The 144179-nt window shown below is 37.7% G+C and overlaps 1 protein-coding gene across 5 annotated transcripts; it reads left to right on the top strand.

The window, feature by feature from the left end:
* The first annotated feature begins 35960 nt into the window (after nucleotides 1-35960).
* On the top strand, nucleotides 35961-125656 carry LOC127442439 (pre-B-cell leukemia transcription factor 1). Of its 5 annotated transcripts, none has more exons than XM_051700484.1 (9): nucleotides 35963-36843; nucleotides 38053-38126; nucleotides 103962-104218; nucleotides 105661-105851; nucleotides 106261-106396; nucleotides 106664-106823; nucleotides 111161-111270; nucleotides 115446-115535; nucleotides 122564-125656. In XM_051700484.1, exons 1-9 carry the CDS (start codon nucleotides 36656-36658, stop codon nucleotides 122654-122656), a joined length of 1299 nt encoding a protein of 432 aa, XP_051556444.1. In that variant the 5' UTR covers nucleotides 35963-36655; the 3' UTR covers nucleotides 122657-125656. The 5 variants fall into 5 exon arrangements, with proteins under 5 accessions (XP_051556447.1, XP_051556444.1, XP_051556446.1 ...); XM_051700486.1 differs by having other exon boundaries at nucleotides 35967-36843; nucleotides 103962-104206; XM_051700488.1 differs by lacking the exon at nucleotides 111161-111270 and having other exon boundaries at nucleotides 35967-36843.
* The last annotated feature ends 18523 nt before the right edge of the window (nucleotides 125657-144179 follow it).

Genomic DNA, 144179 nt, shown 5'->3' with positions numbered 1-144179 from the left:
GAACATTGTGATGCTCTAATCTCCAGGTTAAAGCTTTTTAAAGCCTGGAAAGTACAATGTTATATATATATATATATATATATATATATATATATATATATATATATATATATATATATATATATATAATTGAAATACACTGTGACCTGGACTCCCAGTATATAGAGGGACCAGTATTTGTAGCCATGGCAACAAAATTATTGATAACCTAAATCAATTTAACTTGTATGACCAGCAAATTTTTCTTTCCAGTGTTGAAGTATTTCTAGGGTTGTCATAAAATATTTTGATTATTGACAACAAATTATTTTATCAATACATTTTTGAGGCGTTGAAATATTAATATCAGCCAACATTTAAATAAGAAACATAATTTGTGTGCTTTTAATTCACTGCGAGTTGGTTTCCATTCAATGTAATCTGACGTAATAGCTTTGGGAGACCACAAGGGTGTGACATAAAATTTACTGAAGCTAGCTGTGGAATGGAAGAGGCACAGGTATCACACGCACATAATGAGCTGATTGCAGTTCAAAGTTGCGAAGGATTTTGTACTTCTTCAAGATTTAACAAAGTAACATTGATGAGTTTGCAGGTAAGTGTACAAAACTGGTGTAACTGTGCAAACTGAACAATTAGAAATGGCGAGGATTAGAAATGGTGAATGTATCATTTCAATCCACAAAAAGACATACTTGTAACTGAAAATACATTGTGTAGGCCAGGGCTATTCAACTTCATTGACAAGTGGCCCTCATGAAAAAAAGAAAAAAAAAATCTTTGGGGCATGTGGGCCAAGTTAGAATATTTTGTTAACATAAAGCTTCTATCAGATATCATTTTATAGTAGGTCTATAATATTTGTTTACTATAAAAATAAAATATCTGTGTTAATTGCTTTCATTTTTCATCATGAGAAAAAATTTCCAGCAGGAAATTCTGAAGAAAAGAAAAAGAAAAAAGAGTGCATTCAAAATTGGTCCATAACAGAGAGAGTAAATCAGTCTGATACTAATTTATTTTTAACAATAACAGTGAAGTTTGTTATAGATGCATTGATTTAAACTTTTCACTTTTCAAATCGCATGTTTTCATGACCAAATTAATGAATAGTACTCTTCTGTTTCTCCAAACTCGCGCTTATCAGTCATCCATGATTTTAGTTCTTTATTCTTTCCATTCCGTCAACTCGCGGCACTCCTGCATAGGACACTATAAAAACATTGAGATGTGGTGCAACGTCCATCTAGTGCAAGTTTACACTGGAAAAAATCTAAAAACAGTGCAAACAGACACAAAATGCGTTCAGTGTGAACAGCCCTTAAGACAACTGACAACCTCACATGGGCCACTGAAAATTTAAAACGGGCCGGATTTGGCCCACGGGCCGCCAGTTGAATAGCTCTGGTGTAGACTATATGAAAGATACATATACACAATATATCATCCAGTGCTGACTAGAGTAAATAAACTTTTTCCTCTGATAGTGATTTGGGTCAAATGTTATGGAAAACTATGTGAGTTAATTCCGTGGCGCTACAGAATTTTTAACAGCCTCCGGAGACGGCTTACCCGCAGTGTGTGCGCATGTACGTTCAAAAAAAGCAATTGTTTTGAATTTTAGAAAGCGCCATGTCATTTGCCAGACACGTCTGGTGTGCGACCCCCTTTAACTTACCCTAGCACTTACACTCTACCAAAGTTGTATTGAGAAATATTTTTGAAAAGACAAAGACTATTGTGCAACGAGCAGCCATATTTATATCAGAAAAAAAAAAAAAAATCCCGATATACATCTGTCATGTGTATTTTGTTGATTCGTGTTTTTCATGTCTTTTATTTTGAAAAGTTTAGTTCCTGTTTCATGTCATGTGGTTCCCTTGTCATGTGATTTCATGTTTCCCTCCAGGTTCATGTGTCTTGTTTTCATTGGTTCATTGTCTTGTTATCTTGTTATCAGTTCTGTCTGTTCATTGGTCATTTTTGTCATGTGTTCTCCCATGTCTAGTATTTAAGCCCTCATGTTTTCCATTGTCAAGTATTGTGATTGTAACTTTGTTGGGTGACAAGACTGTTTCCTATTTGGACTTAATGAGCCCATCTCTTCTCTGATGCCAGGCGGTCAGATTACCCACAGCCTGGCTCAATATATCACCATTTTCACTGTGGAGGAGGTGGATGCCGAGCCGCAATCCCACGTCATGGCCGCCGAGCCAGAGTTCCACGTCATGGCCACCGAGCCAGAGTTCCACGTCATGGTTGCTGAGCTAGCGCCATCTTTTGCCCCGGATCCTCAGCCTGCTTCATGCCATGTCACAGCAACGCCTCAGCCTGCTCCATGCCATGTCACAGCAACGCCTCAGCCTGCTCCATGCCATATCACAGCAATGCCTCAGCCTGCTCCATACCATGTCACAGCAACACAGAAACATGCATCGAATGCTAGTGGAGGTCAGTGAGAAAGAGAAGCCAATAGATACTGTTTTGGATGCGGGTAGAACAGCGAGCAACACACTTACACTTTGGTTCCAGCTGTAGAGCCCCTGCAGCAGGGTGATGTCTCAGCAGCATATTCGCTTAGCAAAGCGACACCACTCTCCTGTTCCTGTAAGGGTTTCCAATCGATTCTCCCCACTCAGTGATGCACCCACTGAGAATCATGTTGAAAGAGCCTTGGTTATAGGATATTCTATTGCAAGGAATGTTGAAATAGAGACTCCAGCCACTATTGTTAAATGCATTTCGGGGGCTCGGGTGTCTGACATCAGATCAAATTTACAAGTGCTGGCTAATGCTAAACGTAGATTTTCTAAAATTGTTTTTCATGTTGACACTAACAATCTCCAGCTTTGTCAGTCACTAGGATCATTAGGGATAATGTTAAAGAGGTGTGTGAACTTGCAAAAAAAAAATGTCACACACTGTAATATGCTCTGGCCCCCTCCGGCTTGTCATGGTGATGAGGTTTATAGTAGATTAGTGTCACTGAATGGCTGGATGTCTGAGTGGTGTCCAGAGAATAGCATAGGATTTATAGACATTTGGAAGAGTTGACCTGACCTGCTGAAGGGAGATGGACTCCATCCCTCCAGGGAAGGTGCCTCTTCTCCTCTCTAGTAATTTGGCTCATAGACTTAATAGTGATAGTGTTTGACTAACTGGGGCCCAGGTCAGGAAGCAGACAAACTGGCTAATCCAAACGTCTGCTAGCTGCCTTGAGACGTCACACATGTCACATAAACTGCAACACATAGAGACTGTATCACCTAGATATCACATAGAGGCTGTGTCTGTTTCCCGAACTACCAAACACAAAAATCTCACTAAATCATTTAGAAAAAAATTTATTAATGTAAAACGTAAAAAAACAAACAAAAAAAAAAAAACAATGAAGACAAACATCATATAAAGATAGGGCTACTAAACATTAGATCTCTTTCAACCAAAGCACTAACTGTAAATGAAATGATTACAGATCATAGTTTGGATGTACTCTGTTTGACTGAAACCTGGCTTAAACCAGATGAATATATTACTTTAAATGAATCTACTCCCCCAGGTTATTGTTATAAACACAAGCCTAATCTGAAGGGTCGAGGAGGAGGTGTTGCTACAAGTTACAGTGTAGTTTTTGGTGTTACTCAGAGGACAGGATATAAGTTTAAGACTCTTTAACTAATAATGTGACACCATTAGATAAAAATAAAAAAAAATATTTGTCGTCTTTTGCCCTTGCTACAGTATATAGATCACCCGGGCCATATTCTGATTTCCTTGGTGAATTTGCACATTTTCTATCAGATCTAGTTGTTACTGTGGATAGAGATTTAATTGTTGGTGACTTCAACATTCACATAGATAATGAAATTGACACATTGGGATTAGCATTTATCGATATTCTCAACTTTCTTGGAGTCAGAAAAAATGTGACAGGACCAACTCATCGCCATAATGATACGCTAGATTTAATTTTGTCATATGGAATTGATGTTGATACTATAGAAATTCTGCCGCAGAGCGATGACATCTCAGATCATTATCTCATCTCTTGTATGCTGCGATCAGCTAATGTTGCTCAATCTACACCACACTATCGTTCAGGTACAACTATTCTTTCGACCACTAAAGATAGCTTCACTAATAATCTTCCAGATCAATCTCAAATACTCAGTAAGCCGGAAAGTCTAGAAGAACTTGATGTAATAACAGAAAATGTTAATACAGTCTTCTCTAGCACTCTTGATAGTGTTGCCCCCCTTCAATTAAAGAAAATTAAAGAAAAAAGCCCCGTACCATGGTACAATGATCACACTCATGCTCTAAAGAGAGCAGCTTGGAAAATGGAGCGCAAATGGAAGAATATAAAATTAGAGGTATTTCGCGGTGCGTGGAAGGATAGTGTCTGTAGCTACAGACAGGCACTAAAAGCTGCCAGTTCAGCATATGTTAGCAAACTCATAGAAAATAACCATAACAATCCTAGGTGTTTATTCAGTACTGTGGCTAAATTGGTTAGGAATATAGCTTCAACTGAGCCAGATATTCCTTCGCAGCACAACAGTAATAACTTCATGAATTTCTTTACTGATAAAATTTAAATAATCAGAAATAAAATTATGCAATTTTCTGTCACAGTACCTCAGAAAACAGTGTCTCATAATTTTCCTCACGAGCAGCTTCAATCCTTCGCTGTCATAGGTCATGAAGAGCTAACAAAACTTATCGAAACATCAAAAGCCACAACATGTATGTTAGATCTAATACCAACTAAGCTCTAAAAAGAGGTATTCCCTGTAATCTCAGAACCTTTTCTTTATATTATTACATCCTCGCTATCCTTAGGACATGTCCCAAGAAACTTTAAAATGGCAGTTATCAAACCGCTTATTAAAAAGCCACAACTTGATCTTGGAGAATTGGCTAATTATAGACCGATTTCAAATCTCCCATTTATGTCAAAAATACTAGAAAAGGTAGTGTCCTCCCAACTATTTCTACAGAGAAATAGTATATATGAACAATTTCAGTCAGGATTTAGGCCTCATCACTGTACAGAGACTGCACTTATCAGAGTTACAAATGACTTGCTCCTATCGTCTGATCGCGGCTGCATTTCTCTTCTAGTGCTTTTAGATCTTAGTGCTGCCTTCGACACCATAGATCACAACATTCTCTTGAATTGGCTTGAGAATTATGTTTTCATTTGTGGACTTGCATTAGAATGGTTTAGGTCCTATTTAGCAGACCGTTACCACTTTGTCTATGTAAATGAGGAAGTATCAAATCAAACAAAAGTATGGAGTGTCACAAGAATCAGATTTAGGGCCTCTGCTTTTTTCCTTATATATGCTTGCCCTGGGAGATATTATCAGGAATCGTGGAATAAGTTTCCACTGTTATGCCAATGATACCCAACTTTATATTTCTTCGAAACCTGACAAAATTTCACAATTCTCCAAATTAGCAGAGTGTATCAATGAAATCAAAGATTGGATGGTCTGAAATTTCCTTCTACTCAATTCTGACAAAACAGAGGTACTAAGTATTGGACCAAAAACCTCTCAAAATAAGCCTCTAAAATATAATTTGACTCTTGATGGATGTACTGTTACATCATCTTCTACAGCAAAGAAATTAGGTGTTCTATTTTATACCAATCTGTCCTTTGAAATTCAAATTTCCAATGTTTGTAGAACAGCATTCTTCTACCTCAGAAATATTACTAAGTTATGACACATGCTCTCTGTTGCTGATGCTGAAAACATCAAGACTAGATTATTGTAATGCATTACTGGGAGGATGTCCAGCAAGTTCAATAAATAAACTTCAATTGGTTCAAAATGCAGCAGCCAGAGTGCTGACTAGAACCAAGAAATATGATCATATTAGCCCATTTTATCGTCATTACATTGGCTACCTGTTAAATTTCATATTAATTTTAAAATTTTGTTAACCATGTACAAAGCTTTGAATGGTCTAGCCCTGCAATACTTAAGTGACCTTTTACCATGCTATATTCAACCACGTTCATTACGATCACAAAATAGTCCTGCTAATAGTTCCTAGAATATCAAAATCCACAAAAGGCGGTAGATCCTTTTCCTATTTGGCTCCTAATCTATGGCATAGTCTCCCTAACACTGTTCGAGATGCAGACACACTCACTCAGTTTAAGTCTGGACAAAAGACTCATCTATTTAGCCAGGCATACACCAAATTTATCCATCAACTCACAATTTAGCTGATTTAGTGAGGTCTGCCTGAACCAGAAACATTTATCAAGATCTATAACAATAATATTATTCTATTTGTATCCCTGTCTCAACCTCAGGATTCCTATCCCAAGATCACCAGAACCGGCCAGATCCAGCTCCATTCCTGCTTGGTGTCGGACTCCACTACTACGTGTCTACGAGTGATGACAATTGAATGCAGCCGGTGTCAGCCAGACATCACTTCAGTCTATTACGATGGACTTCACAGGATGAACTGATGCCAACTCCAACTGTAAGACATGGAATAATTCATATGCCACTGCCTGAACCTTGGATTTAGGATAGACCTCACTGAAATGACCGGCCATTTGAACTGCAATGCACCTCACTCATCTCTGCCTGCATCACCTTGGTCTAATGATGGACTACACTCCTGAAATGGAATACATAGACTATCAATTAACTGCCAACAAAAGCCTTCATTAGCCAACTGACAAAAGGACAATGCATCTATGTTAACGTCTGCAGTTAATCCAGAATGGCTTCAAAGACATTAGTCATTAATCTTACAGTTCATGTAAAATCTTTGTTTAAACACTGACCCTTTACACTTACTTAGTTTACTCATTTTAAACCATGACTTGCACTGCACATAAATAACTAATATTGGCAATATATTCATGCTGTTTGCCAGAGGGGAACTGGCCCCCACAGTGAGCCTGGTTTCTCTCAAGGTTATTTTTCTCCATTAACCAACATCTGATGGAGTTTTGTGTTCCTTGCCACAGTTGCCTTCGACTTGCTCACTGGGGTTCTAAAACAATTATTATTTAATTATTTATTTTTATACACAATTTACTATTACACAATGATGACTCTAAGACTTAATAGATATTACAGTTTCATTTTCTGTTAATGCATGATTTTCCGTAAAGCTGCTTTGAAACGATGTGTATTGTGAAAAGCGCTATACAAATAATATATGACTTGACTTGACTTGACTTAACTTGAATAAATTTCGGTCATACTTCATCCGGGGACGTTTGCATCGTCTCGTGACCCGAATATATGATGTAATAACAACAACCATGAAAACTGTCTGCTCTGGTTTTATTAAACAATCACCATTTAAACACAAGGAACAGTTATCTTGATATATATAGTTCTTACAGTTGAGAAGAGCCGTCCGACTAGCCGTTCCTTTAAATCTAGTGTTTTGAACATGACATCGGCTCAGCTCCCAAGGGATTAGTGGATCATTAAGTGTTCAGTCGATCTGCACTTCAGAATCTCGCTGGAAATAGTAGGTCATCTGGGTATTTCTCGCTTACTGCTTCATGAATACTGTAGATTTGGACATACTACTCCATTGGCATACTGCTTTTGGTATACTATATAGCAGAGAAGTATGGATATAGTTTATGTCACAGCCATGAACATTATTTCCTACTTGCTTTCGCAAGTCAGAAACAGTATTAAGAAGAGGGACGTTGTTGTTTATGGGAGCATTTGACTGGTCAAAATGAGTGAATGCAGTGTGAGTCATCAATGTTGTTGGTCCATGTATCTAGAATAGAAATACTGTAAATTTGACATATAGATGTGTTCAAATCTAACATACATGAACTAAAAGCCACAAAAATTTGATCTTGATTTAATGGAGTCTTTAAAGTTTTGAATGAAAACACTCATATCAAACAATAGGTTATGCATCACTTTTGAATTCTGTGCTTTAGGTAGCAACACATTCTTGTCACACACACACACACACACACACACTCACAATGACCTTCCAACATGTGAATCTCATCATGAATCTTTTTATGGACTGTGTGCTGCCTGGCATTAGCACATTGAATTACTGTACATTTCTCTACCCATTGTTGTTTACAACTTTGAATAACCCGCAGGATAAGAGCATTAAGCACTGTGCTTGAATAGTAATAATGTTTTCAGATTGCACATCACTGATGATACAGCTCCCAAGGTCTAGATGAGAGACACGCAAAGAGGATCTCAAACCTCATTGGAGGATTTAGTCATCAACATTTAGTGTGAGTGAAAAAAAAGTTATTATGAGCCCATAAAATTTGATAAGTGCTTTGTGATTTTAAATCGATCTTTGCCTGTGTATCATTTCATTCCTTCTTTGTGACACACTCATTCTAGCTGTGTAAAAAAATATCCCCAATTCCTTTAACCACATGTGAGACAATGGTGGGCCCTCTAGCCTTGTTGCCATAGTTACCAAGCAGTTTAGGCAGACAAGAATTGTGGGTGCTGACAACAGTGAATCAACTGATACTCTAGTGACCTCCCCATTCCATCAGCGATCACTGTTAATGGATACCTTAATGCGGCAGCACTGTGAACAGTGTACAGTGGTAAAACCCAGTAACACATTAGTATGTGCTGAAGAACAGCATATTTGCCCATGCATAATGACCATCCATACTAATCTATCATCATAATTTTGAGTATGTATAGGGAAAGTTCACCCAAAACTGAAAATTCTGTTAATGATTTACTCACCCTCATATTGTTCCAAACCAGTATGTCTCTCTATCTTCCATGGAACACAAAAAGAAATCTGTGTGGAAAATATGGTATTGTATGGAAAAAATGAATGAAAGTTAATGGTGACTGAGTCTGTCTTTCCCTAACATTCCATCTTTTGTGTTCCACAGAAGAAAGAAAGTTATACAGGTTTTGAACAACATGAGTTTGAGTAAACGATAACAGATTTTTCATTTTTGGGTGAACTGTCCCTTTAAGTTAATCTCCCTATAATCATTTGTTTTTAAAACATCTGTTATTACAAGCATCTTCTGCAAATTTTTACTAGTACTTGAGAGCTTCATTTCTAAGTCGATGGATGAGAAATTGAAAATTTTCAATTGATACTATTGTTAGCCTTATAGTGTGTAATGAAGCTGGTTTTTAGGCAGATAATTAGGCTACTGTCAAAAGCCCCTGCCAATCAAACTTGCTACAACACAGATGTAAGACTACAGTAATAATGAAATGCACATTGCACATTAGGCTGCTACATTAGCACATCTGTCTTATGAGAACTTATATTTGAAATGCTACAAAAATGATGACCATCATAAATATACAATATTTATGTACACATACTCTAGATAGTTGATATAGGCATATAACGTGTCAAAGCTAAGCTTTTAGGTTAACATTTACATGAATATATAAGGGAAAGTGTCCTGTAACCATTTATTTTGCCTTCACTAGCTCATTTTAAATGCTCCTGCAGTTTGACAAATATTCCATGTAGTCTCTTAATTAATAGGAGGTACTAAAAACTGCATGCATAATAATTATATAAGAATTAACCCATTACTGTTTAAAACGGTTATAGATGGAGTATAGCATCTCACACCGCAGGAAATGTCAACTTTCCAAAAGCATTTCACGTCAACTACCCACATACAAATCTATGCATCTATTTTTGCCCATACAAAATCCATTTTCTCCTTTTTTCAGCACTCTGGGTCAGACGGGATAGACTGTGCGCTATCCCATGAACAGTATTGAATGCGCACTAATGGTTTTATGAGAGCTAATCACTGCTGTGCTTTTAGCCACATGCTCGTCTCTGGCTCTGCGCTATGTTTCAAGGGTTAGCAAAACACTGACGGAACACATGATGGCTCTTTACGAGGTGGAGGCCAGGAAGAGGGGGTCCACAGACACCGCTAAAGAGATGGTAATGACAGCTATTCACCGCAATCCAATTATGCAAAAGGGAGTCTAAACAATTCCATCATCCCCTAAATTAGATTGTCCTAACGCTATAAAGGCACCAATTAATCCAGAATTAATTTCTATAGCTCATTTTCCCAGAAAACTCTCTAATATGCTAATGCAAATGAGAGGCAGAAAAGAGAAAGCCCTTCAGCGGGGGTTGCCCAGAGTTCAGGTCGTTTAGTTACGCAGAGTATTCAGATAAGTGCTGAGGTGCAACATCAAATTTTTAACAAACACAAACCACAGAAGTGCAAAGCCTCTCTCTGAAAAGTTGCTGTAACCCCAATGGGGGACATCTCTGTGAACAACAGGAGTTCACTCCACAACTATCGATTTGTTTAAACCATTGCTTTTTATATTGACAAAGGGCAATTATTTACACTCAGTCACTTCATATGTCTTGATGAATTGAATTGCTTCTCCGACTTGGTATGCACATTCCATTTACACTTTATTACCATTTACAATTTAGCCTCCCAAGACCCCGAGTCCACATGCGTGGACATTACGTTTTGGCTTTGCTATAGGCTATGCATATTTAATTTCATTTAAATCGACTTATCTCAGTTCAGGAGACTTGGCTATTATTAAAGGGTTAAACTTTCGACGAACCGAGTCATGTGACAAAACAACATGGCATTGATTTCAGCTGAGTTTGTCTGTGGGAAAAACAGCAACAAAACTGCATCTGGTAAAAAAAATCATTAATTATTTACATTAAAACCTATTTGAGTCATTTTCATTGATTTATTGCGAAATGGCACGCTGTTAAACACAATAATCACGTACGTGGACTACAGGCTAATTTTTCTTAAAATATCCTATATTCACTGTGCATTATCACATTGAGAATCTATGGATGCATCCAAAAGCTGGAAAATGTTGATTTCAGAGGCTGTATATAGAGTTAGGATGAAAATAAGGTGCATTTCAAACTGTTCTGAGACCAGTGCAGACAGCCATTACTTTGAATCAGAATTATTTATTCTAATTTCTGAATTTCTGTAATTTCTCAAAAACATGAATAACCAACACTCCTGGAAACATAACAGACTATTTGATTTTTTTTAAAATCTAATGTTTTTTTTTTTTTTTTTCTCACAACTTACTCCCACTGTCCACATATGTGAACATCTATTTTTAAGAAAAAGATTTGTTCTAGAACATCGGGTGTTTTTTTTTATTTTTTATTTTTTATTTTTTTTATGTTTATTAGGGGCTACTAGTTACAAATAAAAAGGGGAAAGGAAAAGGCACACAGCAGTCACACCCTCAGGAGGCTAGTATTCCTGTGCTATGTGCAAATAATGTCCACTTCTGTGACGATGCTAATGTCAGACACTCAAATAATGCTGCACTTGATTTGGTTCATAAATAGTTAAAACCAAAGGTCCAAGTCACGTCTTATATGCATCTCAAACCACCCCCTGATATTGCTATCTATCTTGAATGCATCTTTGAGAGCATTTACACTTGGTCTTTTCATGATGGGATAGCTATCCGATCAGTAAAAATGTATGCAGTGACCAAGTGCACCCAAATGCAAAGTCAAACGAATGTTCAGTGAGCCAGCCCATTCGACTGTTATATGAGTGCAACAGATGACCCAATCACTCCAATGTCCTGCAAGAAATACATTATTTGCCACTGACAGTTTGTTCTAGACAAAGCCTTGTTGTAGGCTTACAAGCCTGGGGTCACTGCAGAGATTGTTTTAAAAATCAAAGGCATTATAGATTCAGTTGAACATCATCATCATTATCATCCTCACAGTCCTAATTGTTTGCCTGCCAGCTGTTGGGTGGAGGGATAATTGAGTAATCTGACATATTTGCAATAGCTTCCTGAAACAATCTCCCCATCAACACAGAATGGGTGTTTACTTAAATGAGGTGCTTATTTTATATAGAGAAAATAACAAAGGCTTCATTTGGCAAACTGGTAATATGTAGCTTGCCCTTGTTGGTCAAGAATGAGCACATTGGGAATGGCAGAGAATATATTGGTAAGTATGTTCTTGCTATTTTGCTTGTTAAAGAATATTTGAAATGGTTTATAAATGTACAGAAAATGTAAAGATATCATTGTCAATCGTTTATGTACCCACCGTTCATACAACACAACTTTTGTAAACGTGCTAACTAAAAGTAAAGAATACAGTTGCATTGCTCAGATTTATTTAAACTGGTGTATTTTTAATCTCTAATATAGTATGTAATGAAATTATATAAGCACAACAGCAAGAAAAAGAACGCAGATTTGGCTTTAAAAACTATTTGCCTTATTATGATTTGCTAACAGTAGTTGCCAGGGTCGAGTGGATAATTAACAGAGAAAGAAACAAATCGACAGGTGTCAGGCAGCCTATTGATTGTGAAAAACATCTAAATTTAGCTTTACAATTGTAAGCGCTTTATATTTTGTTAAATAGTATTTGTGTGAATTAAAAATGTGGCAGACTCATGCGATATACAGAGGAACATATTCTGTATATTTTCATTTGAAAGGAATAATTCACCCAAAAATAAAAATTCTCTCATTATTTATTCACCCTCATGCCATCCCAGATGTGTATGACTTTCTTCTGCAGAACACAAACAAAGATTTTTAGAAGAATATTTCAGCTCTGTAGGTCCTTTCAATGCAAGTAAATGTGACCAGAACTTTGAAGCTCCAAAAATCACATAAAGGCAGTATAAAAGTAATCCATACGACTCCTGTGGTTTAGTGTATGTCTTCTGAAGTAATGCAGTCACTTGACAGATCAATATTTCAATCCTTTTTTACTACAAATCTCCACTTTCACTTCCACTTTCAGAATGTGAAAGAATATGAAAGTAAAAACGGAGATTTATAGTAAAAAAGTACTTAAATATTGATGTGTTTCTCACCCACACCTATCATATCGCTTCTGAAGACATTTATTAAACCACTGGTGTCATATGGATTAATTTTATGCTGCCATTATGTGATTTTTGGAGCTTAATTTGATGTAAAGCTGCTTTGAAACTATGTGTGTTATGAAATGCACTATACAAATAAAAATGACGACTTAAACTTGAAAGTTTTGGTCGCCATTCACTTGCATTGTATGGACCTACAGAGCTGAGATATTCTTCTAAAAATATTAGTTTGTGTTTTGCAGAAGAAAGAAATTCATACACATCTAGGATAGCGTCAGGGTGAATAAATGATGAGAGAATTTTCATTTTTGGCTGAACTCTCCCTTTAAAGCTATTTTTTTTTATTTATTTATTTATTTATTTTTTAACTGAGCCTTTGTAATAGGTTATTCATTAATGGTTAATTGTCTAGTTTGTTAATATCAGCACCATTTAATGAGGTTTTCGTTCTATTTCAGCAAAACATCTAGCATGCCATTTAGATCATTTAAAAGCTCAATTCAAAGACTCATTACTCCTCAGAACAATAGCACTTTAGTATGAGCAGGGGTGGGATTTAGTAAGATGAACAGATATCCACCAAACTATACGTACTGTATTGTCAGATTGTGTGTTTATGTGTAATTGCCCACCCTGCGCCCTTACCAATTCTCTCTTCCCTGGCTTTTGTTTGAGCACTTGCTGACAGACATAAAATAACCCCCTCCCATCACCACCATCTCCTCTTCCTTACTCAGATGTGCTTTCTCACTCTCTTTCTTCCTCTCCTGCTCTCCTGGAGTTATTTTTCATTATGGCGAGCTGTTGCAGTAAATATGGCGCTCCTCAGACTGCGGACCTGGGCTGAACCGCTGACCCCTGCACCTCAAACGCCACTCCCAAGGTCCCTCGTCTCCAAGGCCTCCCTCCATGCGGCTGTGGCTGGAGTGCAGCACCTGTAATTCACCCACTTGCTAGATCGCCTGCCAACGAATATTGATTTTTGTTTCCCCAATCTCCAAGAGAGAGGGGAAGAAAAGATTAAAAACACTTTGTCAGTTTGGTGGGGAATAAGAATTCCACGCAGGGGATACCTTGCAGTGTGAAGGGTCAGGGCTGAGGTACATCTTTATGGACTTAACTCCTTCCTGACTGGAGACATTTTGCTCGGGTTCCTTTAGCTTCTTACTCTTTCTCTTTTCTTCATTCCAGAAGTATTATGCCAATTCAAGACATGTACCCCCTCAGATTTTTGAGCAAAGTGAATTTTAAATGCAATATATAAAAATACAATTATTTATATCCATATAGATAAAAAAGTGTTTGTATAAAACATTGTGGCAGAAATCACCAATTTATATGGGCGAATGGGTCTAAATTTCTACATTTCTAAATTTGGTTATTCCAATCGAGTCGTACATTCCCCAGATCATTTACTTTAAACCGAAAATTCGATCATCATCTATCCACCCTAATATGTCACTCAAAACACAACTTTTTCCCAAGTGGAACACAAAAGGAGTTATTCTCAAAATGTATAATTATAATATGTATTATTATCATGTTATTATTATCATGTAATCTGTTACATAATCCACATTACATGTTGTCCACTACTACCTAACACTGTTGTCAAAATGTTAAAGATGCTTTTTTTCCACACAATGAAAATATACTGTATAGGCATATACTGTATACTGTATATGTAGACAGGATCTGAACCCAGGTTGAGCATGCTAAATGAAAATCATACACTTGGACTAACATTTATGTAACATATGTGCATTAAGTGCTATTAAGTTGTTTAAAAGTATTTTTTTTTTAGCCTTTTATCTTTTGCTAGGCATGACGCCACTGTCCCATTCTTCATATTTTTGTTTTTCTCTCTCTTTTATATTATCTTATTATGTGGAAGAAAAATTTAGCAAACAGGGACCTGGCACCATCATTACTAGGTTATTAAATGTAGCTGTGTGTAAGAGATGAAAACTTCCAGCAGAGAAGGCAGCGTGCTAGGTGTTTGCTGTTTTGCAGCACCGTAAATCAAGTAAATAATTTCACTGGACAAACGCTGACCTCAGGTGTTAATCAAGGGCTGATTGAGACATCACTCTGTGGAGGGGGAGGGGGACAGAGTGAGAGAAAGAGAGAGAAATGAGACATGACTCTAACATCAGGTTAGTTCTTGAGTTTATTCTGTGGCTGTGAAACATTCCCATGAATGTAAACTGTATCTGAATACTCCAGAATTTGTTCTTTTAAAGAAGTATTTTGTGGGCGTCTCATCTCGCTTCCTAGCTCCGTATGTTGTGAACCAGTATATTGTGGACACGAATTTGTCCACTAGAAAGGGTGTTTTCCTCTATCAACTCTAATAATGTTTTGCAGGATTGTGTCCTTTTTTACACATCATGGTTGCAAATTAATTACATACAAAATCTCTTTAATAGAAAAAAAGGTTCTAATTTCATCAATTTACACATGAACTAATCGTCTGGCAACTTGAGAGACTTAGGCCAGAAATATTATTTATGCAACAAGTACGCAGACATGAGTGCTTAGCAAACACATTGTCAACAACATTCTCAAATATACCGTACTGATGCACATTCTTGTTTTACTGTGGTGGTAACAAACCCCAGTAATCAAGGAGGCTATAGGGTTACCTTCAAAAGTTTGTGCCATAAAAAGTTATTATTCAGGTAATTTGCTGTAAATACATTTCCTTTAACTTACTTGCTCAGCAATTTTTCCTTCAAACTGTTTTTATGCCATTACAGTAGTTGACTTAAAAGAGAAAACTCTCCGTACTCCCCTAGCCAAACTCTTATATTTGGCCAAACTTTTATATCTTTCACATGTGTTGTATTCTGCTTAAGAGACACAATATGCAAATCTATAACAGTACACTGTACAATGAATAAATCAGTTAATTTACTAAAATGAAACTTTAAAAACGTAACTATTAACTAAATGAAACTTTGTTTCGAGCAGTGGCGTATCCTGGCATCAGCGATACAGGCAGTCGCACAGGGCGGCAGTGTTTTCAGGGGCTTCAGGGGGCAGGGCGCTCCCTTTGCTGACTTGACACACATGCAGCATATTCTGGACAGTTTAGTTCTCCATTCTGCTCGCCCCTCTCTTTTAAAATAAATTGTGATCTTGTGAATAACTTTTTTTCCTCTTTACATCACAGAAATGAGCAGTCTGCCCACGTAAAAAGAGTCTTTACCTGCTGAAAGCTAAACATGGTGAAAATGCTTTCGATTGAGTGTAAAGCCCAAAGTATACTTCGATTTTGACATGAACACTCAGCATATGCGTACAGTCAAATGTGAGCCGGTCAAAGTTTACTCCATTTGACGGTGCGTGCATATACAGGCGTTTGGCACATGCTATGAGACACCGGATAATTTGTCTTCAAGAGTTTAGACCCATAAAGATGTCTATATATTCCTTCAGACTCGAGTTTTACAAATGCAGGTATCTCCTGACCTCCTCACACACGCGCTATTGAAGTGCATATCTACTGTTGTTATTTTTACCTTTGTCTCCTGTTATTTACCTGTGATTATGTCTTCTTCTAGTGTTTCTTTGTGACAGCAATGGCTCAAATGTGAGTATTGCCACCTTGTGGATCCACTAATTTGTGCAGATAATTCCAGGCACATGCCCAGTCTGCGCTTTCAAAGATGTGCGGTTAGAAAAATCGGGCCGTCAGTACTCGAGCACTCTGCTGATAACGAGATTTGCGTCAACTCTGTTGATTGCATGCGCACGTGCATTGCATTTTTCTTAAGGACAACAGAAATGAGCTCTGAACTAAAATAAGCCTAACGCACCTCTTAACATAGAGATAAGGTGCAGCTTCACTTTTTATTGTACACTAATGATCTAAATTCTTTTGTCAGTGTATACAGTATACTTTAAGCCACAGAATATACTGAACTATACAAATGCATGCAGGACTTTAAAAAGTTGTGAAATAGCAACATTAGGTGTTAATAATGCACATCTAGTTTGATTCAAAACTAAAAATATACATATATAATACATAATAATATAGTTGAGCCTGTGAGACATTGTTTAATTTATTTCTGTAAAAGTTGCTTTGAACATTTCCAAACGTTTCTTCTAATTTTCAGGCCCGATCTGTCAAGCAACCTTAAAGTGAGAGTTCACCCATAAATTACATTTATTCATTTTACATTTATTTATTTGGTAGACGCTTTTATTCAAAGCGACTTAAAAAAGAGGAATAATACATAATAAGCGATTCATCTTAAGGCAGCAGAAGTATGAAAATTGCTGCATTACAAAGTTTCACTGTCATCAGAATAGTAGTATCCCAGACAGATTAGAGTGCAAAAAAAATATATACAGCTCTGTAAAAAATTAAGAGACCACTGCAAAATTATCAGTTTCTCTGGATTTACTATTTATAGGTATGTGTTTGAGTAAAATGAACTTTTTTGTTTTATTCTATAAATTACTGACAACATTTCTCCCAAATTCTAAATAAAAATATTGTCATTTAGAGCATTTATTTGCAGAAAATGACAACTGGTCAAAATAACAAAAAAGATGCAGTGTTTTCAGACCTCATATAATGCAAAGAAAACAAGTTCATTTTTAAACAACACAATACTAATGTTTTAACTTAAGAAGAGTTGAGAAATCAATATTTGGTGGAATAACCCTGATTTTCAATCACAGCTTTCATGCGTCTTGGCATGCTCTCCACCAGTCTTTCACATTGCTGTTGGGTGACTTTATGTCACTCCTGGCACAAAAACTCAAGCAGCTCGGCTTTGTTTGATGGCTTGTGGCCATCCATCTTCCTCTTGATCACATTCCAGAGGTTTTCAATGGGGTTCAGGTCTGGAGATTGGGCTGCCCATGACAGGGTCTTGATCTGGTGGTCCTTCATCTACACCTTGATTGACCTGGCTGTGTGGCATGGAGCATTGTCCTGTTGGAAAAACCAATTCTCAGAGTTGGGGAACATTTTCAGAGCAGAAGGAAGCAAGATTTCTTCCAGGATAACCTTGTACGTGGCTTGATTCATGCGTCCTTCACAAAGACGAATCTGCCCAATTCCAGCCTTGCTGAAGCACTCCCAGATCATCACCGATCCTCCACCAAATTTCACAGTGGGTGCGAGACACCCTCTCCGGGTCTCCATCTAACCATTAGATGACAGGGTGGAGGATCGGTGATGATCTGGGGGTGCTTCAGCAAGGCTGGAATCAGGCAGATGCTATTCTGAGATGCGGGTTGGTGCTGTTTAGGCAGCACGAAGGGGACCTACACAGTATTAGGCAGGTGGTTTCAATGTTGTGGCTGATCAGTATATATATATATATATATATGTGTGTGTGTTTATGAGTGCATGGTTAAGTGCTCATGGAAAAGATGTGTTTTTAGCCGTTTTTTGAATGAGTCACGGATGTAGTTGGGAAGGTCATTCCACCATCAAGGTACAGTGAAACCGAAAGTTCGGGAAAGTATTTTGGTGTCTCTTTGGTACCACAAGGCGCCTCTCATTAGCCGACCACAGGCTTCTGGTGGGAACGTTGCTCTGCAGAAATGATTTTAGGTATGATAAATGATAATATTCTGTCATCATTTAGACTCACTCTCGTTGTTACAAACCTTTGTGTCTTCATCTTCTCTGGAACCAAAAACAAGGTGTTAGGCAGAATGTTAGGGACTGACATCTTCCTTCACCATTCACTTTCAAAAATGAAAGGTGACTGTGGCTAAAATTCTGTCTAACATCTCCTTAATTGTGTTCATTGTGTCCAAGAACTTGAGGGTGAATACATTATATCATAATTTTCATTTTTAAACTATCACTGTAACAGAGGGTATAAAGGATCACATAGGCACATGATTTATACACGCAAGGTGTTAATAATAATAATCCAATCTGATTGGAAGTAACTAGTTACTCGCTACTTGAGTATTCTTTTAATTCAAACCTTTTTACTCTTACTCAAGTAAGAGTAAATAATGTTAATTATTAACATTAGTACTTTTACTTCTACTTGAGTAATTATTTTTTTAAAGAATTAGCACTTTTGCTTGAGTACAGTTTTTAGCTACTCTACCCACCTCTGCCCCTGGTCAGTGCCCTGACTTCTGAGCTGACTGAGAGACACAACCCTTTGTCAACCAGTTTTTCACAAGACACATGATTATGTGCTCTTCCCCAAACATCTCCATGCTGATTACACTACACATTTCCTGCCTTTTTGAAATGATGCTCCTTGTATTCATCTGACATTTCTTCAATATTTGATGGCTCATTCATCTAATTTCTCCTCCCCCACTGCATGTCTGTGTTTAGCTGCCGAGCACCTAGATGTTCTCTAGCCCTCAACTGAGGCTAAGACATTTTATAGTGTACCTTGCATCACTCCATGCATTCCATTAGAGCAAGAATCCGGTCCTCAAAAGCCTCTCCCCTCAATCTACACCAAACATGGTTGTGCACGATGGCCACAGCTGCCAGACCACATTTGGATCAACCATCCATCATTCCATGTACCTAGGAACTATGATAGTTCAACAGTGAATGTCTTGTGTCCTATATAAGGATGCACTGATATAGAAATTTGGCTGATACCAATAGCTGATAATTATTGTTATGTTGTGGCCGATAACCAATATGATGGCGACAGGGCTGGATCTAGGGGGGTGCTAGGGTGGGCTTTGCCCCACCAAATTATTCTTATACCTGTTTTTCTTTTTTCATTCTTATTTTTAACAGTGTTCACACCAAAGCTCTTATTGGAAAATGTTTATGCTTTAAGTTAAATCAAGCAGCAAAACATTTTTATATGCAGTAGAAATATGGATGTCTGTTTAGTACTTTTGCATAGAGAAAGAGTATACCATTTTGAATCCCTGATAAATCTGTTTCCAATATATGCCTAATTAAAAAGAAAATACTTTAATATAGGCCAATATGTTGCTGATATACAGTATTGTGTATCCATAGTCATATATGTGACGATTCCTATAGAATTTACCTTAATAGCATATACCTTTACATTTTGAACAGCTTGATGCCACATGGCACAACACACAATAAAAATAAATCACATTTATGGCATTTAGCATATACTTTTATCCAAAGCGACATATGTATGTATTATATGTATTGTATTCAATGCATACATTTTATCAACATGTATGCATACATTTTATCAACATGTATGTTCCCTGGGATTTAAACCCCATAGCCTTGGTGTTGTTTGTACTATTATTCACCAGTTAGGCCAGGAAATACATAAATATGCAATATAAAATTCTATGTATATGCAGTATTGAATCTGTGGTATATTTTTTGTAGGGGGGCAGATGTTGATAAAACTACATGAATTTAATGGATTGCGATTACAAATATCTAATCTCTTTTTTTCATTGCCTCAACCCTTTTAGGCTCCAGACAGCATGGAATTGAATGGTGTCATGACATTTATACTTGGCTATGGGCTCTTTTTATATGACCATATTTGCTAGTTGATTCGGCAGTATATTGTCTTCATATTCAGCGGTACCTTTGAAAATTCTCTGAGGGTGAACACACAGAATAAGTGCCCTGCTTAAAGGCATATAATTTTATTCTCTCATGCATATTCATTTGCTAAGCCTTTGAGCATAAAGATTTGTCACATTTAGATGTGGAATCCCTTTCCATCAGCCGCTATATACTCTTTTCCCTGTAGGCATGGATGTGTTATTCTTTCTTTCTTTCTTTCTCGCTTCTACTTTCTTTTTTCAATTCATCCATTCTTCTTCCTTCATTTTCTATTTCTCACTGTATTTTCTCTTTTATCCTTTGCTTTTTTCAGTACCAGCCAGTTCTTTTATGGGAGTCATTGTTCCTCAGAGTCTTTATTCCTCTTTCCTGAGGCTGGCCAGGTGAGGTGTCCATGTGTGTGTCGCAGGGGACCGTGTGTGTGCATCCATGCCTGGACACGTGGCTTTGTCTTGTCCTGGCAGCCCTCTACACACACCAGATGTTCACACACATTATCCTGCTCCTTTTGGGCCACAGATTCCAGGGGATCCTTTCACTTTGTGTGGAGCTTCCCTATTGTTCCAGCACCATTTACACCTATTTAACAATACGCCTGTTTGGTTTCACTGTTACTTTGTTTTCCAGTCTAAAAGGTCATTAGTTATGGCAATTAAAGAAGCTCTCTGCAATAAACAAATTCAGTTTATGGAAAATCATTGAGACAGAAATTTATTCTTCTGTATAATTTTATTTGATATTGTCATGCTACATTAAGAATATGTTTTTGGACATCAAGTTGTCTAAGCTATTTTGTACCTTTTTTTCACACAAATGTCACTTATTTAAAGTCTGTGTTAATTAATGTGTAATTGAGTGAATCTCATGAAAACTAAGGAATTATATATTGCATAAAGAAAATGAAGCCTGTTTTTAGGACAATTAAGATTTTTGTTACATTATTGTAATGAAAATTAAGCATGTTTCTCCCCAAATTCTCATTAATGTAATGAATCGAACATTTTAATAATTCCCATTATACACCATGGTGCTTCTCATTACATTCTCATTACTGTAATGCATTATTTTTTCTAAATTAGGGTAGAATAGTGTAGTAAAAGTATATTTTAATTACTGTAATGTAATTATTTTATGTAGTATAATTTAAAAGCAGTGCAACTAATATTAGCACAGTGTATAATTGCTTTGCAATTTAAATTATGTCCTATTTTGCACTACAGTAGCATTACAACATTAAGAATAGGTGCAGTCATGTGATTTAATTGTCATGAAATTAATGTCACAATGCAAAAGAATGCAGGGAAAAAAAATCCTTAAAAATAGGTTTTATTTTCTTTAAGCAAAATATAGTTTCTTGTTTCTTTCGTTTGATTTTGGGGTGATCATATGACCCTGGTTTAAGGAGCTTAACCCAGTACTGGATATGTGTTCACACTTCTAGATTTAGGGTTCTCAGTAGGCTATAATGTCTTACCTTGCCGTAAAATTTTGCTACCTATTACTCAGCAGCCAGTAAACCCAGAATATGACATTCCACCACTTCGTTAGACTTCCACACTGGTGACTCTCACTAGCGGATGCTCTCTCACTCTTATGAAAACATACACAAAGACAGTCTGGCATTTGACGACCAGGTGGAATTATGGTTAGCTGTCTTCACTGTCCACTTCAGCTACTCATCGCAAGCACACACTCACAAGAAACGGAAAGATAGGGCACCACTCCTTACGATGAGAGCAGGGAAATATTTTATTCAGATTTATTACTTCAAAACTGAAGTATGCCTGTTGACGGAGGGACAGTTCTTTTCAATCTGTCATTGTTGAAGTCACACGGGCCTGACACCGCGATTCATTTGTCTTGTCGTCAGTGACAGTCAGATTTTCCCAAAGCACTCTCGTGAGAGTCGCACAGGGATTTTAGAGACGGTACAAAGAAAGGGAGGGGGAATAAAAGACAACATACTGTGACAAGAAACAGCCATTTCATTAATGCAAATAAGTCTCAAAAAATGCTATGAACAGCTAGAATGCACTGAAAATCCTACATTAGTTAAGAGTTTTAATCTTCCTTACACTTAAAAAGGGAAAGAAGAAAAAGAAGCCTTGAATGTCATGGTCTGAGAAGTTATGTTCATATAAGTTTATTTTAACCAAATATAAGGCGCAGATCACTGAAAAAAAAATGTGGTAGCACTTTATTTTAAAGTACGTTTATTTTCCTGGAACATATCTGGTAAATTTGTTGTACCTACAGACAAATGTGTAGTAACAAAAGGTACTTACCTGAAGTGTTCACAAATGGAAACTATATGAAACATTACTGTACTTAACACTGCTGCCACACGACTGGCTGATTAGATAATTGTATGAATAACTAGGTGTACAGGTATACCTAATAAAGTGGTCGTGAGTGTATGTACCAGGAAAGTACACATACTGTAAAATATAGTGCTACCAAAAATGTTAACTCAAAAACATGCTTCGTGTGGTAACATCTAAATTCACTGGTTTGATTCAAAAAATATTATTTAACATGCCTGAATCAACCTATATACATTAAAGGTTAGATCAGGTAGAAATAGCTCCTTAAATTAATATTCTGGGTTCAATACAAGTTAAAGGATTAATTCACCCAAAAATGAAAATGAATTCATTGTTTACTCACCCCTGTGTTGTTATAACCCTATATGACTTTCTTTCTTTTTCTTAAAACAAAGGGAGAAATTGTGAAAACATTTTGTTCTCAGTAATGTCATACAATGGCAGTTTATGGTGACCACCTCTTCAAACTTCAAAAGAACACAAAAGTATAATTCAGAAGTCTAATAATTATTCCATGAGACTCATGATTGTTATGAAAGGATACGATAAGGGTTGGTGAGAAACAAACCGAAATCAAATATATTATTTAGTGAAAATTTTCACTGACTGTTGATCTCCTGTGGGCACGAGAGCAACAGTTCACGAAGCCCCATCGTGACATTGGGGCATTCAAGCAAAAATTCATTTTGTTTATCTAAAAACAGAAACAGAACACAACACAGCTGTACACAAACCAGAGAACAGAACTTACTAAACATGTCTGAAGAGTTTGTAGTCGAAGAATTTATGCATTTCTGTGCCCAGCCTTATTTTTTTTAAACAGAGTCCTCAATCAAACAGAAACATAGAAGAGGCTACACGCAGCCACAGTCACACCATGTCCTAACTTGACAGCAAACGACATGCAATAAAAGGTATATTTTCTATGGTAATCAGAGTTTTTGTCCTAACCAGCAGTGACGAGAGACATTACATTCTACCGATCGCTTGTTTTCTATTTTCGGCATTGCGTGTGTAATTCCGTCCACTGTGAACTGGCACCGGTCCAAAACTTTCACACACAAAAAATAAGGCTGGGCATAGAAATACATCAATTCTTCAACTACAAACTCTTCAGACATGTTTAGTAAGTTCTGTTCTCTGGTTTTTGTGCAGCTGTGTTATGGCAGACCTGTTTTTAGATAAACAAACGAGTTTTCGCTTGAAATACCCAATGTCACGAGGGAGCTGCGTGAACTGTTGCTGAGGTCAACGGTCAGTGAACATTTTCACTAAATAATACAGTAGATTTCAGTTTGTTTCTCACCAAACCTTATTGTATGCTTTCATAACAACCATGAGTCTCATGGAATAATTTATTAGACTTCTGAATTATACTTTTGTGTTCTTTTGAAATTTGAAGAAGTGGTCACCATAAACTTCCATTGTATGACATCACTGAGAATTTGTTTTTGTTTTTTTCACAATTACTCCCTTTGTGTTAAGAAAAAGAAAGAAAGTCATATAGGGTTATAACAACACAGGGGTGAGTAAACAATTACTGAGTTTTCACTTTTGGGTAAACTGTCCCTTTAAGCTCAATAGACAGCATTTGTGGCATAATGTGATTACCACCAAAAATAATTTTCAACTCATCAACTCATTTTCTTCAAAAAAAGCAACAAATCAAGGTTAGAGTGAGCACTTACAATGGAAGTGAACAGGGTCATTTTTTTAAGGGTTTAAAAGAAGAAATGTGAAGCTTATCCTACTTGAAATAATAATTTTTGTGGCGGACAACTGGTGGATAGGTTTTACAGTGTTACGTCGTCATGACAACAAAGTTGTACAATTGGCTATAACTTTACACAGATAAGGTTAGTATGCAATTTTATCACACTAAAATCATGTTAATATGCTTATTGTTTACATCTTGTGGCTATATTTTTGAAACAGTGAGTATTTAAATGTTTACAGATTGGCCCCATTCACTTCCATTGTAAGTGCCTCACTGTAACCTCGATTTTTGCTTATTTTTAAAAAGGAGGGACGAGTCAAAATAATTTTTTGTGGTAGTCAGCTCTATACCAGCTTTATACCAGTCTATCAGATGATAATGATAGACTGGAATGCTTATGTAAGAACAGAATTAGTACTTTATTGCAATGGTGTCAAGAAAGTGCTCTGTTGATAAATGACAACAAGACAAAAGAACTCATTATTCACAGACAAGGGGAACTGAAGTCTTTATGTCTGCCTGTAATAATTAATGACCAGGTTGTTCAAATGGTTGGAGAATTTAAATATCTCGGTATGATCATAGATAATAATTGAACAATTTTCCAAAAATACAGATTACATTTATAAGAGAGCAATGCAAAGATTGTACCTTCTCAGGAAATTAAACAGCTTTAGTGTGAGTAAAGACGTTCTTCAAATGGTGTATACAAGTCTTGTGGGGAGTATTCTGTGTTAAAACATTACATGCTGGTGTGGAAATTTAGGGACCAGCAATAGGAGTAAATTAAACAGAATAGTAAATATGGCAAGTAAAATCACTGGAAGACCTCAGATACAGATATATGAAATCTATACAACACGCACTAGAAGGAAAGCAATACTGACAGTAAATGACCCATCACACCCTCTTTTTAATGAATTTGAAAAAATGCCATCAGGAAGACGTTATAGAGTGCCTAGAACAACAAAGAATATATTTAAGAGATCTTTTATTCCATCATCAGTTATTTTATTAAATAAATGAATTGGATATTGCAATACTTATTTTTGTATTTTTTTGTATTTATTTATTTATATTTTTTCTCCCTTTTTTTCTCCTCCCTTTTTGATGATGTGCAATGGTTACCCACTTATCAGTAATAAGTAATTGTATAGTAATAGTTCACAAAAGGTACATGGTATGTATGTTTGTATTTTTAACTTTTCTTGTGTACTTGTCTTTGTGTGTTTTTCGTTTGGGGCCAAAGACAAATTTCCATGAAAATGGACAATAAAGTTCAATTCAGTTCAATGCTGTCAACTGAGCTTAACTTGAACCTGGAATATTCCTTTGAAAAAAAAACAAAACAAAAAAAAAATAATAATAATCACAGGTTACCACTTTTCACAGCACAAAACCAGTTGTTTAAATGTTATGTGCGGGTCAGCACATAAACTTAGCCTGCTTTCTGCCCACTGCTCTAAGTGGCCTTTTCACATGGGAGAGTGGGAGGTGCTGAGTGGCCTTCCAGTAGCATCTCTTGACATTTACAGTTGTGTCCTATCTCTCTCACTCTCTCTCTCTCTCGATGTATCTTTTTTTTTCTTCTCTCTATTCCACCAGGCATCCACCCTGCAGCCGTAAATGAGAATGCTTTATGACAGGTCCCGCTCCCTCTTTCCCGTGGTCAGGAGAAGCTGCATGGCGTGTGTCCTCACAATGGCCCAGGAAACTGACAGACTTGTTGGGGGAGCTTGGGAGAAACGTTCGGAAAAGGCGCATTTAGATGAGTTAAAGTTACCAAGTAACCAACATTTCAGCAGTTTACAGTGGAAAACAGCATTTTGCATATGAAATAACCAGACATAACAGGGTTCCTGCTTCAATCAAGTTTAAAATCAGTCAGCGGGGTTTGTGTGTTTGAATATTTATAACATAACTACTAGGTAATAACTGATAATAAAAAAAGCACTTTTTGCTCACTGATGTAATACAGAGTGAGCAAATATATTTCTTCTCATCCATAAAGCTTTAGCAAAGAGCAAACTGCTGAATCAACTGCAGGCCTGTAACCCATTTAAAGCTCAATGAAAGTTTAATTCCCATATCCTCATCTTAAGTCTGCGAGATGGAGAGTTTTTTTTAGGTATGCACTTGATGCGGACTCAAGCTGTGTCCAGGTCTCTCTATTTCACACTGCCTTTTATACATGCTTGGGGGATACTGCGCCCCAAACAACTGAATATTTCATCTCAACCTACCCCTGAGAGATGTACTTGAAGCTTGCAGCAATGTCTTCTCAATCTAGTCCACACTCACCATGCAACAGTGATCAATACATATGTGATGAGCTGCTTTACTCAGCCTCTGTTACACTGTGGTATGAGGAAGGTGATGAAAATCTAATATCTTACTTAATGATCATAAATGATTGATGCAGATCAACTCCCAAAGAGTTCTTTTGAACATAAAACCCAGAGCTTCTGGAATGTTGTACACAATAAAATACACTGTGACATTTTATAACATGCCAATATGGCCAGCTCCCTTTTCGTTGTATAGCCTCTTCTTTTCATGACATCATAACCTTCAGTCTTTCCCTTTCATCATTTTTCTTTCCTCTGGCATGGAAGATTGCCAGTGGCGAGAGTGAGAGGGCAAAGCAAAGTTTGCTAATATTTAATTCCCTAAGAATTTATTTGACTATTCAGGCCCACTTCGCACAACTATTTAAACCATTTAAATGTTCCCAAAGCTTTGAAAGAGATGAATGTGCTTGATATAAGTGGGAGTATGCAGATCACATGTTATTAGAGAGGACAATTTAGATGAACTTGCATAAATATGAATGAAACGAGTGAGCTAGAAAAGTGTTCAGTGGCAGCACAATGTGCTCCTCTCACCATTGGGAATACAGAAGTGCTGATCGGTCTGGAAAACTGAACTACTCTAAATTCAAACCACAAGAGTTCAAGCATCTACAAGAGAATGTCAAATGTCTGTAAGTGTGTTATTTGCTGCGTGAAGCTCATTGTGAATTCAGACTGGACATCAGTTTTTTTTTATGTGTGCGCAATTTCTGTCTACTGAAATTTCGAGAAAATATATATTTTTCGGCAGAGGCAATTTTCACTAAGTGTAAAAAGCAACAGAAAGCATCTTCTTTGCACTAAGTGCAATAGTGTTATGGCAGATACTCTTACACCCCTGTTTAAATACTAACATACAGTATGGTGGCATCACTGCAGCATTTTTATTGTGTTTATTTGGAGTTCCACAGACACCCTATATATATATATATATATATGAGATCAAGCTTTTGACACTTAGGACAGTTGAGGGATTGTACACAACTATTACACAAGGTGCAAATATTCATTGATGCTCAAGAAGACAACACACTACTATATGCATACTATATGTAAATATCTGTAATGTAGATTCTGAAGAGCAGTACTAAATAAAAAAATATTTTATCTCCTATATTTGTATAAATTATAAAAGGGGTGTGAACATTTGAGACAAAAGGGAATATAAACGTATCTTCTCAACAATATATTCTGTTTATTAAACCTCTGATTAATGGGTTATCAGCTGCCTTCCTTTTCTTTGGCTTTCTGTCTTGTTTCTGAACAGCAATCTAAATCGAGCAATTCTGTGATTTGGTGACTAAAAACAGCCATTTTGCTACTTAATGTTTCAGTTTAGGAGCCAGGGGCTCCTAAGTCATTTTTTTTTAGTCTGGAACCCTGATCCTATAGCTCTCTATGCATCTAAGTGCATTCATTCCTAAAATCCGACCAAAAGTTCAGTTTCAGATGAAGTTTGGACAACTCAACATGTTTGGCAGACATGAGACAATGGTAATCAGTAAATAGATTCAGAATTTATAATATATTATTTTATTTTAACATGGTTGGCAGTGATTGGATTATGCTGGCCATTACTTTGAATCAGAATTATTTACGCTAATTTCTGATGTAATGTCTGTAACGTCTCAAAAACATGAATCACCAACACTCCTGAAAACATAATAAATAATTTGATGAAAAACAAATCAGACTTTCTATAGCTTAGTATTATTTAAAATTTCACAACTTAGTTCTGCTGTCCACATATGTTGCAATTTTTTATTTTTTGCATGTTATTTAGGTGCTACTAGTTACAAATCAAAAAAGTAAATGGAAAATGCACACAGCTGTCATGTTCGGGTCTCAGGAGGTGAAAGCTTATGTATGTAACTTTTTCAATGTTAAAATACTTTCTTCTGTCTCAGCTTAATATGCAGAGACAACTATAAGTAAACAATTCATAGGTTAATTTTCTCCAAACTGTAAACACTGTGTCATTGTGGTGCTATAAAAAATTCCTTTGTTTGTTTTGAGTGACCACTTAGACCCCTCCCAACAATGTTATTCGACTAATTGCGTGAGTTTGGGGTGGGACTATCTGACTGTTTAAACAACAGCATTCGAGAGGCATATTCAGAAAGCCGTTTTGAAAGCATTGTTTATTTTTGCAATATTCCGTTTGGTGGCGCTAGTGTCACAGAAATCATATACTTCAGCTTTAAAGATGGCACCAGTGTAAATAAGGTCTATAGTACTTGATGTTGTAGAGGATGTTCTGACTGTGGGCTTTAACTGTGAAGAGGTAGGTCACTTAGCCTATACATCTGTTCCAACCCAGCAACCTTCAGATACTATCACTGGAGCATGGCCAATTCCTTGTATCATTAACTAGTTCCTTCTTTTTTCATCTAATGAGAAGTCTGATGGATCGATTTAACTTCTACTTAGGTGTAAAAAAAATTCTTTTTGCCAAGAATACAGATTACATTTTTGTCATGATTCACAGCAACATCAAGGTGTTCCTATTGTTAGAGATTTGGATGGTCTGTCAGTTCATTTAAAAAGATTTTACTTTGCTTTATTGAACTATTATTATTGAACTCTACAGAATGAAATAAAATGTAATTAACAATCACATTTATGTTTCATAAATTTTAATTTTGCACTTGTTATCTCGACTTTGTAAGTAAAGACTTTTTGCTTAATGAAGCATTCATCATTTTCCAATCAAAACAGCATTTTTAAAACAGCCCTGAATTGAACTGAAATGAGCTCTCAATATAGTATCTCTAGTCATAATACTTTGAATGATTTCTACATTATCCTGCACATATCCCTTGCTCTCAGAAATTGATTATTTTGTATCCAATAAAAAAAGTTGTGATATTACCTGTACAATCAGTATAAGTCAGCAGTTGCCTCCTAAGTAGGCCGGCATAAAAAGTGGCGTCATTTCTCATAGGGAACATAATGGAGGGTGACACACCTCATATGTTGAGCACAGTGATGAGACATCACTCCTGGAATGTTTGCTCCATTAATGGGTACTCAGGCATCAGAAACGGCCTCTAACACTTTCTTTATTGGTCTTTTTCTCAGCACCTGCAGCCAGAGCGTGACATTTCTGCCACATTCTGAGCTCCATGTCAATAGTCAGTAAATTTAATACTGTTAAATAGACCTCAAGAATGAGCAAACTGCCTGTATGATACATTTTATAAGATACATCAAATGGCTGTGGTGTCTTTCAGCAATATATACTCTGTAAATACTAATAGTTATCTGAAATAAAATAAAAATAAAAATAGTTGACTCAACTTAAGCTTTTCTTTTTTTTTTTTTTTTTTACTATTCTTAGTAGTTTTAATTAAGTTACAGTTACTCTCTAAACCCTAAAGTTGTCATTAATAAAAAAAAATCCAGTGATCCTAATTAAACATTACTTGAAATCATAACTCAAATATTGTAACATCCGAGGTTGTTACCCCTCCTACCAACCACCAGAGGGAGCCTTCTCCCGAATACTAACTCTGTACCGTTTCTTCTTTGGTGTCTTCCATGCTGTTCCATTTTGACTTTGTGAAGTATTACCAGTTTACCCTGCCTTATCAAGTGTTTTTCCCATTGTCTTTGCTGATTGTTTTCATGTTATGACCATTGCCTGTTTTCCTGGATTTACTGCCTTTTGGATACCCCTTTGTTTTGTTTGCCTTGTTGGACTGTCTTGTTGGTTTATTCGATTATACTGCTTGTTTAACGACTACCTCTATTTGCCTGCTGATTTGGATTGTTTGCTTGTGTTCATAATAAACTTCCAGCACATGGATCCTAACACCGTCTCCATGACCAGTTCATTACAGAATACTTCGCCTAACATGGATCCAGCGGACGTTTCACAGCTCCAGGCCGCATTCGCGCACCAGTGTGAGGTATTAAGGGGTTACCAAAACCAGCTGAACAACCTACGAGCTGCCAACGAATGTTTGACACATTACATTCACTCACTGCCAGCTCCCCATGCTAAACCAGTAAGCTTTGCTCTACCTGATAAGTTTGATGGTTCTGCTGAAAAATGCCAGGTTTTTTTTTTTACAACAATGCAAGGTATTTTTCTCAAATCAGCCTGAATCATTTCATCAAGACGCCAGGAAATGTTCTTTTTTGATGTCACTGCTTACCGGCAAAGCTCTCGATTGGGCCGCCGCTGTTTGGGACAAAGATACTCAAATCCAGGTTTCATTTGATTACTTCCTTCAACAAATCCTCAAAGTTTTCGAGTATCCAGCGGGCGGCCAAGATATCTCTGTTCAGCTACTTCATCTACGCCAGGGTCATCGATCAGCAGCGGATTATGCAGTTCTGTTCAGGACACTAGCGGCTCAGAGTGGGTGGAATGATGTCGCTCTGAAGACTGTTTTCCATGAAGGGCTTAACCTGAAACTCAGGACGGAACTGACCTGCAAGGGTGAAGGTACGAATCTTTCTGAATACATAACTATGGCCATCAAGATTGATAACCTGCTTCAGAATGCTGCATGGCCTCAGTTTCGCTTCACCTCGAATTCTACAGTCTCAGTACAGGCCCAGGCATCCACTGTATCACCCGAACCCATGCAAGTTGCTTACACTTACATTTCCATGGAGGAACGCCAACGCAACGAAAACCTTTGCTTTTATTGTTGCTCACCAGGTCATCTCAGTGCTGCATGCCCATAGAAGAAATCAAGTTCTCCTGAGTCAAGGCAAAATGTCAGTACAATGAACACTGTATCGCACGTTTCACATAATTTTCTGTTACCTGTAGAAGTCTCCATTGGTGATCATGTGAAGAGTTTTACAGCTTTAGTGGATTCTGGTGCTGCTGTTAATCTCATTATTCAGGAGATTGTACAAGAACTCAACATACCCACCGTTCAATGCTCCCTTATGATTAACATCACCACTGTTGACAACACTCCCATTGGTACTGGCATAACCCAACAGACAGTTCCAATAACCATCAAGGTTGGACTTTTTCATGTAGAAAAAAATCTCACTATATGTCAACTCACCCAAGCATGCTCTTATCATGGGTCATCCCTGCCTGGTCATCCATGACCCATCGATATCTTGGAACCAAGGTGAGCTCAGGCAATGGTGAAGTTTCTGTCACAAACATTGTCTCCATGTTGCTGTTTCCATGCCTTGTCTTATCATCAGTATTGAGAGCTCCGAATCACAGAAGGAGCCCATGATCCCCAAGGAGTATGCAGAGTTCAGTGAGGTGTTTAGCAAAATCAAAGCTACACAACTTCCTCCTCATCGTCCATGGGACTGCACCATTGAACTTCTGTCCAAAACAGCCCCACCGAGAAGCAAGGCATATGCATTGTCACGCCCCGAGACCCTCGCCATGGAGAATTACATTGAGGAAGCCCTTGCCTCCGGTTACATCCGTCCCTCTACATCCCCAGCTGCTGCAGGGTTCTTTTTCATAGAGAAGGATGGAGGTCTACATCCCTGTATCGACTATCGAGGCCTGAACTCTGTCACCATAAAGTACCGTTACCCATTACCGCTTATCCCCTCAGTCCTTGAACAATTCTGTGAGGCAAAGATCTATACCAAACTTGATCTGAGATGTGCTTATAACCCTGTCAGAATCAGAGAAGGGGATGAGTGGAAAACTGCTTTCATCACCACCAGGGGGCACTATGAATATTTGGTCATGCCGTATGGACTTGCTAACACCCCCTCAGTTTTCCAGTCTTTTATCAACGAGATATTCAGAGACTTACTGAATCATTGTGTGGTGGCTTACATTGACGACAACCTCATCTACTCACAAGACATGGAACAACATATCCAGCAGGTCAAGACAGTTCTATCACATCTCCAGGAACACCAACTATTTGTCAAGGCAGAAAAATGTGAGTTCCATACCTCCCATACCACTTTCCTAGGCTACAATATCAGACATCAAGGTGTAGAAATGGATGTCTCTAAGATAACAGCAGTCACCGAATGGTATTGACCTTCAAAAAGCAAGGAACTACAAAGGTTTCTGGGCTTCGCCAACTTCTATCGCCATTTCATCAGGAATTACAGCATCATTGCAGCCCCACTCACGTCGTTGCTCAAGGGAAAGCCCAACAAATTGCCTTGGAATGATGCCGCATACCAGGCCCTCATCTCCCTCAAGTCAAGCTTCACGACCGCTCTGATACTGAAACATCCTGACCCCAATCTTCCCTTCGTCGTTGAGGTAGATGCTTCAGATTGCGGGATTGGAGTGGTCCTGTCACAATGTCACGGAACACCAGGCAAGCTTTACCCTTGTGCCTTTTTCTCCAGAAAATTGCCAACTTCATGATGTAATGAACTATGTAAAGTCTTGTCAGGTGTGTGCCCAATCCAAGACCCCCAGAGAACTGCCCACGGTGTTGCTTCAACCACTGCCAATACCACAAAGACCATGGTCCCACTTATTCATCGACTTTGTCACAGACCTGCCAAACTCCCATGGTAACACTACCATTCTGGTAATAATAGATCGATTTTCTAAATCATGTAGACTTGTCCCTCTCAAGGGTTTACCCACTGCCATGGAAACCACTAACACTTTGTTCCACCAAGTCTTTAGGGTCTATGGAATACCAGAGGACATCATGTCTGACAGAGGTCCACAGTTCACATCCTGAGTTTGGCTAACAACTGGATATCAATGTGAGTCTCACCTCTGGTTACCACCCTCAGGCCAACAGACAGGTGGAACATCTAAACCAAGAGATAGGCAGATATCTTCTGAGTTATTGTAGCCGTGAACAGGAGAAGTGGAGCGATTTCCTTCCCTGGGCCGAATATGCACCGAATTCCCTCACTCATACCTCTATGGGTCTAACCCCCTTCCAGTGCGTGCTGGGCTACCAACCTCCAATGTTTCCTTGGTCAGGAGAACCTTCTACGGTGCCAGTGGTGGATGACTGGATTAAGTGAAGTGAGAGGGTGTGGGACAGCGCACATGTCCGGATACAGCGAGCGGTCAGAGCACAAGGCTGACCGACGGAGGTACCCCCATCACAACTATCAGCCAGGACAGAGGGTCTGGTTGTCCACAAGGGATCTCAAGTTCCAGCTACCCTGCAGGAAGCTCAGTCCAAGGTGTGTGGGTCCTTTCAGAAGTATCCGTCAAATATACACCCAGTTACTTACCTTTTAGAGCTTCCTGCTAATTACCGCATCTTTCCTTCCTTCTATGTGTCCTTGCTGAAACCTGGCATCTGACTCTGGAACCATGGATTCTGAGCCTCCACCTCCATTGGAGGTAGATGGAGCCCCAGCGTATATGGTCAGAGAGATCATGGACTCAAGACGACGAGTGAGCCAGATGCAATACTTGGTGGACTGGGAGGGATACGGACCAGAGGAGAGATCATGGGTAGCCGCCAAGGACATATTGGACCCGTCCCTGATCCAAGAATTTCATCATGCCCGTCCTAACCGTCCAGCACCACGACCAAGGGGATGTCCCAGTAGAAGAACACCAGGAGTTGTTGGTTGGGGGGAGTTCTGTAACATCCGACGTTGTTACCCCTCCTACCAACCACCAGAGGGAGCCCTCTCCTGAATACTAACTCTGTACCGTTTCTTCTTTCGTGACTTCCTGTTTAAACTATATAAATACCATGCTGTTCCATTTTGACTTTGCGAAGTATTGCCAGTTTACCCTGCCTTACCAAGCATTTTTCCATTGCCTTTGCTGATTGTTTATAATAAACTTCCAGCACATGGATCCTAACACAGTCTCCATGGCCAGTTCATTACAAATATAAATGTTCTTTAAATTTTGACTAACTCAAAATGATCAAGTACAAAACTGCAGCTGTGTGGAATATTCATAAGCCCTTGTGCTTAAATAAATTGTTTATTTGGTCAAAACAAGGGAACTTATGAAGAAAAATAATTTATTTAAAATTGTATATAGTTTTAATTCTTATGACTATTTTTTTGTTGTTGTAGCTGGTTGATTAGTTGTGTAAAGTCACCATTAGGGTGATTAGTGTTACCTCTGAACTTGGAGCCTGTTAAATTTAAGCCGTTCTTCTTTACTCAATTGTACTTTTACAGAAGTTCATATTTATGTGCACTAAGAAGTACTGAGTAGAATCCTATGCGTCATATGGCTAACATACAGTCCAATTATAATTTCCCTTATACTGTATAAGACATGCTATAACCCAATTTAAATAATTCAATAAAAACCATGATACTTAAATCACATATTTTTACTTGTATCTAGGTAATTGAAATTAAAGTTCAGTTTACTTTAGACATAAGTACTTACTTAAAAGCATACAAACCAAAAAGTAAGGTCAACTACTTAGAATAGAAACTTATATATATATATATATATATACACACACACACACTGTATATACAGTACACTGTTTATATATGATATACACACACACTATGTATATGTGTGTATATACACACACACACACACTGTATAAATGTATGTGTCTATATATATATATATATATATACACACACACACACACACACACATACACTGTATATACAGTACACTGTTTATATATGATATACACACACACTATGTATATGTGTGTATATACACACACACACACACTGTATAAATGTATGTGTCTATATATATATATATATATATACACACACACACACACACACACACACACACACACACACACACACACACACACTGTATATACAGTACACTGTTTATATATGATATACACACACACTATGTATATGTGTGTACACACACACACACACACACACACTGTATATATGTATGTGTGTCTATATATTGTGTGTGTGATTTCATAAAGAAGAGTCACATACAGTATATAATATCACATCAGGCTCGTGATTTGGGTGATCCCGTGGAGCCAGGCCTGTATAATATATACCTAATGTAATTTATGTACCACTGGGACTTTAAATGCTTCAGAAATCGCTTTACAAGCCCAGTCAAACACATAAATGAACACAGTCTAATGAAAACCAAGTGACGCACATCTTAAATGACTTAATTTATTGACAGAGGTAAAATGGTGGTCCCGTCCTGGTTCAAAGTGGGGAAGAGCGGAGGCAGAGCCTTCGCGCCAAGCACCATTATTTATTTTCATGTTCAACCACTATCCGTCACCGTGTTACCACCCTGTCCTGTCCCAGCGCTAACGCCACATCTTAAAGCTTATTACAGCGACCCACCTTCCGAATCATCTGGAATATGATTGACGTATCGCGGAAGAACTGAGGCGGGAGCAACAACGCTTTCTCCTCCAATCACAGACAGCGGGCGGAGCCTCATCGAATGTATCAGTGTTGGTGGGCGGGGCCTCCCGTTGTGTGTCAGTGTTGCCAGCAGACCTGTGCGAAACAAAAGCACTTCTCTCCCCACATTTAACGCCTTCAAAGCACGTCTTAAACCTGTTTCAATCGTAAAGCTGTCAAAGGGAACAAGGAGTTACGCGTCAGTGTCGCAGATTACTCCGGATTAGAGCAGCCCTTACACAAAGTTGGGTCCTGTTGTCTTGGCTTTGGTGGCAAGAGCAGGAGTGGCTTGATCTTAAAGCAACTCTCCTGATCAGATTTCACCCAAACCAGCTGTGCGTGTGGGTGTGTGTGTGTGTGTGTGTGTGAGAGAGAGAGAGAGAGATAGAAAAGGAGCTTTGCCTTTTCTCCATTCTCTCCCTCTCCATGTTGTAAGCGAGCTCCAGAGATCAAGAAAGAAAAGGGGGAGTGACGGAGAGAGTTCAAGGGGGTTTCTGAAGGAATTTTCTGAGATATTCCTTCTATTAGGCAAGAAGACAAAAAGTGTGCAGAGTCTAGTGAACAACGGCAAGGATGGATGATCAGCCCCGGTTGATGCACTCCTCTCATGGGGTGGGCATGACCGGACACCCCGGCCTGGCGCAACATATGCAGGATGGCACGGGAGGAGCGGACGGCGAGGGAAGAAAACAGGACATTGGAGACATACTACAACAAATCATGACCATAACCGACCAAAGTCTGGACGAAGCACAGGCGAGGTATATATCTCACAATGCATGCATGCCATCTTAATTACTGTTATTATTATTTACTTCACACAGCACTGTAATGAAACACATCAACAGTGTTTAATAAGTCAGCTGGTTGATATTTCCAAACGTCTTATTTACGCGCCGCGCAAGCTCGCTGACAAAATAATACAAACTTTCCCTTTTGCGTCTTCTTTGAAACTTTTATTCACGCTTAAAAATACAACACTGTATTATTATTATTATTTTTTTCGGAACAATAATAATAATACTCATTAAAAATGTTGCATCGAAGCGTCGCTGTGCACGATCTGAGCTGTCTTCTTCCCAGATGCACCGTTTCGATTTCCAATCGCTCTGGATCTCGCAGGTTACAAATGAGAAAACGCATTGATTCAGTGCCACATAGACTTACTACATGCAGAAAGTGGATCCAGCCGTAGTTTATTTATTGGACCTCAAGCACTTAAGCACTAAGCCACGGCAGTACATGTTTCTGAGTTTGTATACTTAGAAATAAATATGTATTTATATATAGGTCCATGAATTGCTTATACAATTAAATGTAGCAGGTACTGTAGCCTACACATCAATGTTTTATTTTTATTTTTTATGTAATATAACCCATGAACTAAGCAATAAGACAGTAAGATAGGCTATTATAAACTGTATGTGACTATCTGTAGTGTTGAAAACATGCCCTTGACCCTTTAAATCCAGTAATTCTGTACCCCCCCCCCCCCCCCTTTTTTTTTGGAATAAATGCAAAAAAAACCAAAAAACGGATAATCCCCCCCCCCCCCCCCTCTAATAATTGCAGTGTGGCTTGAAATACTGTTATGCTAATCTGTATTACATTTTTGCTGTTTTTGATATTTAGTCAATTTAGTATAGTTACTGTTTTTAAAGTAAGGTTCCCATTCAAATTAAATAGAAGACTGTTTGATGATAATTACACGTTTCTATTACATTTCATGCTGCATAATGTAGATTAAATATTGTAAAATAGTTTCCTTGTTTATTTCACACGTGCATTGCTTCCAAGGAGTGTTGCACAATTTAGAGCCGTTGTCTATTAAATGCCATTTGTAAAACGCTCAAAAACACTTCTGCATCAAACAGCAGTCATTCCTTCTAAGCCTAATGTCTGTATTTTGACAGCTTTGACAGGTCACACATAGTGACGGCTTGGTATTTATTTTCTGTTTGTATTTTTAGGAAACATGCACTGAATTGTCACAGAATGAAGCCGGCTCTTTTCAACGTCCTGTGTGAAATAAAAGAAAAAACAGGTGGGTTTACGTTTTACATAGAGAGGAAAAGGGGAAACTTGCAAGTATGTACTCATACTCTCCTTTGTTCAAGTTATTACATTAAGCTGAATGTTGAAATATGGATTTTTTGGTACAGAGCTTTTTAATAGAGTGATGTACTGTGTGTCTTATGAGAATGTGCATTATTAGATATTTAGATATAGGAGAATTCGCAATTAGAGTCAAAACTTCAAAGTTCTGAAAATTTCTGATATTATAATAATAACACAAAAATTCATGCAATTCAAATACCCAGCGATTTAGATGGAGCATTCCAGTTCCTCAAATAGATAGCTATCATTATTATGTGTGCTACGGTTATCATTTGCACAGCTGAGCAGAAGTGCATTTCTTAATACAGCATTGTGCATCGCAGAGTATCAAGGATTGGGTTATGCTGCACTGAATGTTATTGATGTGGCTTTTTCAAGTTATTTTACTCTTGTGTTTATTACTTTTATAGCCTATGAGAATATCAGTGGCTTCAGTTTGGAATGTATGATTTTATTATGTCATTGTACTCATTGTATTGCAATTTTAACTGTTTGGTTTTTCTTCATACCAACATCTGAACGTTTAAAATGTTCTGCCTCATGGTATTGATAATGCCCATCTGAGTTTTATAAACTCAACTCATTGCGACATACCATTTTTTGCTGTACACTCTGGCTAGATGCAGATGATTAAAAGTTAATGGATGCGTTTGAAAGTTTTGGTTGCACAAAATATAGCTATGAGCATCAGACAATCGTTGAAAACATCAGGCTTTAAGGGCATTTTAAAAGTACACCAGAACCCCTATCCATTAAGGTGAAACAAACATGCTGTTTTGATTATGCGATCGTCCCAGAGCGAAGCTTTTCAATGACAAACAACAACAAATGACAAAGTAAAATGGCACCATATCTTCCTACTAATTACCTCTGTAAAGTGTAATTTACAGAGATTTCATTACTTGGAAACTAAGGTTGGCTCTCTGCCACAGTGTTTGAAAGGCGCTACAGTGGAGAGGTTACCCCCCTCCTCAGTGAAATTCGGACCGGATGAAGAGGGCTTAGATGGGCCACCATGTCAGGGATCAGAGGGGCCTCATGGCACTAGGATCTCTCTGGCTCTCTTTTTTCCTGCTCTTGTTTAGCAAGGTTCTCCAAGGAGGGAAAAGAGTTATGCCTGGATCTTTTGAACTGCCTGGGTTCATTCAGAGTTCGTTTCCAAGATGAAGAACAAAGTGACTTGGACCTCTTCCTGGCTTTTTGCTCCTGCTTCTCTTCCCACAGTTCCTGGCAACCAGGAACCTGCAGGGCTTTTGAGTGGCGAGAGGAACCCCGTTAGTTTCAGGGCATTCCAAAGACGCTATTAGAAATGTTAGGTTTTGAAGATAGTATAGTGAGCACCTGAACCTGACAGGCTTTTTTGTCGAATTACAGTTGTGAAGGCTTATTGTGATGTCACTCTCTTGTGTGTGTGAATTAGTTGTTTGTTTGTTGTGGGGCTGTCTTTGTTTTGTCTATATTATTCTCTTCATACTCCAGTGCACAATGTGAGATGCGCGCCCCCCCCCCACCTCATGTAGAGCTTTTGTTTGTACTTGAACGCAGCCCTGGTGTTGTTTTTGTTGGAGGGGGAGCTCATCTTCACTTCCTCAGTTGTGCCGCGGTTGCCTGTCTCTCTCAGGACTTCATTAGGAGCATCGAATCATCCAAATCAAACTTGCGTGCATTTGATCAGTGTTTGTATACAAATATTAACATAAGCTTATTTCTAGTCTTTTGTTCGGAAGATTACATTCGAACAGAATTATCTAGTTGTTGAAAGTGAGAGGAAGGCACTTTTCAAGTGAAACTCAAACAGTATGTTTTCGCTATAAATATATTGGTAACACTTTACAATAAGATTGTATTCATTAACAGTAGTTAACATGAACTAACAATAAACAATACTTTTACAGCACTTATTAATCTGTTAATATTCATTTCAACATATAGTAATACATTGTTAAAATCAAAAGTTGTATATGTTAACATTAGTTAATGCACAATGAACTAACAATGAGCAATTGTATTTTTATTAACTAACATTTGCAAAGATTTATAAATGCTGTAAAACTATATTGTTAATTGTTAGTTCATGATACCTAATGTATTAACTAAAGTAAACGAATGGAACCTTATTGTAAAGTGTTACCGAATATTCGGGGTTCAATACAAGTTAAGCTCAATCGGCAGCAATAGTAGCATAATCTTGATTACCACAAACATTTATTTTGTCTTTCTCCAAAAATATGTGTTCCACTGAGACACTTACAATTGAAGTGAATGGGGTCGATTTGTAAACATTAAAATACTCACTATTTCAAAAGTATAGCCACAAGACATAAACAATATTCATGTTAACATGATTTTAGTGTGATAAAATCACTTACTAACCTTTTCTGTGTAAAGTTATAGCCAATTTGACAACTTTGTTGCCATAACGATGTAATGTCAACAAACCCTAAAACAACTGTAAAAATGACAATTTAAACAACTTTACAGCTCAAATAATACATACATTTAAAAAAAAAAGAATTAATGCAAGTACTTTTATAAAATTATAAGCTTCACATTTCTGCCTTTAAACCCTCCAAAAACTGGCCCCATTCACTTCCATTGTTAGTGACGCACTGTAACCTCGATTTCTGGTTTTTTTAAAGAAAAGGAGGGACGAGTCAAGATCAGTTTTTCTTATTATCAATATTATGCCACAAATGCTGTCGATTGAGCTTAACTTGTATTGAAGTTGGTATATTACTTTAACCAAGATGAATTAATGCTATATTTTTTTAATTGTTATTTCATGATGCCTAATGCATGTACAAATGTTAACAAACAGAAACTTATTGTAAAGTGTTACCAATATATTTGTTTTATTTAAAGTATCAAATATTCAGAAACAGCCCATTGCAAACTACTGTAGGCTATTTTAGTAGATATTTGTGCCCTAGGCCTGGGAATTGAGTTCTGAAGCACCCAACTTTCACAAAAAAGAAATGTTAGCTGCTTTTGATGCTTTTAAAGAGGATGCTATTGATAGCAGACTGATTGTAACTTAAGAAAAACAACTCCAAAAATAGAAAGAAAATAAATAGATTTTAGTCTTTGGGTGTCAATTTTCACTTTTGAAATGCAGTTCTTATATGTGGTAGGGTTTGGATAGGTAATGTTTTACTGCTTTAGGCAAGAGGGTTTAGCAAACACTGAAAATAAATGAACCCGGGCACTGATGGTTTGATTTTAAAGGTCCATGTACATTTAAAACCCACATGCTCTCCTGCAGAATTAGCCGTGAGCTGTACCTCAGGTCACTTTCGTCTCTTTTTAATGTGAGAGTGTAATTTCACACTGCACAGACAGACAGCACTAAAAATCCGCCACTGCAACGGAGAAAATGGCTCAAACCTCCGATGTGACATTTACTGCAAATGTGCTGAGTGCAGAGCGCCCAGATGAGAGCAGCCTCCTTTTTTATCAGGCCCTTTTTAATTTTTTTTTATTTAAGTCAGCTTCTTTCATGGTTTTACATTGTTGCAGCCGTGGAGTCCCAGGTGGATTACAGAAAAGTGAGGTTATTAAATCCGTAGCCGGTGTGTTTTGTTGAAATGGCGTAGCGTGCTGTGGAACAGTGGTGTCTCAGCTTTCATAACAGACTGTGGAGGTCACGGAGCAGACAGAGAGCTTGTCTCAATGAAACAGTGGCTCTACGTTTTAAAAAATGAACTTTTCCAGCTCACAATAATCTTGATTTACAAGAACTCTGGAGGTTTGGATCAACTGTGTTGTCACCTCGGGCACCTCACCCAACTGCTTTAAGCACAACTCATAATTCCTATTCAGAAATAACACAGTTTCTTCGACAGGAATAATAAATTCTCCATGTGCTAATATATTTCAACACGCAGACGTGTTGGGGGAAATGGCTCTTGTACTTCTTCATAACCTTTGGCCGTCTTGCCGAGATTGATATGGCTGCGAGTTGCCCAGCATGCACCACGTGTTGCGCGGTGCGACGTCAGAGGTGTGTTAGTGCCGTTGGTGTGTTGACAGCAGTGCGAGAGGACGTTGTGGTGATTAGCCCTCCTCTGGCAAGCAGCTGACAAGTGGAGCAGTCCGATGTGCCAGCAGCAGACAGAGCAGGCCTGAACTCCTGACCTCGTCGTGTATTTTTACACAGGGCCTGACCACGCTTACACGGCACAGACCGGTGTGTGAGTATAAACAAGCATGGCACTGTAATGCGGCTCAAGGAACAGGACGTGATGCCGGGGTGGGGGCTTTTAAACAAGACTGCTTTAGACCCACGAGGGAGGATTATTTAAAAGCAGTGGTTGTCAACTGCAGGTCGTGACCCAACAGTGGTTCGCAGGTTTGTTCTGATAGGGTTGCAGACATGGAAAAAATAATGCTAAATGTAAATAATGCAAATTACTATGTAATAGTGCATAGTTTAAATATAATAAAGCAAAATAAATAGGCTTATCAACTTTTAAAAGGGAAGAAAAATAGTAAACCATATATTTTGTCGTTGCTGTCAAAGGATGTATGTCCAATCAAACTTGATGGCATTTTGGCACAAATTCATCAGTCACTTGGGTAATATACTAATGGCTTATATAATGCTAAAACAGTATTTGTTCCATGTGTTAGAGTGGAAAATCACACTTCTGCAGTATGTATTCACAAAATTACATGGTAATATTAATACATTTGAACGTTTTGATTTTAAGGAAATTTTTGTTTACTTTTGTATGATATACAGTTTTGGTACTGTGTTGGGTCCAATGTAAATTCTGGGATTTGAAGCAATTGTGTATTTCTGTGTATTTTGTACATTCTTGGAAATGTGCTGCCACTATGTGTGTGTGTGTGTGTGTGTGTGTGTGTGTGTGAATTCAGTAAACTGGCACATATAGATAGTTGTGTATGGAAAGGCTGACATTAACTTGGATGTTTGTGGGTATCAGGTTTAGGACCTGTGGTCCGCTTTACCCTTGGGGCCTTCATCAGGCCTGTTTCACATGGAAATACATCACTATACATTTTCCCTATCACGAACAGAGCTTTAAAAAATAAACTTCACTTTAGAACTAATTTTAAACTTGGCATGAACCCACAGGGCCTTAAATCTTTGGCCAGTGTTAAATGTGATACGGAGTGGAATGTTTCCTGTGCTTGGGGGCTCAGTGAATAAGAAGTTAATTTAAGGTGCCTTTCAGAATTATTCATTTTGGAAAGGCCTCAAATAATTGTTTTTATTTAAAAAAAATAAATTTTTATTTCTTTTTTTTAAAATCAACGTCAAGATTTTAGGTTAAAATTTATATGAATGAATAAGCAAAAGTGTATATGTTAGGTCATGTAGGCTAACTAGTCACCATTTCTTTTAAGTTTTTCACTATTTTTAACCTCCTGAGATCCGAGCGTGACTGCTGTGTGCATTTTTAGCCTGATCTCATTAATATACATAGCTATTTGTATGTTAATATTTGTAACATTTAAACGTACATGTTTGTACATTTGAATAGACACTAAAACGTACAATATGGACATTTGAAAGCATCTCAAATGTAAAATTTTTTACGTATTTACAGCTTTAGAAACTGAAAATATTGAAAAATCAATTACAACTATATTTGAATATGCAAACTGATTATAAATATATTTGTACATTTTTACTGTTTTATAGATATTTTAGATCCCTTAACCCTACCGCTAATCCTACATCTACTCCTAAACCTAACCATAACCATTTATTAAGCATATAAAACATATAACAGGCAGATAAATTTAATCACAATAATTTATTCAGAAAAATGACAAAATTCAGTACAAAGGGTGATGCGCTGCATCTGATGTGCTCCCTGATGGCATACAATAGCTTTGTGTGAGGTGGAGAGTAGAATTTAAATTATTAATATCGCTGTAAACCTTCTCCTGATGTACTCCAGAACGGCGCTGTCATATCTCATTCGAAAATGACTGAACATGGCATGTTGCAAACAGTCACGAGACACTTTAGAGCCAATGAGCATTTGACACCACTGCCGTAAAACCGCTGGTCGTAATGCTTGAGGCAGCAGTTTTTTAATTTTGAAAAAGAAACCAACGCGGGTTGATGGTTATGGGGGGTGTGACGGCGCTGTGGCTGATGGAGACGGAGATCATTGAATAAAAGGCTTAATTTTGGGTCTGTTCTTCACAGAAAGCAGTCTGAAATTTTGGATTATAGCTAACAAATGTAAGGATTAATTTTATTATTGTTTTATGGTGCTTTTTGTGGTTTATTTTGTTTTTTGGCATATTCTGAAAACTCCTTTTGTGTCCCATGGCAAACAAAAATTAAATTAAATGTTTATTAAATGATTAAACGATTACAGAGTTTTTATTCATTTTAACTTTTTAAAGTGTAGTCTTTGTTAAAGTGATATAATCCTTTGTATTGTATAGGGCAGCAGAAACACACAGAACTGAATTAAACCATTACAATGTCATATTATAATGTCAGCTGCATTAAATAAATGTGATGCCATTTAACTAATCTCATTGATTATAAATTAAATGTATTTAACATATTCTATGAATTATTCAATATTAATTCAAACGGTACACGTAAAAATATTTACGTTTCTATAGGTGTTAATATGTAAAATGATGACGTTTACATGCTGTCAATATTGTACGTTTCGGTGTCTATGCAAACGTAAGAGAATGTACGTTTGCTAGAACCAAACATTACGTAAGAGTACATATGAGTTCTCATGAGATCACATTGGCATTTTCCATTTCCCTTTTTGATTTGTAACTAGTAGCACCTAATAAACATGCAAAAAAAAAAAAAAACAAAAACATATATATATATATATATATATATATATATATATATATATATATATATATATATATATACACACACACATACATATACACTACCGGTCAAAAGTTTTGAAACACTTACTCATTCTTTATTATAATTTTTTTCTTCACATTTTAGAATAATAGTAAAGTCATCAAAACTATGGAATAACATAAATGGAACTATGGGAATTATGTTGTGACTAAACAAAATCCAAAATAAATCAAAACTGTGTTATATTTTAGCATCTTCAAAGTAGTCACCCTTTGTCTAGAATTTGCAGACATGTACTCTTGACATTTTCTCAAACAACTTCTTGAGGTATCACCCTGGGATGCTTTTTAAACAGTACTGAAGGAGTTCCCATCTATATGTTGGGCACTTATTGGCTGCTTTTCTTTATTATTTGGTCCAAGTCATCAATTTCAAAAACTTTTAAATTTTAGTTTTATAATGAAATAAATTAACATGGTGGCACAATTATATTTTTGTCTACAAAACTAATTTCAAACATTTAAGCATACGCCTTCAGATCAAAAGATTTTTAAGATCATGAGAAACATTTCAGGCAAGTGTTTCAAAACTTTTGACCGGTTGTGTAGTGTGTGTGTGTGTGTGTGTGTGTGTGTGTGTGTGTGTATATATATATATATATATATATATATATACAGGTGCATCTCAATAAATTAGAATGTCTTGGAAAAGTTCATTTATTTCAGTAATTCAACTCAAATTGTGAAACTCGTGTATTAAATAAATTCAATGCACACAGACTGAAGTAGTTTAAGTCTTTGGTTCTTTTAATTGTGATGATTTTGGCTCACATTTAACAAAAACTCATCAATTCACTATCTCAAAAAATTAGAATATGGTGACATGCCAATCAGCTAATCAACTCAAAACACCTGCAAAGGTTTCCTGAGCCTTCAAAATGGTCTCTCAGTTTGGTTCACTAGGCTACACAATCATGGGGAAGACTGCTGATCTGACAGTTGTCCAGAAGACAATCATTGACACCCTTCACAAGGAGCGTAAGCCACAAACATTCATTGCCAAAGAAGCTGGCTGTTCACAGAGTGCTGTATCCAAGCATGTTAACAGAAAGTTGAGTGGAAGGAAAAAGTGTGGAAGAAAAAGATGCACAACCAACCGAGAGAACCGCAGCCTTATGATTGTCAAGCAAAATCGATTCAAGAATTTGGGTGAACTTCACAAGGAATGGACTGAGGCTGGGGTCAAGGCATCAAGAGCCGCCACACACAGACGTGTCAAGGAATTTCAAGAAATTCCTCTTGTTAAGCCATTCCTGAACCACAGACAACGTCAGAGGCGTCTTACCTGGGCTAAGGAGAAGAAGAACTGGACTGTTGCCCAGTGTTCCAAAGTCCTTTTTTCAGATGAGAGCAAGTTTTGTATTTCATTTGGAAACCAAGGTCATAGAGTCTGGAGGAAGGGTGGAGAAGCTCATAGCCCAAGTTGCTTGAAGTCCAGTGTTAAGTTTCCACAGTCTGTGATGATTTGGGTTGCAATGTCATCTGCTGGTGTTGGTCCATTGTATTTTTTGAAAACCAAAGTCACTGCACCCGTTTACCAAGAAATTTTGGAGCACTTCATGCTTCCTTCTAGCTGACCAGCTTTTTAAAGATGCTGATTTCATTTTCCAGCAGGATTTGGCACCTGCCCACACTGCCAAAAGCACCAAAAGTTGGTTAAATGACCATGGTGTTGGTGTGCTTGACTGGCCAGCAAACTCACCAGACCTGAACCCCATAGAGAATCTATGGGGTATTGTCAAGAGGAAAATGAGAAACAAGAGACCAAAAAATGCAGATGAGCTGAAGGCCACTGTCAAAGAAACCTGGGCTTCCATACCACCTCAGCAGTGCCACAAACTGATCACCTCCATGCCACGCCGAATTGAGGCAGTAATTAAAGCAGAAGGAGCCCCTACCAAGTATTGAGTACATATACAGTAAATGAACATACTTTCCAGAAGGCCAACAATTCACTAAAAATGTTTTTTTTTATTGGTCTTATGATGTATTCTAATTTTTTGAGATAGTGAATTGGTGGGTTTTTGTTAAATGTGAGCCAAAATCATCACAATTAAAAGAACCAAAGACTTAAACTACTTCAGTCTGTGTGCATTGAATTTATTTAATACACGAGTTTCACAATTTGAGTTGAATTACTGAAATAAATGAACTTTTCCACGACATTCTAATTTATTGAGATGCACCTGTATATATATATATAAGTGTAGGTTCCTAAAAACTGATGTCCACATATGTTTACAGTGGGACTACATTTTGAAATTTTATATTATACCAAGCTATAGAAAGTCATATTTCTTTTTTTTGTTTTGTTTTTTTACCAAATTGTTTATTATGTTTCCAGGAGTGTATTTCATATTCATGACCATATTCATGTTTTTGAGATGTTACAGACATTACAGCTGATTTTCTGAAAAGCTGTTATGGAACAATGTGTATTGGGAAAAGCACAAATACAAATCTAATAACAATTATTTGACTAAATTATTTGATTATTTGACTTGATATGTTACAGTGTTTTTCTACTTTGGCAACAAAATCTCAATGTTCTCTCTTTGCACTGTCAAACAAACAAGTGACAGCCAGTGCTGACGCATTTTACCAATCAGTAATTTTGATACAAGTAACGTCCAGCATCGTCCAATAAATGCCAACCATGTTAAAATAAAATTAGAACCATATAAAGCCTCTGAAAGCAACATTTCTCAATGTAAAAATGCAGTGTAAATATAGGATTTCTAATGAAAAACTAGTGCTATTGTACACATTAGTGTACATTGTGTTTAGCAGTATGGCATTTCGCAATAAATCGCTCAAGTTTTTAAAATGTCATATCGGGTGAAACTAAATACTCCAATCTTTTGACTCAAACAGGTTTCAATGTAAAAACGTAATTAGATTTTTTACTAGATGTAGTTTAATTGCCGTTTCCCCTAAAGACAAACTCTGCTGTGATCGGCACCATGTTGTTTTGTCACAAGACTCTGTCTGTCAAAAGTTGAACCCTTTACTGACAGCACAGAGTCTCCTGTACTGAGTTCAGTCAGTTTAAATGAAATTAAATTATGCGTTGCGTATAGCAAAGCCAAAATACAACGTCCACACTTGTGTACACGGGGGTCGCACAAGGTTAACACACTTTTGCCTTCACTAGCTCATTTTAAATGGTCCTGCGGAGTGCCAAATGAGTTTTTAAAAGGTGACATATTCCATGTACTCTTACAATTAATATAATATGTTAATTAATATAATTAATATAATATGTTATAGAATGCTAAAATAAAAAACATGCACACATAATAATTATAAAAGATTAGATTTAGATGGAATATAGCATGTCACAACAGAGGACATAAAGTATATAATGTGAACAACCTAAGCGCAGGATGCTACTGGACATGTAGGGAGTTCTATCTGCTATCATCTAACCTGACACGTGCACACACTAACAACCATGTCCTTGCTTGTATCTCATGTCAAGTAAGTGTTAAAACCTCATGCATCTCTACTCTTGTCTCAACCTTAATGATTAATTATCTTTAACAAGCCTCAACTGTGGAATATCTGTCTTTCTTTCATATATTAATATTGCATTTACAGGATAGAGGTGCAAGTAAACAGAGAAAGTTTTGTAAGGGTGTATTTTGATACATTACTCTCATACTGCATTTTTATTATTCACGTTTGCAGTGCTGTAATTTTCAAATATGTATTTGCAATGTTCCTTTACCTTTATTTTATTGTTTTCGTAGTGTTTGCAATGGCATGCTTAATAAAGTTCTGGCTTCATTCCTTAACTCATTTGTTCATTGTGCGGCTCATAATTTGTGAGCTGGCAAGATATCTAACGACTGTCGTGGTGAATTGCTGAGAAATATTTCAGTGTTTGCTGCAGCTACATGAAGGGAGTCTCTCCTCCCTGTTTTTTTTGGAACGTGATTGCTAATCATACTTAGGGCCGTTGGAACGGACATGCCTCAGTAGCAGCATAATGTTTCCTGTGTGTTTCTGTTATTACGCAGCTTCAAGTCTAAACTCACTCGCAATTAGAGCTCCTTATAAATTATGCAAATGATGACTGGCGTAATTGAGACATGTTAATCACGTTTTAAGAGCCTAATTACAGAAATGTATAACGGAGGTGGGAATCTCTAATTAGCTATGATAACAGGTTGCCCGAGTGAATAGTGGAGGAGTGCTTTTTGTGTGGGAGGCGATTTTCTCCCGTGGACGGTCAATAAAGCAACCAAAACCTGCATTCTGTGGAATAATTATTGACATGGCGAAGGTTTCAGTGGTCAGTCCTGTTTAAAACTCTTGCCTTGCCTTAGATGTAACCGCAAGTATAGTATCGGTCAGAGACTCTGCTGAGCAACATGTCATTAAAATAGATGCAAATTGTGTTAAGGAGTTACTTACGAAGTAGTGACACTACTGTAAACACTAATAGTTATCTCAAATAAAAATTTAAAAAAAGCTTGAGTTAAGCTTATTTTTTACTATTCTTACTAGTTGTAATTAAGTTATCATTACTCTCTAAACCCTAAAGTTGTAATTAATAAAAACATTTAAGTGGTACTAATTAAACAGGACTTGAAATGCCACATTTTGGAATCATAACTCAAATATTTATGTTCTTTAAATTTTGGCTTTGAGTACTACTAACTCAAAATGATCAAGTACAAAATTGTGGCTGTGTGGAATATCCATAACCCCTTGTGCTTGAATAAATGATGTATGTTTGGTCAAAACAAGGGAACTTAAATAGAAAAATAATAATTGATATTTAAATGTATATAGTTTTAATTCTTATGACTATTGTTGTTGTTTTGTTGTAGCTGGTTGGTAGTTGTGTAAAGTCACCATTAGGGTGATTAGTGTTACCTCTGGTGGAATTGGAGCCTGTTAAATTTAAGCCATTCGTCTCTACATAAAATGGTACTTTACAAAAATGGTACTTTGCACTAAGAAGTACTGAGGAGAATCTAACCGAGATTCCAGTCATAAATCCCTCAATTCAACTCAATTTAAATAATTAAATAAAAACAATGATTCTTTAATCACAGACAAATTAAGTTTACTTGTAGTTAGTTAACGTTCCTTAAAAATATTAAGTTGAGCAAATAAGTATGCTTACTTAAAAAAAGCATGCAAACCAATTGCCTTAAAAAAAAACAAAAACGTTTCCAGTAAGGAACTACTTCCAACTAGTTGCGGTGTAGATTGAATCTAACATTGTATTGCATGTGTATCTTTACATCCAAGTGTAAATAATCCAAAAATAAAACATTGGGAAGTCTGATTCATTTTACTGTCAGTTAATCTGTTCACATGCTGTCACTCTAATTGTGATAACTTGTAATCACATTTTAACTTTCAATAGTTTTGTAAAATAGTTAAAATAATATTTTAATGATATTAACTACTATTTCAGTAGTGTTTTAGTATGTGAGATGATGCTTATGTCTTCCTTAATTTAATCTAGTTCTCCGAACTTTTATTGTTCCCCTTCCCTCTGAGTGTGTTGTTGTGAGTTTTGAAGGGTATCACAACACATTAAATGAATCATGCTGAGGACTCTAGTTTGTGGCATCCCAAATGTTATTCCTGGAACATATGAGCAGTGAACATATTACATTTTTGTCAACCTCTTCAGATATTAAGGGATGTCATTCCTCATATTTGTATGAATTGTCTTACAATATGGATTGTTTGTTTTAGTGCGAAGGGCAGTGATAGAAATGGTCATTTAATATTTCCTTGCAGAAGATATGAATGCATCTAAAGTGCATAAAAGCATCACAGCGCTGTCCAGTTTGGATATCTGCTGCATCAGTACCAGCCATTCTGCAAACTGAGCTTTGTTCGTAGTTGTCTGACAGATATCATATTCAGAGCCATTACAGCGAAAACATCTACTCACTTATTGGATTAAAAATTGCTTTAGAGAGGAAATTTGCTTACAGATGCGATGGAGCTCTTTTTTCTCTGATATTAGTCCATGGTGCAGTTTGTAGCCCAATGTAAAAAAACGAAATTACAGTAAAAGGCTCTGCAGTTGCTGTTATTGTGTCTGTGGAGTCAGACTCCAGCCCCTTAGTGGTGCAGTCAATGGCTGTGATCCATATAACAGCATTAGGGCTCAGACGGCTCGCTGCCATTTCCACCCAGTCAAAATCCTCATAGGTACAAACACATTTCAATTCATTCATTTCCTTACGTGCCTTAAGTGTAAAAGGAGGGGCCGTTTCCAACTATGGTTGCCATACCAACACCCCAGGAGCTCAGTTAGTTTAATTCAAAGGCCGCGAATTGCCATTCTCCCGCATCCGCTGTTTGATTTTGAAGACAGCCGTGACAGTGGTAGCAGCACAATACATAAAAGACCCCCCATCCACCTCCATATCCCCCCCAGCCATAACCCCATCTCTCTCCACTGCTGTGAGCAGTCAAACACAGACTGGTGAGCACCCCTTCACGACTCGACTTAGTAAAAATGACACAAATTAATATATGCTACTGAAACCAGACCAAGATTAATGGCCGCCTTTCACCGCAGCTTAGGAACACTGTCAGTCGACACACGCTCATTGGATGGAATCAACACTGATCAACATTTATTCTCTGTCGGATTCCGTGTTCAGTGAAATGTAGAGGAACCCACACACACAGACTATTTTTGTGAACTAGCACACTCACTACATTTGATTTAGAGCCCCAAATAAAGCAATAAGCCACGAGAGGCCATGTTATAGCGATAGTACCACAGTAATGGGTGCATTTTAAATAACCCACAGACGTTTTTTTTTTTTTAGCATTGTAACTGAAGACATTTCCGTTAAGTGCATGAAAAGCAAAATGCATGAAATCAATCGTGTTTAGTAATGACAAGATACACAGATAGGATTTTTATGTCTCGCATAATCCTAAATTCTTAGCTTGTTTTGGATGCGTAGCCTAAATAAAGAATATGACAGTTATATGCAGTTGTCCCTCTAATCTATTAATCGAAAAAGTTGCAATTACTATCAATGGCAATGATTATTCAATATGATTTTTGTCATTATCTTGCAGCCCTTGAGTTAAAGGAATATTCCGGGTCCAATACTAGTTAAGCTCAATCGACAGCATTTGTGGCATAATATTGATTACCACAAAAATGGTCTTTTCTTAAATAAAAACTTACAATGGAAGTGAATGGGGCCAATCTTAAAATACTCACTGTTTTAAAAGTATAGCCACAAGACATAAATAATATGCATGTTAATATGATTTTAGTGTGATAAAATTGCTTATGAACCTTTTCTGTGTAAAGTTATCGCCAATTTTACAACATCGTTGCCATAACGATGTTGTCAACAAACCCTAAAACCCTAAAATGACTGTAAAAATTATGATTTAAACAACTTTACAGCTCAAATAATAGATGATTTTTACAGAATAATTAATGTAAGTGATTTTATAAAATTATAAGCTTCACATTTCTGCCTTTAAACCCTCCAAAAATTGGCCACATTCACTTCCATTGTAAGTGCCTCACTGTTACCTCGATTTCTGCTTTTTTTTTTTTTTTTTTTAAAGGAGGGATAAGTGGAAATAATATATTGTGGTAATCAACATTATGCTGTAAATGCTGTCGATTGAGCTTAACTTGTATTGAACCCGGAATATTCCTTTAATAGTCATTTAACAACTGCTTTAAATGCGGCACATTCAATCAGAATTTAGAATCGGAACCATCCGTTTTATAAAATGACATCATGTTTTAATTTCATAGATAGTAGGTATAAGAGTAATAAAATGACACAGATAACTTCTACCTTTGCTAGATTTCACCATACAGTTTTAGTGTTGCCTCAGCCATGTTTTAGTATTTTACTCAAGGCAATGTCTCAACAGGGAAGTGCATTTTCATATTTATTCCATATACTTATACCAAATGATGTGATATACAGAGTGTGCTAGGGAAGAGTCATGTTGGCTAAGTGGTTTAGTATGTAATGAATGTTTCTGATATAGATTAATGTAATGCTATTGGCATGGTGTGATTGTGCCCTCCACTCTCTTTAATCAGTGGGGAGTTAGATGTTACAGCGGGCAAGGAGATGGAGTCGGAGGGTGCGGGAGGACGTGTGTCATTATGTGAAGGTAACACATAGCTATGAGTTGCTCTTTTGCCGTGAAATATTCTAATTTATGCTAATGAAGCTGGCGCTACCATGAGAAACAAAAGGGCTGGCTATGAGCCTGTGTCCCTTGGTGAACACATACACGAGTACACATATTTTCTCTTCGTGAGAGTAAGGGAGAAAAATGATGAATTGAGCCACCATCCCTGTGTCTACATCTGATTGGCAACACTTTACAGTATAAAAACACAGTTTTAGGTCTGTGTGTAGATTAAAATTTAATTTTGCAGATGAAGGATAAACAATAACTTAGAGACATTTAGATTTACTGTTTCTTTATATGTAAAAAATGAAATTGCATTACAATTTCCATGATATTTCAACATTTTTTCTGAGATTTAATAAGGATTTGCTATGCCTTACTTTACATTAATCACTTTCAAAGATACTTTCGATAAAATTAAAGGAATAGTTCACCCAAATACTAAAATTCTTTCATCATTTACTCACCCTCATGCCACCCCAGATGTGTATGACTTTCTTTCTTCTGCTGAACACAAACAAAGATTTTTAGAAGAATATCTCAGCTCTGTAGGCCCTTACAATGCAAGTGAATGGTGACCAAACCTTTCAAGCCCTAAAAATAGCATAAAAATTATCCAGTTGACTCTAGTGGATTAATATATGTCTTTAGAAGCGATATTTAAGTCCTGTTTCTCACTCACACCTATCTTCTCACTTATGAAGATATGGATTTAACCACTGGAGTCTTATGGATTACTTTTATGCTGTTTGTATGTGAATTTTGGAGCTTAAAAGGTCTGGCCACCATTCACTTACATTGTAAGGAACTACGGAGCTAAGATATTCTTCTAAAAATCTTTGTGTTTTGCAGAAGAAAGTCATACACATCTGGGATGGTATGAGGGTGAGTAAATGATGAGAGAATTAATTTTTTTTTTTGGTGAACAATCCCTTTAAAGCTCCAGTTTGTAATTTTAAAAATTTTGTCAAATGTAATGTTTTCAATCTGATTTCCAGAACAATCCCTCAATTTTCAATTGGTAGTAAAAACTTTTTTCCTGCCCCAAACTTATGTTGTTGGTTTAGCCAATGTTGTTATGTTGGGCTGATTGGGATGCTCTAACAAACACTTTTTTGTGGGAATCAACATACAAATGACTATAAAGTATTTCAGCATAAAGAAATAACACACTTTGGCTTAAAAGCCCCTTACATTAGTGCAGCAGACCTACATTTGTGCTCAGATGTGACCAAATGTTGGCCCGGCTGCAGAGGAGCAGAGTGTGCTGGGGGAGCTTGTGGAGGTGGATTTGGATCACTTCCCGACATGGTTGCCAGTGAGAGCGTAGGTAGCTTTTAGCACAGCGGGGTGAAGAGCAGAAGCTTAAGCAAGGGTCAGTGCTCGCCCAACCGCCTGGCAACACCACACACACACTGAAGAACCGTGACACGCTCTGCCCTGAACACTGAAGGAAGCTTACTCGATGGGAAACACAGAACCCCTAATGTGGCAAGGAATTCAAGGTCTTGCAATAGCTCAGTGGGCTTCCCCTTTAAAAATACGCTAGATGAAGAATTAATTTATTCTAAGGCAATATGGTGTGATTCTAAAAATTAACTGTAACACAGTCGCCTTGTGTAATTTTGTAGGTGGTAATTATTTCCTGTACGCTAAACACCAAATACTCAATAGCGGCTGACCTTGAGGACACAGGTCTCACATCTTTCGGCTAATTGCGCGTTTGCTATTATAGTTTGTTTCTAAACTGAGAACTGTTTGTACGATGTTTGTTCGCTCTTCTCTGAATACCCACATACACACTCACAATACTTTCTGTTTGCCAGCTCGCCTTTGGCAGTGTTAGTTATGGACAGTTAACTCCTGGAATCCTATTAATGACTGTCATTTTCCTTTCCTGCCTTTCGCATAATCAGCATTGTGCTCCGTTGTCCTACATAACTACTTTTAGCAGGTCTTGTCTGGGTCTTCCGTTGCTAAGAGCACAGGCGGAAACGCCAGTGGCAGGTGTGTGTATGTGTGTGCATTTGGGGAGCTGGGGAGGAAGAAGGCTGTTCTAGTGATATATTGCATTTCAAGCCTTCTGCCAGAAAAAGGAACAGTGAGATGTCAAGGCATATGCAGTAGAGTTTACCTCGACCTGACGCCAAACCTCCACCATTGAGTCCTTATCGACCAGATAGCCCTCATTGGAGGCTTGTGTTGTCAGGCCAGCTGGTGACATTGTGTACTTTACTCTACTGACTGTCTTTGTGGAGGCTGAGGTTCTGTGCTCTACTATGAAAGGCTTAGATTTCCTTTCTTCACGTTTGTGTGCTTTAATGGCAAGGCTACAGAAAGAGCATGATTGTCTTTTCCCAGCATATCCACAACATCCGATTCCATTGACAGTGTGAAAATGATTACATAGAATAACATAAAAAAAATAAATAAAAAAAACTGTAATAATCAGGGCTGACAACTGATTAAAAAATTTAATTGAATTAGTTACATTTTATGCCAGTTAAAGAGAAAATTCTCATTATTTACTCACCCTCAAGCATTCCCAGTTGTGTATGACTCTCTTTCTTCGCAGAACACAAACAAAGATTTTTAGAAGAATATCGCAGCTCTGTAGGTTCATACAATGCTAGTGAATGATGACCAGACCGACCCCTGGAATAGACCAAAAGTGGCTTTAGGAGTCAATATATTGTAGAGCCTGACCGATGTGGGATTTTTGAGACCGATACTGATTTTAGAGAGGGAAAATTCACCGATTACCGATATGGTGGCTGATATATTTAATTTTTGAACTGGAATGAAAACAGACCTTTTCTATGTGGATTTTTCACCGATTTTGCACCGATATGACTATGCAAAGGTACTCAGAAGGCTGCTTTCTTAAATATTTTTTATCAAAGAATATTTGACATTATTATTATACATTGTCAACAAATTCTTGAAATGAACACTGAGAAAATAAAGAATAAAAATACAATAAATAGCTAAATAAACATCAGTACTGTTTAGTATCAGTTAAATGCTGACCATTAAAATAAAGAATAAATAAAAATAAAATAAATAGCTAAATAAACATCAGTATTACTGTTTAGTATCAGTCAAATGCTGACTATATTAATACTGCCGATTCAAGGTCAACAGATAAGCAGCGGTGTTGCACTGTTTTCTGCTATACAAGTTCAGAGGAAACTTTCAACAGTGGAAAACCAGACTTTTAAATATGAAATTTTATAAATGCTACGACTGGAATTGTTCGGTTGAAGGGGGTACCAAACTGTGAATCCTGAACAAAACAATTTGGTGAATACATGTAGCTTCCACTCAGCTGACAACAATAGCCTAGTTTCCATCCACTTTTCGCGATATTTTGTTACCGACAAAGTGAAAATGCGTAAAAATGTTTTTTTGCAAAATTTGCCGTCTTCTGCCTGTTTCCATTCAAATAAACTTTTATCGATAAAAATGGTGTGCGTGATGACGACATGCCTATAAAAACACTTTGTCGCATACGTTTTGGTTTATCGCAAAAGAAATCTGCCCTTAAGCCGTTTCCATTCAAAAATGTGTGTTTATCGCTAATTTGCCTCCCAGATGTCCCTAACTTTTTTCCTCCAAAGTAAAAAGGGGAGAGTATTGAGACAATTCATTGAAATTAACCAGCTAACTGACATTTTAATTTCACAAATAAAAGCAATCAGAAGACGAGGAATTGCAATCAAAAGGGAGCAGTTGCCCTTCTGATAGGACTGTAATATCGGTCCTGATGTTGCGCCTATATCGCAGGTTGTCACCGGTTCCGACCCGAAAGCGAACCTGTTCAAGCTGGCAATCTGCACCAAGTAGTGGAGGACATTTTCGGTCTTAGTATAAGGACCATCCATCCATGTGTATGCTCTGTGCACAGCTATTAAAGAAACACTGATGCACTGTAATATCAGGGTTTACATATGATACATTCCTGATATTCAATAGGCTATTTTGAACAATCATCTAATCTAAGGCATTGCCATCTCAAATGCATTATGTCTCGTATATTTGTCCTACAACTTTTAACGACCATCTGAACTTGATTATCATCTAAAATTAATTTTAGCGTCATAATGCAATTTACATTTTCTGAAGAAGCTCAGCAAATGCGATCCGAGGTAAAGAGGGTTATATTTAAAATATTTAAATGTTTTAAAATGTTCAAAATCTAATTTTCTGAAAGTGAATTCGGCATTGGACAAATAGTTTTGATAGTTTATAGTCTTGAAGTGTAGAAAATGTCATTCAGCCAACTTTATTCGTCTACAGAACAGGGTACGGCTAATTTAAGTTTGTGTAAAGAAAAGGCATATATAGGTCTAAAAATATTAAAAAAAAATTGTTTGGTAATTAATTTTTTTAATTTACTGCATTTGTCGTTTGGTAATTAATTTAAATTAATACAGGGAATTATGCCGGCATTTTTTCAAAAGTAAGCTAAACAATAATTTTATAGTATTGGGCTGATAGTGTTCTGAAAAAGCACACTGATGTTTTTCTCCTAGTATTGTGTATTTTTTTTGTTGTGTATTACTTTGTGCACAGAAATTAAATGTTTTTTGTATTGTGGGCTAATTCCGTGACTGCCGTCTATTATTTTGAATGGTGTGTAAAAACAACTTTAATAAATAAACGGATGTCTACCGCGATTAAATTAATCACAAACAGTGGCCATTCATTTGTTCTCCGTGCACTTGTGGATGTGCATGATACGAGATATTTGTGTTGGCACTACTGGAAGTGTCATGTTTGCAGTGATCGGATCTTTATGCCATTCAGATCAATCCATAATCCTGTACAATAAACTGGCTTTCAAGGATGTATACCTTGTCATCATGATTAACACAGGCTAACGATTGTGGTAAATTCTGTCATGTGACACTACATTTTTGCGTTAATGCCAATTTTCTCGACAAAATGTGTTTCCAAACCAGTTTTTTGCGACATTTGATGTATCGACATATAGTTTATGCACTAGAGTTAAAAATATTATGTCGACACTTGTGAAATTTTAGCGATAATTTGCATTTCCATCAGCTTTATTTTGATGCGCTAAAATTTTTTCGCAAAAAATCCTTGGATGGAAACGCAGTTACTGAAAGTAGCTACGTGATTAGCTAGTTAGCTATAAGCTCGTTGTCACGGACAGTAAAAGATGGCCGTTGTTTATTTTACTTTCCAGCATTGTGTCACACCAACTACGTAACAACATAGCATGAAATCAACATTCATCAGACACAATCCGCCACTGCACTGTTGTCTGCCGAGTTGCAAATTGATGCTCTCTTACCTTTCAATCTGCTACATTACTGACTGCACTGACAAACTATAGCTTGCTAACAGCAAACAGACATGAGTGACATGGTTGTCAGGGACAGGGTTAACGTTATATTAGTTATATTGAAAAGGGAAAATGATGGTGTCATTGTTTAAGTTTCCAGTATATATTTCACAAACTAGTTAACTTACCGAGACACAGCTCAACTCCGCCCTGTCTGCAGAGCCACCATCAGCTCAGAGTCAGCTCTGTAAACAATGTGCTGTTGGAGCAAACTCTGCTGGACAAACTACGCTATGACACCAATTCTAAAGCATTGTTTTCTGCATTATATGTTCTGAAAAAAAGTTTTCATATCGGCACATAAAATATACGCAGATACCGATATATCAGTGAAAGGCTAATATCGGCCGATAATATCGGCCGGACGATATATGGGTCGGGCACTAATATATTGTATTACATATCATTCAGCATGAGCTTATCACTGACATACGGTCCACCGCAATCCATTTTGCAATTTTGTCCATCTCTGTGAGGTAGACTTATGGGCTGTTCACACAGGATGTGTTCAAACATTCTGCGTACACATTTGTCAGACAGTCTTTGGTCATTTCACTGCGTCTTGGTTTTTATTCAGCATCTCGCCCCATGAGTACTGTGTTTTTATGACATTGACGTGTAAAGTAGTTCAACTTTTTAAAAATTCCTGATAAGAGAATTTACGCAGGGGGATTAATTTAATTAAAAGTTAATTTGTGTTAATGATGCGTTTAATTTCTGTTTCACAATATTTTTGCTTTATAATGAATCTCACCAAATAAACATGTTCAACTGACAGCCCTAGTAATAATACTGCACTCATTTTTCCTTTCAAAAACCCTCACACAAAAAAGGAACTTTTCATCAGACACATGGCCTTTGAGTGTGCTTTGAAACATTGAGCTGTGATGCTCATGTGGGCATCACAAGTTCGAATCTGGTTCGTAACATTTCCAGATCCTGTTCCCCATCTCTCTACATAATTTCCTGTCCTCTCTTTAGAAGGCATCTGGCATCTCTTGTTGCCGTCGTCCACTGTTTTTCTCTTTCGTATCCCCTGACAGCACCGTAAGCAGACACCTCCATATATCTGCATACACCTTGATTTCATTTGATTTCCTATTACCAGACCTCATAGTGCATGTCTTTCGGAAATCCTCCCCGATAAGGCGCTATTGATGAATTGATATGGGTGGAGGCGGCGGGGAGATAAAGCTGCACAGGTTAAGAGCTTTGTGGATAGTTTAACCTTGATATAACAGTTGTTTCAGCGAGGTTGATTTTCTCTCATCCATCTTCATCCATCAGGCCTCACTGAAGTATGCAAATGAGCACAGCGGATAGGCACGTGCTGTCTGTTAAATGGGCCGTTTCAAATGTGCAGTGTACCGCGCTGACAGGGCGATGCTCCTTACTGTCCAAATTTAGTGTCTTCACAGATCTTAGCTCACCCAACCCAACAGTACCCTAACCATACACACTCAAACACACTAGCCCCCCTCCATTACACTCAGCAGAATGGTGGTAACATGCTGACTTATAAAATATTAATAACGTCTTTTTTTATTTTTTATTGTGCTGTCACATTCTTTTTCATATTCAAATGTGTCAGCGTAAAGTGTGAGAAGGAGTTGCCACAAATGCTGTGTGTGTGTGGTGTTGGGTGGTATCAAAGAGCTACCTGATATTTTTGTGTGTCCCGGTATGGGTACACTATAAGGGGGTGTTTGGGGAAATTAGGATAATCGGGGAAATTTTTAACACTTTCAACTACTGTAATTTACTATGAATGAGTGCATTTACATGCACAATCGTACACTGATTATACTTAATAACCAAAAATCATAAAAATGTCTTAAATGGGGAAAGGTCGTAAACCTGATCGGCACACATAGATTTTTGCCTTCTGATTTCACTTTGCATATAAACACCTTCAGTGTTGGGTAAGTTACTTAAAATTAGTAATCCACTACAAATTACTAATTATTTATCTAATATTGTAATCAGATTACTTAACTAATTGTTTAATTTAAAAATTAATCACATTACTAATTACTTTACTCTTAAATTACTTTCTAAAACACTTTTCCGCTCAACAAATTCAAGATAATATCTATTCTTGTTCCTTCTTGTTCATTGTTACATACAAGTCATACATACAATAAATAATATATTAGAAATAAGCATAACCCTATAATGTACTTAGAAGTAATTAAATTATTTGAAAGTCAGTAACTGTAATCTGATTACAAGTATTTAAAATATGCATAAAATGCATTACACTACTTTTTTTTTACTATAAATAAATTAGATTGCAGTAACCAATTATTTTAAAACTGAACACATTTTCCAGCGTTTTGGCGGTTTATTTAATGTGCACATGGGTAGTGTGCATGTTTACATTTTGTCACAAAAACCATATAAAAACCTGATGATTTTAAGTCTTGGGTAAACATAGTGTCGGATTTTTAGAATAAGCTGATTCTAGACAGCTATCTGTGTATTTTTGTGAATGAAAACACACTTCTATCCAGATAGAATATGGCTCTAAAAGCCTTGGTTGTGTTATAGCAAGAAATGTACACATCAGAGTTTAGTTGTCCCTAATTCACCTCCTTTCAACAAATACAAGATAATTTTCAACAAATACTGTTATTCCAATGGTAAAGGAAGTAATTTACTGGACTGTGTTAATGGGTTGTAAAGATTTTGAGTGTTATTAGCTGTTTGTGAACTATGGCTGTTTTAGTTAAAGGGGCATTCAGTATTTCTCTAGCTAGCGTTAGCATTGTGTTACAAGTTTTTTAACTCTCTGCAAGGAGGAAGAGGGAGATGGCAAAACCCAACTCAAAAGGGTATTTATTTTTTCAACACAAATTCGCTTTCCAGCATAACACAAAAGCACACACATTTACACTGCTGTGTGTATCTCTCTCTCTCTCTATCCCACACTGGCGTCCGGCTTGCTCTTAAAGCCGTCTCCACTCTCACTGCAATATCAAACAGCTGTTAGAGATAATCAATGACAGGTGATGACTCTCACCGTTCTCATCTCCCGATCTCACTCTCCATTCACAAGCCGGCGCTCAACCATGCCACCTCCACCACACATTGCTCTTCTTCATGTATTTTAAGTACCGATATGACAGTGGTGTTAGACGCTGTACTGCCACCTTTTGACGTGGATCAGCATGATCATCTCTGCTGCCCCCTCCAGCTCTGGAATATCATTTGGATCTGGAAAATGTCAGGGTTTGTGGTAATTTCTAAAGTTATTTATTACTACTATAATATAATTGCTTTGCCTAAAAACAAACGTCAGAAATCAAGCGAACATGCTTCTACTGTTAAAGGCAGATTATTGTCCCTCATATCAATAATCTTTGGAGACTGTCTATGTTTCACGTTATTTCTAAAGACAGATATTACTTTTATTAGAGAACTGCTTAGCGTGAAATAAACCTCAATTGTCTAGCGATACAGAATGTTATTGTAAAGATTAGAATTGTTTTTATGATTAAATTTAGCATGTCCATGAATACTGTATTTGAAGAACTCGTTTTGTTTCCAAGCAAACGAACGTTATGGTTTACACAAAATCCACAACAATCACTGTGCCAAGCTACTTGGCACTAAACGAATGAAGACGCGTGCTGTTTCATTGAGATGGAGGTAGATGGACCCCACTTATTATAGCTGTGATAACAAAGAAAAGAAAATTACATGTTGCTTTCCAGTTGTGTTTGTAAACACCGCTGAAAACTGTCCATTACCAACACAGTTGACTACACACGTCATTTTAAAAAGTTCGAGGGAAACTTGTATGAGTTTTCTGTAAATTCCACTGATACTTTACAGGGGGGCACCACACTATGGCATTTTTTTTAATTGACTTAGGTCCGTTTTTATTTCAATGGATATTGAAGATTTTCGGTATAACTAATCAGGTGTAAATTATTGTTTAGAGGTCCAGACAGCTACCGAAGCAGCGCATAAAAAAAAGACAGTGGTCTAAGCAATTAATAGTTCCTTACCTGTCCAACAAAAAAGAAGCAACATCGGCATCACTACTCAGGTTTTTCTCCGTCATCAAATCCTTATTTCCACCTATATGCCATACCGATGTTTACTCTAGTTTTTTGCCTTTGCCAGTTTTTCTATCTTTTTGCTTCAGACCTTTTTTGCTTCTTCAGCAGTACAGCTATTAGATCTTCCAATGTCTCCGCTGCTAAAGCACGATAAATAAGTATGTTCCATTGTGTAATTTTCGCTCTTCGCATCACCAGACAACAAAACTGTGTGCTAAATAAGCATAGCCAAGCGTATCTACATAGGCGGCAGCCAATGAGCGTGAAGATTCTCTTCTTCAACGTTTAGTGAAACACCACGGGTTATGTGATTTCAACATGGCGAAACACATTGAAGGGGGTGACCCGCACCATGTATAATAAAACACTTTTAATAGAAAAATAGTATGAATACAGTCTTCTTCTCATCTGAGTGTACACCGTTCAGACCATTCTTCACAAAAACACAATTCATTCGTTAATGTGTAAAACATTTTCAATTAGCCCCAAATTACTGAATGCACCTTTAATTAGGGAGTGAGAAGATATTATGATTATACTACTTAATGTCCCACAGTACCATAGCCACAAGACCACTAGAAAGACACTAATGCAGAAAATAAACTGTGAAAACATTGTGTATTTATTGCATATCTGACATTAATCTGACACCTCTTCTTTGTTTACTTGCAGTTTGTTAAAGGGAGTAATGAAAAACACCAAATTAAATCAGTTATGTGTGAAAATAACTGCACATGGTGAAAAAGTTTAGTAAGAGTAAATGTTGAGATTTTCTTTGGTCAGGGTTCAGGGTTTGTTATTTCTCAGCTTGCTTCTATTTTGCTCATGTCCATTATTGGTCCTATATTTAACTTTATAGGTTGATTTCATATATTATGGTCATTCTGGGTGTCACTTGCTTTTAAAAAGTGGTGGGGACAGTTTGGGGCGGAGTGCAAAAATATTAATTAGGATATGAACAGATTATTTCAAATAATCTTTACTGTTTTGATAAATAGTAATTCTTCATGATCAATTCAAACGCTTAAATATAATTTCACATAATTAATTTGTTAACTTTTTACTGTTGGTCCTAGGATTTTGTCAGTTTGTGGACAAATACATGGATCAACAACTTTCCTTGCATGGTGACTGATTGGTCTGGTGGTAAAATTTTCATCTCAAGTACGATGAGTTTCCGGTTTTAATCCACCCTAGTAACTTTTTACTTTTAATTATCTCAGATTACATCTGTACATCAGTGGATGTATATCATGAATATGGACATATCTGTTAACATTTTGCTTTGTAATTTAACTGGACAAGAGCACGAGCTGTGGAACAGCGGAACAAGTGGTGCGCCAGTCTGTGTGCACAACAGAACACTGCCGCTGTCACCTGTAACTCAGTGTTACTTTGAAGAGCTGTAACAAGCCCACATCATAACATTCAAAATAACACATTCCAGTGCTGGATCGGCAGTAATTATAATATACATACACAAATGAAATGGAAACTCCTGCTCAAGAACTGGCAATGTTTCTTCTACATTAGACACTTAACTGATGAAAGCTATTTCAAAAAGTGGTAGGGACAAAATAGGCCAAAGCAAAAAGGGGTAGGGACATGTCCCACCCATAAATGACGCCTGTGAGCTCATTGTGTTTAGCTTGGCACTTTATTATTGAAAGCAGCCATTTCTGAATACTGCAGCATCACCACATAAAATAAAATAAAATAATGACTGTTATTGACTGTGAATGACTGTTTTTATATAGACTGTTTCTACACAAACACTCCATTTACCATTGTTTGACCAAACAGGTAGTTCCACCTCAAGGTTACGCCATTGGTTGATGCAATTCTGTTGGACAGTTCAAACAAACATGTGTTAAACATTACAGGTAAATAAACCTATGAATATCTTTTTTTTTTTTTTTTATATGGTTATCTGTGCACATTAAATTGTGATAGAAAAACGATTTTACAGATTTAAAAAACAAATACACACATCATCTTTAAGAAAGTCTCAGGAAACACAGACAGTTGAATGAAGTTGTATGTGTTTTGACATTTGCAGTGTGATGGCACTTGAATTTGATTCTAAAAAAGCTGCTGCCTTTATAATTGCTGTGCAGTCAGTAAGTGGGAGTAGATTTCTACTGTTTGTAATTTTGCTCTGCTCTGAAATGTCACCATGATTTCTTTTTATAGGAGCTTATAGTTTATAGCAGCTATTACGGTTCATTCAATAAGCAGGCATTCAAAACAATGAATCTTCAAAACTGTTAGCATCTCCACTTCATGAGCTGTCAACCGTCCACTCACTATATGGTCCAAGGAGGACTGAAATAAGCCACTTGGGCGGATCCAAGTCAAGATTGATGGATCTGTATGCCAATCAGGGTTCAGTGTGGAGGGAATCAATGTAACAAGCCTGGGAAACCTGCCATATGGACCTAACCACAACTGGCCTCCACTAAAAAAGCCCATTAACATTAATGAAGGATGGTTTTAAAACTTCTTTAGCAATCAAGTCCGATAGGATTTATGAAATGAATGGCCTGCCATTAAGAATCATGATTATCATTAGCCAGATCCACACGATAGATCAGTGCGAGATCACTCGAAAACTTTGAATACCGGCCTCTCCTTTCCACTGCTTCGACAGACACATCTCTGTATGAGGCGGAACAAATTCCCTCCCCCCTATTTTCATTGGGAACTTCCTAAGTGGAAAGTTTTCTCTAAGCTTAAGAGTCACAGATTTAAAGACTGGTGTATTAAGCAACTAAGAGGAACTGAATTTTTAAGCTGGCACAAACATTAAAGTTGGATTTAAATGCCCATTTCCTGTAACACTGTTTTTAGAGTCGATATGTTTTTTGGGCTGAGCTTAACGCCATAGCACAATAAAAAAAAAACTTTTAACATTAAAATTTAATCTGTAGCAAGGTCCTTTTAAATAATAAATCAATGTAAAATTAGAAGTTTGGAACTTGCAAAACACAATAGACCAGCGCACATCATTTTTCATGCCAAACAGGATGTTCTCCAGTGCCACAAGGGGGCGTTCAGACAGGACTGTTGAGTTGTGTTTGGGTTCAGAGAGAGCAAAGGAATGGAAATGAACATAAGGTCTCAAGATTTCACTTGACACAGCGGCCTAAAAGCGCTCATGGTGAGAGACGATATAAAAGCAACAAGACATGACTCAGTGACCAAAGCATCTGACGCAGGTGTACATAGACCAACACAATTTTAAATTGCGTAGATAAAATGCAACAACACATCCTGTTTGAAAGGCGCCAATTACATCTATAAATCTGTCAAGTGGGTTTCAAAATAATTTTTGAAAGATTTATGTTAGCAGTTTCCCTGCACATTATGTCTGTTCTAGCAATTAGCCACTTAATCCGTCGGTTTTAGATATCGGACTCTCTGGTGGGCTGAGGTTACAGCAGTGAACTCAAGAGCTTATAAACGCTTGTTCTGTTTAGTCTGTCTTTTGCTACTGAGCTTAGTAACCAGGAAGCTATATGTTTTCGCAGGGGGTTTCAAACCCCGCCAACCCAGCCCTCTCTCCATCTTTCCCTCTCTTTCAGTCAAATCTTTCATTTTCTTTTTCTACATGGTACTCTTTGGCCATGTTTCTTTCGTTCCCCCAATCCTCCAAAGTCATTACAGTGCTCTGGAGTTGTGTAATGGAGCCTGCGGTTATCAACTTAATGAATTCTGCTTGGTAGTCTCACTCATTGTGCCCCTTCTCCAATGCAAGTTACGATGTGTGTGTATGTGCATCAAATATTCCTACATAAAAGCAAAATATTAATCAAAGGATCACACTATCCATGAAATCCCTGTTAAAAAAAACAACAACAAAAAAAACAGCACTTCTTAACTAGCTTAACTGGCAAGACTACCTTGGTCAACCATCTTTCCCTTAAAAAGCTGATGGACAACCAATTATACAAGCACCGAACTTGCATAAGCCAGCCTGAGGTAGCATGTGTATTTCCATGCTGGTGTAAGCTGGTCTTTTTAGCAGGGATAAAGAATGTTGTTACTGTCATTTATGGGTTTTCAGAAACCATTTAGCACAACCATAAATTCAAAACATCAGTTGGTATTCAACATGGATTTTGTTTAATTAAAGCAATGGTGTATGTGTTGCTATATTTTACTTGTGAGGTGGCAGCCATATTGCCTGTTTCCTGTTGCAGTTGGTGTCCAGAATACTGTTGCTCTCTTCCTCCCTCTCTCTCTGCTTTGGGTTTTCTTTGGCAGACTTGGACCACAGCTCGTTAGACTGAAAGAATGTACTACTTTAATTAATGATATGTAAATATCTTTCAGTGGGCTGCATTTGCATATTAAGAGAGATTTGCGGAATCTGTGGAGTAATATATTTTAATTAGGGATTAATTAAAAATAATGGGAATTTCATTTCGCCTGGCAGGTTGTTCTGTGCTCCTGCATGTGCCTGGCACATTTGCCTGACTGAATACCAAGCTCCCTCCTCCAATCAGCTTTCCTTCTATCTTTAAGGTCCTCTTTCAATTCCTTTTTCCTTTTCTATTATTTATTTTTCCCTCCTCTCTCAAATCTTTTTCTATTTCATTTTCTCAGTATCTTCGTATACATCTCATCCAAACAGATCCTTTGGAAGGCTTCAAAAGTAACTCTCACCTGTCTAAACGAGACAATAGCTAATTATAATATGATATGGTATGAACTGGTTTGCAGTATGACTCACCTTCCATCCCTCTATCTGTCTTTCTCCTTTCTGTACTCTGTCTTTCCCCCTCTCTTACTCTCTCTCTTGCTCTGTATTTTTCTCCTGAAGGATAGGGAATGACTCTCAGACACGGAACACTAGTTGTGTTGGCAATTATGTTAATGGACTGCCATTAGGCTGTGGTGCTGTATGAGCGATCGGGGAGCCGAGCTGGCATGGTGGGAGAAAATGATCACAGCCTCCGGGCCTCCTTGATACAGCTCCAGCACCCTCATTTGCATAGCATAACCCCTCCCACTGACAAAAGCATTGCTTTGTTTCCATGACGCGGGAAGGAATTCGCACAGGCCAGGTGATGCTCTGCTATATTGTTTCGACACACATGCGGCAGGCTTCGGACATGATGTCGACTCCCGTAGCCAGATGGGAGTGTAACCCAAAGCAGAGGCCTACTGAGGACATAATGAGGTCTCTTATTACCAGCGGCCCACTGAAAATCCCGCCACACACATTGTTCCCATTCACGACAGAACCGTGGGCTGGAGTTGGTATTGGTAGTGTGGTGCATACAGTACGTGAAAAATGCAAACAAGCATACTACTTACACTGGGGCTGGACTGACACAATCATATATCGATATGTCGTAATATTATTTCAAATGATATTGCATTGATACTTTGGATCAGTGGTTCTCAACTGGTGGGTCGCTGCCCAAAAATTGGGTTGCAGTGCTGTTCTGATAAGGTCACGAACAGCAGGCAAAAAACAATGCTGATGCCAACATGGACAGGTTGTGTGACATGCCCTCATGTTAAAAAAAAAAAAAAAGTGATTTCGAGCATAGCAGGATTGTTGGTGCCAGACGGTCTGGTTTGAGTATTTCTGTAACTGCTGATCTCCTGGGATTTTACCACACAACAGTCTCTAGAGTTTACTCAGAATGGGGCCAAAAACAAAAAACATCCAGTGACTGGCAGTTCTGCAGATGGAAACACTTTGTTGATGAGAGACGACAACAGAGAATGGCCAGACTGGTTTGAGCTTACAGAAAGTCTGTGGTAACTCAGGTAACCACTCTGTACAATTGTAGTGAGCAGAATAATATCTCAGAATGCACAACACATCGAACTTTGAGGGTGGATGGGCTACAACTGCAGAAGACCATGTCTGGCACTTTATTAGGACCATAGTGTTCCTAATAAAGTGCTCAGTGAGTGTGTGTGTGTGTGTGTGTGTGTGTATGTATATTATATAAATCAAAACTGTTATATTAATGTTATATTTTAGCATCTTCAGAGTTGTCACCCTTTGCCTAAAATTTGCAGACATGTACTCTTGACATTTTCTCAACCAACTTCTTGAGGTATCACCCTTGGATGCTTTTTAAACAGTATTGAAGGAGTTCCTATCTATGTTGAGCAATTATTGGCTGCTTTTCTTTATTATTTGGTCCAAGTCATCAATTTCAAAAACTTTTTTTATTTTTTATTAAATTTTAGTTTTATAATGAAATAAATTAATAAGGTGGCACAATTATATTTTTGTCTACAAAACTAATGTCAAAGCCTTCAGATCAAAAGATTTTTAAGATCATGAGAAACATTTCAGTCAAGTGTTTCAAAACTTTTGACCGGTAGTGTATATTCTTGTTATGCTCTGCTTTAAAGTATTTCATTGGCTAGAAATGGCTCTTTATTATTGTGATCCTTATCTTATAACCTGAATGACTGGAAAAATCATGGAATAGTAATGAAAATATCATGGAAATGAATTGGTAAAAAAGTGTTGGAACCCTGAAGAAGATATATGATCCAGGTAACATTAAATAAAATTAGGATAAACAAGGTAATTGCTGACCACAATGCATTTTGTGCAGTTAATTACTGACTGCCAAGAGAAGCAATCAAATTCAGGAGACAGTTAGAAACCATTTGCAATTACAAGTTTATGGAATTGTAAAATTGTTATGCAGATCATTGTAATTATTAAATATCACTGCATGATTTTAAGAACATTTTTGTTACTTTTGTACGATAAACAATTTTGGTACTGTGCTGAGTCGCAACTTGATGTCCAGTACAGAATCTGGGTCCTGAAGCAAAACCTGTTGAGAACTTTAGATCCTAGTAACAGTATTTTTGACGTATAAATTCATATCTTAATTTTCCTTTAGATGCAGGTCATCTAAATAAGTAGATACTCTGAAACTGGTTTTATTACTCAGTGTAGTCACATAGTATTTTCTGACCAACAAAAAACAGGTGGAGTGGTTGGGAAACCTTATTGTCATTATTTTGCCATCATTAATTTCATTTGGTGATACTACTGGTGCAGAAATTACTAATTTCAGCTGAGGAAAAAAATAAAATAAAAATATGTATATATATAATTTGAACCATAAAAATCACAATCCAATTATGATATGGTGATGCATTGTGATTTATTGAATCGTGACATATATTGTGATATCACATGTAGTTGAGGTGAGGTAGATGGCAATATCCAGCCCTAACTCACTCTCTCACACACATCTGATATAGCTATATGTCTCTCTTTCTGGTGGAGCCCATCAGTGCTGACTGCTCGTTTTGTCTCTCTCTGTCTCATCTCACCACTGCAGATAAGAGCACCCCGCCCCCACACCAGTTCACTTCATCAGCAGTGTGTGTGTGTGTGTGTGTGTGTCACTGTCGCAAGCTGCCTTTCTCTTTTTCCATCTCCTCAATACTCAACATTAAGCAGGATTGTCTGCGCCTGCACTGAGAAAGTCACTATATGAAATCACATGGCTTCTCAGTAGCAATTCTAATTTCAAAAATCCTCTTTCCTACCGTTTCTTTCAACATACAGTTTTTGAGCCTTATCTGTTTAGCTGGATGTGAGCAGGCCCTCTCTCTTTCCCTGTCTCACTCTTCTTTGTGTATGTATAAGGTAGAGTCAGAGTGCTGATATTATTGATCCCGGCCTTCAGAATTCATTACACTGCCGTGCCACATCTTTATTTATGCCCCTGCCCTGCGCTCTCCTCTCCTCCTTTTCTCCTTTCACATTATTCTTTTATTATTTCTTTACCGCCACCTTATCTGCTGTATTTGGGCCTGGATGAGACATGCCATCTTTAGGCACTGCCAGCGGATTTAATTCGAGAGATATCTTGGAGGGGGGATATTAAACACCCCGCACCCCACTCCTTCAATGCTAGCCCCACCCCCTGCTGCACTCCATTCTGCCCCACCCCCAACTGGACCACACGACTTCTCCGTCTGACCCCCCCAATTATCCCGGAGATCAGTGAGACTGCGGCTGTGGAATGGCCCGGCACGGCCTGGTTAGTTTGTGATACCGGGGACGTGACCGTTATGCTGATGGAGGCAGTGGATCAATAATTTAGGCCTTGGCCTTAATGGTAGCGTTAAAAGCTCATACATCTGGAGGCCTGGAGGCTAGGCTGCTTAAAGGTGCAGTGCAGAGTGAATGGACTTTGGCATAAAACCCTGTCATGATCATGAGATTTTGCTGACAATTAACTGTCATTTAAATACTAACAATTAGTTTGCCTGTTTTGTTCATTTCACTTACAGTGCAAGCTTAATAAACTTGCATCCTAAAGATATAGGTCCGTGGACCACCAAAGGAGATGCTAGGCAGAATGTTAGCCTGAAGCCGTATTCGTACGGCAATTGTTTCTCAGGGTGACGTCTGTAAAAGTTCATTTTCATGGCTCCTCTGTGATAAAACGCATGCATTCGGATGACAATTAAATCACGGGGGACAGCAAGACTTTTTGTCGATCACATGATTGCAGTTGCGCTTGTTATATGGAAAATTCATCAATCCACAAACTCTGTCCTCTGTATTTGCGTTTAGATATGTTTGGGATTACACTAAAGTGAAAATTACATTTTTCAAGCATGAGGGAACCACGCTGCAAAGTGCTGCGGACATTTATAGTATACATTTTCACATACGGAGCAAGCCAAAATTCTTGCAAAGAGCAATTAAATGAATCAAGAAACTGTAGGGACAAGACTGTTTATCAGCACAGCCAAATAATCTGTCAGCGGGGGTACGCATGTTTCGTCACCCGTATCGCCTCAGTTGCGCCACTTGTGCGCTTTCTCCTAAGCGCACGCAAAGAGATATAGAAGCCACACATATCAAGGACAGTAAAGATAGTTCAAATGAAATTTGAGGAGCTATGGTAAAAATGGTTTTCTTATGTTTTTTCTAGCAAAATGAAGGACATCATTTGGAATGATCTGTCAGTGTTTAAAAAGTGGAGGTGGAAATAAACCTTTTAAGTAAGATATTAACCCAGCAACTTTTCTGGGACTACTCGACCTGTATAAATGAGTAGTCATGCAAGCCCCATGTATAAATGCATTTAGTAAACGTTTCTACATTAAAATTTTATTACATTGCTGCCATAATAATGGACCATTTCAAAAGTTTACGTGATCTGGCTCTCATTTTTCTTTCCCTTCTACTTAAGAGTTCCCACTCACTGTGGTGGAGCGGCGACGTAATTTTATCATTGTGAATAATTTCAAACATTTCTGTTACACAATCCTCCAACTTTCACAACTGTCCATTACCGCCAGAGCTGTTACCACGTGCAGCACAAACATACGACACTTAGCAGCGGTCAAAAAGGATTTCCAAAACGGCTTTTGGATTATAAACTCAGAGATGTGGATTCGGATGGTAATTAAATTACCATACGACCTTGGTGTTTGTCAAAAAACAGCAGGTAATTTCGCCGGGAAGTTTATCACGGGAGGTGGGAGAAAAACACTGACATTTCGGATTTGGACGGCAATAAAATCACTGACTACCCCCTGTTAATGCTGGAATTACCTCACGTCCCCATGTAAAATAATTGCCGTCCGAACAGGGCTAAAGTCACCATTCACTTTCAATTCATCTTTTTCCATACAATGAATGTGAATAGTGACTGAGGATAATATTCTGCCCTGGTGGCACGGTCTCATTTAGCTTTGCGCGGCGAAATTCCCTGGACAAAGAAAGCGTGGGTGGATGATGACCTCTTTTTAATGCTGCACTTTATATGGTGGGAGAGTGAAGTTTTAGAGAAACTCGCCCATAAAATTATATTCTTGTCCATTGTGAATATTCAACGTAGCTGTGTACGAAGCACCTCCCCACACGGTCACTGCCAAACCAAGCAACTTCCTATTGGTCAATGCAGAAAATTCGCCTGTCAAAGTTCACCAAACTTGAACTACACACACAATCCACAAAGGGAAATTCTTCGGAAGTCTATTGTGCAAAATTCACTATCGCATGGATTTCCATTTAAATTATTGTATTTCGCCCATGGAATTTAGTGCAGATGTTTCGAAGGTAAATGTGACGCTCCATAACATCTCCATTGTGTTCCACCCAGGAAAGAAAGTCATACGGGCTTGGAACAACATGAGGGGTGAGTAAATGTTGACAGAATTTTCATTTTTTGGGTAAAATATCCCTTTAAGAAGTAATTTATTTTCAGTGAACTTGGAATCATACAAAACAATAGTCATTATGTAGGTCTATGTCTAGATCTGTGTATTATTCTATTAGGGTTGCACGGTTTACCGGTACTAACGAAGTATCGCAATACCAAAAAAAATTAAATGGTATGATCATCTTGTTGCTAATTTGTGTGCAAATTGATCAACACAAGTGTGATCATTAAACAGCAGAAGGATATAATTTAATTAAATAATTTACAGTCACATGTGCTGCATGCTACAGAATGAACACACACTGCTGGTGCTTAATTTTCATGCAGTGTGTTTAGAGTATAAATGGCTGTTAAAACTTAAATGAACTCCTCTGGTACAGCTCGGAGATTTCAGCTTGAGAGTCACAACGGGAGTATCCCAGCATTAATGGGAAGCTTGATATAACTAACCCGTAAAAACAGGAAGAACTCAAAGGTCAGTCAAAATAAAAGTCCCGCTAAAATGAAAGCTCTATTCAAATGGATGCGTGAAATTGAAGACATAACAATATTACTACTGTAAAAAAAAAATATATATATATATATTCAAAAAGTAGCAATAATACTCATAATATCAATTATGTAATATTAAATGGTTATATTATTATTATTATTATTATTATTATTATTATTATCTGTAAGCAATATCACAAATACAAGCCTTGTGCCACAGGTAAGATATTTTTTTCATTAATGTTTTCCTTAATACTGTGAAGCTCTGTTGTGCAGCATTTTATTTTACCAAAAATAAAATTGCAATTTTTATAAAATAAAATATTATATTTTTGTATGATTAAAACTGTATGTATCAATTTGATTAAACACCATTTGATCATAACACTTAATTAAAACATTTAACATGGAATCCAGAACAATTAAAACAGAAAAAGCATAATTTGTATCTGTACAAATAAATCTAAAGTAGACTTTATGCAGTTATTTTAATCAAGTAATTTTCTGTGTCATTTCATCAAAAATCTGAGGCTTTTTATTTGTTGATTATAGTACGGTTTAGTATCAGAAGCCAAAATTTTGGTATCGGAGCAACCCTATATTCTATTGACTTGTGACACCCTGTATACACAGGACGCAACCGCTACGGCTTGAAGCTGTCTACGAAACGAACTATCTAAAAAGATGATGTGCCAGGAAAAGTCAGCTGTTAGGTGTAGCGGCAAGCACGTCAGAAATGGAATGGGTTTCTCTAAACACAAGGCGTGACACGGCAGAACGTGATCAACGTGATGATCACATCCAGTATAGACCGCATCCTTGATTACAATGGGAGTGATTTGCTTTTGACGCGATGCAATGCGTCATGCCATTCACATCCGGTGTAGACAGGGTGGTAGTTGCATTAATTAAAAAGAATACAAAGAAGTAAATGAGTGTATGCTAAAATCGTTACTTTTATGCAAATCTTTAAATAAAGTGAAATCGTAGAGTTTTGAATTCACAGTGCATGTCAAGTTTTGTTTATACTGTTGTATCTGAAACAAAAAAGCACAATAATCATATTTCTCTTAAATTTCCCTTATAGCAACATGTGATTGGAATTTAAAGTGCACAATAATCACAGTTGTCCAAAATAATCAGGTAATTATGAGACAATTGCGACAGGTTTAACTGATATTTACTTTTCAAACGCATCTTTGAATGTTTTTTTTTCTTTTCTTTTTTATCTTTGCACCCTATGAATTGCGTGATGCTATTGGTGTATTAAAATCCATGCACATATTATCATATATGTCAGCATTGTGCTCTTGAACGTGCTCGTACCGGGGAGTCTTTAACATGTTTACGCAAGCTTTGTTTTGTCGCTAATCCTTTTTAAAACCCGATCCACCTCTTGGTCTTATTGATTCTCACAAAGCCTTTCTCGTATCCACACATCCCTGAAGAACAAAGAGAGCGGCAACGAATGTGCTTAATATGTCTTGCGCTCTCTCTCTCTCTTTCTCTCTCTCTCTATCTCTCTGTCTGTTTGTCAGCCCTGTCTTTCTCTCTATCTCCGTCTCAGCCTTAAGGCTATACACACCACACACTCAGGATTTGGACATCCATTGATTTGATTCCGGGACATTAACGTCAAAGCCCTGTGCATCTTGCCAAATCCAAGCGCCAAGCCAAGCTTTCTATTCCCCAATGGCTGGATTGAAGCACCTCATCTACTCAACCCCACCCCCACCCCCCCACCCCACACACACACACACGTACACACGTTCGTTCGTTCTCATCCTCTTGCAGTCCATCTCTCTCTCTCTCTCTCTCTACTTTCTCTCGCTCTATCTCCCCCCTTCCCTTCGGGGGTGGATATATTAGATATAACCAATTCAATTTTATGCAGCCAGGACAGACTCCCCGAGGACATAAATACACACATTTTTTAATACACTCCACACCAGGAAAGGCCCATCCACCACAGCCGCAGGCTGCACTGGGTCCCCTCACACTCAATTATTAATGTAACGACTCTGCGACTTAATTAAATAATAAAGACAGTGTGGCCCTGCAAAGGAATGGAACATAGAAGGCTCATGTATAATGGAGTGCTGGCACCCGCAGATACAGTCCTGTGCTATAATAAAGAGAAGAGGATAAACAAATAAAAGTGTGCGGACTGACCTAAAGTCTGGCGCTGGAGGATTGTTGGACTCCGAAGTGCTCAGTGATGTATTAAATAAATTCTTGCATAAGGTAGTAAATGGATATTAGGTTCGGTTTAAACAAATAAAGGTCTGGTTGATATGCAGAGTGAGATGAATGTGTTTAAGGGGTGTTATGGTTAATTCACCCAAAAATTTAAATTCTGTCCTCATTTACTCACCATCATGTTGTTCCAAACCCCTTTGACTTAATTTCTACCGTGGAACAGCAAAGGAGACGTTTTGCAGAATGTCCAATTTGCCCTCTTCCATACAAAGAAAGTGGATGGGTACCAGGAGCTGTCAAGCCTAAAAAGAAGAAACCATAAAAGTAGTTCACGTTACTTGTGTATTATGTTATTTTAAGTCTACTGAATCCAAATAATAGCTTTTTTTGAGGAACAGCCTGAAATTTAGTGAAAATCTTACCTTGAAAATCTAGCTTGACAGCCGCGGTCACTATTCACTTTCACTGTAAAGAGCAGCTTGGAGATTCTGCTTAATATCTCCTTTTGTGTTCAACAGAAGCAAGAAAATCATACGGGTTTGAAACAAAATCAGGGTGAGTGACAGAATTTTCATTTTTAGTTTAACTTTTCCTTTAATTGTACTGAAATGCAAATACTGCATGATGGCAAACAGATTTGTTTTTAAAAAATGGCTTCAAATTATTCTCTTGATGATGCTCACAAACATGGTGACAAAAGGTTTTTCTAAAAGCCTTCGGTGGTCTATTATGTTTGATTTTGATGAGGGTGTGCATGCATGTATGTCTAAAGATGACTGTAGGCTAGTTATTGGATTTCGCATTGAGATTATGAATCTCATCCTCATTTGAGTATAGCCCTCATAATTGTGAGTTGACTGGTCTTTGATTTGACAGCTGGAGTGCAGGTTATGACCCTCAGGTCAGGAGTCAGCAAATAAACCACTGGATTGAAGTGGAGAACCAGCACTCCAGGCGAATTAATCTCTTTACGGTAAAATCACATATTTCTACCCATTATGGATGAGTGCCACCGTAAAGCACGGCACTGGAAGCGCTGCAGAATTGACGTGATCCAATGTGATGTTATCTTTTACTTCTGTTTCATTAAATTCGGCTGAGATTGCTATCCTCAAAGATTAGCTCTCAAATGAGAAATCCCCTTGGCCTCGGGGCTGCAAAAAATAGCGGAAACTCACCGCCTGAACCCCAAAGCTCTGTTACTGTTACTCGTGCCTGGTTTATCGTATAATTAATTATTCAAATTCATTCTTAAACAGAAGTCACATTTGGAGAGGCTTATTCAAAGGCAGACGCCTTTTTAGCTAATGGCTGGCAAGCCCTACCATTAGCTTGAAAAATAGGGCCATTGTTGCTGTTGACTTGGTGGTGTGCTGGGGATGAATAATGGTGACAAACTGAAGTGTTTCAAATGGGCGAATTTAAACGAATGGCTCCTAAGAGCAGGAGCGGTTGACAATATGTCTATGTTAATACTCCTGTGGAGCAAAACAAATGTTTCGGTTTGAATGTGAAACACTGGAAGCACGTGTACAGCTGGAATGATTGAATCTAGCTGAGGTAAATCTTCCCTGGTAGGCAACATTAAAAGTTGCAGGCGAAAACAAAAAACACCGCAACAGTGTGTCCTCTGGTTTGAATGCGAGACTCTACAAATTATTCACAAGGCTAGCGGTTAAACTGTTTTTCTTCTGCAAGCAACAAAAACATCTTTTGTTGGTGTTTTTAATAGGGTATCTGAATAGGCATTCGCTTTTTGGGGGATTTTTATTATTGTAGGCAACCTTTGTGTAAACATACACATAACAATAGCTAAACCAACGTCTCCTCAGAAAACGCACGCTGATTCACCATTCGGTGAATGTCCATTGATTTATATAACCATTCAGTTTGTATTTAGTCACTTGCCTTAATACTCTTTTTGCACTTTCGAAGCCTTCCTGTGTCACTAGCTCAAGGACCTGCTTGACACTGGATGTTGCCTAAACAAACCAAGTGACAAATTAATTACCCCATTTCATTTTGCCAGCATGCTGTAATCATTCATACAGGAAATGGAAAAGTCTATGAGGACTAAAATTGCCCCTTTTCCCACCATCCTTTCTTTTCTTTTTTCTTCTCTCTGAAATGGACTGTGGCTGGCTGAGGGGGTTATTTATTTTCTTCAGTCTGCGCTCAGCTATCCTGGAGTTGGCAGAGTGATTTTGTAGAATTGAAACATTATAGACTGTTACTGTCAGAGTGTTAAATGTGATATATAGACCTGGGGGGTGTTGGAAGAGGTGTGTGTGCGTGTGGGGCGAAGGGGGTGGTTGTTGGGTTGTGTAACGGTCTGGAGCAGGGTGCTCATGGGAGAGGGAGGCCATCCAGCATATGAGCTGGCACGGCAATGTGGCGAGAGGTAATGGCTTAAAGCAGCCTTCTGGAACAGAATGTTTGAGCACGTGTGTGGAGAAGAGCCGATGTTAACCCTTCAGTGCCAGCGTGCTCTCTTTTCACGTGTGGCTGAAGATGCACAGACACCAGTAGTGTTTGTGTGCCAGCCAGCCAGAGAAGAAGCACATCGGCAAGCGGGCGAGCAGGCAGGCGGGCTATCCCAACAGCAGCACTGATCTAATGAGGGCCTGTGATGCTCAGAGATGTCTGCTCAGACGGTTTAAACAAAATCTTATATCACTGACATTTTTGCTGGAAATTCAAAAAACAAAAATAATAATAATAATAACCACGTGGTAATGACTATTTTTGGGGGGTAATCGAGTGAATTAAATACTGTTCAAATGAAAGGTACTTAAACTCATTTGACTGTTTTCTTTTTGTACTTAAAACTTGATGGACGCAAACATAAAATCTGGCATCAGTGCAAAAACTGCTTCAAATAATGGAACAATTGAGATAAAAGCGAAAGACTCAAAACAGTTCAACTAATTCTATAAACACATAGTTACAACTCTAAATTCTGATTGATGAGCCACATTCAACGCTGTTGCATAATAAAGCAATAAGCCACGAGAGTCCGTGGATTACAGTGATTTTACTGCAGTTAGGGGGTGTTCTTAGACACAACGTAAAATCACTGTAATGCACAGACTTGAGTGGCTTATTGCTTTTATAAAATGGTGATATGCCAGCGATATGAATAGGGCTGGGTATTGATACAGATTTCCAATTCAATTCCGATTCACAAGCTCTCTATTCGATTAGATTTAGATTCAGTATCGATTCATCTGGGTATATTTCAGTTATAATATCCCTTTTGATTGCATATGAAAGAAACTCTCTCCCAGCTAATTCTGTTTATACAGGGGACCTTCTAACTAGGTACATTAAGAAAATATGAATTGTACAAAAAGTAGTTTTATTTTGTTTGTTTTTTTGGTCACATTTTAGCTTTTAAAAATGAAAAAATCCATGTATTCAACCAATAAATATGATAATATATTGCATATATTATTTTGTGTTAAATGTTTATTGTTTAATAACATAACTTGTACAATTTACAGGTATTTACATTGATTTGTTGAACACGTGTTAAAAACCAGTACTGTCTCTTTATGAAAGACTGCATTTCTGTAAATGAGCGCATGTTAACAAGAGAGACTAGAATGGCTTTATCAAAAAAAATGTATGTTCTTTTTGTTTTTTTGACTGTAGAGAACAGAAAGGGTATTAAAAGAGACATTATTCAATGACAAATGGGTTGCATGGATCTTGTTTTGGGACACGCGTTATACGGAACAAATTTTATTTTATATTTTTAAGGATCTCGCTGCTGAATACTTCACCACTATACTACACAATTAATTCACTGGTGAGTGAAATATGAAAAGTTACCAGCCAGTTGCCAAATATATACATTTTAGTTGCATAACGCAAAATTAGGTTGCTAATGAGAAGGATTTCCTCTCATTGTACAGGGCTGCGCATTGATAAAAATATCGATTTTGGCACGATGTGAACACACCATAATACAGACAGATGATTTGTTTCATTATGAAGGCTGCTGTTAGGTAGGACACATCCTGTTTTAGGCAGTGCTATACCGAGCATCCTCAACTTACAATTAGCTTTGTTTGAACAAGATAGCCTTCGTAGGTCAAACGGAAACAGAATGTATCATGGTTGCTATGACAGCATGCCTCTCTCTCAACCTGCACAAGCACTCAGAGTGAGAAGGGAAACTCTGAGATAAACTTTAGGAGAGTTATAATGATGTAGAAGAGAAAATAAAATTTATTTTGCAGCAGTACATTTTATATTTTCTTTCTAATGATTTATTTGACATTTTTATATTATTATAATTTTGAGACACAGAATATAAAACTAGGTAAGAGTATAAATAGACATACAAATAATAGGACATATAACAGTATGGCGTATGTACATGTGCAAGTGGTAATATATGTGCAAGGTAGGGCTATGTACAGTTATTTGAATTAAATATTAGTGAATTTACATATGTACATGAGATATGTAGGTATACAAATCTAAATATGCCCATGGAGCTTAAGGTTGGTATTTGCCCTGCCATGCTTAGTGATAATCCTGTATAACAGCCTGGGAACCTGAAGTGAGTTTTTCACATCATGCCCACATTTATCTTCATTTAATCTGATCTTTCTTTAAAATGTCAGTACTGTTAATCCACTGAACCTCACAATAAATGAATTAACATTTAATACGATTTACATTAAATTCTGAGTGACTCCTGTTTGGTGACAGGGCAGATTTACACAGCAAAAAAAAAAAAGCGTTTTGGAAAATGTGATAATATTAATAATATGTTGCAATTATTCCCCCGTTGACAACCTGCAAAACCATTTTTTATGGCCCATTGAAACATAAAAATTTATTGCATTCGAGGAGGAGGACTCTGCCATTTTTGCATAGCTTTCCGAGTCCCGAGCCTTTTATGTGATCCCGGTTATTGCCCCTCTGTGACATTTTAAAGTTTATTGAACAAGACTTTTAAATCTGTGGGCAGTATATAAAAATTTAGGAATTTATTGCTTTCTCTAGTGGATGAGTTTCCCAGGCAGGGGCAGACAGACGCGTCAGCACTGCACTTCTGTCAAACCGAGAGCCTTGGTAACCTCGATGCCCAGGTAATTCATTCATAAATTTGTGTTCTAAACACTGGGATTTCATGGTCGGTCAGATATAATGCTGTTTATTTTCATCGATTTGCCATGCTCTTGATGTCATGTAGCATTTTACTACCATGATAATGTTTCCATGGCTACCAAGGCCATTACCGCTCAATCTGGCTGTCCTCCATAATGGCTGAGAAAGCTATTATAAACCGTTGGCCAAACTCACTCAAAATAATCTATACCATTTTAGACTGATTTAAGATCAACTCCATTCCTCCGTTTCAGAATTTGCCGGAATGCATGGTTCTCTTTTCAATTAGCACTGTATTATTTAAAAAGGTGTTTCGTCTCACATGAAGTGTCCCATCACGTGAGCATTTATATAGTCCTCTGTTATGTTTCTGAACTGAATTAACTGCCACCCAATGAATATTAATCACATTGCTGCTTAAAATGAGCTTAGAAGTCTCTTAGATTACATAGGTATTGAATATTGGAGCGGTGCACACAGATGAAAGCCCAGGGACCAGATATAATGTTGAACAAAAATCAATTAAGCTGAATAAATATGTCAGAAGCTAAACAAGGAAAATGAATAATGACCTTCAAAGACAACACACAAAAGCCTCATCTTGAAACACAGTGTATGTACATCGCAGGCACAAGAAAGAATAGAAAATGGGAAAAAATATACTCCCTAGTCTCCTCTTTTGTCATGTTTTTTTTTTGGGGGGGGGGGGTTGGGTGCTGTTCAAATCCTGTTTTCATTGCAATTAAAATGAGGTGTCCATCAGGGCCTATCTGTCTTTGTGTGGCCTCATATGTTTGGGTGCTGATACAGTGCGGATTACTCTGTTTGAGAGGCCTGATAACAGGCTGTTTATAACCTTGGCACAGAGCAGGGGCTAATCTGGCTGGAGCACATTTCCCCTCAGCCCTTCTGATAAAGGCTAGCTGGCTCTGACAGAAGAGATGGAAAGCAAGAGCAGAACACCTGCAGAAAAAAAATATCTACGTATATAAGCTTTGGCTCTTTTATTTGTTTATTATTTTGTTCATAATTTCATTTAACAGCATATTAATTCAAAATGCATACTTTTAGAATGCACTGAAACTGATTTAAGACAATGCATTTGTGATGCATGATTCTTGCATGTTTTCCATTTTAGAATGGCATCTCTTTTCATTTAACTTGTCATTATTCTGCACCTGTTTGTCCACATCTGTCATACAAATGAACTGAGAGTCAACATAATCTGTTTTGTTTAATAAAATATATTAAATGGCATTTGAAATGCATTGAACAAAACAATCCAAACAACAGAAAAGTAACTAGAGTATAGTTTAAAAAGAAATCTGGAAAACTTGATTCCATATGCTCAATTTCTGCAGTATATTCAAATATTTTTGTATAATGACCACTAAACTGTATATTTGACCATTGTCCTTTGCACCAATCTACTACACTGTGCTAGTTTTATGTCTCTTATAGCACTCTGCAGTCTATTTCTCCTACAATAATAATTTAAACTCAAATCAATGTCCATTTACTTGCTTATTTGGTAAGTAGCCGGTTAATAAGTGGAATATTGTACAGTTAGCCAAACATTAAAGGGTCATGAAACCCCAAAACAAATTTTTTAAGATGTTAATAGATACGTACAGGTTGCACATCATTGTTGCACATCACTGAAAACAACAATAGCACTTTTTTCCAAAGTGGCTCCGGCATGAGATGCTGTGTAACGGTTGTGCAAGATGTCCAACTAGAGCTTGTTTACAAAGGAATACAACTGAAAAACATACACTCAAAATGAAAACGGCTTTAATACAACCACCATGAAGAACCACATTTCTATCAATCTTTACTTTTAATAAACACTTTTTGCCAAAAGAATGAAGCTGCATAGAGACAGACAATATTTTTATGTCAAGTGTTTTCTTCTCCGTAAAAAACATAAAAGGCTTTAAAGCTCAGTGAACTGGCTTTCCATTTAAAATTCGTCTCATCAGTTTGTAGACAGTATATAATGTGTTAAAATAAGTATTTAACATAAAATAATATTTGGTCTTCCAGGGCCACTGTCTCTCAGTACAAGTCTTAGTACTGTTCTAAGTAACCATCCATTATAATGGATTTTTATGGGAGAGAAAACGCTTAACATGAAATTGTGTATTTCTCCTTGGATTACAGTGTCGTTTTGGCAGTAAATTGTGTTTAACCTAAGGGAAATGTAAGAAAATCACACATTTTAACTAAACTTGTACTGCACTTTTGAAGGTTACTAAAAGTGCTGCAGTTTTTCTTACCGTCATTTAGCTGAGTCTCTCTTCCAGAACGAGCTCTGAAATGCAATACAATGTAATGTCATGTCATGAATTACTGGTGTTTTTGGAATCACAGTGGTGAGAAACAATTATCATGCATTCGAATGCTATCTCCTGCCTCTGACTGAAAACATGACAGAAAACGCGCGCTGATTGTCATTGATCTTTAACCGGCTGCTTCTGTCAAGTGTTGCGTTCGTGTCATGTTTAACAAGCGATATCTCACACAACTCACGCAAAAGGTGTTTTTCAGTTCCATTTCTTTCATTTTGTGAAACACTATCAGCAGGTTAAGAGTGAGAGATGCTAAAATACGATACAGGGTTGTGATACTTCAACGCAAAATAAACCACTTCAGGGTGATGCAAGACATGATCTCTTTTTATTTTGTTCATTTTTTTTTATTGATTGGTGAATTCGGTGACAGTAGAGTGAAATATTGCAATATTGCAACTCTACTTCCTAACCCAAACCTCAAACCTAAATTAACAGTCAGTGGAGTACAAATGTAATTTTAGTGTGAAAATGCAACCTCCAAATCCTGCTCACCATTGTTTATGTGAACACTATTACTTCCTGGTTTCCAAGGGACTAGAACCCGTGTCTCAAATCAGTTGCACCACACAAAAAGGTAAACACATTTGGTGCAAAAATAAATTATTGGGCATTGCGCTTTTTAGTAATTCGGCTGAATGGATTTCAGGGTAAATTAACTTTCGGAAGCATCATGTCGATTTCCTGTGTGTTCATGTTGTAATAACTGGCTGACTGTACATTACCCTTAGATATAGTCTTTCATTTGACCTCAAACCCCCCCCCCCCTTATTTGTTAATTTGTAGTTATGTGGTCACATAGGCATGTCTCAAAGACTTCAATGAACCATCTCCTGTACTTTCCTTACTTTTACTAATAAATACACTATGTAATGAAGGTCAAACCCCAATCTTAGTGCCAGCCTATGTGAGTTTAACAAAGACAGACTCAAATTAAGCAGCACAGGTTAGCAGAGCTGTGTTTGAGAGAGCGAGATGGAGTTCAGAAAGCCCCTGAGCCAAAGCACCGTCATGCTTTGTAACCACTGCCGCCCCCACTCAGCAATGTCCCAGAGTGGCCCAGAGTCAACACTGAGACTCTGAACCAAGGCCTGTCTGCCCATCTCAGCCAGCCCTTCTCCCTCCCTCCCTCTCACTCTCTCGCTTGCTCTCTTTTTCATCAGCAGGGAGAAATTACAGCCAGTCCCATGCACTGAGGCAAGTATCTTGTGTCTCTGGAGGCAACTTCCAACTAGGTCAGACTCATAATGTAATCCCACCATCTCTACTCTTAACCAGCTGTACGTGAGGATGGAGAAGATGAGCGAAACCTCCCACTCCCCCAGCATCTTGCAGTTTCTCGCCTGCAGCCCTCTTACAAAAATCCTATTTCAATATTTCCAAGTGTCGAAATCGGCATTCATTATAATGCTAATGTCAGTGCTGGCCCAGATCAAACCAAATGCCACCATGGCATGCTTAAATAATTTTGTGAAGTTCGCTGTTTTCCAGAGATGGCTCAGGATTTGCATGCATTAAAGGTGCACTTAGTAGTTTTGTTTGGTCATTAAAAAAAGTTTTACCCCTTAAGAGATGAATAGCACTTTTGAAAAATATATTAAAAATTATATGTGTGTGTATGTGTGTGTGTGTGTGTATATATATATATATATATATATATATCAAATACAGTCATGAGATGAAGACTCCTGTCATATGTCATTGTGGCCACCATGATGAGATCACCATATAAGGACCACCCAAATAGTACTCGCAGTATCTCGCTAACCACCTTGTTATCAGACAGTTTTGCTTGTAAAGTTAAATTAATCATGGCTGACTGCTAAAAGCACATTACTTCAGTGTCATTGGTAACTGAAAACTTTTGCTTTTATATTATGCTTTGTCCATGCTGTATAAATCAAAGACGACCATATCGGCCAGCGAAACATAAACAAACAAGTAACTGAGTGCACATTTAAGATAGTGTTCACAACAACCCCTCAATATAACATCTATGGCCACAATGGCTTTTTTTTTTTTTTTTATCCCCCAAGCTGTTGCAAGTTATTAGTATAAGTATAGCATTAGCATTGTTATACACTACTACTTTGTATAGTCAATTGGAAACATCTTGACTATAGCCTATATTTCAATTTAATGCAACAACCTTGCAGTCTACAAAAAATTAACCTGTTGGACCAGTTTGGCTTGGCTTGATAGGCAGGTGCAATCTCTTTGTAGCTATAGTACACATCCAATGGATGGATTATCACGCAGAACGTCAAAAACCAGGCTCTTGTCTGGCTGGCGGTGGAGCCCAGAGACCAGCATGTTCTTCATGCATATGGCCTGATGAAACTGATAAGTAAACAACATGTGTTTTCATTTACTGTACCTGCCTGCACCCAGAGGGGGGAAAGCCCAAAGTCGACTGTGAAAACACTCCCCACAGGTGTGAAAATAAAAGCCATGGCTAAAAATACATTCAGCAGCTGGGAGTTATTTGGAATGGTTTGTGCGTGGAGGAGAGCGCGGCAGTCCAGCTGGGTAGGCAGGTGTGGATGGGCTGACCGACAGAAAGCTGCCTATTTAGTCTCACTGCAATCCCTCAAAGCAGATGCCGTGCAAACACGCCTAGCGTTTGCTCAATTTCCTTTTGTGTTGACTCATGCATAGCTTATTTGCAGTGGGCATTTCGGTGAGGGATGGGTGGAGGAAAAGTCTTCCAAACTAGTCGGGTGAGGAGAATGACAAATGGATGGAGAGAAAGAGAGAGGGAGAATGAGGATGCTTTATGTGATCTTAGCGTAATCGACCATCCTCTGAGCCGAGACTCAGATTTTCCTTGACAGTTATGCACTTCACTGTGTTTCACTTTGAAAGAGAAGGCATTTTTATACAAAACTGGATTGTCTATTATTTGTGTTATGTATTTTGTATTAGGGATAGTTCACAACGGTCAACTAGTCATCCAACAAGGACTCGGTTAGTGACGTTGACTAGTTTACCTACATTTTTTTAAAAATTTTTTTTAAAAAATGTTTTATCTGCTGTGCTTTAAATAGCATGCTGGTTGTTAGACTTTTTGCATGTTAAAATCCTTTCAGAAAAGTTGCGCCCTTAAATTCAAACTTTTTAAAGTACTGCTGCCACTGCCGTACACATTCATATTTCATTGTCGCATCTCGCAATTTTTAAGCATCCTGTCATGAGACTCCATTGTGATCCTTCTAGCTGCTTTTGAACACAAAAACACATCTTCGATAAACGCACCCTAAGAAATGTATCCAATCAGGAAACCAACCAAATTTTTAAGTGCTTCCTTAAGACTGATTAGTCGATGATTTTGAAAATATGTCGTTTTGCACATCCCTAGTTTGTAAAGCCTGTGATGTGTCCTGTATTGTAGCTCAATCAACACATATCCAATTACCTGTAGCATCAAACACCACAGTGGCTTTTCGGGTCAAGTGTGGCCCACTGCCTTCCAAGACTAGCCTCTCATTTTTCATACATATCGCCTCAAGGACAGAAGGAGATAAAAGTGACCCCCCGCTACTTTTTCTAATGAGTTCATATACAAATGACCTCCCTCTCTCTACTTTTGTCTCTTGATTGACAACAGGGGTTCCCTTTGACCCACATGTGCATCTGTTATGCGACCCATATAAGCCAGTAAGATTGAGTGATTGAAGCGTTGTGAACCTCGGGGCACAATGTTTTGTCCAGGCCGGCATTTCTGCAAAGCTCAGTCCACGCAAGACTCATTTGCATGTTCAGCAGCATTCCCTTCTTAACTCGTACAGTCTGCAGGAGTCCTCGTCTCACTGGGGAGTCAAGTGAGCAACGCTGTTAGCACTAATTAGCAAGATTAGCTGTGCCGCTAATCTCCAACCCAAAACAAACAGAACAGAAAATTCCATGTTGTGACAATTATCTTTGAAAATGTGAAAAATTGGATCACATGTTTTTTGGGTTTATTTTGTTCTGTTCTATACGACTTTTGGTTTGGTATTGCCTGAAATTAAAGGGCCTATGAAATAAAAATTGGAGTTTTGTTGAATTTATTCCATGTCTATTAGCTTTGAAGCCATCTATTTGCTAGTATACTCCAAAAAATTTACAAAATTATCTTTTAGCAGATGTATACAATCTTCAGTCTTTCTCTTCTGGGACCAATATTATTGATGATTCATCTTTCACTCCACAGATTTGTGTCCAATCAAATGCTCTAGAATGAGACTAGCAAGTAGCAAATCATGATTCATAGCTGTGACATAACTAAAGGCTTTTTTTAAAAGGTGGATGAGACCTTCAAAATTTCTTCAAGAAAATAATTTGGATTATGCATTTAATTTAAACTTTTCCCTTCTTCTGAGATGTTTTTTGTTTTTTTTCAGTCTTATTTTTTTTTGGCAATGGTGTGTGTATCCTTAACTCAGTGTTCTCATTTTGAGTCTTGTCATGAAGCAAGACATTAGTTATTTTGGAGAAAGCAGGAATTATGACTGGCAGGTTGAAACAAACAGCGCCAGCACTGAGCGCAGACCTGTGTTCTCTAGGGCCCACAGCTTACCACACACAAAACACTGGTCTCTAGTGGGCTGGTGTCTTGTGGATGGAAATTATAATGAAGTTTGATGGCTCACATAGTTTTACTTTTAGTTACAGCACAAAGCAGGCATAGCAAAGCCAACACATTACAGCTTGCAAATGGAAAATTCCAATGGGAGCCCACTTTAAAAAGACAGATAACAATAACAAAATGTAAGAAGGGCTGTTTAAAGTATGCAAAAAAATATTATTTCTCAAGTAGTGAATCTTTGGCAAGGTAACTTAACATTCTCTTCAGAAGATCACTGATGGAAAATCTTAAAAAATTTACGTTTAGTGGCTTTTAGTCCACATATTGCTTTGAAACCATCTATATACTAGTGTTTTCCTAAAAGTTGACAAAATAACCCTTAATGGATGGACATATTCAAAATGTGCAATGTTACTGCTCTGGGAAAATGTACCAAAATGTTAATGACTCATCTTGCACTTGACAGATTTTTGTCCAATCAAATGCTCTTTAGAATCAGAATGTTCCTTCCCCTAAAACCACCTGCAATCGTCTAGCAAATAGAAAATCATGATTCAGGGCTGTTATGTAACCAAATATTGTCTATTTAAAAATAAAGTGACCATCCATTCAATATGTGTAAACTTTCTGTTTCTAAAGGAAAATAAAAAACTGTGCTTATCAAGCCATTTCAGAGAGGTTTTAATACTTCTTTTTAAGAAGTCAGATTCAAAAGAGATGCCTGTTTCCTTGAGACATTTATAGTATACAAGGAAACTATGTTAACCAAGAAAAAATGCTTATAGGCTATAGTCCAATTAGAGATTGTGCTTGTATCAGTGTTGGCAGGTCCTCTAATTTTTCATGTTTACATAAAACGTGTCAAGTTCCACAGTGTGAGATCTCTTCAGCTTGCAATGAGATCCCGTTAGCTCTGTGTTATTGGAGTAAAAGGCTTACCTGTACAGCCATGCCTCGAACCTGCTCTCTGCTAACATTCTATACCTTGGGGGCATTTAAGATTCAGTTTCTTTGTTTCTTGGCCAAAATTGGGTCCAAGCATGTGCACTAATAGACTTGCCTTCTACTAGTGTTCTAGTTTACATCTCAAGTTAACAGCAAGCGATCTGCAGACCAATCCTGCAGAGAAATGCAGGCCATTTCTTATGAATAGTTGATTAAAATGTGCTTGGAAAACACTCTTGATCACTTCTGAACCTCCTGATAATTAAAGGAAAAGTTCAGATAAAAAAGTAGAAAATTCTGCAAAAAGTACAAAAAAATGTAATAAAAGCACCATAAAGTTGTCCATACAATTTGTGTACAATATTCCAAGTCTCACCGTAGAAGGGGACAGTTCACAACGTTGAGCATGCAACAGTTGCTTACGTTGTGGTATGACACAAGGTGGAGGTGTGACACATTTTAGAATGAAACAATGGATGAAATCGAGCTTGCTTTTCTAAAAGTGTCTGTGCTCAAGACTTGCATATAGTATGTTTCGGCCTTTAGAGTAAAAAATGCCCCACACCAGTTCAAATGCGTAATTGAAAATCAGATTTTAGAGCTGCAGTTTAGGCAAGTGTTTCCCTCAATAATTATTTGCATTTTTGTCTTTTCTAGTTAGTCTTCTGTCTAGCTATCAAATAGCTTCAGAAGACTAACTTTTTCTTTTATGGTGTGTTTTGGTCCTTTTTTGGTCCTTGACAGCTGTGGTTACTATGGGCTGTTATTTGTTTGGACAAGAGCCTTGTGAACATTGTTCAAAAAATCTCCTTTTGTGTTTTATGGAAAAAATTGTAGCATACGAGTTTGGAATGGCAGTGATTGATAACAGAATAACAATTTTTTGATGAACTTTTCCTTTAAGGATCTCCTGCTCCTTCCTCCAGTGATCCAGTTCTTTCTTACTGAATGCTTTACTTACACAACTGAAACTGAACTGAATTTCAAGGAGTTGTGAATGAATGTTGAACATTGGTATGATTGGAGCATTGTATGTAAGTGCAATGTTGACGCATGGCATGTTTGTGAATATGTTCTGCAGAATATCCCCCAATTGTTGTGCCAGAGTTGGAACTGTTGGATGGGGATGAGATGTAAAGCTGTAGGGTTTTTGTTGTTTAGTGGGTGGTTGTGAAGGTTGTTTTAGCATAATCTGAGATAAAGAAGCACAATTTATGAGACCAGTGTTGTCTGATTTTAATGATGATTCGAAATATGTTCTTTGATCATAATCTTGACCAACCATATTGAAGATTTCTGTCTTTCCTCCTTAAAGTAGATGTGAGCTGCACTGTCATGACTGGAAATAGCTTCCCGGGAGAGTTCCAAAGATGGCCGCCAGTGGACTGACTTGCTTTAAAGACTTTGGTTAATCTCAATCGACAGCATTTGTTGCACAATGTTGATTATCACAAAAAATAAATTTGACTCGTCCCTTGAAAGCAGAAATCTAGGTTACAGTGTGGCACTTACCATGGAAGTGAATGGGGCCAATCTGTAAACATTTAAATACTCACTGTATTGCCACAAAATGTAAACAATATGCATGTTAACATGATTTTAGTGTGAAAAAATAGTTTTCTAAACTTCTTTGTGTAACGCTGTATCCAATTTTGGGATGGAGCTTAAGACAATAGACAAGGAAACACTGAGTTGTTTGTTAAAACTCTCTTTTGTTTGCATTTATCTATAGAGGGATTGAAATGACTCAGGACAGCATAAAGATGGATTTATTTTGATGAGAACGCCTGCTATCTGTGAGACCCTGGTGTCATATGTGAGATACAGACATACGTGTTCCAGAGGAGCCAGACACCACAGGCAACTGTCTCTGTGTCTGTGAGTGGCCATATGTTGCACGTCCTTGTGTCGTAGCTTAAGGGGATTGCACCCCTAGAGATGAGAGGTTATTGTAGTTTGAAATGAATCCCTCATCCCTCCCCCTTGCCATCATGCTCTATCCCCCTCAGATTCATTCTCATGGGATCAGGAGCAAAAAACACAGGAGTCTTGATCAAACAGGTATGTGCCACCAAATGCTGTGAGATGGCTTTTGTTTCACACCTTAGTCCTCCAAACAACAGTACAAAAAAGAGAAAACCGGCCGATCCGTTGCAGAGCCCCTTTTGTATGCCTCCAGATGTGCTTTAATTTACTGCGACTTGGCTAATTATGGTAATTAAGGATTAATTACTGTTAATTACTTTCGCATAAACTCATCACCAGTCAAAGAGCGGAGCCTTATGAAATGTGCCACGCGTGCAAACACACACCACGGGGACTTCGGCGAGCAAGCAGGAGTCCCTTTACATGCTGTCGCTTGTATAGGGACTCTCTTTAGGGCCACGACAGAGCGGGGTTGCTGCTCTCACACGCTGACCTCTCAGCTCTCAACCCCACCTGTGCAGGTTAACATTAGGATACAGTCACATTCGGTCCTGTAAGACTCAATGAATTTTCTTGTTGAGTGGAGTTTTTTTTCTTTCTTTTTTTTTCTCCAATGTAAATCCTGTTGGGGCAGGATCTTTTAAATAGCCAATAGCTTTGAGCTTATGTCACTCATGAACATAATTCTAGGTGGAAGAACATTCTCATTCTAGAGAGCATTGTATCGGACAAAATGAGTGAGTGCAAGATGAGTCATCAATATTTTTGGGTTTGTTTTCCAAATGAAAAGAGTATATCTGCTAAAAAAGTGTATTTATTTAACAAGAACTCTAGCCTCCATACGACCTAAAAGCTAACAGACACAGACTAAAAACCACATAATTCCATTTTGATTTCATGGTGTCTTTTAAGTCCATTTCACTTAAGACGAATTAATGTACCAGAAACATCACTTTTTGGAATACAAGCCCTACATCAACTCTTTTTTTGGAATACAAGCCCTAAATGTTGTGTGTTTTGCATTAAAGCTATCTTTTCTTCTTTGTGTGCGTAAGACTTCAAATGTTACTCTGCAGGTCTTTATTCGAGGAGAAAGATGACTTGATTTCCTTGGCGGTTGGTTGTTACAGAGAAATTTCTCTCTAACATGCGATGCTCATAAGGAAGGCAATAAACAGCGAGCTGGCAGATTCCCTAAGGAGCAAAGATTAAGTCATATGCACCTCTCCCTTTAGTAAACAGGCGCCACACACATGCAAGGGATGATAGAGAGGAAACCATTCCGCTCCGGCTCGATTAGATTAGCAAAATTCACTTGGAGAGTAGGAGGGGGGAGAGAGACAAGCGTGCATAATTAATTCTGACTTTGATCACTGTCGCTGTCTTTCAAAGGGATCATTTCCTATCTCCAGTGCTTTAAGAGACAGACATAGAGCAACTAATACAATTCATATCTGTTATTCTCCAATACGAAGTGTAAATATGGATTATTTTTTATGAACACTTAATAGCTGTGTGGTGTTTTAGTGTTTTATGAGTATGCTTGTTATTTTATGGTTTTGCCCACAGTAGGGTTTGTCATGATACCAAAATTTCAGGAAACAGGAAAATTTCACAATTCTTGACACCATTTTCAATATCACAGAAAAAAATTATAATAATATGCTGCCAGTGTTATTATCGTTAACAAAAATCTTAATGAAAAAATAAAAAACGTTTTCCTGAACCAAAATAAATATAAAAACTGAAATGATTGGAAAAAAACTGAAACTAAACTAAACTAAAATATCTCCAAAACTTACTAAAATAAGATAAGAATGATCTTGAATTTACTGCAAGTTCTAATGCACAGATCCGATATTTTGACACGCATTTCTTAAGACATAAGCGACTATGTTTACATTAAAATTTCCGCCAAGAAGTGCATTTTACATACAAAACTTCAAGATTGAAACGCTCATTAAAAAGCATGCTCGCAAATACACTAATTGAGTCGGTACTACCGATCTAGAAAGATATTTTTTTTTAAATTTTTTTTTTTACTTTTTATCTGTAATTTCCTAAGTTGTATGTGTCATGACTAGTGAATTAAATGAGCTGTTTCCATTTCTCCTTGACCTAGAGATCTGTCCTGGCAACATACCTGAGTGAAAGATATATAATAGAGCCCAAAGCCTATTAAAACTTGCCTAGTTTAATGCGCCAAGCTTTAGTCTGATCAAGGTGAGGTACATTTTCCAAGACACCTAAAAGACAGGGCTTTCATAGCCTGAAGCCACTTTGGGTTGCCTGTTTTGAATAAAAAATTATTTTAATGAAGGTCTTTAAGTGGAACTGTAGCTCTAAATTGTCTTGTGGTGTGCACCAGGCTGCCTGGTGGAAGCTTGCTAATGCTTATCATGGTTATTAGCCGTAGCTTGGGGGGCCAGTGAAGCTCTGAGTGCTCCAGACCCCGCACGCCCCCCTTCAGCCTGCATCACTGACCAACTTCTTGAAGAGGGGGAAGGGGGACAAGAGAGGGAACAACAGAGGCCGAGGAGCTACCAAAGCAGCGTAATGTAACGCCTGTCATCTCAGCTCCCACCAGCTGTCATCACGGCAATGTACTCCAGTTCATTTTTTTAAAAGGACACCGTACTCTACCATTCCATTTCAGTTCCTTCCCCCTCCTCTACATCTTCAATGTTCATTAAAACCTGTTTAAAAAATGTACTAGTGGTGCAGAAATTACACACTTCACCTTTAAAGCAGATGCTCTGGTTTTAGTATAAACATTTAAGTTCATAAAAGCATGTTTTATGTATCATTTAATAGTGTGTGAAATCCAAGCCTCCTAACTTGAATTTACATATGCATAAGACTGTGTGTATTGTAACTCTACACTAAAACATGAGTAAGTATTGCATGCAAAACCGTGCACCAGCTAAATATTTATTTGTGTACTGAGATGAGACGTTCAGTATGTGGCTGTAACATGGAATGCAGTAAATCAGCTAAACATATTTAGTTGCGTACAACACAGACAAAGAGAACAGAGTAGTGCTGAATGACTGTGCTTGTTATTATGCTGCCTGTAACATAGATAGTCTCTCTGTCTCTCTCAGTAAATTCAGGCTGTGTAAGCAGGCTGTGCATGTAATGAATGACAGCGATGTTACATTAGCACGTCGCTGTCCCTCTTTTGTTCTTACGGACAAGTTGGTGACAGGCCCACCATGACACAGACAAGTGAGAGAGCAGGAGAGAGAGACTGAAATAGAGAAAGAGAAACAGAATAGATGCCACCAGATATTTATAAAGCTTTAATGCTATTTGCTTTGCAGCCTACAGTAACACACAGGAATATCACTTTCAAACATAATACATCAAAATGACCATGGTAACCATAATAAACAAATCACATAACCAAAATATCATAGATACTACAGTTGTTGTTGCTAAAATAAACGTGTGCAACTTGGGAATGAGCCAATACAAATAAATGAAATCAATAAATAATGTGAACGGAAGCATGTTGCATCAGCAGTGTAGGTGACCTGGGTTCGGAATTACATTTACAATTATTCATTTGGCCAACCAGGGTTCGGATCCCATGTTGAAACCAGGAAGTATTCGTGTTCGCATAATCAGTGATGAGCGTGATTCGGAGATTGCTTCTTTCCCACAAACATTCAATTTTTACTCCACTGATGGTTAGGTTTAGGTTTGGTGTTTCGGTTTGGGGGTACAGTTTATAAAATATGCATTCCTCTTTACTGCATTAGAGCCTGTACAGCTGAAAACAACTCGCTTTACAACTCGCTTTTGGCGACCCTCTGTGGACATTTCACCTGTAAAATGGAGCTCACACATGCCCATACACCCAACAACACTTACCGCTTTGGCCACTGGGGAAAATGTTTAGAATTTTGATAAACACATTGATTTCAGCTAAAGAAAAGTTAACCTACTGTTCTGATTTCACTGTGAGGTCAGTCTGTAACTTTATAGCATGCAAAATTCTTGAGTAGAGCTTTAGTTTGTAAGTTTTATTTATTTTATTTTTATTTTATTTTTTTAAAGACAAATACATACAGATTTACAGTCCCTTGCAAAAATCGAGAGTTCATGGCAAGTTTGCAGCAAACTTACCGCAAATTCGGCACTATTTTCACATGCAAATGAGCTTTACGGCAAAACTTACATTTTTGCCAAAGGTTTGCTGCAGGTTCACCACTGAAGAGTTGCAAACTTCTAGCAAACATTTGCGGCAAATCACAAGCTCAACTGCATGTGAAAATAATGAGTGGCAAATTTTTGGCAAGTTTGCGGCTAATTTGCAAGAAGTCTATAATTTTTGTAAGAGGTATCATCCTTCATATCAGTTATTGTATGTATTAAAAATAAATTAAAATAACTAGAAATAGTTTGTCAAGACAAACTTTGATGTTAACTTGTTCGAAAGTTTAAAAGTTTGAATTGATTGACAGTTGGAGTTTGGATAGTTTTGGCCGGTTTGAACATTTTGTCAGTGTAAATCTATGGGATTTTAGGGATTCGCCCGCTATGGAAAATTTGATCAGTTGGCACACTAGTCAGAACAGTTTGAAGGTCTTTGCTGAGTTTGTTAAATGTATATGTAGCTTGAAAGCTGTAGGAGTTACATTTGATAATTTTGATCTTTGTTTAGGGATTTTGGAAGAACCATAAACCGTGTCTATAGAATAACAGTTTGTTGGCTTTGTCATGCCAACATAATTATCAGCTATCAGGTTTTAAGCAAAATGTCTGTATCCTGCATCCTTTGTAGTTATTATGGTATTTTGGTGGAACTGATGGTTGCAATGATAATTATTTTTTTTTTTATGGTATGCCATAACAACTCCCTGGAGTTGATTGTACTGTAAATAATCATTCAAATGCATTGAAAGACCATTGTAGCAAGCTTACCATCGTGTTTACTGTACATTCAGTCCAGACCTGAGTGAAGCACCAGTCAAACACCCTTTGCTCTTTAGTGGTGTAGCAAGGTGCATTAGATGCTTGTTGGCTGACTGCATATGTCTGCCTGAGGATCTCAGGTCTCGGGTTACCATATTGACTGCATCTGGAGGGGCTCCAGGGCCCAGCGCTGGCTGCCAGTGCCAGTCCAGGAAGGCAAACTTTCATCATCCTTGTCAAGGCCATCACAAGCGCCTTGTTTGACCATACATCTTCCTAATTGTGACAGAATACTTCAACATCATTAATTAAACATGCTTTCATTTAAGGCGCTCACAGGGAGTTGAGGCCAGGGAGGGGGGCCGGGCAGTTTTACCATGCGAAAACACAGCATTGTCAGTGTGGTTTGTTTGCTATTTCTGTTTTTCTTTCTGTTTTTTATTTTGTCTGGCTGGCTTTGCTGTTTTGTCTCTCTGTTTAGGTTTTTTATGGGGTCACAGTTGTGTAAGTGTAAACAACAAGAGACGAAGTTAATGGAATAGTTCAGCCAAAAATTAACAGTATGTCATAATTTACTCACCCTTATTTCATTCACAACCTTTGACATGTTTCCTTCCATGGAACACAGAACGTGATTTTTTGAAGAATATCCTGGCCACTATTTTCCACATAACTGAATAAGGATAGGGCATGTCAAGCTTCAAAATAAAAAGCACCATAACAGTTTCATAAAAGTGGTCCATACAACAAGTGTATTATATTCCAAGTCTTCTGAGGTCATACAATAGTGTTAGACTGGGGAATAGTAAAAGACTGGGGCTGTAAAATAGCAGCATAGCTAAGATGCAAAAGTCCTTGCCTTAAATATATTACAGTGTAGTGTTTCTTGTGTGTGTGGACATTTGTTCCAGTGCTATTAACACAATGTAATATCATTGATAGGGCCTTCTTCATCCACAGCTTAATTATAGATGAGTACAAAGAGAGGTGGGATTTGTCTCCTGTCACTGTTCAATTAAAACATGCCGGAGTCGGACGATTACCCCATCTCTGGCTTTCAATATCCACACAAGCCACAGCACTGTAATTCTGACTCAAGAACAAATAAACTCACTTAATGTACACTTACTTAAATAGAAAATAGATAGGACAAGGATCAATATAGAAAAACATAGTTTTGGTCCTGGATGCTGATTGGTCAATACAATCCACAATATAGTAGCTGTGCTTAAATCCACAATAGTAACAGCTATGTTGTGAAACATTTGAACACAATATCATTGTGCAGCAACCAAAGCGGATTGTTATATTTGTTGCATAGCAGTGTTTTTTTATTTGCTTAATATAATAATGTTTTGCATTTAATTATTTTGTTAATAACCGTTCTATAAAAACAATAAAGCACTTGAGGTCGTGCTGTATTGTGAATATAGTCACGATTGAAGGGTTTGCATGCACTCCCCTGTATGTCTCTGTAACAGTATAAAGGACGGGCAAGGAGGACGCGGGAACCGGACGAACCATCAAAGTAATATTTAATGAAAACTTAAAAAGACACAAACATAAACACACACACGGCAGCTGCGTGTGGCTCTGTCTCTCTTCCAAACTGCTTCATCCGGCTCATCTTTATTCCTCTCCTTGGATGATTAGCCCAATTGGGGACTGGGCGTGCACACTCACGGCCCAGCCCCACCCTCCTCCTGTCACAGTCTCCTTTAGTCATGACTATATATTCACAATATAGGACGGCCTCTCGTACATTATTGCTTAAATGTCTTGTAGATAGTAGTGTGACTCTGCAATGCTGAACATCTCAGCAAAAACATCCATCTCCAAGGAGGTTTTGAAGAGAACTAAAGAGCTGGGAGTCTGCTGTGTGCCATATGTCTGTCTTTCAAATACAAAATCAGGCCAAATCCTCCTGTCAAACGTAATCCATTCCACTCTTGGACTCCCAGCTTAATTCCCTGAAGTTGATACCAGCCTTGCTTTAGACATTAAAAAGATAAACCCCCCTGACTAAACCTAGCTTGAATCCCATGACTGCGTTAGCGCAGCGTCTTGCCTAAACTAAAGCATTTTTATGTATAAGGAGGATGACAAGACTTATGATCAACCACATATTTTAAAGAGATTACAATTGAAAAACATTATTTTTTAATATATTTTTTTTTAAAAGGATTATTATGGGGAACACCAGGCTTGCGCCATATTGTTGTAGAAGCGAAGAGAGTGAAATTAGGGCTTGCAATCAGGTGCGTGGGTTCTTGATTGGCAAATTGGCTATGAAAAAGGAAATGCACAGGAAAGCGACTGCTGAAAGGTTGGAATTAAGTCTTGTCTAAGGAGAAGGCACATCTGAAGAGAATCAAAAAGGAAAAATGTCCATGAGAGACTTCCAAAACCTGGCACAGCTTATGATGTTAAATAGCATATGCAAAAAAAAAAAAAAAGAAATTGGTTAGACAGAGGGAGGAAGAATGATAGGGATGAAGCAGGGAGAAAATGATGAACAAAAAAAATAAAAAAAATAATCTTAAAAATGCCCAAGGTCGTGCTGGTCTCACAGCCTGGCCAATCTGGTCTTTGGTTGGTTTTGTTGATCTCCCAACCAGGTCAAGCTGATCTTCGGCTGGCTTAGCTGGTCTTCCTGCCTGGCCAAGTTGGTCTTTAGTTGGTCTAGTTGGTCTCCCAGCTTGGCCAAGCTGGTCTTCAGCTGATCTAGTTGGTCTCCCAACCAGGACAAGCTGGTCTTTATCTGGTCTAGCTGGTCTCTGCCTGGCCAAGCTGGTCTCGCAACCTGGCCAAGCTGGTCTTCGTCTGGTCTAGCTGGTCTTCCAACCTGGCCAAGTTGGTCTTCAGCTGGTCTAACTGATCTCCCAGCCTGGCCAAGCTAGCCTTTATTTAGACTAGTTGGTCTCCAAGTTTGGCTAAGCTGGTCTTCAGCTGGTCTTGCTGGTCTTCCAGCCTGGCCAAGTTGGTCTTGAGATTGTCTAGCTGGTCTCCCAGCCTGGCCAAGCTGGTCTTTAGTTGGTCTAGCTGGTTCCCCAGCTTGGCCAAGCTGGTCTTCAGCCAGTCTAGCTGGTCTCCCAACATGGCCAAGTTGGTCTTTAGATTGTCCAGCTGGTCTCCAATCCTCACCAAGCTGGTCTTCAGCTGGTGTAGCTGGCCTCCCAATGAGGCCAAGCTGGCTTTCAGCTGGTCTAGCTGGTCTCCAATCCTGGCCAAGCTGGCTTTCAGCTGGTTTAGCTCGTCTCCCTACCTGGCCAAGTTGGTCTTCAGATTGTCTAGCTGGTCTCCCTTAGGCTGGTTTAAGCAGGTTTTTTTCTGGATATAGAAAGTGAGGAGGAAAAGAGAAAGCGATTGAAGACATAAAGAGAGACTGATTTGCCCCTTGGAACACTGTTAATGTTTGTCTGCGGGTGGTTGAGTTCAGCTCAGTTCACATCAGCTGCACATTGGGCACGGACTACTTACACACACAAACACTGCATGTACACACACAGGCCTGGCAGCATTAGAGCCTAATCGATTGCCATGCCATTACTGAATCAAAGTAAATAAAGTGCATTACTTCGGTTTGGGGTAATTAAGCAACAGCAAAGTGAATTGTATGATTATCCGTATTCATTGTATTTATTTAATATATTTCATGCATTTAATTGTGCACTGGAGGATATGGTTGAAATGAATAAATCATTATTTGCCTCATTAGATTTCCTTCTCCAGATGAACATAGGCCACTTCTGGGCCTGTTTTTTTTTTACCCAATGCCGTACGCCAGTCACGTACCACCGTTGCTGTCTCTTTCTATTATATAGGCATAAAAGACTAACTCTTTCGGCCTGTTGTTGTAGTATTGATAAACAGTTGTGCTTTTTTCTGTGAAATCGTTGATTGGGTTGAAATTGGACAGTCAGGTTTTTTTTTGTTTTGTTTTTTTAAAGCAGAGCTACATCAGTTGAGAATGGGCTGAAGTCATCGTTGAAGAGTTGAAGCGAGGACTTCAGGATAATGACAGAGTGAAAATAATCACTTTATGAAACACACACACACATAACACTATGAAGGCTTGCTGAAGGACACACTAATGAAGCAGGATGTTTGCTGTACTGCTCGAGGTCTCTGGAGAAATCTGACCTCAGCGGTGATGCTCAACCCATGCCCTGAACTCTTGACCTCTGGAGCCCTCTGACAACCCCTGACATTTTGCGTGGGAGTGGGCTGAGGGTTGATAGGAAGCGGATTGAAAGTGACTGGGTTGATTGGTTTTAGGGTGCTGAAAACCGTTTGCGATGCACTGGTTTCCTCAGCCTCCACCGTCAGCCATGCAGTGGTGTCAAAGGAAGATTTGCATTGCATTGCTTCAAATCAATACTAAATCATACCAAACATTGGTTGTTTTTGCAGGTTTACACATTTAATAAGCTGTGTATTTGTACATTTTACAGTTACTATTGGTTTGGTTTTCATTAGTTAACCCATAAATTAAAATTCTGTCATTATTTACTCCCCTTTATGCGTTCCAAACAGCCTCACTCACCCTTCACTTTCATTATATGGAAAACAAATGCAATGAAAGTGAATAGTGACTGCGACTAACGTTACTGCCTAACATCTACATGGAAGAAAAAAGTCAGATGGGTTTGGTACAACACAAGGGTAAATCGTGACATAATTTTCATTATTGGGTTAACTATCCCTTTAACATTGTGTTTGTTTTTTTGTTTTTGTTTTTTTTTTTGTTATTGCTGTGGATCTTTATTGTCTAGTCAGCCATACTGAAAAATGCACAAATGGTGGTTTGTGGAAGTAATTTGTAATTCAAGATTTGTGTGCTGTCTGAAGTTCTTTGTTACTGGCAGAATGGCTGGTGAAGGTGCTGTTCATCTGCCTTCCCTGAACAGAACACAAGGAGAGACATCTAGTGGCGCAGAAAGATAGAACGGCTCATTATGTTAAAAAAGCACCTCACAAAGACAAGCCAAAATCTCATCAAAGCACTTTGATGGAAATATTCTCTAGTGAAACTCAAACTAAAAAAAAAAAAATTTAAATGGAGTTTTCTTGAGTTCATGGGCATAGAAAGGTTTGTCATTACACCATCTGCCTTGTTTTGCTACAGTGTGACCCCCTGCAAAGTCCTCTTAAGCAGGATTTCCATGGTCATGGTCAGGTTCATATATATATATATAAATATATATATACACACACACATTTTATTTATGCTATATTACAATATTTAAGCTAGAGTGCAATCTTACAGTTTTGCTATTTAAAAAATCCCTATCCAGTAATCACAAATGACTGGAAAATTCATTGACATTTATTATGTGATCCCTTCGTGAAGCATTCTGATGGACATTAAAATCTAAACATGTCTATTTGCCATATTATAAAGTGAAATATAATATAAAATTTATTTGTAAATATAATGTACAAATAAAGCCATAAACCGGTATATGTAGAAGGTTTCGTTATGATGGCAAACATGCAACAGAGCCCAGGCAGGGCAAGAACTAAATAGGTTTTAGAAGTTCAAACTGCAGAAATCCAGTTACACAGAGTAAAAGACAGTAATTCATCAGGTGTGCTCTGCCCTGTCCTGCTGATCTTCCTTCTTGCATAGTTTAGTTTAGTAGTAACTCTATTCAAACACAAATGAACCAGGTCATCAAGGTCTTTGGGTCCATTTAAAAAGTACAGGTGTAGTAGAGCAGGGCTGGTGCTAGATTTGCTAAGAACAGAATTGAGCACCTCTGTTTTGAACACTACAGCCAATATAACGGTGATAAATGTACAGCACTAAAAGAGCAGAGTTCAATGGTAAGTCAACTTAATCTAAGTTTGGTAATGGAAAGGTTTCCAGAGATCCTGACAGTTTAACGACTATGAAAATACTGCAGTGGACAGGCAAGTACAGTATTATTTTTTTGGCATAGCTCTGGCTTTATAAATTCTTTACGATAATTTAGACATTCTTACATTTTTCTGCTTTTATTCTTCAATGAGTAAAGATCACAAAATCAAGAATGAGCTTTGATGGAAGCAGATACAATTATTTATCCAAAATTATAACGCAAATCAATGAAATTATGGTTTTATTATCTCATACGCTGCCAAGATTGGTTTTTAGTTCCACATTTTTTATCACAAAGAAGATAACCATTAAAATGAAGGCCATATATCAAGGCTCAGGCTCTTTGAAGTGTTGTAAGCAGAGAATGTGATATTATTTCGCTGATTTTATTACAGGCATTTACTTTAACTTTACCATTATGGAGGTTACTCAAATTATACATTTGAATGTACGTGCCTCTCATTTTTAAGTGCCATATCAAGAAATTGGATGTTTACTTTAACTGGTTAAATAAATATATTATTATAATCTGACGAAATTATTATTTAAGGTGCACTCAGTAAATGTTGTCTTTGTGTCATCTTGGATTTACACTGACACCTAGCGGCTTGAATGTAGCATCATTTAAAATCAATAGTTTTCAGTTTCAGATGCCATTGTAGAAATTTAGTATTCACAGTCAGACATGATTAATCAATGAGTGAAAGTGTCAAATAACCGGACGGTTACTGAGATTAAGCGAGTTCCTGTGTAACAGCTATAATTAACAGCTCCTTAGCAAGTGGAGTTGTTCAAAGTAGTTTTAAACATGCAATTCTACATCCTTTGTTAAAAATAAATAAATAAATAAATAAAACATTTTGGATGTTTTACAGACCAATCTCCAAACTGCCTTTTATTTACAAGATTTTGGAGAGAGTTGTTTATTCGCAGCTCTACTCCTATCTAAATACATCTAACATTTTAGAAACATTTCAGTCTGGTTTCAGACCTTTGCACAGCACTGAATCTGCATTGTTGAAGGTCACTAATGATATTTTTCTCTCCATGGATTCAGATTCACCTGTCGTCTTAATTTTATTAGATCTCAGTGCTCCGTTCGACACTATTGACCATAATATTCTTCTCAATCGTCTTGAGTGTATGGTTGGCCTCCAGTGGGTTTCCTCCGATCTAAAAGAAAGGCGTTTTCTGTAAATTTAGGTAATTTTTCTTCTATTTCAGCTCAATTACAGTGTGGTGTCCCTCATGGGTCGATTTTAGGACCCTTGTTATTTTCCCTGTATATGCTTCCTTTGAGTTCTGTTTTCCAGAAGTACAGCATATCTTATCACTGTTATGCTGCTGATTCTCAATTTTATTTCCCAGTAAGTGTAGACAAGAATTGCTCATTTGAGAATGCCCTAAATTGCTTCAAAGATATTAAACATTGGCTGGCAAACAATTTTTTACAATTAAATGAAAGCAACACTGAAGTTCTGATTTAGGTTCATTAATGTCCTCCTTACCTGGCCTGGTTGCTCAGTTAGGCTCTGTAGTCGAATGTACAAGATCATGTAAGGAGTCTTGGAGTGGTTTTAGACTCCTCAATACTTTTCAATAAGCAGTTCAGTGCTGTTGTCAAGGTTAGCTTTTTCCACCTGAGATCTATCGCTAAAATAAAACATTTTCTTTCCCATAAAGACTTGGAAATTGTGATCCACTCACTTATTTATTCAAAGTTAGACTATTGTAACTCGTACATTTGTCTCCTCCAAAACGCTGGTTCAAAATGTGGCAGCTAGGCTTTTAACAGGGTCAAGAAAGAGGGATCACATTTCCCCTGTTTTAGCATCTCTACACTGGCTTCCTGTGAAATTCGGGGTCGATTTCAAAATTCTGATTTATGTCTACAAGCCACTATCTGGTCTCGCGCCCCAATATATCAGTGACCTTCTCCTCCCTTACTCCCCCACCAGAGCGCTCAGGTCTTCTGATCAACTTCTATTGAGGGTTCCTCATTACTGCCATAGATCTAAGGGTGACTGTGCCTTTTCTGTGATAGGTCCTAATCTATGGAATAGTCTCCCTTTCCATGTGAGGTCAGCTTCATCATTAGCCATTTTTAAATCTTCTTTAAAAGTGTATTTTTATTCTGTAGCTTTTGAATAGATCCTTGAATAGTTTGAATTGGTTAAATACATGATGGTGTATTTAAAGGTTTTTATTTATTTTATTATGTTTTATATTTAACTTTATATCAATCTGTTTTTATATTACTCTGTCATTATTTATTTGTTTGATCTGTAAACACTTTGGGTCAACTTCTGTTGTTTTTAAATGTGCTCTATAAATAAAGGTTGACTTGACTAGTATTCGGCTGGTCATGTGATTGTAACATGGCAGCCCCCATGTGCGGACCCTCCCCATGTAGAATAAAACAGCTTTTATGAGTTTACTGATATGACTGGAGTCTTCATTTTAATGTGATTGGTCATGATTTCCTTCACATATTGCATTACAATTCATGTCTTTAGGAGTTAAACTTTTTTCATGAGGAAAAAAATTACTGAGTGCACCTTTAAATTGTTACTACTATTATTACTGGTAAAATAAGGTGGACATTTTTTTGACCAAAGCAGGTTCAACTGTTTTGTGTTGCTGAGCATAGCACAGACTCAGACTTTTTTATTCTCTTTTTTCTGTCTCACAGTACTGAGTATCCGTGGAGCTCAGGAGGAGGAGCCACCAGATGCTCAACTCATGCGATTGGACAACATGCTGCTAGCTGAGGGCGTGTCCGGACCTGAGAAAGGGGGTGGGTCTGCTGCAGCTGCGGCTGCAGCTGCTGCAGCGGGTGGAGCCGGGTCTGATAACTCGGCTGAACACTCAGACTACCGTGCCAAACTGTCCCAGATCCGTCAGATCTACCACACAGAACTGGAGAAGTACGAGCAGGTGAGAAAACAGGTGCTGATTCTGGACTACATTACAGTCATAACACCATAAAACATTGCTGCGTATTCTCGAACTGACATGTGTAAACTGAAATGTTTAAAACTAAAGACACAGGGTCAAAAATTTACTTTATGCCACACCTGCCATGAAACTGTACTTTGCATTACTTTTATTAAACTATGAATATTTTTGTCCCTATTACAGTGGGACAGTTTTTAACCTAGTCTCATAGAATGAACCACTGCATGAAAAGAGCTGTATATGGACCAGTAGACTCCTGTATAAACTGCTGTAAACATTACTATAACTACACTTTTACAAACTGACTTTTACATGCCAAATTCTATGTTTCGCTGCAGTTTCCTGGTGAAATTAACACTAGAGGTGCAACAACAACTGTGCGTTTTATTCACTTTCACAAAAATCACAACTACAACAGCTGATTATGATTTTATAAACACTTATTTTTTGCTCTATTACTCACACAATGCTATGTTATGATATGTTATGATATCGAATATTATTATATGCTTGTATTACAGGCACACCTGCATTTATACACATATTTATACACATATTCCAACATGATTAGCTTCTGCTCACCTGATAGAGTGTTGGACTTTAGACTCAGAAGATCATGGTTCGAGACCAGTCAAGCTCGTAAGCTGAAACGTGAGATGAAATTGTCAAAGAAGTGACACGAGATAACGTGGTTTCTTCAAAAAATTTGCTTTTCATGTCGTATATCACTTTACAACACTTTTGGTTAGGTTTAGGTGTTGGTTTAGGGTAAAGATGTCTGTTTTGTTCACATTTCATTTGCTTTTTAAAAACAAAATTGGTTAAGTTTAGGTTAAAGGTTTAGGTAAGGGAGGTGCACTTTACTCATTACAGACTAATATTAACCTTAACCTTGTCTGATTACAAAACCATTTCACTTGCTCTTGGTGCCCCCGCTGCACATTTCACTAGGAAACTGCAGCTAAACATGTAATGAAGAAGTTTTGCAAAATTTCCTTTTGCAAAAATGTTGCCACAGTCACGTTATGTTCATGAGACCAGGCTGACAATTTTAGCTGATTTTACTTGTATAAATGTTTTTTTTGACAAATAATGCAGGTCATTTGTGTCACTCACAGTTCATATGAGATAAGACAATTGGTCTCTCTGTGAAACTGCACCTGTCACAGTTGTGATTTGGTTTTCATATTTTCATTTTGGCATAATTCTTAATGCGAGAAATATTCCATATATTTGTGTCTACAAGTGTTAATTTTGGACCCTGCCTTGCATTGTAAATGCTTCAAATTGTAAATGTGGTAAAATCAAAATTGTTGCAGGATAAACATGAAGTCTTTTTTTCTAAGGATATTTGACCAGGAGAGCACCTTCTGTAGCTGCGTTTACATACACATAGAGATTGATCCATGTGTCACCCCTCTGTGCATGTTCAGGCGTGTAATGAATTCACTACCCATGTGATGAACCTGCTGCGGGAGCAGTCTCGCACTCGGCCCATCTCCCCCAAAGAGATCGAGCGCATGGTGAACATCATTCACCGCAAGTTCAGCTCCATCCAGATGCAGCTCAAGCAGAGCACCTGCGAGGCCGTCATGATCCTACGCTCACGCTTCCTAGATGCCAGGTCTGTATGTGTGTGTGCTGTATGCATACTGTATTTATGTATAAAATGGGATCCTAGTGAAAGGAGACAACTAGTGAAAATGCTTCTGTATTTTGCATTTCTTCTTAAATTTGTCATAATTTTTCAAGTCCTAAATCTTTAAATGGGATTTTAAACCCCAGATTTTCAATGTGGTCTCTTGTCAGTTGGGTCTTTTGGACTCCACTGTATGTTCTCATACATGTTTACAGTATAAATGGAGAGAAGAACTGTTAGATTGTAAGAAAATAATATTTATGGTCACACCAGGATAAAGTGTGAAGGACCATCTAAACACTGTGGCGTCTGAATCAAGACAGCTTTGCTCTTTCTTTTTCTTAATCTCTCTGTGTACTTCTCTTTTTCTCTCTGTTCTGTCATTTTCCATTAGACGAAAAAGGAGAAACTTCAATAAGCAGGCCACGGAGATCCTAAATGAGTACTTCTACTCCCACCTCAGCAACCCATACCCCAGCGAGGAAGCAAAGGAGGAGCTGGCAAAGAAATGCTCCATTACAGTCTCACAGGTGAGTCACACAACCTTTGCCGACACACTAGCGGTTCTGACCCCATATCATGAAACAGAATACATTTCTATTTAGTAAAAACTAAGTGTTTATTTCAATATTCAATGAACTCCTGAAAAACAAACCAAAGAGCTCTCAAATTACAACAGTTAAATTGATATGAAATTATTATAGTGTTTCGGTTTTTATTGTACATGTCATTGTTTACTGTTTTCTGTTATAAATATTATATTTGTTTACTGTTTTTATAACTTTTTGCCCTCTCAGGTATCCAACTGGTTTGGAAACAAGAGGATCAGATATAAGAAAAACATTGGGAAATTCCAAGAAGAAGCTAACATGTACGCAGCCAGAACCGCAGCTACCGCAACTAGTGTCTCCACCCATGGCAGCCAAGCCAACTCACCTTCCACACCAAATTCAGCTGGTGAGTGTTGCAATAAAGCTAGAAACAACACGATGTTTATCTTTGATTCTTTAATTTCAACCAATTTTAGGATGTCTCAGTTTCTGTATAGCCATTTCTGTCCTTCTCCAATAGAGTAATTGCAATGTAATAATATTATAGTTAGCACACACAAACAGCACAAGTGGCAGTCATCGCAAATTATTCACTTTGTTCTAACTTGGAAAATGAGCAGTCATGACACTACAAATCAGCTCATATGTGTGTTTTTTTCTTTTTTGGGGGGGTGGATTGCTAAAATATTGTCAGATAGGTTTCTCCAAACACTACCCTCATCTTCCAGTGTTTAGATAAACAGATAGCCCTGCCCCAAATTCACGTAATTGATTGACCCAGTGTTGCCCAGTGTTGGGCCGCTGTAGCAAATGGATTGCAATTCCGTTTGGTGCCGCTTGTGGCATAGAAATTACACATTGCACCTTTAATGTAACCAACTAAAATTCTATAAGGCAGAGTAGGTTACAAAGGTAAAGTTTTGAAAATTTCACTTGTCTACATTTAATTCACTCTCTTTTCTGTAGTGTTCTCATATTGACACACAGTTAGAGACTTCCTTCGAACATACAGTATCTCCCCTGTTCTGCAGCCTAGCTCACTTAACAAAACTCTTATTCTTTTTTTAACCATTGAAAATTCACCTCTTACTCATCATCAGTTCCTTGCTATCCATAGATGTTTTTCTCGGATTGCGCAATTTAAAGCAATATTCCGGGTTCAATACAAGTTAAGCTCAGTCGACAGCATTTGTGGCATACTATTTATTACCATAAAAAATTATTTCGACTCATCCAAAAATCAAGGTTACAGTGAGTCACTTACAATGGAAGTGAATGGGGCCAATTTTTGTAGGGTTTAAAGGCAGAAATGTGAAGCTTATAATTTTATAAAAGCACTTACATTAATTCTTCTGTTAAAACTCATGTTTTATTTGAGCTGTAAAGTTGTTTAAATTGTAATTTTTAAAGTCGTTTAAGGGTTTGTTGACATTACATCGTCATGGCATTGTAGTTGTAAATTGGCTGTAACTTTACACAGAAAAGGTTAGTAAGCAATTTTATCACACTAAAATCATGTTAACATGCATATTGTTGATGTCTTGTGGCTATACTTTTTAAATACCTGTACAATCAGCACTGGTGCCACCCAGGGATGTGTGCTCTCCCCACTACTCTTCTCCCTCGACACCAACGACTGCATCGCCAAGGACCCCTCTGTCAAACTCCTGAAGTTTGCAGACGACACCACTGTCATCGGCCTCATCCGAGATGACGATGAGTCTGCATACAGAAGGGAGGTTGAACAGCTGGCTGTCTGGTGCAGTCAAAACAACCTTGAGCTGAACACGCTCAAAACGGTGGAGATCATTGTGGACTTTAGGAGGAACACCCCAACACTGACCCCCCTCACCATTCTAAACAGCACTGTGGCAGCAGTGGAGTCATTCAGGTTCCTGGGCACTACCATCTCACAGGACCTGAAGTGGGAGACCCACATTGACTCCATTGTGAAAAAGGCCCAGCAGAGGTTGTACTTCCTTCGCCAGCTGAGGAAATTCAACCTGCCACAGGCGGTGCTGATACAGTTCTTCTCAGCAGTCATTGAGTCTGTCCTCTGCACTTCTATAACTGTCTGGTTTGGTTCAGCTACGAAATCAGATATCAGAAGACTACAAAGGACAGTTCGGATTGCTGAGAGGATTATTGGTTGCCCCCTGCCCCCCTTCAAGAACTATACACTTCCAGAGTGAGGAAAAAGGCTGGAAAAATCACTCTGGACCCCAGTCACCCTGCCCACTACCTTTTTGAACTGTTGCCTTTGGCCGACGCTTCAGAGCTCTGAGCACTAGAACCGTCAGGCACAAGAACAGTTTTTTCCCTCAGGCTATCCATCTCATGAACAGTTAAATTGCCCCATTGAGCAATAACTATGTGCAATACACAGTTTAGTCATTTTTATATTTATCCAACACATCCAAACTCTTCTGCCATTTCATTCCTCTAAAAAAAAAAAAAACAAACACAAAAAAAAAAACATTTGCACTGTACATAACAGATTTGTATTTGCACTGTACATAACAGATTGTATTAGATTTGCACTACCCATGTGTATGTGTGTATGTATGTATGTTGTGTGTCTGTACGTATATGTATAATTAGTTTTATTTTTTATTTTTTATTATTATCTATGTCTTGCTGCTGTTTTTGTTTTGTTTTTGTATTGTTGTACACTAGAAGCTCCTGTCACCAAGACAAATTCCTTGTATGTGTAAGCATAAAAGCAATAAAGCTGATTCTGATTCTGATTCTGAAATAGTAAGGATTTTAAAGTTTATCGATTGGGCCCCATTCATTTCCATTGTAAGTGCCTCACTGTAACACAGATTTTTCTTTTTTTCTTTTTTTTTTTTTTAAGGAAATGAGGGGCAAGTCAAAATTAATTTTTGAAATAGAACCCAGAGGTCTTTGCAACAATTTGACATGCCATCTTAAAATGCAACTCTCATGGCAGTATGCTCAAAAAACTGTGTGGCTGTTGTGGCGACTTTAAAGAGGATGAATTTAAAGGCGCAACTTTTCTGAGAGGATTTTACCAATAAAATAAAAAAGTATAATATATATATATACTGTATAAGAAAATAGTCAACCTCACTAATAGACTAGTGGCTGTTGAATAACTAGTTGACCATCATGAACCATCTAGTATCTAAGTATCTAGTAAACACATCTAAGGTAACAGCTTGCTCTGCCTCGGTTGTCTGGCTGACCTCCTGGATGTCATTATGATGAGACGGTCAAGCATTGTTGTATAGCCTTTTAGTGATTAGAGGTCCATGTAAATTTGATTAGTGCCCTGCAGGTTTTAAAGCGGAAATTAAGTTACGCCCTGCTCTCTCTTAAACATCTAGGGAGCTCTCCTTCATTAAAAGACAAACAGCATTCTTTGATTCCTTATGTGACTCAATTTGCACATCCTAAATGACTTGAAGTCTAATTGTTGCATCCATCTTAGATGTGACTGTAGTATCAATAAAATTCTGTTTCCTCTTCACCTGTTATTGTTTTTGAAACAACTATTAGCCTTAATAGCTTTTTTTAGCCCTAAACTAACACTTTATATGTATGTTTGTGGCATTTATCTACACTAGAAGTCTTTTCCAAAACCTAGTTAGCTGCCATGCTATCAGCTGTCTACATAGGCAGCATCCTAACTGAAATGCAACCTTGTACTGTAAGCAGGGCCACACATAATCTTTGCCCAAAGAATTCCATAGAAAGCTTTACAGATTTCTTGTAATTTAAATGCCCATCCTTCACAAACTTCTACACATCTACGTGTTTGTTTATTGAATATTTTTATTTGGCTAATCTGTTAATGCTACCATTAAGGGCTAGGTTATACATTTGTTTTCCACATGCCGCTACGTCTTGCATGCAGTTGAGCGCTCTAGCCTTTGAAAGTTTTTTTTTTTTTTAACCCACATTCAACGCATGCACACCATGACTGCTTTGTGATACTCTTTTAGTACAGTCAATTCTAGGCGCATGTGCAGATGTGTAAGTAAGTAAATTCTGTGTGGTTGACTAAAGTGACTTATTTTTATAGGTAACAAATTCAATAGAGCTTACAATAGAGTTGCTATGCTAGCATGTTGCTATGCTAACATCGTGGTACTCTAATAAGCATCATAAAGTAGTGCTACTTACGTAAAGCGCACTGTAGAATCGACTAACATTTGGATCCGATGGAGAGTTTGTTGTAGCATATTGCTAGGCTAACATCTCGATACTCTAATAAACATAAAAATTAGGGATCACTCATTGGCACATTTTAATTGGAATTTTTTTATAGATACTTTTTGCTATTTAATGGAGTGTAAATACTGTATTTTATAATATATAATAAATACATTATTTCTCTTGAGTTGTCCGAGTTCGTCATAGTGCATTCTGCCATTGCTTTCTCTGAGAAGCATACAAATTTGGCCTAAATGAGGTCAATTAGAAGGCAGCAACAAACTTTTGGAACAGCCCTAATGTAGAAAGCTTTTCTAGGATGCCTTAAAATGCAGTTTAGATTGGCAGCTCACTAGATTTAGGAACAGACCTGATGAATTTTGCCTGTATGGTTTTCAGCATATTACCCTCCTATCTGCATTACTAACCCTTCTTACTGCAGTCTTACTGTTGCATGACTGTTTCTTTTCTTCATCTATCCCTGTATCTGTCTTTCTCTCTTGCTTTCTCTTTCCCTCTCCCCCTCCCCCTCTCGCTCTCTCTCTCTCTCTCTCTCATTCTTAGGTTCTGCTGGCTCTTTTAACATGAACTCCGGGGACTTGTTCATGAGTGTGCAGTCTCTAAATGGGGACTCATACCAGGGGGCCCAAGTGGGGGCCAACGTTCAGTCACAGGTAGGGAGTGCTGTGAGGAGAGAGGGCAGATGACCTTAACTAATTTCATTCAATTAAATCCAATCACATCCAATCACACATTGTGCTGTCATAATGGCAGTCCTGATTAGTCTGCTCACAAAATTACATCTGGGTGGCTGTGGTTTACCCAGTGGGCCTGGCTCCATTGTTACTCAAATTCTTTTGTTATATTTATTGAATCTCAAAGAAAGAACCCTCAGAATTGTGCTTCTATCTTTTAGTGCCATACTTTTGTTAACTGAGCTTTGCTTTTTGGCAACCCTCTCGGCAAGCAAGCACATGCAGATAAGAGAGCTGTTTTTGGTGTGTTTGGAAAAGAAGTAAATGTCTGCAGAGTGATATTAATGCACCATAAGGGCAAAATGTTGCAGCTGCTCAATTAAATGTTGGAGCATTAAATTCTGTTATCATTTACTCACCGTCATGTTATTCCAAACTCATACGACTTTCTTCCATGCAGAGGTGGGTAGAGTAGCTAAAAACAAAACTCATATAAAAGTACAATTACTTTAAAAAAAATAATTACTCAAGTAGAAGTAAAAGGGCTAACATAAATAATTACTTGAGTAAGAGTAAGAAAGTATCCAATTAAAAGAGTACTCAAGTATTGTGTTACTTTCACAAATGACATAATGGATGTTAACTCCCTACATTCCATTACATAATACACATTTAACATGTATTACAGAATTATTATTTTTATTATTATTATTATTAATGGAAATTCTGTCATCATGATCATGTTGTTCCAAACCTGTATGACTTTCTTTCTTCCATGCAACACATTAAGGAGATATTAGACAGAATGTTAGCCTTGGTCACCATTTACTGAACAATAAATACGTTTACTTTACAATACAAAGGGTCACACGGGTTTGGAAAAATATGAAGGTAGGGAAATAATGACGGAATATTAAATTGTGGCTGAGATATCACTTTAAAGGGGTAGTTCACCAAAAAATTTAGATTCTCTCATCATTTACTCACCCTCATGCCTTCCCAGATATGTATGACTTCCTTTCTTCTGCTGAACACAAATTATGATTTTTAGAAGAATATTTCAGCTCTGTAGGTCAGTACAATGCAAGTGAATGGGTGCCAAAATTGTGATGCTCCAAAAAACACATAAATGAATCATATAAGTAATCCATACAACTCCAGTAGTTAAATCCATACCTTCAGAAGTGACATGATAGGTGTGGGTGAGAAACATTTTTTGTTATAAGTTCTTCTCCCAGCCCAGCAGGGGGTGATATGCAGAGAAGAAAGTGAATCATCAAAAACACAAGAAGAAAAATGTGAAAGTGAACTGTTTCTCATCCACACCTATCATATAGCTTCTGAAGATATTGATTTAACCACTGGATTCTTTTGGATTACTTTTATGCTAATTTATGTGATTTTGAGCTTTTAAATGTTGGCACCCATTCACTTGCATTATATGGACCAGAGGAGCTGACAAATTCTTCTAAAAATCTTAATTTGTGTTCAGCAGATGAAAGAAAGTCATACACATCTGGGGTGGCATGAGGGTGAGTAAATGATGAGAAAATTTTCATTTTTGGGTGAACTATTCCTTTAAGGGCTCTTGTCAACAAAGCAAGATCATGTTTTATTAATGCCTGCTTTCGCTATTTCATAGCTTTTAGTTGTTAGTTCAGTGTAGTTACAGTTTTCAGTGTCTAAAGAATTTAGATCATTAGTTCTGTACACAGTATTGCCGCTCCCTAAATGCAGAGTATGCAGCCTGCATAGGGCACCATGTGCAGAAATGTTGTCTGTTCACACTCCAGTTGTCAATCACACGTTCAGCAGAGCAAAAGGCATCTACACTTAACGTGGATGTTTACATGGTTTTATACAGTTAATCAGCCCGAAGTAGCTACGATAGCTTCCAGTACACCCGCGAGGGCACGGGGTAAATGCGTGAATACTGCTCATGACATGCAGGACACGGGACAATGCGCACTGATATATTGCTGCAGATTTAAAAATGCACACTTGTCACAAGAGCCCATATTTACAGAATCACCCTGAAAATGACCATTACCATATCACAGAAAAGCCCACGTTATCATTAGAGCCACAGCTTACCTCAGAGTGCTGCCTTAAGTTTGAGCTTAAATTTTAATATTGAAATATCCGCTTGACTTAGTGTAAAATGGTGTTCCATGATGAAACTATTCTTTTATCACTGTGCGGAGCGAAGAAAGTGTTTCACTTTAAAGAGCTTGATGCTGCAGCAGTGATAGACTCGGCTTGAGTGACAGTCTGTGTGAACTTCCGCTGTCGTAAAAGTCCCATTCAGTCATCTCTCAATAAATTATGCATTAATTAAAATTAAGCCCTGTAATGTAACAATAGGAACGCTACCTATTGTAACAAAGTAAAAGTCAATTTTTTTCATTAGAAATTTACTCGAGTGAGAGTAAAAAGTACCCACTTTTAAACCTACTCTAAAAGTTTTATTTTATTTTTTTTTTTTCAAAAAGTTACTCAAGTAAATGTAGCGCGTTACTACCCACCTCTGCTTCCATGGAACACAAAAGGAGATGTTAAGCAGAATGTTAGCCTTGGTCACCATTCACACTCATTGCATATTTTTTCGATAAAGTGAATGGGGACTGGGTCAAACATTCTGCCTAATATCTTCTTTTGTGTTCCTTGGAAGAAAGAAAGTCATACTATACAGGTTTGGAACAACATGGTCTGTCATAAATGATTAAATAGTCATTTTGTTATATTTCTGTCTTTCTTGTCACAACAAAGTTCATCTCTCATTTCCATCCTGCTCTTCTAAGTGTCCGCTGTGTGTAGATTTCTGTTTAGATGCAGCTGACACATTGAGTCTTCTGACCTTGAGTAGGGACTGAGGTTACAGTTTGCCTCAAGCAGTCGTACTTTGCTCCGTGGCCATTGTCAACTTCCAAATGAATAGACCATCAAAGACAGTCTTGGAAACAATACAGCTCTTGTCAGCAGGTTGGCGTATCTGTCATGCTGTCATGTCCGCCACAATGGCTGCCTGACCTTGCCCGGCACTCTTGCATCTAAACACGTGGAGCTTCGGTTTGTCCCCTTTCGATGTTCATAATGTTTTTTCTCCTATATGAATCAACTTCTCCAAAGGCTTGGGGTGCCTCATGAATATTCAATGCTGGATTCCCTGAGGGAATGTTTTAAAATGAGTTCATGTGGTGCAAGAATTACAGTGAGCTGCAAGTGTGAGACACATTCAAAATCATCGCATTTAATAAACAAACTAAATGAACTATATTTTATGATTTAAAAAATCTCAGACAAAAAAAAATATATATATATGTGTATATATATATATATATATATATATATATATATATGTTATGATGTAAAATGTATAAGAAATATGTATGATTGTGGACTATTCTGCTCAAATATAAGTAAATGAAAAATCAGATTTCATTGCTTCCATTTAAGCACAAGATGTTTTTGAATCATTCTCATATCATGCTGGGATAACATGAATCATCAGGTTTTTACACAAATTAATGGAGTCAATGCCAGCTCAAGGGCATGTTTTCATTAAAACAAAGAGATACCAGATACTAAGAAAAATCATGTTTTTTTTATTTTTTTTTATGTTTATTTTATTTTTATCTCTCACATTGTTATGCTGATAATGTAAATATAGAAAAATGCTACATAGAAGTAATTTCACTAGTGGTATCAGACTGTATATGCAAGAGACTCTCTTACGCAGATTTATTTAGTGTATTTTGATAATGCCATGGTCACTGTGAATGTGCAAACCCAATAATCATATCAAGTCTTAGGTTGTGCTTAATTATTTTTGCATTTTATTTTGTTTATAATTTTCATGGTTTGAATTACATTAATTGATTTCTTGATATTTTATTCATAAATCCTTCCATCTTCACAGCCATTTGTTAATAACACTCCATACATTAGTTTGTTCCGCATATCAATTAAGGAACAAATTGTGTCTTTTGTTTGATATCAGCAACACAAACATCTCATGCAGCGTTTGATGACCTTTTCAATTGTCAATACTCTTTTCATATCAGAGCGACCTTTTCTCAGCACAAACGTCTTTGTTTTGAATCAGGATTGTCTAAGCTTGTCTTTTGTTTGTGTTGTGTTCTTTCTGTCTGCAGGTGGATACTCTTCGCCATGTTATCAGTCAGACAGGCGGATACAGTGAAAGCCTAGCTGCCAGTCAAATGTACAGTCCACAGGGCATCAATGTAAGTCCAAACTTGTGTTTTTCTAGCCACTTATATATTTGTCTCTTGCTCTTGTACCCTTATCCCAAGACCAGTGCCATTAGCTTGACATGGTTGCTTAGCTCAACTTGTTTATGTTGACTAATTATTTGAGGAGCCACTAAAGGCAGTCCTTGCTCATTACAGAAGGTGTCCTATAGGCAAGATAAGACATGACCAAAAAAAAATATTTTTCAGTTGTGAAGTTCTTTTAATAAATGTAAGATGCAAGGATCCCATGTTCATGTTAAATCTGGAGATATCAGGGATTTTTGAAATTGTGATTTCCAGGCCTGGAAAAGTCATATATATATATATATATATATATATATATATATATAAGAAATGGAAATTGCAGAATTTAATGTTAATATAAATTATTCTAGTTGTACTCAAGCAAAATTACAACGGAACCTGACAGCCAGTGATCACCAATTCACAATGCATTTCCATTGTACACTGAAAACCCTGATAAGTTGACTCTACTCATTTGAGTAAGCTCATTCCCTCAATTGAATTAAGTAATGGCATCTCCAAAACTTATGTAATTAGGTTCAGTTAACTTGGTGTTCATATAGAACAGCCTTAACTATTTAGCTTAAAGTAACTCGGATTTGCCAGTTAAATATTGTTGTTTCAGTTTTAGATCAAACAACAGTACAGCTCAAATAAAAATCATAACTGATTCTAGTTCAGTCATTAAATAAACTTATTTCTCCACAGAAATGCATATATACCTGCACTTTAACTGCACATGCACAAAGAGAAATAGAGTCAACAGGGTCCAACTTGACCAAATGGGACACTGATCACAGTAATTGTGACATCACACGAAACAACTATTTGCAACAAAATAACAATAATACTTCAGAAGTATAAATTCCGTATTACAACTATTTAAATGCCCCCATAAATTCCGTTTGACCAAGGAAACATAATGAAATAATTCAAGGGCAAAGCATTATAGGTATTTCCCATGCCTCAATTTTGTACTCAAATGTTTGAGTTATTAACACTTAAAATCTTAAGTCTATGGATTTTTAAAATAAATAAGTTATGAGCCCAAATCCGGACATTGCAAATAATACTTAAGGCAACTTGATATTTCCAGTAATGACAACTTTAGGGTTAACACTGTATGGGAGAGCAGCTAATATTTTGTTAATAACTCCTTTTGTGTGGGTGATAAAGTTTAAAAAGTAAATCTAAAGAAGGCGCAACTCGATTGGACCGACCAAATTTAGACTTGTGAATGGATGATTTCTGTTTTACACAAAAACTTTTTTACCTTTAATAATCATGCAACTTTATTATTAAAATTACAAATAATTTTTGGGATGTTGCATTCAAAATACACTTGGCTCCAAAATCTGCATGATGGTGCTAGCGACAACCCTGGCAACAGTCACCAAGGTGACTATAAATGTGACCATCAAGTATTGTTAGCCACATACTGTATACACCATGCCAACAACATAAAACAAGCCTCAACACTGGTATTATTCTCACCAGCTGAACTGTGTTCCTCATACAAGACTCTACAATGGTCTCCCCCACCACATTTGAGTGCACATTCTGCTAACCAGAAGAGAGGAATAACTCAAACCATCAGTTTTGTACTGGGGGGGAGAATGAGTGCACAAGTAGCAGAGGCCAGCATGTAAAATCCACAGCGACAAGCCGTGTTGCCAGTAGAGGAAATTGATCAGACAGTCTCAAGGGAGGGCTGAGTAGAGATTTGGGACAGCAATCCAAGTGCATTGGTCATATCACACATCTGCCACCTTAACAGCACTGACAGCGAGCCAGCAAAGTGTGAGAAAAAAAAAAAAAAAGGAAAAGACAAACACGCTGTCTCTAAATAGCCCCTCTGGAAAACAGCAGAATGTGTCCGGTAGAAGTGGCCGAGTGTTTTTGTGCCATCTATGGCTGATGGACTGTGTGTTTTTGTTAATACATGCTGTAAAAATCTTGTTCAACATAATAATTGGTTTCATTTTGGGTTAAGTAATGTCAACACATACAACCTTTTTGCAAAGTGTTACCAATAAAGATTATTATGCCTTTTAAAGGAATATTACTGGTTCAATACAAGTTAAGCTCAATCAAAAGCATTTGTGACCTAATATTGATTACCACAAAAACTAATTTTGACTTGCCCCTCCTTTAAAAAAAAAAAAAAGCACAAATCTGGGTTCCAGTGAGGCACTTACAGTACAATGGAAGTGAATGGGGCCAATGAATCCTTAAACGTTAAAATACTCACTGTTTCAAAAGTATAGCTACAAGATATAAACAATATGTGTTAACATGATTTTAGTCTAATAAAGTTGCTTACTACCCTTTTCTGTGTAAAGTTATTGCCCATTTTAAAACTTTGTTGTTTTGATGATGGAATGTCAACAAACCCTAAAACGACTGTAAAAATTACAATTTAAACAACTTTACAGCTCAAATAATATATGAATTTTAACTAACCTCGATTTTTGCTTTTTTTTTTTTTTTTTAAAGAAAAGGAGGGACAAGTGGTAATCATCATTATGCCACAAATGCTGTCGATTGAGCTTAACTTGTATATTCCTTTAAGTTTCACATTTCCAACAGATTTATGCATTGATCTCAGATTACTTCAGTGAAACAACCCATATTTTATCAGTTTTTTGGAAAAGATAACATTGATACTTCACCTGAACTCCTGTAACCTTAAATGTTCAGTAGTCTGAACATTTGCATCATAACGCTGTGATTATGTAGCAAGAGAAAGTGTCTCAATTTTTCAGCAAATTCACTGTCTTAAATAACATGATGTTTTTCTTTCTCCACCCAGATAAGTTATTCCTCTTTTTTCCAGTTGTAGATAATGACGGCCTGAGACATAAAGCATTTATGTGGGGGAGCTTTCCTCATGCACTGTAATTACGCCTTTGAAATAGACATAGGGTGTCACCAAAGCTGAAGATTTGAAAAGTTTTTTTTTTTTTCCTTCTCCGCTCTGCTCTTTCTTTTTTGATTACAGACTGCCTCTATCTAAAATAACAGACTGGGAAAATAAGAGGCTGCCAAAGCCCATTTCTAGTCCTTTTTCTGATGGCATGGAAATTGCTATTAATGCCCCAAGTGCTCTTTAGGCAACCTGTCTCCCTGGCATGAAACAGCCCCCATTTTAGGTGCCCATTATACTTTTCATTCCTTTAGCCAATGTGATAATTTGCAATAATTGATTCCTCTGTCATCTGTATTTCAAAATCATCTCCTGGAAATGACTCAGTATGACTCATAATATGCGGCATAATGTGTATCCTTTTTACTGCCTCAATTTGTGAGTCAATTCTTTGTAAATCATGTTTATAGTGAGGAAATTTGTTATTGTCTATCTCATTAAGATTTCACATCAGGCTCTCTAGCTGGTCTATTACACATTGGTACCTAGAAGAGCACCAGGGCCATATCACCAATAAAAAAGATTCTGAAATGTACTGTAGGTGAAACATTTTAGATGGTTGCACCACAGGCACACTGGGACTCAGGGCAAAAATACCACCAAAAGTGACAAAAATGCCCCAGATATCTACAATGTGGGGGCAAATCTGCTATTTGATATATTTCATAATTTATTTATTTTTTTAGCGATTTATAATTTTGCTGTCAGATATCTGTATTCACTGTCTCAAATGTGAGTGTTGTTGAAGGTGACAATGATATTAAGTGTTTTTTTTTTTTTTTAAATGAAAAAAATCAGCTCTGTAAACACAGTTAGACAGTAGAGTAGGGATGCTGTGATTATACAGTTTTTCTATTAACCGGGATACAAATTGTCACGGTTAATTTAACCGTAAGAATTTAGAATCCACGGTTAAAAACCGTGAAATGCTTTATTTACACGTAGCAAAATTTTTATATAGAATGTACAAATATATACTATAAAAGAGTATTTCGTAAGATTTTGTAAGCCTAAATGTGAAAACTCTTGTGCCTGTGTGGGTACTGGAGCTGTTGCTATGAATACGGATGGTGGCCGCCTGGTGCTTTAATGGCCAGGTGTCGCGGACTGAACGTGAACTTTTAATTCATGTGAAATTGAAGCTTAAACATACGAATTCCAAAATATAACAGAGGAATTTGATCTACCAGATTCATATCCATCAAAAAAGTGACTTAAATCGGAGTGGTGGTGGCGTAGTGGACTAAAGCACTGAACTGGTAAGCAAAAAGGTTGTTGGTTCAATCCCCACAGCCACCACCATTGTGTCTTTGGGCAAGGCACTTAACTCCAGGTTGCTCCAGGGAGATTGTCCCTGTAATAAGGGCACTGTAAGTCGCTTTGGATAAAAGCATCTGCCAAATGCATAAATGTAAATGTAAGTCGGCTGTTTGTGAGCATTTAAATGACTGACAGAAGACGACGGATGTGAAACACGCAGACAGAAGTCATATAAAGGTACACATCCTAGTTATGGGACAGGATGCTCCACTAATCGTCCAGCAACTAACAAGAGAGTTTAATATTTTTAGCTGTGGTGGTTTTAAAGTGATGAATTCAAATATGCAACTTTTTGGAATATTTAAGCATGCTGACTATAAGCGTGTAGTTACTATAAGCGAGTAAACTTTGAAAAGTTGCATCTTAAATCGTCCTCATTATTTAGCATTGCTTGTGTACAAATTCACCGCATTCAACAATAAATGTCAATTTAAGTAATGATCTCACTTTTAATCACCTGCTGTAAGCAATGTTCCCGTTATTATGCATAGTCGAAAGGTTTATTTGTGAGATGTTGTGAACAGTATTCTTTTTAGCGATTCTTTATTTAACTGTTGCAGAAGAAAAAACTGTTGGATACCATGAACTTCTTGTTGCGCACCCACAATAATCTTAATTATTGCACTTAATTATTAAGCACTTTTGAAGCACTCTGTTTACACTGAAGCATATCACTGAGCTTGGGATGCGCATAAGCGGTGTTGTGCCCTAGATTGGAGCGTCTCTTATTACCTCCTATTTATTTTTTGTGTATTTATCAGTTTTCTTAATGTATGGCTGCCCTTAGCGTCCTTATATCACCCAGAAATACATCCACTAAGATGTTCAATTGTGGTATGATAAGCATTTTTGTATCAGTGCTGATGCATAATAAGAAAATTGTCAAATAATCCTAAAAGCGGTTTACCGTGATTTTTTTCTCAGACGTAATCTAACCATCAGAAACTCACACTGCGGCATCCCTAGAGTAGAGAGCTACATAATCAAACATAAAAAAGCAAATGATTTCAAATGCATTGTAGCAGTGTGTTTATGATATCTTGTGCATAATGTTGTAGGTAAATTATAGAAAACAAGAGAGTATAACTGCACAACTCAAAAGGCTCATTTATTAACCAACATTCCGTCTATCAGCCTTTTTCATATTTTGATATATTTTAAAATTTTAATTTTCATATATCAAATAGATGATGCAACAAATCTAGAACAGGATTCATTACTTTCACACTGAAATTTCATGAGATGCAAATGGCTGTCAAAAACATATTGAGCTACACATAACACATAAAATACACATAATCTACACATAAGATACACATACATTTAACAGTATTTTCTCAGGCATTTAATGAGTCTAAATAGATCACAATTTATATAATTTCAATAGTATACCCAAATGACAATAGTCATATCATACTGTTCATGTGTTGTACTTGCTATAGTTTACTTCCATGTTGTTTGTTCATCAAATAGCAATGTCAAATGTAAATCAAGTCAGTCACTGAAACAACCATGCCACCTTGAGTAAGCATATGGAATAATGATAATTCACCAAAATCAACGTGAAATAGTATTTATTTGTAGTACTCATTCCTCTTGTAATAAAGAAATAGATATCCTGTGATAGTAAACTTATATAGATATGAAATAATCATAAAAATATGATGTATGCAAGTGCTATAAAAAAAATAAATAAAAAAAACCGACAAATACTCTTACATACCCAGGGCTTCTAATGACTCTATACACTTTTTGTACTCAAACCATTATTATTATTATTATTATTATTATGGTATTTATTTATTTGCAATTTTATTTTATTTTTTACATTATTTGTAAGAGGAATACTAAAGAGATGGGGGCACAACTCCAAAAAATGGATGAGGTACAGGGGGTAAAATGAGGTCCTGGGTCACTACAGACTCAAAGTATGCGTTTAAGGGTTAATAAATGAGCCTTTTGAGTTGTGTAGTTTTTTTTTTTTCGTTTTTTTTTTCTATGATTCTTGCCATAGCTTGCATCTCTGAATCTTAGTGTGTGTTTATTGTCATTTCTAAATTATAGAGAACAGCCATAATTTTTCAGATTGAGGATTTAGACAATTGTTCAGATTTAGCATTCAGATTGAGAAAATGAATAGGGCTTTTTGGGATATTTTTATATGGTTACAAAAAAAGATCCCTAAAAATTGTATTCAAATGCGCAATTATTGCTTCTTTAACTAAAGTTGTTTTCTGACCCAACCCGATCTCACGAGAATTCGCCACAGTAGTACAAAGTGGTGAATTCTTGCCAATTCGTACAAAATAGGACGAGTTATACACCCACCAAGAGATGCTTCTCTTGTGACCTTGTAGTTCCCAATATGGTGTTTGTTCCTTGTTAATCCAAACCTGTGTTGTCATAACTTTAACCCATAACTGAAACCCCATCCATAAACCTTGCCATAAAGTGTAACACCTTACTGTACCCAGAGTGTAAACATAACCATGATATTAATGTTAAAAGGTCTGATGTGTGAAATTGAAGAATGTGATACTTCCGGGTTTCCGAACGCCTGTTCATGAAGCGTACATGATTGGTTGATGTAACAAACCAAAGTTGTATGAATTGGTATGAATTCGCTACCTCTTAGTACTATTCTTAGTGACAAATTCCCATGAGACTATGTTGTTCTGACCCTATATACACTCTATAATGCTCATGTCCGTTGGCTTAGCACTTAGTTTTTTTTTCTTTTTTCTTAAAGGCGAACGGCGGCTGGCAAGATGCCCCCACACCCTCTTCAGTGACCTCGCCCACAGAAGGACCTGGGAGTGTCCATTCTGACACCTCCAACTGATCAGCACCATCATCATCATCATCATCATCACAGACCGCTGGATCTCCAGACTGCTCTCACTAAAGATCCACAGATGGGGATTTACATTCCACACGGTCAAACACAATCATACAACACCTACTTACCACCGTGGAACATTTGGGATACTTTACAACATTTTAGAAAACAATTATGAATTTAAAAAACACACAAAAAAAGAAACAAATAAAAAACGTGTTTGTACAGTTTTCACAGTGTATTTTAGGTGGCACAGGACGACTAACTTACCTGTGACTGTTTCATTCTTATGAGGCTATTGTTAATGATGGAACAAGCTGTTGTGTTTAAAATGTAATGCTTCATTCTACCTCTCAGCAAAAGAAAAACATAAAAAGAATATGAAATGCAAAAGAGCAGTCTTTGTTTTCTAAAAAAAAAAAAAAAAAAATTATAACAGATACCACTTGATCATATGTAGTGCTTGAGAGGAAGCTCTCCTTATCGGTACATTCGGTCATAATTGCCTTTTTTGTTCGCTCATCGCTAGTGATTGACTAGTTTTTTGTTATTGTCTTATATATATATAAGTTCAAAATTCCCTCAGATTTTAACTAATTTCCATTGACAAATTCTGCCCGATAGAACAGATTTTTATTTTACAGTACATCTTCGTAAAAAAAAAAAAGTGTACAGTAAATTGAACGTATGGAGGTCCCCATAAAATCTGTAAACTGATTACCTCATCATATTTTCCCCACAAAGACCATGTCAAAAACTGTCCATTAAATGCATAGTTAAAGAGAGTGCAGTTCAAACACAACTGTGTTGTTGTAGATTCATTTGGAGTCATTTCCTCACTCTGTTTGTTTTTGAGGACACTGTCTGTGAGTCTATGAAAATATAACTGATTTCGGAAATGGAGGAAGCATCAAGTCATTATAGTCTATAATGACATTTCCTCCCCGCTTTCACTTCAGATCACTTTCAAATGCTCCCTTATTCCCTTACTCCCCTAAGTGAAGGAATTTGACATAAACAGCAATATATTTTTTGTTTTGTTTTCAATATACAGGCAGGTACCCTTTACTACCCCAAGTTATGAAAAACAAGCACTGATGCTCTTTATTATTTTGAATAAGTTGAATTAGCTTTAATATGTTCCCTTTTTTAAAATTATGTTTAAGATATTTGTCTTTATTGTAAACAGCTTCCGCTGACTTTAGCAAAGGCCTTGTGGATTTTATCATAAGGACATGAGATATTGTGTTATTGTAATTATTGGCAATAATAACATGTATGAGAGCCAACTGTGAGTGTACAGTTTTAGAAACAAGCAAGTTTGCTGTACATTTTACATTACAGCCAAGTGTTGCTGTTAACCAAAATCCTTTCTATAAATATTGTAAAAGAAGATGAAATATCATACTTGTTCAAACATAATGAGCTTGTCTCAGTTTTCTGTTGCATTTGTAAGGAAGTTGGAATTCAGATATACAGCATACAAGCATGTATGTGCCAGAACTGCTCATGGTTTCCTCTAATTTCTTTAGAGCAATTTGTATAGCTGATGCTATGGTTTAGATTGAAAAATCATGATTAATGAAGCTATTCTGCCTAATTTGAAAAAAAAAAATATTATACTGAAAAATTCAGTATCCCTGTCTGTCAGGACTCCGGGTAATGAAGTTTGTTTTGCAGTGCATTGAATCAGAATCCATTTAAATGGGGAAGTCATTAAGTTAATATGATTTGAATATTTCGATGGTCACTTTTAGCTGTGTTGATGCAGGTATCACTCTGTTCAACTGTTCAGTCTAAATGGACCCGTTGCCCCTGAACCCAGAAATCCAGCCTGTGGCTTCTGATAAACTTTGAAAAACTGACCTGAATTGAAGCCAGTGAATCATCTCTGCTCCAATGTTTTATATGACACAGTGTCTAAAATCACATTATATCCCCTCAATTTGTGCTCTTACAAGTGTTCTACCAAAAACATCTTCATGAACAATTGGCAAAAAGGAAGGAGCTTCACCTGTTTAATGGATTTTGAGGGGAAATGTCTTGGAATGTTCATTACTATTCACTATCAAAGCCAAAAATATAAAAACTGAAAGTTGCTTATGTATGTAAATAATATGGGACTGATATTTCATTGTCTTCGCCTTCAAATTTCTTTCCTTTTTTTTTTTTTTTTTTTTTTTTTTTTAATATATTTTTGTTTGAATCTTTTTTCACCTCTCATTACAGTATGACAATTTATCTTGTTGGACAAGACATTCTGAAACATTCAAACAAATATTTTTCTGTAATAGTTTGAAGATAATCATGCTAGCTCCATATGAAAATACAAACATACATCATCTGTTATTTGATTAATGACATTTATGACACACACACACACACACACACACACACACACACACACACACACACACACACAAAACACTCTAGTTTGCTGATGGTTGCCATTGTGAAAATGTATATATTTTGTGAAATAGACTTGACTGCACTTGTTATAAATGCATTATTAGACTACACAATTATGTACCATATGAAGCATTGAAGTCCAAACATTTGTTTGGATTTCCCTCACAATTCCCACAAACTTTGTCACAAATTGACATGATTTTCATCAATAAATGTTGTATTGCTCTCTGAACATTATTGATATACATCAGTATGTATTTTGTGAGATTCTCTGTTTGTTGCTTTTTTATATATATATATAAAGGTTTTACAAGGTTGAAGGTTTTTCTTGTTCTCTGATTCATATTTAGGGGCCATTTTCAAAGTAATAGAGTCAAAGAAATACAGTACGGACACATATTGCACCTCTATAGGGCATATTTGGCATTAATCAACTCAACTCTCAGACTTTCAATGGATTTTGCAGACTGTTGGTCCAATATCATATTTCCTTGCCTGAGATTTTAAGGTCAGTCCTTAAATAATTACAGTATCACATTTTACTTTGTTGCACGTGTTTTGCTTACAATAAAAAATTGCATTGTTTTGAGTAAATCCTGATGTATTTTTTCCCCCCACACATTTTTTCTTTGTTTGCAAGTATGATTAAATTAAACAGATCACAGATTGAAATATGCCAAGAATGAAGCTATATTGAGATTGTCATTTCAAGGACAGTTCATGGTGTTTTAACTAAAGTATATTAAATGTTGCTTTTTAAACCAGTGTGTTATAAATCAGATTACTGGCACAATTTTAAAATAATAAAAAAAATGTTTTTAATTTTAAATACAATAATTTATTTTCACATTAATGTCCACTTCTTAAAGGAATATTCCTGGTTCAATACAGGTTAAGCTCAATTGACAGCATTTACAGCATAATGTTGATTACCACTCGTCCCTCCTTTTCTTGAAAAAAAAAGTATAAATCAAAGTTACAGTGAGGCACTTACAATGGAATTGAATGGGACCCATTTTTGGAGGGTTTAAAGGCAGAAATGTGAAACTTATAATTAAATAAAAGCACTTCCATTTATTCTTCTGTTAAAACTTGTGTATGATTTGAGCTGAAAAGTTGTTTAAATCATAATTTTTACAGTCATTTTAGGGTTTGTTTACATTTCATCATCATGGCCAAGTTGTAAAACTGGCTAAAACTTTACACAGAAAAGGTAAGTAATATTAAAATCATGTTAACGTGCATATTATGTCTTTTGGCTATACTTTTAAAACAGTGAGTATTTTAACATTTACGGATTGGCCACCATTCACTTCCATTGTAAATGCCTCACTGGAACACAGATTTTTGCTTTTTCTGAAAAAAATAAAAAAAATGTTTGAAGGTAATCATTATTATGCCACAAATGCTGTCGATTGAGGTTAACTTGTATAGAACCCGGAATATTCCTTTAATATAACGCAGAACTACATCTTATAATTGTTAAGGAGTAGTCCTGCTGTGGTCAAAGAGACCCAAGTCTAAGCAGAAATAAATATGTGAAGAAAAATACTTACGACTTTCTAAGTTCCTCTTCCTAAGCTGATCCTGGGCTTAAAATTTAGAATTTTAGTTTTTTAACACTCAGTACTAAGTTCACAGTGTTAAAGTCCTCACCCAGTGTTCAGTGAATGTCATTGTGTTCCTGGGTTAAGCCCTGCTTATTCTGAGAGTGAAAGTGGGCCAAAGTCAGTGGTTTGCAGCAGACCTCAACTTCACAGATCTGTCAGGGTCTCTGCCTCTGGACACAGAACAGCTTTGGGGTGCTCGGCCTCAGGAGGACTGGCAGTTTGTTTTATATACACAGTACATATACTGGCAGTAATTTCTCATTGTACCGGGGGACAATCCTAAACATCCCACTCACCTACATCCTGCTGTGGGATGGCGCTTGTCAAAACATGAGAGAGATGTGAATGCTAACAGAAATGAAATGTGAAATTGTCCTCTGTAATGTCAGGTCTGAATTCAGTTTCACAGGAGAAGATTGTTGTAGAAAAACACAGCCAGGATCACAAGATCTGATGTTGATGCTGATGTAGATTAAAATCCTGATTATTTTGGCGTTCTGCTAACAGAACACTGTTCTGTGTGTAAAATATACAGTAATGCAAACATCGTTGAATCGAATTTCGCCATTTTCAAATGTATGAATGGTTGATCTAAAATTTGCCTTCAGGAGTACACACACACACACACACAAATGATTTTTACTGCTTGTTCATTTCACTTAATTAAAATTAAATTTAATTAAAACTAAAGCAACACAATTCTAGAACATTTTGTCACAACTTGATTTCATTGCGTTCTATCTATTTAAATTTGTAAAACGGAAATATACTTAATCCATTTGAGTTGAGACTACATGAATACATTTTGTGGTGTTGATGTAGCATTGATGAAACTGGGCAGGAGATTTCCATTTCCCAGCATGCTTTTACATGGGATGTTAAAATTAATATTTTATGTGTTATTGTGCAAGATCAATATAAAGAGGAATACTTGTTAGTGTTTAATGTTTTATGTTGAGATTTAGAAGAATTTCTCTTATGTTAGAGTTGGGGTTACCATTATGGTGAAGAGTGGAGCTTGAACTAACGATGAGGACAGATAGATGTCACACATAAAACTGATTGCTCGCTTCGTTGAGCAAATGCTGTGCTAACCATAGCAAACAAATAGTTACTAAGCTATGCTCTGTAGTGCTTCAATCCAGCATGTATTTAGCATGCTAACTTTCACTAGTTAGTACATAAATAATTTATTTGAATTACACTGACACATTTAATTTTGTTGGGTTTACCCAATTCAACTTGGTTCTTTATACACAAACTGTTTGTGTTGTGATTATATAGTAATTTTAATTTCAGAAAACTAATTAAAAAAAATGGAACCACTGTCCAAGTTCAGCCACAGAGCTATTTTTTTATTTATTTATTTTTTTAGATTAATATAATATTTGCCTTCCAAGTAATATACAGTTTTCTCTTATTTTATTAGATTTTGAAGCAAAATTATTTTAGACTTATAAGCTCATTATGATTTTTCTTCTTTGTTTGGAAGTTTTTGCAAGAAGAAATATTGTTTCTTATACATATCAATTATAAATCATTTTCTTATTAATTACATTTTTCTTGATACAATGAGCTGTTCTCTAAATAAAAACCCCAATCATCAGCATTTGTTTCAGATCAGTGGGGGAAAAAAAATGCTGATTCTGATAGGGATATTTAGTGGAAAGGTCATTCTATCAAGAAAAATGTGACTTATAAGAAAATGATTTATAACTTATATCTATTTGAAAAATATAATTTATTATCATATATATCATATATGTATATCATATATATATATATATATATATATATACACACACACACACACACACTACTGGTCAAAAGTTTTGAAACACTTGACTGAAATGTTTCTCATGATCTTAAAAATCTTTTGATCTGAAGGCGTTTGCTTAAATGTTTGAAATTAGTTTTGTAGACAAAAATATAATTGTGCCACCATATTAATTTATTTCATTATAAAACTAAAATTTAATAAAAAATATATATATATATATATATTTTTTTTAAATTGATGACTTGGACCAAATAATAAAGAAAAGCAGCCAATAAGTGCCCAACATAGATGGGAACTCCTTCAATACTGTTTAAAAAGCATCCCAGGGTGATACCTCAAGAAGTTGGTTGAGAAAATGTCAAGAGTACATGTCTGCAAATTCTAGGCAAAGGGTGACTACTTTGAAGATGCTAAAATATAACACAGTTTTTGATTTATTTTGGATTTTGTTTAGTCACAACATAATTCCCAGAGTTCCATTTATGTTATTCCATAGTTTTGATGACTTTGCTTTTATTCTAAAATGTGAAAATAAAATTATAATAAAGAATAAGTAAGTGTTTCAAAACTTTTGACCGGTAGTGTGTGTGTGTGTGTGTGTGTGTGTATATATATATATATATATATATATATATATATATATATATATATATATAGTATTTAATTATATTTTTTAAATTAAGTATATTTGTATCATATACATTTTTTATTCTATATAGCATAATATAGTATTTAATTAAATAAATAGTGTCATGCCGGGTGGGAAGAGGACCCAAATAGGTAGGTGATAATAAACAAAAGTCTTTATTGAAGAATAAACATGGGAAAAGAAATAGCAAGCAACAAAAAAAAAAACAGTAATAAGTCTGGGACTGATTAGGGGAACCCAACAGGGCAGGAATATCAGCCAACCAGCAAGGGGCAGGAGAGAGCAACTCGGAGATGCCACAGAGGGGGCTGAGCCGAGAGACGGCACCAGCAGGGAGTGTAGAGGGAATACCGCCGAGGGCGGCTAGCCATTGGAGGCACACAGGAATCCTCGGAGGCTTAAGACAGAGGGAGAAAACCAGAGGAGTTGGAACGGCAAGGATGACGGATCTGACATAATCGCTGAAAACGAGGAGGTAAGTCTGGGAAGAGCACCAGCAGGGAAACAGACAGGCTGAGAAAAACACAACAAGAAACGACCAACAGAGCTGAAAGAGTTCAGCAGGGCACAACTGCTCATAGCGAAAATACAAGACAATCTGGCTCAAAACAGCAGATGAGGGGTTTAAATAGTGAATTTTAACAAAGGGAAAATAAGGAACAGGTGAGAGTAATCAAGGAAATGAGCCCGCAATCTCAACCAGGAAGCCCGTGTGAGGCGAACGCTTGGCGAATGAAAACAAACAATAGATACACAAGTGGTAACATGAAGCACGCAGACAAAAGATGAACTCACCGACAGATCAGCCAGAAATCCCGACAAAATAGTATTATATAGTATTTAATTATATTTTTTATTCATTAAGTGTCTCTTCAAACTCTTTGCATATATATGGACACTGCTAATATGGTTACTGTCTCTTAATGAAAAGCGCATCACGTAACATTGAAGACATGACAGTTCTGCGCAGTTTCGTGGAGTTTTTCTTTTATATGCTGTTTTCTTTTATAACTTGTTTTGAACAAGCAAGTACATCCCTGTGTCTACGCCCCTGAATCTACGCCTCTGTGTATTCATGTACTGTAGTAATTTTATGTTGGAAAGTTACAACTACATCATATGACTGAAATAAATCCTGTTGACCACCATTACCTCTCTGATTATGAGCTATTTTTTTTTTTTTTTTTTTTTTCCAGCATCCATATACCAGGAAAACACATTCAATGCCATTGACAGTACAGTACATCCAGCACTGTGTATTGGGAAATGATAAAGGGCACTGGGCATGAGGAACATCTGTGGTCGGTTCAGTGTAATTCTCTTCATCTGTTTGCAGCTGTAGGAGCCTCCCCAGTCACCTCTGTGTCATTTGGCATTCCATCTCATGACTGATCTTCTCAGGTTTGAAAGGACAGGACAAATCCCAGAGATAGGCTGCCTGGACCAGACACGTGGGCTCTGCATATCAGCCACTCGCAGGAGGGATGAGAAATCCCCTTCTTGACACTCGCAAAGGCTTCTTTGTGAAACCTGCTGAATTATCTGAGCTCTGCACACACAAAGCTTTGGTGCAGTCAAATATTGAGCAGCTCCCGGCCATCTTTAAATGATATAGATTCCATGTCTTTCCCCCCACAAAACTGATGTAAGGACCAATGTACTGTAGCTCACTGGAATGGCTGATTATTTACACTAAAAGTTTTTTGTTGGACAGCATATCTGATTCACACAGTTTTAAGGATTTTTGCAGGTTGTTCAGTTTACTTAATTAAAATGAACGAAAGCAACACAATTCTAAAAAAAATTGTCACAACTTGATTTCATTGCGTTCTATCCATTTCAATTTGTAAAATGTAAATTTACTTGATCCATTTGAGTTGGGACTACATGAATACTTTTTGTAGAATTAATGAAACTCGGCAGAGGATTTCCATTTCCTGCATGTGCATGTGACTGGATGGGGTGAACAAATGTCAAAATTAAATGTTATTTTATGCATGAATATTGGCACATGAGGATGGATATCACTTTCAAGTGATGTTTAATTCAAGTGTTGCTTAGCTTTATAATTAGTTGCTATCAAATTTACTGTGTTTCACTGTCCCAACACTTGCTCACCTGGCATATACTCATTATTAATAAAATAAATTAAGTTGGACCAACATAAGAAAATGTATTAAATTAAACATTAGTAAATTTAGTTTGACGAACCTAATAATGTTTAATTAAAACTGCTATAGTACATTGATTTGACCTAATCCAACTAAATTATGTTATCTGAATGAAAGAAATTAAATTGCTTGTAAAAACTCTCAAATTCAATTAAGTAAGGGTAATGACTTAATGTTTTTAGTGTAGAAAGTTTTAGTTCTAAGCTAAATTTAATAATAAAATGTACAGTTCGGTCCTGGATGCTGATTGGTCAATACAGCATTCCAGACACAGTCAAATACACAATATAGTAACTGCTATGATGCAAAATACCTGTTCACAGCTATTGTGTATTTAACTGCACAGCACCCAAAGAGGCTGACTAGTAACCTTTGCATAATAGGTTTATATAGGAATATCTTCTAGTGAAAGGATGGCACCTCATGAATTTGCATAATAAAATAACTTTTAATGAAAATTTGTGTCCTTAATATTTTTTATTATAGTAACCATTCTATAAAAGCAATAAGGCACTCAAAGCTGTGCTGTGTTGTAAATGTAGTCATGGCTGAAGGGGTTTAACATCCTGCCTTATAATATAATAATTATAAATATTATATATACAATATGTTGTTTACTTTCTTTTAAATTTAAGCTCCTTTACTAAATTGTGCATTAATATCCTCACATTTTACTAATTTGTTAAACAGTAACTGTTAATGTGCGTTATATAATGAGACCTCACAAACTCAAATTATACAACGGACCTTGACTGTTCATTTGTGCAGAATACACTTGCAAGAGACTATTTGATGTCCTTGACATCCCATTAGTAAAGTATGTCCCCAAGACCTCCATTTGAAGTATTTCTATGGAAATACTATTTATACCTCACATTTAGTCACTCGATTGTTAATTTCCCATGAATGTGCTTTCTACATGCTTGGGGTCACACTACACAAGCAGTAGCGGTGGTGGGCGTCTGGGTGACCGCCACTACATTAGCCATCTCAGCGCACTGCTGTCGCATGAGCAGGGTCATGCAGCGTGGCAGCGGCCATGACTCCCGCTGATCTCATTACAGCGGCAGGGCTGAGACCTTGCTGGCCTGGCCCAGTAATGATCAAACCCTGTCAGGCCTAATCAGCATCTTACCCTCACTCGCCCATCAGTGGGGTCACAAGCACACATCAATATACACACACGATAATATGCTCACACACACTGCACATACACCAGCTCTGGAGAGCAGAATACACATTTTGCTTCAATTTAGTTGAAAGCAGGATTTGGTCCATGAAACTAAATTTTGAAAATAAAAGTCTGTGAATATACAAATGAATATAAAAATGTAAATTAAAGGAATATTCTGGGTTCAGTACAAGTTAAGCACAATCGACATCATTTGTAGAATATTATTGCTTACCACAAAAATGTATTTTGACTTGTCCCTCCTTTTCTTTAAAAAAAAGCAAAAATTGATGTTACAGTGAGACACACATCCAAACACTAGTGGAGGTCAGTGAGAAAGAGAAGCCGGTAGATACTGTTTCGGATGCGGGTAGTACAGCAACCAACACACACACTCTGGTTCCAGCTCTAGAACCCCCGCAGCAGGGCGACTGGGTGATGTCTTGGCGACATACTCGCTCAGCAATGCGACACCACTCTCCCGTTCCTGTTAAGGTTTCCAATCGATTCTCCCCACTCAGTGATGCACCCACTGAGAATCATGTTGAAAAAGCCCTAATAATTGGTGATTCTATTGTAAGGAAAATGGAAACAGAGACTCCAGCCACTATTGCTAAATGCATTTCGGGTGCCAGAGCGTCTGACATCAGATCAAAATTACAAGTGCTGGCTAATGCTAAATGTAGATTTTCTAAAATTATCATTCATGTCGGCACTAATGATGTCCGGCTTCGCCAGTCGGAGATCACTAGAGATAATGTTAAAGAGGTGTGTGAACTTGCAAAAATGATGTCAGACACTGTAATATGCTCGGGCCCCCTCCCTGCTCATTGTGGTGATGAGGTTTATAGTAGATAGTGTCACTGAATGGCTGGATGTCTAAGTGGTGTCCGGAGAATAACATAGGATTTATAGATAATTGGAAGAGTTTTTAGGGTAGACCTGACCTACTAAAGAGAGACAGACTCCATCCCTCTAGGGAAGGTGCCACTCTCCTCTCTAGTAATTTGGCTCATAGTCTAAATAATGATAGTATTTGACTAACTGGGGCCCAGGTCAGGAAGCAGACACACTGGTTAATCTGAACGTCTGCCCTAATTGCATTGGCTCCTCCTCTCAGCTTTCGGCATGGGAATAGGTGGAGCAGAATAGTCGAGTTCCGTCACGCACTGTTTGAGTTGCTGATCCACACATAATCATCCACACCAGCTAGATGGATTTGAAGAGATTTATTTAAACCCTGCCAATAATGGGTTATCAGTGCTTGCTCGTTCCAGTGACTGGCTGAGGCAAGCGTGCGGAAGCGTAGGGCGTAATCAGAAACCAACAGTTTCCCTTGATGAAAATGGCTCAGTTGTTCGCTGGCATTGGAGACTCCAGTGGCGGACTCAAAAACCTCACAGAAATGGGCAGTGAAGGTGTTGATGGACTGTGTAATGGGGCCTCCCTGATTCCAAATAGCATTTCCCCATTGAAGAGCCTTTCCGGGGCTGAAGCAAGGTCTGGAGCTGAGGAACATAATGAGCTGTCAGGGTAAGTATTATTCTCTCAAGACGAAGTTGAATCTCGTGAAGCGCCTCTCTGTGTGGTAGTAGCTGTTGTTTGTGATCAAGAAAACACTCCATGGGTGACGCCGCTCCTGTTGGGTTCATGTTTTAGCAGGTCTAGTCTTCTGCTATGAAGCCAAGACAATGAAGTGAACCCAGACCCAGTTTATTGAGCAACTCAATGGTGTTACAAAGAAAACATAGGAAAATACGGGTTAACTAAGACAAAGAAGTAACAGAGGTATGAGACATCCAACTAACCAATTACTCACAAGAAGAATCCTCTAGGAAGAGCTGAGAATGCTAGATGAGGTCCAAACGAGACTAGACAAAGAGCACGAGAATGTGGTGAGACTTTATAGTGTTCCAGATGATGGTTTGATGGAGATCAGGTGTACGTAAGTATTCACGAGAGTGAGATGGAATTGAGGGAGCAGAGACTGATGAGGGCATGACAATGAGCAACTTCAATCCTTTGCTGTCATTGGTCATGAAAAGCTAACAAAAATATAAAAAAATCAAAAGCCACAACATGTAAGTTAGATCTAATACCAACTAAGCTCTTAAAAGAGGTATTCCCAGTAATCTCAGAACCTCTTCTTAATATTATTTACTCCTCGCAGGGTTCGGGAAGCAGACACACTCACTCAGTTTAAGTCTAGACTAAAGACTCATCTATTTAGCCTGGCATACACCTAATTCATCCATCAACTCACAATTAGGCTGCTTTAGTTAGGTCTGCCAAAACCAGAAACATCCATCATGATCTATAACTCTGCATAAAATGTAATGGCATCTACGTTAATATTATTCTATTTGTTTCAGATCCAGCTCCGTTCCTGCTTGGTGTCAGACTCCACTGCTACGTGCCGCTGAGAGATGACGACAAACTACAGCTGGTGCTAGCCAGACATCACTTCAGTCTTTTGACTTCAGAGGATGAACTGATGCCAACTCCAACTGTAAGACATTGGATATTTCATATGCCAATGCCTGAACCTTGGATTTAGGATGGCCCCACCGAACCTCACCGAAATGCCCTGCAGGTTGAACTGCGATGCACCTCGTCATTTATCTCTGCCTGCATCACCTTTGCCTATTGATGGACTACTCTCTTGAAATGGAATACACAGACTATCATTCAATTGCCAACAAATGCCTTCATCAGCCAACTAACAAAGGACAATGCATCTATGTGATCTTCTGCAATTAATCCAGGATGGTCATGTCATTAATCTTAAAGTTCATAAAAACATTTTATTTTTAAAACACTGGAACTTAACTCTTACTTAATTTACAAATTTAAAACCATGACTTGCACTGCACACAAATAACTAATACTGGCATTATATTCATGTTGTTTAGCCAGAGGGGAACTGGCCCCCACAGTGTGCCTGGTTTCTCCCAAGGTTATTTTTGTTCATTAACCAACATCTTATGGAGTTTTGTGTTCCTTGCTACAGTCGCCTTCATCTTGCTTACAGGGGTTCTAAATACAATTATTATTTAATTATTTAATTTCTATACACATTTTACAATCATATTTAATCAAACTACACAATGATCACTGTAAGACATTATAGATATTACGGGTTTTTTTATTATTATTATTATTATTTTTTAATGCATGAATTCCTGTAAAGCTGCTTTGAAACGATGTGTGTTGTGACGAGCGTTATACAAATAAAAATGACTTTACATGACTTGACTTGACACTAACAATGAAAGTAAATGTGCCCAATCCGCAAACGTTAAAATACTCACTATTTCAAAAGTATAGCCACAAGACATAAACAATATTCATGTTAACATGATTTTAGTGTGATAAAATTGCTTACTAACATTTTCTGTGTAAAATTATATCCAGTTTTACAACTTTGTTGCCATGCGAGGTATTTGCATACCACTCCCCCGGACATACGGGTATAAAAGGAGCTGGTATGAAACCACTCATTCAGATTTTCTCTTCAGAGCCGAACGGTCGATGTTCACTGGGCTGACTCATTCACCTCTGCTGGATCTGACGGCGCATTTCAGCGGCTTCTCCCTCCTCTGCACTGGTGCACTGCAGAGAATGCCCCTGGGTGCTTCCTGCAAGTACACCTGCAAGTACTGAACCGGGCTTTACACAGACTCCCGTTCAAGATACTGACGCAAAAACGCATTCTAGCGAGCATCCGGCATCAAGATTGGGTCGCGGCGGTAGACCGGAAGGACGTGTACTTCCACGTTTCGATTCTACCTTGACACAGACCCTTCCTGCGGTTTGCATTCGAGGGTCGGGCGTATCAGTACAAGGTCCTCCCTTTCGGCCTGTCCTTGTCCCCTCGCATCTTCACGAAGTTCGCAGAGGCAGCCCTTGCCCCGCTAAGGGAAGTGGGCATTCGCATCCTCAATTATCTCGATGATTGGCTAATCCTAGCTCACTCTTGGGATGTGTTGTGTACACACAGGGACCTGGTGCTCTCGCACCTCAGCCGACTAGGGCTTTGGGTCAACTGGGAAAAGAGCAAGCTCCTCCCGGGTCAGAGCATCTCTTTTCTCGGCTTGCAGAAAAGTCTCGTTGACGGCACACCTCACCTGTTTGAAGGCGTTCAGACAGAAGACAGCAGTTCCACTGAAACTGTTATGTTAACTGGTAATGAGGGGCGTGCTTTCTACTTCAGGCTTAACAATTGAGCTTGGTGTGCTCTAGAGTGAAGCTTGGAGGCCACAGTGATATCTTGTGGTTGAAAAAAATGAAATACTTTAAATATGCCACAGGTGAGTGTGGGCATGCATTGAATTGCAATTGAATAGGAAATGAATTATCTCTATTGAATGAATGACTTAGAGGTGGGAAAAATGACCAAAAATTTTAATCACTGTTTAAATAATTTAATATGTCTGTAACTCTGTGTATGTAGAGTGAACATACCGACTATTTTCCAAAATGTCCTGGACTCTGCGGACAATCTGAACAGAAACTGCAACTTCAACAGATCTAATAACAGACACTTTGACAAAAAGCAGCGCACTCACGCGAAATGATCCAATATCAATTAATGCAAATGCGTTGATGTTGGTGATATGAGCTTGATTTATTCAGGACCAGGCGCATATATATATAGCCAAACAAGGCAGCTCAGGGAGGGTGGAAAAAAGGGTGGAGAGAGAGAAAGAGAGAGAGAGAGAGAGAGAGAGACGCACGGCTATTCATTTGGAATTGCCAGGGCAACACGTCATTAACCTATTTCTAAACAAACTATTCTCCTTCGGTCTACCCACCATCTCTCTCCACTGTACTTTGATCTGGGATTTTACATGGCATGCAGTTACAGAGAGTTTCCAATTCATTTTCGATTGGAGTAAGCGACAGGAGGCAAAACAAAGTGTGACAATTTAAATGCCTAAAATATAACACATATTTGCATTTTCCAAGATACTCCTTTTGGATACTGAAGGGTACTGCAGAATAAGCTGATAGTTAGGACCACAGGAAGGTGGCAATTCAAGGTCACGTAAGTGGACATTTTCAATATCACGAGGTGATTGCCTTTCGGACCCTGGGGGCACCTGTTCAGCGTTTACACTGAAGGGGCACCCCAAACCCAGTGTTAAATTTTAATGTCTTTTTATTTTTCTTGTTCATATGTGATTTTAAAATTGACTTTTGTGTATCTTTTTTTTTAATCATTTCCATGTAAAGCACTTTTATTTTCCACTGTGTATGAAATGTGCTATATAAATAAACTTGCCTTGCCTTTCCTTAAAGGTGCAGTATGTAAGATTCAGAAACCCTTGTTATTAATGACACCTGTGGCTGTTAAGTGAACTGCAGCCAGCTACCTGATGCTCATGGTCGCACTCGTGCACACACTCCATAGGGACGTGAGTGAGCGAGCATCCAAAAACAATGACGTAACGTACAAAGAGACTGAATGTGATTCACAGGCATCATATGCTGACAGATGAGGTAGCATAATTAAAATTACACAGTTATGATTGTTTTACTACAAACTTTGAGACTAAAGTAAAACTACTTATCAGCTAACATAGCATACTGATACACACATACAGCTACATACTACCGAACTATACCAGACAGTTTACTGTTGCACTGCAGTTATGTTGCACTATTGTATGTTTTGTATGTCATATGTTGTACTACGAATAAGAAACCAGTGTATTAGCTTAAATTTATCCTGTATACCAGACTTTTAGTATAAAAAGAAGCTCGTTTAAATTATCTGAAAGTTACGAAGCAAGGTAGCTTGCAATTCGTCAGCGTTAGCAGGCAAGATCAAGTTAGCTAAAATTACACAGATCAGTCATTATGGCACTATATTCACATGCTTTGCAGTATGTAAGCTTACCTGTCCATTAAGAAGAATGCCAATTCAGGTTCGGTTTTGATCCCCAAAACCAAAGGTCCCTCCAGGAATCAAATGCCCTGCCGATGTTCACTCTAGTTTTCGCTCGACCACGATCACATTCCCGCTTAGCCAGATGGGATTCAGTAGATACTTTTTTTTTTTTTTTTTTTTTGTCTTACTCGGAGTTTGTGTAGGAGTCGGTGTTATGCTGGGAGCCAGCCATTTGCTGGATTCCATCTCTAAGATAACGTTAGCTAGTGTTGCAGTTTGTTGTTGCTGTTGAATAGCAGAAGAGAAGCTATTACTGTCTGAGGCAAGGCTTTCGGGAGCGCGCATAAACGTCACATCCTTTGGATTTTCCTGACAAAAACTGACCTGCTCCCTTCGCATGAAAATCAGTCTACAGGATTTAATAGGAAACCTAGGAAGTCCGGGAAGGGCTCATTTTTTAAGTTGTGTTACAAGCCGTTCACACATTGCCAAAAAAAGGTGAATATTACATGGAAATTGTTATATAATGAAGTTCCTAAACGTAAGTTCGGGAGGAGCGAGTCCATCTAATCTTTCAATTAACAGCCAGACTATATAAGCAGCTGTTTACCTCTCTTCAGTCTCTGCTGTTTCCAGGATTTGGTCCCGCCCACCCACGACAGATCCATGCAATGTCTTATTACTCCTCTTGAAGCATTCGTCCTCCTTATCAGATAAGATATTTTAGCAAAATCATTATGTTATTCAACGAAAGCTGCCACAGCAGCTCACTATTTGCATACACCGTGATAATGGCGGCTGCCACTTTAACTGTGATTTTCTACCCTGCCTTTCTTAATTTTTAAGCATTACTCGCCAAAGCAGATCCTATTGCATTGAGGCTGCCTCCTCAAAACCGGCCATTGCTTCGCCATATACCAGTGCTATGGCTTCATATGGCCATGCATAGGTCCTTTCATCTTAACTGTCTACATTTTATTCCCACACGCTTGATTGTTTAAATCCCGTTCTAGTGCACAGGTGTTTCCTCAGCGGCACTTCAGCGGTCTCTCTCGCTCTCTCTCTCTCTGATTCTCTGGGGGTAGTATGAAGGTAGTACAGAGTATCTCCTCACAAAATTATTATAATATTGCAATGCAGATACATCAATCATGCAAGATGGATATTGTACAGCAGGTGGTGGTCATGCAGTACCCCTAAGGAGCAAATGACAACAAGTGAATAATGATTGCAAGTCCATTTTCTCAGTTTTCAGTGAAGAGCTAAAGCTCTTTTATTTCTCAGATCATTTTATGCTGTTGTTCACATTGTTTTTAAAGCTGTATTTCCCAGGAAGCCCTCTTTGCAGCCCTCTTTACTCTTAGATAATCGTATGCTGTTGATCACATTATTGTTTCTAAATGTCACTAATATTCATTTTCTCTTCTCTCTAGACTTATGTCCCCGAAGCGTCGACCGCATGCTTTCTCCTCAAATAAGCATTAGCAGAAGTTTTCCCTCTACCAGCGCAAGTGCAGCCCACTCTCCAGTGGCCATGATTCTAACTTTTCACAGATTATTTCTTGTTCACAGGGTTGTGAAATGTTTTCCTAGTATAAGTTTCACCTAAATATGACTATCTTGTCTTTTCTACAGCAATGCCTGAAATTGTGCCTTCCAAAGGGGTTTCACCAATATTACTTCCAGCAGGTCTCTGCGAGAGCCCATTTAAATTCCTGTCACTGGATTGTATGGAGGTTTACTTCCCACTTTCTCTATCTAGGTGTCTTTCCAAGACTTCACCATTTCCTACCGAGGAGCCAAAGATGACAAACATTTTAGTTAAGAAAGCACAACTGCGGTGCTCCTGCCATTGGCTCAAAAACATCCCTAAGCAGCACAAATGTGCTGTCCACGTGCCACAACTGCGGCATCTTTCAGGTCATGCAACAACTCCCATGACACCACAAAGCAGCGCAAAGGTGCTGTACAGATACCGCAACTGCGGCATCTTTCAGACCATGCAACAAATGCCCACGACACTGCAAAGCAGCGCAAATGTGCTGTCTAGGTGCCGCAACTACAGAACCTTTCAGGCTGTGCCACTAAATCTCCCACAACACTGCAACCATGTTTCCTGTTTCCTCTTATAAAAGTCTAAGGGGCATAGCTCATAAATATATACCCATCGCAAACCACATTTCAGCAAGGTTCTTTACTCTGCCCCACCCACCATTTGAATGCCGTACAGGCTCTCATGTTCGGACACAGTGTGAGCCTATGCAATTTGGCCATAGGTTCTCCTGTTTGAATCGCAATGTGGGCCCTCCTGTTCGAATGCTATGCAGGCTTTCCCGTCAAACTGCAGTGTGGTCTCTCCCGTTCGAATGCAGTGTGAGCCTCAGCGCACTGGTCACAGACTCTCCCGTTGAAATCGCAGGGTGCGCTCTCCCATTCGAATGCAGGATGAGATTTCACGTCATTCACTCCGTGGGCTCTCCCGTCCGAAATGCTGTATGAGCTCTCCCGTTCGAGTGCAGTGGTGGTGCAGTAATCTTAGGAGCCTTAAGCATTTCCCGTTAGCCTTCGCATTGGCAATTCTTTTGCTCACGGTTAAAATGAGCCCGACACATAATAAATAGAGCCTGATATAACCTCCAAAATAACCTTGTGCTTTCCTTACAGGCATGTGTAAATGTAATAAAGCCATGTGTGCCTCACTTGATTCTGCCAGTGATACCACCACAGTAGTGCCCCATTTGATACTGTGCCGCAGCGCCCGACCACGCTTGAAACTGCTGCAGCAGCTCCTGCCTATGCTCGATACCACCACAGCAGTACTCCTTTCGCTTTTGATACTGCTGCAGTAGTGCCCCAACATGACAAACGTAATAAAGTTATGTTTTCCTATCTAACCTTTTGCTTCCCTTACAGGCACATTCACAGAGTTATTTCTATTCTCTCCACAGGCACTTTCAATGTCTAAGTTCCATACTTTTATAGCAGTGCATCTACAGCAGCGCTCCCATAGGAGCTCCTTCTCTATGCCCTCAGATACTCAATTCACTGCCGCAGCAGTAGCACAGGAGCTCCCCCCCCCTTTTTTTTACTATTCCATCTCCTCTACTCCACTGCCACAGCACTGCCTTAACTCTGCTCCTGCAGGATGCTCACTTTACTCTACTACCGCAGCAGTGTTTTACCATGTTTCCAATAAAGCCCTTTGTCTTTGCTTCACAGCAGCTGTATTGAGCATTACCTGTCTCTGGGTATCAGACCATCGAATGATGCTACTGCCGCAAGTGAGTTGATCTGACAGTATACCTATGGTACAACTCCCTATTGTCGTACACATGTCCTTTAATCTAAACCTTCCACCCGGATCGGGCCCTTGCGTGAGGCTGCCTCTGTAAGCTGGCTGATTAGATGTAATATATCAATGGTACAGCCCCTATAGCTGCATAAATGTCCTGCTTTTAAACCTTCCACCCAGAGCAGGCCCTTGCATGAGGCTGCCTCTGCAAGCCGGCTGCTTCAATGCAGTTTACCAAAATCTAGCTCATGTAGTCCACCCTCTTAGACAACTCCACACCCTATCTATGGGTTCAATACTAAAAGCCATCTCTCCCAGAACACTCCAAACTAACTGGACAGTTTGGAGTTCCTTCAAAAACTTCCACAGAGCATACAACTTAAGTTTTTTCAGATTTTACCCTCCTCTCCATATCGTCTGTCATATCCCACCTCCATAATACCAAATCAATTCAGCCAAGAACAATCAAAGTCTACCTCAGCAGCATACATTTCTTCTTTAAACTCAACCACGGCCAACAATACCCTTCCATTACAAAACCCCAGATAGCTCTCCGTATCAAGGGTTTACACAAAATGAATCCCACCGTCCAGACACCAGACAACTACTAACCATTGATATCTAACCAAATGTCTTGTTACTCTTCGCTCTGGTCTGTTTTACCCCAACAAAACAAGAACCCTAGACGCCATGTTCAATTTGGCTTTCTTCGGCTTGCTCAGAGTCTCAGAACTCACCATCAACTCCACCTTCAACCCAGCCATCCACCCCACCTTCTCCGACCTTCAATTCTTAAACCATGACACAATACTTCAGAGCTCAAGTTGAAGCTGCTTCATCAAGCCCCTCAACCGTGGACAGCAAACCAAATAAATTTAACCTTAATAGCTTAAAGATTATATGGGCAAACTAACTTGTGAATTGCACCTTTAACTGTAATTGAACTGATTAACTGAACCAATTGCTATGCAAAAGAATTCACTTTTTCAAAGCATTTAAAACATCAAAACATTGATAAAAATATTTTGATGATAGGAGAAACAAGTGCACAGAGAACATTATAGTGAGACACAGAATATAAAACAATAAATACACATACAAATAATAGGACATATAACAGAATGGCGTATGTACATGTGCAAGTGGTAATATATGTGCAAGTTAGGGGTATGTACGGTTATTGAATTAAATATATGAATTTACATATAAACATGAGATATGTATTTACATTATTGCGCTATGAGGGAGTCCTGAGGTAGTTTAATTGTTCATGTGGAAAATGGCCTGAGGGTAAAAACTGTTCTTGTGCCTGGATGTCCTAGCATTCAGTGCTCTGTAGCGGTGGCCAGAGGACAACATTTCAAAGAGGGAGTGGGCAGGGTGTGTGGGGTCCAGAGTGATTCTACCTGCATGTTTCCTCACTCTGGAGACATACAGGTCTTGAAGGGTGGGCAGGGGGGCACCAATAATCCTCTCAGCAGTCCCGATTGTCTGTTGTAGTTTCCTTCTGTCTGATTTGGTGGCTGAACCAAACCAGACAGTTATAGATTTACACAGGACATACTCAATGACGGCCGAGTAGAACTGTAACAGCAGAGCCTGTGGCAGGTTGAACTTTCTCAGCTGGCGAAGGAAGTACAACCTCTGCTGAGCCTTCTTGACAATGGAGTCTATGTGGGTGTCCCATTTCATGTCCTGAGAGATGGTAGAGCCCAGGGCAGGTTTGCACCAGCTGTGCATAAGTTCTCACGCAAGCTAGGACGTAAAGTTCACACTAAGGGCTTAGTAACTACTAGTTAGTTTGTAACTAAGTCTGTGCTTAATTTGTTTGCACCACCTGTTCTTAAGGCAAGACTTAACTAGTAGGTCGTAAGCTCTCCGTAAAGTAATGCGTAGTCTCATAATATGATATTTACCTGTATTGATCCAATAAACAGCCTTCAAATTTGTACACAGAAGTGTTAAAAAGTTGTGAACTTCAATTTGATCTTGTTACGGTTGATGTCCAAACCTTGTTTGCTCACGCAACTGTCAGCTGTATTAAATTCTCCTGAAGTCCACTATCATCTCAACTGTTTTGAGCGTGTTCAGCTCAAGGTTGTTGTGACCGCACTAGACATTCAGCTGTTCAACCTCCCATCTGTATGCAGACTGTCACTGTCGCGGATGAGGCCGATGACCATGGTGTCATCTGCAAACTTCAGGAGCTTGACAGTGAGGTCCTTTGCAGTGCAGTCATTTGTGTACAGGGAGAAGAGCAGTGGAGAGAGAACGCATCCCTGAGGAGCACCAGTGCTAATAGTGAGGGTCCCAGATGTGAGTTTCCCCAGTCTCACTAGCTGCTGCCTATCTGTCAGAAAGCTGGTGATCCATCGACAGATTGGGGTGGGCACGGAGAGCTGGGTCAGTTTGGTTGAAAGAAGATCAGGCATGATGGTATTGAAGGCTGAACTGAAGTCCACCAATAGGATCCTTGCATAAATTCCAGGTCTATTGAGGTGTTGCAGGATATAATGCAGTCCCATATTGATATAATGCAGTCTCATATTGA

Source organism: Myxocyprinus asiaticus, chromosome 6 (assembly GCF_019703515.2).
Source record: "Myxocyprinus asiaticus isolate MX2 ecotype Aquarium Trade chromosome 6, UBuf_Myxa_2, whole genome shotgun sequence".
NCBI lineage: Eukaryota > Metazoa > Chordata > Actinopteri > Cypriniformes > Catostomidae > Myxocyprinus > Myxocyprinus asiaticus.
The sequence above is the reverse complement of the archived record's forward strand: the minus strand, read 5'-3'. Positions and strand labels throughout refer to the sequence as shown.

What these genes read in the sequence shown, in the direction of transcription:
- LOC127442439 (XM_051700484.1), top strand. Translation starts at nt 36,656, where the DNA reads ATGGATGATCAGCCCCGGTTGATGCACTCCTCTCATGGGGTGGGCATG. An exon ending in TCACGCTTCCTAGATGCCAG is followed by an intron (nt 105,852 to 106,260) that starts GTCTGTATGTGT and finishes ATTTTCCATTAG; the next exon opens with ACGAAAAAGGAGAAACTTCA. An exon ending in ACAGTCCACAGGGCATCAAT is followed by an intron (nt 115,536 to 122,563) that starts GTAAGTCCAAAC and finishes TTTTTCTTAAAG; the next exon opens with GCGAACGGCGGCTGGCAAGA.